This window comes from Rhinopithecus roxellana, chromosome 2, assembly GCF_007565055.1.
Source record: "Rhinopithecus roxellana isolate Shanxi Qingling chromosome 2, ASM756505v1, whole genome shotgun sequence".
NCBI classification, from domain to species: Eukaryota; Metazoa; Chordata; class Mammalia; order Primates; family Cercopithecidae; genus Rhinopithecus; species Rhinopithecus roxellana.
The window spans coordinates 82,434,383-82,578,561 of NC_044550.1; the positions used below are offsets into that span (position 1 = coordinate 82,434,383).

At 39.5% G+C, this 144,179-nt stretch overlaps 2 protein-coding genes and 1 pseudogene across 5 annotated transcripts; 2 read left to right on the forward strand and 1 right to left on the reverse strand.

Annotated features, from left to right (window-relative positions):
* The first annotated feature begins 23,427 nt into the window (after positions 1-23,427).
* MMAA (metabolism of cobalamin associated A) lies at positions 23,428-61,546 on the forward strand. Of its 4 annotated transcripts, none has more exons than XM_010361309.2 (7): positions 23,428-24,543; positions 43,620-44,124; positions 47,242-47,364; positions 51,135-51,305; positions 55,932-56,017; positions 60,022-60,171; positions 61,199-61,546. In XM_010361309.2, exons 2-7 carry the CDS (start codon positions 43,680-43,682, stop codon positions 61,487-61,489), a joined length of 1,266 nt encoding a protein of 421 aa, XP_010359611.1. In that variant the 5' UTR covers positions 23,428-24,543; positions 43,620-43,679; the 3' UTR covers positions 61,490-61,546. The 4 variants fall into 4 exon arrangements, with proteins under 4 accessions (XP_010359611.1, XP_030779665.1, XP_030779660.1 ...); XM_030923800.1 differs by lacking the exon at positions 23,428-24,543 and adding an exon at positions 27,471-27,488; XM_030923798.1 differs by lacking the exon at positions 23,428-24,543 and adding an exon at positions 31,131-31,319.
* On the reverse strand, positions 29,286-31,270 carry LOC104660815 (annotated as a pseudogene).
* Positions 61,547-86,043: 24,497 nt separating the features above from the next.
* On the forward strand, positions 86,044-127,792 carry C2H4orf51 (chromosome 2 C4orf51 homolog). The gene is made up of 6 exons (XM_010361319.2): positions 86,044-86,276; positions 97,236-97,309; positions 122,663-122,721; positions 124,809-124,869; positions 125,217-125,290; positions 127,460-127,792. The coding sequence occupies exons 1-6, from the start codon at positions 86,044-86,046 to the stop codon at positions 127,565-127,567; spliced, it is 609 nt and encodes a 202-aa protein (XP_010359621.1). The 3' UTR covers positions 127,568-127,792.
* The last annotated feature ends 16,387 nt before the right edge of the window (positions 127,793-144,179 follow it).

Genomic DNA, 144,179 nt, shown 5'->3' on the forward strand with positions numbered 1-144,179 from the left:
TTATTTCATCAGAGGGGCTGTCCCTCTCCTGTGGACAAAGAGTTGGTACTCCGGTATGGTTTAGCTAAATTCCCAGAAAACCTGACTCCACTAGATTTCTTTGGGTGGTACTGAGGCAGAAAATAAAGGTAAGATGTGACTAACAGTTGAGAGAAGAATCTCATCTGGGTCACTGAAAAAGACTAAAGGAGAAATGTCTGTCTTACACCAATGTTCTTTCCTCCCTGAGAAACAGTGGTTCCACAAGCAGAGTGTAATTGTCCATCTCTGCTGATCTCCAAGAGCTTTTGAAATATGAACATAATTACAAATAGGGTGTTGGGTGGCACAAGGAAATACTTAGCATTATCTTTGGGAAAGTGGTTGTGCTCTCTACAAATTTCAATTCAAAGGCCAAATTCCTTTCAAAAGGAGTTTTGTGTCTTTCCCATTTTCTGTATTGTACTTTGTGTTCTAGTTGCTAACTTCCATTTACAGTCCAGAATGTGCAATGAGATGGCAGTCAATGCATAAATAAATACTGTGAACTGCTAATAAGTGTCTCAGAAAAAGACAGTCATTTTCAAGTATTCATGTCAACATTACCTTATAGGCAAATGTGTTGACAATACACATAGCCTTGATCGGCTGTGGCTATATTAGTCAAGATGCAGTTGTGAAGGGATTAAGGAAGGGCTGACTAAATCCTTTCTTAAAAATTGCATTAAAATGCAACACAGAAGAAAAAAAATGAATGAAAGCATGTGTGAATTTCCTAAACCTACAACATCTGTGCTGATAGTTCAAACCTGCATTTTAATATTCTACATATATAGTTACACATATAAAATATTTTTAGCATTGAAAACTATATTGAGGATGAATATTTACTGACATGGGAAGAACTTTGTAGTAGACTGATAATTTAAAAATCAGATGAAATAACAATTTGTAGTGAATGGTGCCACTGTAGTGGATAAGTGTATACATATTTATTAAAAAGAAGAGAGCTGAGTTGATACAGAGAAGCTGTTAACAGTGATTACCCCTAGACAGTGGGGTCATGGGCATCTTATGTTACTCTTCTTGCTGACCTTTTTCCCAATTTTTCTTCAATAAGGTTGCATTGTCTTTTTAATAAGAAAAATAAATATTAAACATACTATATAACAAAATGTGTTATGATCACTTGTCAGCAACTCAGACACTGATATTTGCAGTGATCACAGAAGCATACATGAGAAGCAAATAAATAACAATAAATTCCTTGGGGCCAACTTTTCCCAAAGTGTGTTCCTGAGAACACAGGTTAACAAAATTATCTGTGAAAAGCATAAACAGGGTTGATTTTTAAGATCTATAACTATGTCGGCAACTTTTTAAAAAGGACTCTAAATCTTTTGTAAATTCAAAAGGCACTCTGGAAAGTTCTGCAGTAGAGAAACTTCCACAGCAATTTCAGTTTTTGACCCTCCGACAACATGGGTATTAGTTGTTAAGTTTTGAAAGAGTCAAAAGTTGCATGTAGATTTTTGCCTCTATGGAGTTGGTGCCTCTGACTCTCAGGTTGTTCAAGGGTCAACTGTACTTATTTGACCACAGATCCCTTGTTTTCATGGAACACCTATTAATATTTCATGGTCCCCCCTTTAGGAAATGCCATCCTAGTTCATTTTTGTGTTGTTATAAAAGATCACCACAGACTAGGTAATTTATAAAGAAAAAGAATTCTTTCTTAAGCCTTGGAGGTTGAAAAGTCCAATATAAAAGTGCCAGCATCTGGGGAGAGCCTTCCTGCTGCATCATTTCATAGTGGAAGGTGGAAGGTCAAGAAAGGATGCTCCAGAGAAAGCAAGATCAGAGGGGCCTGAACTCACTTTTATAACAAGCTCACTCTCATGGTAACTGACCCACTCCCGCAATAGCAACATCAATCCATTCATGAAGGCAGAGTCCTTGTGACCTAACTACCTCTTATTAAGCCCCACCTTCCAACACTGTTGCATTGGGGATTTAGTTTACAGCACATGGACTTTGGGGGACACACTGAAACCATAGCGCCATCTTCAGTCTGAGAAGAATTTCTGTCTTTCATTGACGTTCCAAAGGCTTCTTATTTTGACGACTTTGCCTAAAGAACGGATGCTATTGCCAAATGCTTTCTTTTTAATATACCTAATGAGTAAAAGTGCAAAAATAACTACAGAACTATCAAACAGCAACAAATGTTCTTCTGCTACCTACCACAGAATTTTCCTTGGTGAGAAGAAAACCCTACATTACATTTCTCTTTGGCTTCTGTCTCTGCAGGCAAGAGGAAAGTGGACACCCCACAACAAACTACAAGGAGTTTCAATTTTCACCTCCTAGCCCGAATTTCTCAGGGTTATCCCTCTTACTGGTCTTTTCCAATCCACTCGCACTTCCTCCAGTTGATACAAATGATGCTTCAAAAGTCCTAATGAGAATTTCCAGAGCTGGATTCCAGCATTCACAGACCAGTAACTGGGTGTTTGGTACCCACAAGACTAACAATTTGGGGTACTTTTTTTTTTAAGAGACAGGGTCTCACTATGTTGCCCAGGCTGGACTTTAACTCCTGGGCTCAAGCAACCTTCTCATCTCAGTCTCCTGAGTAGCTGGGACTACAGGTGCACACAACCATGCCCGGCTTTAAGTACATTTTAATCACAATTTTAAAATCATAATAAAACAATTACTTTATTTTTTAAAATTATACTTCAAGTTCTAGGGTACATGTGCACAACGTGCAGGTTTGTTACATATGTATTATATGTGCTATGTTGGTGTGCTGCACCCATTAACTTGTCATTTACATTAGGCATATCCCCTAATGCTATCCCTCCCCCCTCCCCCCACCCCACGAGAGGCCCCGGTGTGTCATGTTCCCCTTCCTGTGTCCAAGTGATCTCATTGTTCAATTCCCACCTATGAGTGAGAACATGCGGTGTTTGGTTTTCTGTCCTTGTGATAGTTTGCTGAGAATGACGGTTTCCAACTTCATTCATGTCCCTACAAAGGACATTAATTCATCTTTTTTTATGGCTGCATAGTATTCCATGGTGCATATGTGCCACATTTTCTTCATCCAGTCTATCACTGATGGACATTTGGGTTGGTTCCAGGTCTTTGCTATTGTGAATAGTGCCACAATAAACATACATGTGCATGTGTCTTTATAGCAGCATGATTTACAATCCTTTGGGTATATACCCAGTAATGGAATGGCTGGGTCAAATGGTATTGCTAGTTCTAGATCCTTGAGGAATCGTCACACTGTCTTTCACAATGGTTGAACTAGTTTACAGTCCCACCAACAGTGTAAAAGTGTTCCTATTTCTCCACATCCTCTCTAGCACCTGTTGTTTCCTGACTTTTAAATGATTGCCATTCTAACTGGTGTGAGATGGTATCTCATTGTGGTCTTGATTTGCATTTCTCTGATGTCCAGTGATGATGAGCTTTTTTTCATGTGTCTGTTGACTGCAGAAATGTCTTCTTTCGAGAAATGTCTGTTGATATCCTTTGCCCACTTTTTGATGGGGTTGTTTTTTTCTTGTAAATTTGTTTGAGTTCTTTATAGATTCTGGATATTAGCCCTTTGTCAGATGAGCAGATTGCAAAAATTTTCTCCCATTCTGTAGGTTGCCTGTTCACTCTGATGGTAGTTTCTTCCCTTTGCAGAAGCTCTTTAGTTTAATTAGATCCCATTTGTCTATTTTGGCTTTTGCTGCCACTGCTTTTGGTGTTTTAGACATGAAGTCCTTGCCCATGCCTATGTCCTGAATGGTATTGCCTAGGTTTTCTTCTAGGGTTTTTGTGGTTTTACATCTAACATTTAAGTCTTTAATCCATCTTGAATTAATTTTTGTATAAGGTGTAAGGAAGGGATCCAGTTTCAGCTTTCTACTTATGGCTAGCCAGTTTTCCCAGCACCATTTATTAAATAGGGAATCCTTTCCCCATTTCTTGTTTTTGTCAGGTTGGTCAAAGATCAGATGGTTGTAGATGTGTGGTATTATTTCTGAGGGTGCTGTTCTGTTCCATTGGTCTATATCTCTGTTTTACCAGTACCATGCTGTTTTGGTTACTGTAGCCTTGCAGTATAGTTTGAAGTCAGGTAATGTGATGCCTCCACAATTACTTTCATGTGGCAAACTGTAAACAATTACTTTAATGTGGCAAACTGTAACAAAATTTGCTATTTTGACCATTTTGAAGTATACAATTAAGTAGCACTATATGCATTCATACTATGCAGCCATCACCACCATCCATTTCCATAGCTTTTTCATTACTCCAAGTAGAAATTATGCACCCAATAAACATTAACTCTCCATTCTGATCTCCCCCTAGCCTTCAGTAGCCTTTATATTAGTTTCTATCTGTGTGAATTTGGCTATTCTAGGTATTCATATAACTTGAATCATACAGTATGTGTTACTTTATGTCTGGCTCTTTTCACTTAGCATAATATCCTCAAGGTTCATCCAAAACATAGCATTTTTCACTTAATAATGACTATTTCATATCAGTGAAAGGGATGATGTTCTTTGTAATTTTTTTCCAAGATAAAGAGCCCACATGCAGTCCATTTCTTTCTTGACTCTATTTCTGCTGAAATAGCTCTGATCATAATTATTGGTTATTGGGATTGGTAGAATTGTTCAGGACCTCTGTCTGATCATTCTAAATATATGGTTTAAACATGTACCCAGAAAGTATGGTATGATTTCTTTCTCAGCAGTAAGTCAGGTACTAGAGGGAAAAACATCATACTTAATACTGGAATGTCTTCTGTTACAGCCTCAGAGTTGATAATGAATGCAGTCCTGCTCCACTTCGATTCCATCTGGCTCTGGAAGGTGTTTCTGAAGGTTTGTGAACAGCATTTGAATTTGTTTGTTTTTATTTATCTTGTTTTTTTACTATGATGTATAAATATGGCCTGTAATATCATTGATCTATATGATGAATGAGACAATCAAATGTTAAAATGGAACTTGTTGATTAGGATATTTATACCATAGTTTGGCTTTAAGAAACCCTGACAGACATGATATTTAAAATGATTAAATTTACACTTTGACATGAGGCTACTAAAAGGTAGAATATATCATTGAGATATGCCACTTGAAAAAACTACTTTTAAAAAATGGAATTACTGGTGTCATGAAGAAAAGAAATGCTATCATCTAAACCCTGGTTTCAAAAACTTGTGTAAAAACTTTTCACCTCAATAAATAGTTTACTTCTGTGTAGAAAAGGAGGTTTATGCTTGCTCCCAATTTGTTCACAAAGCATGCTTAAAAGATAAACACTTGGGGCCACAGTTTGAATGTATTAGTTGCTTCACCAACTATTTTCTGGGGACAAAGCAATGCATAAAGGACATTCATTTTTATCCATGTAAACATTTTCTTGTTGAGCATATACTGCTGTTCATGTCTTTCTAGCCTAAATCATTGTTCACGGAATAATTGTTAACTACATGAAAAACCTCCCCTAGCATGGAGTTGGAGCCATAAACTAGCCAATAAGTCATTGAGCACTTTTTTCATATATATCTGCACATTTCCGTCAAGCACTGATTGATACTCTGCACACCTGATTCTTTCCAAATGTAAGCCAAGTATCTGCTAGCATGTACTCCTGATAACATTGTTCTTCTGTGCTGTATGCCATTAATATTATATGATGTACAGCAGTTCACTTGGATTATGAAATTGCCAGTAGCTAATTAAAGTTTCTTCCTGAGCATGGTAATGATCATTAGCCTTAGAACTGGTTTTAGAAATTTGTTGGTGATAACGTGACTTCTATATTTCTGTTTTTGATGTATAACTTTGAATAATGTTTATTTAGTTTTAGTCTCTTCTCCATCTTTAAATGACGAAATTTATCAATTTCATATTAGAAAGCATTATTTTGTGCTTGTTCAGGAAAAATTCAATTGGTTTATCAGAAAGGTCACAGAACTCTGAAAGCAATGCAAAAGCTCCTGTGGCTTCTTGCCATTCTTTAACAAAGTTTTGTAACAGACAATGCAATAGAAACTGGAGGCAAATTGATTGCTGGTCTGATAAAATCCAATTTTCACATATTCATCAAGATTCACTTGTTTCAGCAAATACAGCTTCATATTTGATATTTGCATTGAATTCCTGTTCACTGTTTACATTTATAGTGTTGTTCTATTACAATTTTCGTCACTATTTTTATCCTTTACTTTTAAATAAGTGATTTATTTCTGTGAATTAGCTATCATGACACAATAAAAATTCTAAAGCTGACAGATGTGAATGACATTTAAATGTACAAAATTCAATAGTCAAGGCAAAGTGCACCATTAACTATTAGCTGAAATGAATAACTTTTAGGAAGAAACACAGTGATTATTAAGCATGTGACTAGCTTTCTATAAAACATAGTAAGTTAATCTTAACTCTCAAGTTTATAGAATAAACATGAACTAAATTGTTTCCTTGCTGTTTCCTCCTATAGCTAGCCTGGGAAACACCAATGACTCATAGTCTACCTGGGATCAGCATTTCCCCATAGGGTATGATTTCGGCGTATTGGGATGGCTGCCTGTCTTCCAAAATAGCTCATTATTTAAAGCCTCCAAGTTATTTTTTTCTTCCTGTGACTGCAAGATAGATCTGGCTCATAAAACTCAAGGCATGTAAGTACTGTGTGAACCAATTGCGTCACTTGTCCAGAGATTGAAGCAGGAGGATCACTTGCGCCCAGGAGTCCAGGGCTGCAGTGAGCTGTGACTGGGCCTATGAATAGCCACTGCCCTCCAGACTGGGTGACATATAGCAAAACTCTGTCTTAAAAAAATACTCAAGGCAATTTTTATGAATATCATGGAGCCTATACTATTAAAGGCAGACTATAGACATGAGCTACATATAAAATAGACATAGTCCCTGCCTTCCCAGACCATGATTCAGATCTTAAATAAATAAGCATGAATAAACTGCAAACTACCAGTTGTAGTAAGCGCTGAAGGAAAAGAAAGATAAGAGAGAATAATAAAGTGAAGAAGCGTGTCTAATTTAAATTGTTGGGTCAAAGGCAAGCACTGTGTGAGCTCTTTTCTCTGAGCTCCCTAGCCGGAGGAATAATCCACAGGTACTTAGTATATGTCCTTTTTCTAATAACATTTGTGTAGTATAGGAATGTCTGGAAATAAAAGATGTTTTTGCTATCATTCATTTACTTTTTTCTTTAGTGCTTACTATATTAAGACATTGTTCTAGACTTGGGGGCGGGGGCGGTGCGGACGGGGCACAGCGTGAGTAAGACAGACAAGATTTCTGTGCTTATGTAGATTTTGTTCTAGAGGTGAAATGTTCCTCCTCAGAATATGGAAAGAGAAAAATATAACTAAACTCTGGAGTAAACTATTTAAAAAGTTTATGAAATTCACCATGACGATAAAGAAATATACTCATGTCCAACAACACTTGACTGTAACCAGATTGAATATTTAATAATCTGTTTTTTTAAAAAAGGCCTATATCAATCAGAAGTGGTGATCAGCAATGTAGAAGACAAAGGCTCACATGGAGCTGGTGTAGTAGGTATTACAGATTGATGACACTAGCCATTACTATCACCTTACTCCTCTTCTGATTGAAATTTGGCCTCAAATAGAAATTTGCCTGTAGAGAGAATTATTAACAAGAATTGGATATGCTGCTGGCATTTTGGTCACATATATTAGTGTTTGGGAATGTATTTACCATGAATCTTTACTTGAGGAGACTATAAATTAAGCTGTGAGCCTGCTAGGCCAGGAACTGGTTCTGGATTCAGTGCGGTGCCATCATCCCCAAGTTGTACCCCTAGGGTCTGTGTTGGGGTGGCCAGGCAGCTTTCCCCTTGAGACTACTGGCTTTAGGGTTGGGTTTTTTTTTTTTTTTCCTCCAATCAGCAATTTGAATTAATCAATTATCTTGAGATATTTTCGAGATATTTCATTAACTATCCCTAGAAAGACAATAATGATTTAGAATGTCAGACAGGAATGGTAATTTCAAGGCTTCATTAAAAAAACCATTTTTAAAAGATTGGTTGATATTCCCAAGTGCTATCATAGGCTAGAAAATGTAGGAGCAATTGAACCCACAATGTTTTATCCTTTTATAAATGCAGTTGCTGTTCTATAAGGAAGAAGATGGAATAACACAGTATACAGGGTTCTTTCAAATAAATTAATAAATTAAATACACAGACATTTCTTTTATTCTGACAGCTGAAATAGTGCGTAAGATTAAAAAAAAAAAAAACATTCAGCAGTTCAGTCTTGTCTCCCTTTCTTATGAAACTTGAAAAGAAACAAAATAAGCACATTTGAATTTGATGTAAAGGAGACTAAGAATATTTATCATAGACAGTTGAATATTACTCATCTGAGACCAAACCTACTCGTTTCCAGTTCGGCAAAAATACACAAAGAATTTGATAACTATTGAATTATGTTTCAGGGCAACTACTCATGCAGGTTGAGACAAAAAGAAATACAACATATTTTTAAAATCGTATTTGGTAATGGACTTTAATTTCAAAGTAGAAGGAAAGAATTTTTTTTAAAAAAAGATTATATTAAATCTTTTTCAAAAAAGATTTTTTTTAAAGAATTTTCTTCAACTTCAAGAATTTCTTGAACTTCTCTTCAGTTCAAATTACATCTTTTTTTTTTTTTTTTTGAGATGGAGTCTCGCTCTGTCGCCCAGGCTGGAGTGTAGTGGCCCTATCTCAGCTCACTGCAAGCTCCGCCTCCCGGGTTTACGCCATTCTCCTGCCTCAGCCTCCCGAGTAGCTGGGACTACAGGCGCCCGCCTCGTCGCCCGGCTAGTTTTTTGTATTTTTAACTAGAGACGGGGTTTCACCGTATTAGCCAGGATGGTCTCGATCTCCTGACCTCGTGATCCGCCCGTCTCGGCCTCCCAAAGTGCTGGGATTACAGGCTTGAGCCACCGCGCCCAGCCCAAATTACATCTTTTATCATTTCTTCTTTGAGATTTGCACTGCTGGTAAACTATTTATTTACTTTTTGGTCTGAAAATGTCTCTATCCTCATTCTTAACAAAGAATTTTATTGAATATAAGATTTTAATTGGCAGTTATTTTCTTTCAACATATTAAAGATATTTCACTACCTCCTGGCTTCCAATGTTTATCATTGCTCTAAGTGAGGTTCCTTTGAAAATAATCAGTCTTCTCTTTTTCTATGGCTTCTTTTTAAGTGTTAAGTCCTTGCTTTTCTGCAATTCAGTATGTGTCAAGATGTATACTTATTTTTGGTTTCTTTCACTAGTACTGGAAAATTCTTTTAAAAAAATCTTTTAAAAAAAGATTTAACATAATCTTTTTTTTAAAACAAATTATTTCCTTCTACTTTGAAATTAAAGTCCATTACCAAATATGATTTAAAAAATACATTGTATTTCTTTTTGTCTCAACCTGCATGAGCAGTTACCCTGAAGCATAATTCAATATTTATAAATATTTAATATATTAAAAGATTTAATATAATCTTTTTTAAAAAAAATTCTTTCCTTCTACTTTGAAATTAAAGTACATTACCATATATGATTTTAAAAATACATTGTATTTCTTTTTGTCTCAGCCTAGGGAAGAGCTGTTGCTTGCTTTTACACCACAACCTTTGGTTATTTTTCTAGTGAATAAGAGGAAAGAAAGCTTGAACATTTGTAGAAAAAAATGCAACAAAAAGGAAAAAAAAAATAGGCTGACGGTAAAATGATGTGGTCATGTTAGCTATATTGCATATACTATTGTTAAGACAGTGTGTTTAGAGACATTAACTTAGATTGTGGTAATTATTTTGGAAATTTATAGTATTCAGTTTATGGAGCTTTGTGTAAAATGGAGAGTACTTAAGCAGCTGAAAACAATGATTAGCTTTTTTAAACTTTGCACATTAAGATCATGGGGCATTTTTAAATGTTAGTTTTTTTATTCATAACAATTAAAAAGTGCTCTTTGCATATTTAACTAAAATATGAAAGTAGGAGACAGACACTGCTAACATGTGCATTTCCTGCAGCATCTAAATAAATAAAGATAGATGTAGATCTAGGAATCACATTACTAGGAGATTTGAAAATGAAAGTAGGAAACCCTCACATCTTCTCTCTTCCCTATGCTCTACCAAGGCACCTAAAAAGAGATGCCTCCGTCACAATCCCAGCTTCACGTCACGCCTTTGCTGTCGTTTCCCCACCTAATCAACCAATTTTCCCTAGACTATTTATGAAATAATGCTTCCTTTCCCCATTTATTTAGGACGCCACCTTTCTCATAATTTTTTGTTGTTGGTATTCTGAGTCAGGCATTCTTTTTTTTTTTTTTTTTTTTTGAGATGGAGTTTCACTCTTGTCGCTCAGGCTGGAGTGCAATGGCGCGATCTTGGCTCACTGCAACCCGCTGCCTCCCAGGTTCAAGCGATTCTCCTGCCTCAGTCTCCTGAGTAGCTGGGATTACAGGCGTGTGCCACCACGCCCGGCTAGGTTTTGTATTATTAGTAGAGACGAGGTTTCACCATATTGGCCAGGCTGGTCTCGAACTCCTGACTTCAAGTGATCCCACCAGCCTCGGCCTTTGCCCTTTATTTCCTATTACATATTAGACCCTCCCCTTCAAATCACTTCTCTTCAGTTCAAATTACATCTTTTATCATTTCTTCTTTGAGATGTGCACTGCTGGTAAACTATTTTTTTTTTTTTTTTTGGTCTGAAAATGTCTCTACCCTCATTCTTAAAAAACAATTTTATTGAATATAAGATTTTAATTGGCAGTTATTTTCTTTCAACATATTAAAGATATTTCACTACCTCCTGGCTTCCAATGTTTATCGTTGCTCTAAGTGAGGTTCCTTTGAAAATAATCAGTCTTCTTTTTCCTATGGCTTCTTTTTAAGTGTTAAGTCCTTGCTTTTCTGCAATTCAGTATGTGTCAAGATGTATACTTATTTTTGGTTTCTTTCATTAGTTCTGGGAAATTCTCAGCTATTATCTCTGTTCCATATCTTTCTTTCTCTTCAACTGGAACTCTTATCAGATGTATAATAGATCTTCTTAACCTAAGAAACTCTTAAATGAAGAAGCTCTAAGCTCTGTGTTACATAAACTCTGGTTTATACTTCCTACTTCTTTTTGTCTCTATATTCTGAATAGTTCTTTTCTTACCAATCTTCAAATTCACTAATTCTCTTTTGAACTGCTTCTTGTGTGTTATTTATATCCATTGAGCTTTATATTTCAATTGTTACTTTTTTATTTCTAGAAGTTTGCTTAGTTCTCTTTCAAATATGCTAAGTTTTTTAAAAAAATAGTTTCCTATTCCCTGAAAATACTTGGTTTTTCATTTTCAAAGCATAGTCATTTTATTTCCTGGTAACTGGAATATTACAATATCTAAATCAATTGTATATTTGTTTCTGCTCTTTGTTGTTTTTTGTTGGGTCTTGTGCATAGTGACTTATTTCCTTGTGGTGCTTGGTTACTTTTGTCTGTGAGTTGCTTTTTGAAGTCTTCTTTTGTAATTATAAAAGCATATCCAAGGGTTTCTATCCCCTTTTTCATTCCTAATATATTAGGTATTTGTGTGGTGTGTGTGTGTGTATTTGTGGTGTGTGTGTGTGTGTGTGTGTGTGTGTGTATGTTTCTTAATTAGAAATCTCCAGGGCATTTTTCCTTTTTTGAGACAGGGTCTCACTCTGTCATCCAGGCTGGAGTGCAGTGGCACAATCATGGCTCACTGCAGCCTCATCCTCCCAGGCCCAAGCAATCCTCCCACATCAGCCTCCCAAGTAGCTGGGGGACCACAGGTGCATGCCATCATACCTGACTAACTTACTTTTATTTTTTTTGTAGAGACAGGGTCTCAGTATTTTGCCTAGGCTGGTCTCTAACTCCTGGGCTCAGGCAACTTCTCACTTCGGCCTCACAAAGTGCTGGAATTACAGGCATGAGTCACCGCCCTCAGTCTTTAGGGCATTTTTGTATTATTTTTTCCTTCAAAGACACAACTTTTGGTCTACTTATAATTCTAATGGCTTTTATTTAATAATTATTTAATTTTTGTCTTTACTTTTCTTTTTTCCTTTTCCTTAAGTAATGCAGTTTGTTTGAGTTCGTCTTCACATGCATCCCGTTTGTTTTGTTATTTTATATACTTCTTTTCTAAAGGAGCAATAATTATCATTTTGTTTCCTTTTTGTCATATAACTTATTTGGGATAATTTCCTTTCCAAATTTCTAAATGACTGATATTTTTCCCCTTGTTTAATCATTTGTTATTCATTTTTGTTGTAGTTCATTATTTTTAGAGAATGTGGTCTAAGTTTTAGATTATTTTCTAAATACTGAGTTTTTAATGGCCTAATGTTATCAATTTTAGCATATATTCTACAGATCTTTGTCAAAAAGAAATAATCATATTTAGGGTCTAACATTCAAGATATACATAAACATATTAATCTTTTAAATTGTAATCTTAGAATTTTTTTGACTACTTGATTTGTCAGGTCATTAATTCAAATGACACAGTTATAAAATGAAAATCTTTCTTAGGGATAACATGTCTAACCATATTGTTTTCTATACATAAAGAGATTTTCCCTTTTATTACTTCTATTTAATATTTTCATTAACTAATAATACTTGGTAAAGCATGTGATTAGTCTCTGTAACAAGATTTTTTTTCTCACTGTCAGATTTTAATCCCCTACATCCCTTTCAATACTGAATACATATAAACTATGCCAGAATGGTCTTTCTATGCCTTGTTTCTCCAGTAAGCAACATGATGACCTTGGGGTTTTTGGTGTATGTGGAAGGGGGAAGATGGGTTATGCTGTGGACTGTCATCTGTGTTATATTTTGTTCTTACCAACCATACACTGAGAACAAAATTGGTGAGAATGTAACCTCTGAATAGGGCTTTGGAAAGCCGCTCCCCCACCCACATCCTTAATCATTATAAGACTTATTTATAGGAGTAGAATAGTTTCTCATAGAAAATTTGAAAACAGCATCTGCAATATAAACAGGCAGGAGGAAAATGGTGCATTTAATCACATCACTCAAAGGCAACAATTAACAACTAGTTTTGCTTCTTTCCTTCTAATATTTCTTCTAGAATTGTTTTTACATAATTGAGACTCTTCCACTATTATATAATAGGCATTCTCCATTATTAATAATTATTCAACAGAATCATGTTTAAATGCCTTGACAATATACTATTTTTTACTTAATATTTCTTTAATACTAAACTTGCATTTCCAATGTATTTGTATTATTAATTATGCTTTGGTGAATTTGTTTTCTTTCTTTTCTTTCTTTTTTTTTTTTTTTGAGATGGAATCTTGCTCTGTCCCTGAGGCTGGAGTGCAGTGGCATGATCTCAGCTCACTGCAACCTCCGCCTCCCAGGTTAATGTGATTCTTCTGCCTCTGCCTCCCAAGTAGCTGGGATTACAGGTGCCCACCATCATGCCCGGCTAATTTTTGTTATTTTTAGTAAAGACAGCATTTCACCATGTTGGCCAGGTTGGTCTCGAACTCCTGACTTCAGGTGATCTGCCTGCCTCAGCCTCGCAAAGTGCTGGGATTACAGGCATGGGCCATAAGTAACACAGTGGATCCCTAACTTTTGGGTGCATCCGAAACCCCTGAAAGGCCTCATTCCCCAAGTTTCTGATTCAGTAAAAGTCTGAGTGTGGCCAAATAATTTGTATTTCTAATATTTCAGGTGGTGACGATGCTGCTAGTCCAGGGACCAATCTTAGAGAATCACTGTAATATTGACATGAAAGGATTTGTTTTAATAATTTCTGAAAAGCAATGCTTCTTCCTTCTATTGTTGGTTCCATCTTTGATAATGCAGGGAAAAATAATACTTATTTTAGATTAGAAAAGGAAGTAGTAATGTCTATTAAAGGTTTTTTTAAAATCTTTTAGTCATTGGCTTTTGCTAATTCCTTTGCACTGATTGTGGAATCTTACTGGAACCATTTGACCCTGGAGCCACATCACTATACAGCTGGTCTCATTTTTTTTTAAGTCACCTGCTCTCTTTTAATTCATTTCCTTTGGTGTCTTCCTTCCTGTGGAAAGCCTCTGACATCTCTCCTACATACTTCCTTATGAATACAAAAGCTCATTTTTTTCATTTTTAACTTTTATGAGTCAATTACTCTTACCCTTTTTGTATTTGTGATGTTTTTATTCCTTATGTTTTCAAAATACACTCTAGTCTATAATTATTTAGGATTGCTCTTTAAAAAAAATTTTAAACATTTTTTACTACATTCTGTTGACATATTTAGGTCTGAGCCTAATGTCAAATACTAGCAGCAGATGACTTCTCACTTCACTGGCACCATCATGTGGTGAAATTTTGCGCTACATTGAAACATTTGCCAACATGGTGCCATTTCATCACATCTTATGTATAGGTAACACTGAAATTGGACCTATCACAGTAAGTTAGGGAATCTGAAATAATCCTGTTACTTTAGTAAATGCACAGAAAAGTAAGCACCAATGATTAAGTATGTGGACACTGAAGTCAATTACATGAGCTCAAAGCCAGGCTTTTATACTATCATGTAACATTGGGCACATTGGTTAATTTCCCTGAGTCTCAGTTTCCCCGTATGTAAAATGGGATACCAGTAGCATCTATCTCACAGGGATGCTGACACTGGCCATAAAATAGTTTAATAATATCAGCTGTGATTAGTTGTTACCATGCCATCACATTTCATTTTCCTTTTATGGTCAAACCAAGAAAAGAAAGAGTATCAGAAGACTTCCCCTGTGAGTTTAGAAAATTATACCAACATAGAATAATTATTTTCAGAATGATTAGAAGTAACATGAAGTTAAAAACTGTGAAAGATAAAGATTGAAAAAACATTCAAATAAAAGTTGTTTTTTAAAAAGGCAACTTCTGGAAAGAAAGGTCTATGAACTGTACTTACCAAGTGAAATTTGAAAATTAATCTGGTTATACTAAGCATAACTGACAGTCAAAATAAATAATTGTGAGGATGAGTAACTTAAAACCCTTTTAAGGGTCAAAAATACTTTTTAAAATTAAAAATGATTTATAGTCCCGAATCCTCTCAATGAGCTATTGAAAGAGAAATGTTTAATTTTATAAATCCTTGAAAGAGACACATGTGGGACAGATCTGTATGTTGGAAATCTTTCTATTAAAACATAAATTCTCACTTTGGGAGGCCAAGACGGGTGGATCACGAGGTCAGGAGATCGAGATCATCCTGGCTAACAAGGTGAAACCCCGTCTCTACTAAAAAACACAAAAAACTAGCCGAGCGAGGTGGCGGGCGCCTGTAGTCCCAGCTACTCGGGAGGCTGAGGCAGAATGGCGTAAACCCGGGAGGCGGAGCTTGCAGTGAGCTGAGATCCGGCCACTGCACTCCAGCCAGGGCGACAGAGCGAGACTCTGTCTCAAAATAAATAAATAAATAAATAAATAAATAAAACAAATTCTAATTATTTTATCAGAATAATAGAATAGAAGAAAGCAGGCAGGGTTGCTATGATTTGAATGTGTTCCCCAATGTTAATGTGTTGGAGGCTTCATTTCCAGTGCAAAGGTGCTGAGAAGTGAAATTTTTGAGAGGTGACTGGGTCCTGACGGCTCTACTCTCATTAAGGGATTAATGGAGCCATTATTGCAGGAGTTCGTTAATTGTCATGGGAGTGAGTTCCTGATAAAAGGACAAGTTCAGCCCCCTTCCCTGCTCTTCGCCTTTGCCTACTCTTTACCTCTCTTGCCCTCCTGCCTTCCACCATGGAATGATGGAGCAAGAAGGCCTCACCAGGTGTGGTTCCCTTGATTTTGGATTTCCCAGCCTTCAGAACTGTACGAAATAATTTCTCTTCTTTATAAATTACCTAGTCTGTGGCACTCTGTTATAGAAGCACAAAACAGACTAAGACATAAAACTGGTGCTGAGGAGTGGGGCTGTTGCTATAACAAATACCTGAAAATGTAGATGTGGCTTTGGAATTGGGTAACAAATAGAGGCTGGAAGAATTTGGAGGAGGAAATAGACAAGCCTCCACTGCTGTGAATGGAGCATTGGGCAATTCTGGTGAGAAGACAAGAGCTGTGAGGAGAGCCTAATCTTCTTAAGGATTATTTAAGTGGTCATGACCAGAAGGCTGGTAGAAATATGGACAGTAAAGGCCATTCTGATGAAGTCTCAGATGGAAATTAGAAAAATGCATTGGAAACCGGATTAAAAGCTATTCGTGTTTTGCAGAAAATTGTGGTGGAACTGTATCCATTTCCTAGGACTTTGTGGAATACAGAACTTAAAAGAAGTGAACTAAAATATCTGGTGGAAGAATTTTCTAAGCAGCAAATTATTGAAGGAGTTGCATGAATATGTTTAACTGCATACAGCAAAATAAGATAAAATGTAAGATATGAAAGCTACAGAGAGAGAGAGAGTGACTTAGATTTTTATACTGAAAGGGAAGCAGAACAGAAAGATTTGGAAAATTTGCAGCCTGGGCATGGAGAGTGTGTTGTCCAAAAGACCACCAGAATTCCTAAATGATAGAAAGGAGAGCTTAATTGGCAACAGCAGTTTGCAAACTGAGAAGAGTCTCTGGCACGTGCTGCAGGTGCTCTTCTTTGAAGCTTTGGGGTAGGATTTTGGCATTAAAATTAGGTGAAATTTGGCTCCACGTTAAAAGGTGAACTGTAGGATACGAAGACTGTGCATAGTCTCTATAAGCTTGCTGAAACTAGCTTAAGGTCTGTAGTTACTTATTAGGAAAGTGTGTTTATAGGGTAGGTCTTCTGTCCAATCAGAGTTGAAGTAGTCTGGGTTGTAAATCAGTTGATGAGGGCTCTTGATAATTGACCTGATAGCTCCTATTGTTATGGAGTTTAGTAAGCGTGTGTTTTTCCTTATAGCCATAGGAATTTAGAAGTTGTCATGTCAGCTGAGCACTGAACCCTCAACCCATAGGTAGTATCTGTTTCCTTAACCTTGGGGTCTGTCTTAGTTGATAAAGGGGCATCTATTTTGGTTTCTCAGATCACAAGTAAAACGGTATCTTTAGGACAGCAAACCAAAGATATGGCCAAGCCACTATCTGCTAAAGAGCCAAATATCATCTGGCTAGAAGGAAACCAGGTGATATTCATCAAGACCGTGGAGCATGACCTGAAAGGAATTTCAGACATCTTTGAGGCTCCCCTTCCATCACAGGCCCAGAGCTCTAGAACAGAATGGTTTTGTGGTGGACGACCCAGGGTGCCCTCCATGGGCTTGCTGCCCAGGACCACTTCCAGACTCTGCTCCCTGTATGCCAGTACAGTAATCCTGTCACCCCAGCAGTGGTTCAACAGGTCTGGCTGTGGCTCAGGCTGCCATTCCAGAGGACACAAGCGGTAAGCCTTGGTGGCATCATGTGGTGCTGATTCTGCAGGTGTCCAGAATGCAAGAGCTGTGGGGCCATGGTGACTTCCACCTAGATTTCAAAGAATATGGACAGCCCAGTAGGTCAATGCCTAGTGGTCTTGAGAGTGGGGCAGCTCCCAAGACCACAAAACTGTAGGGCTACCAGCATGCAACTCCAATCTGGGAAAGCTGGAGGCATGAAATTTCGATCTGAGCACTGCTAGGTGGACAGTCCACCAAAACGGTAGGAATGGAGCTGCGTGAGGCCTTGGGGACGCTGCCCCATCCTGGTGTGCCCAGGATATGGGATATGGAGTCAAAAGAGATTATTCTCCAGCTTTAAAACTCATTTTTCTTATTGGATTTTATACTTGCTTGGGTCCTGTTACTTTCTTCTTGCCTGTTTTTCCCTTTTGGAATGGGAATGTCTATCCTATGCTGTCCCAACATATACATATCTACATATATATATATATATGTAGTAGATAACTTGTTAAAGTTCACAGGCTCACAACTGGAAAGGAATTTGCCTTAGGATGAATTGTGCCTTGAATCTCACCCATATCTGATTTACATGAGACTTTGGTCTTTGGACTTTTGAACTGATGTAGAGCAAGACTTTTAGGACAATTGGGATAGAATGAATGTATTTTGCATGGTGAGAAGTCATAAGGTTTGAAGGCTAGGGGTGGAATACTATGGTTTGAATGTGTCCCCTGAAGTTCACATGTTAGAGGCCTGATCCCCAATGAAACAGTGTTGAGAGGTGATTAAGTAATGAGGCCTCTGCCTGCAGACACTGATTAATGCCACTTCACAGGAATGAACTGGTTGTCACAGGAGTGAGTTCCACATAAAAGGATGAAGCCAGTCCCCTCCCCACCCACCCCTCTTCCCCTCTCTGACCATTCCATTTTCTGCCATGGAATGACACAGCATTAAGTCCCTCACCAGATGTGAGCCCCTCAACCTTGCACTTCTCAGCCCCCAGAACTCTAAGAAGTAAATGTTTATTTTAATCTTTATAAATTACCCAGTCTCAGGTATTCTGTTATAGCAGCACAAAATGGACTATTCCCCCATCCCCTTCAACACCATGTGTAATCATTAAATAGAATGAGTAATCTTGCCAGAACCACAATCTTACATTCAGTTTCCAAACTGTAGTTTCCCCCAGATAGTTAGCATTGTTCAATGAATTTTTGTTATGCCATTATGTAAATGTAGTCTATGTTCATTATCTCTGTACTTATTAAATTCATCAAAAGCTGTCCAGGAACAGATTTTCTGTTTTGTCAACTACACTTAGAATCTTGTTCCCAGATTTTTCATCAGTATTTTCAGACTGTGAGGGAAGGAAAGCAAGAAATGGGAACAATTTCATGAATTTTAAATATGCTGTAACTCTGTTTTAGTACAATAAAGTATACAGCCGTCTGCAGTTGCTTCCAGCATACCCCAATCTCAGGGCAGTGCCAGGTTAGTGCAGTTGGTTAGAATGTGGCAATATGTCCATAATTATTTCCCATGTGAATCAATTGGCTTGGCTGTGCAGAGAAGAATGTCTTCAGTGTCAGTCTGAACTTTTGAGGCCAGCAGTCTGGAAAATCTGCGCCTCTGATTATTGAGGTTTGGAGATTTCCAAAGACCTATTATTGACTTCTAATTCCATTGTGGTTGGAGAACAATACTTTGTATGATTTTCATCCTTATAAATTGAGATTTATAACCCAGAATATGGTCTTTCTTGGCATATGTTCAGTATGCATAAATATGGCACATCTCTCCATTTATTTAGCTCTTTCCTTTAAGCAATGTTTTGTCACTTTAGAGTACAGCTCTTGCATGTCTTTCATTAAACGTATTCCTAGGTATTTATAATACAGATGCTCCTCAACTTATGATAAGGTTATGTCTGAATAAACCCATCCTAAATGGAAAATACTGTAAATTGTAGTGGGGTTTCAACTTAATATTTTCTACTTACAATGGTTTTATCTGAATGTAACCCCATTGTAACCTGAGGAGCATTCTGAATGTCTATCACTTTCACATCATTATAAAGTAAAAAAAATCGTTAAGTCAAACCGTCCTAAGTCAGGGATCATCTGTACTATTATAAATGGCATATTTTAACATGTCATTTTCCAACTGCTGCTTACTAGTATATAAAGTATTTTTTTTTTTTTTTTTTTTTTTTTTTTGAGACGGAGTCTCGCTCTGTCGCCCAGGCTGGAGTGCAGTGGCCGGATCTCAGCTCACTGCAAGCTCCGCCTCCCGGGTCCACGCCATTCTCCTGCCTCAGCCTCCCGAGTAGCTGGGACTACAGGCGCTGCCATCTCGCCCGGCTAATTTTTTGTATTTTTTAAGTGGAGACGGGGTTTCACTGTGTTAGCCAGGATGGTCTCGACCTCCTGACCTTGTGATCCGCCCGCCTCGGCCTCCCAAAGTGCTGGGATTACAGGCTTGAGCCACCGCGCCCGGCCAGTATTTTTTTATATATACTGAGCTTTTACCCCATGACTTCAACATCCAGTAGATGTTGAAGATTTTCCACATGGATAGTCTACAAAATACAATTTATTTAGTAGCTTTGAAAAACATTTTCTACATAGACCACTGTGAACAGACAGTTTTGCAGTTTTCTAATATTTATCTTTTATTATTTTAATTATTTATTGTACTGTCTAGAATTTCTGATACAAAGCTGAATAGAAGTGATGAGAGCCGCCAGCTTTACCTCGTTCCCAATCCTAGGATTGGATATTTCACCATTAAGCATAATAGCTATTGATCTTTCACAGATGTCCTTTATAAAGTTCTCTTTTATTTCTAGTTTTGTGATTGTTATCATGAGTTGGCAATAAATTATGTCAAATGCTTTTTCTGCCATTATTTTTTCTCCTTTATTAATGTTGTAAATTACTGTTTATTAATGTTGGGCAAATCTTGCATTCTGGATAAACCACAATTGGCCATTGTATTTTATTTTATTTTATTTTATTTTATTTTATTTTATTTTTTTTTTTTGAGACGGAGTCTCGCTCTGTCACCCAGGCTGGAGTGCTGTGGCCGGATCTCAGCTCACTGCAAGCTCCGCCTCCTGGGTTCACGCCATTCTCCTGTCTCAGCCTCCCGGGTAGCTGGGACTACAGGCGCCGCCACGTCGCCCGGCTAGTTTTTTGTAGTTTTTAGTAGAGACGGGGTTTCACCGTGTTAGCCAGGATGGTCTCGATCTCCTGACCTCGTGATCCGCCCGACTCGGCCTCCCAAAGTGCTGGGATTACAGGCTTGAGCCACCGCGCCCGGCTGTATTTTATTTTTTTCTGGGTTCAATTTTCTAGTATTTTCTATAGGAATTTTGCATCTGTATTAGTGAGTAATATTAGTTTGTGTTTTTTTTTCTCTAATGTCTGTTAGATTTTTCCGAAGGCTCTGCTGTTACTCCTTCCTCCTCTATTCTCTGAATTTATATAAAATTGACATTGTGTGTTATTTAAATGCTAGATAAAATTCACTAGCGGGGATGGTTTTCTTTGTATTTTTAAATTATGAATTCAAATTCTGTAACAAATATGCAAGTACTCAGATTTTCTATTTCTTCTTCAGTGTTTTGATGTTTGTTTTTTTTTTTCCCAAAAAACTTTTTTTCTTGAGACAGAGTCTCGCCGTCATCCAGGCTGGAGTGCAGTGGTGCACGCTCAACTCACAACTTCTGCCTCCAGGTTCAAGCGATTCTCCTGCCTCAGCCTACCAAGTAGCTGGGATTACAGGTGCATGCCACCACACCCGGCTAATTTTTGTATTTTTGTAGAGACGGGGTTTCTCCGAGTTGGCCTGGCTGGTCTCAAACTCCTCACCTCAAGTGATCCACCCTCCTCGGCCTCCCAAAGTGCTGGGATTACAGGTATGAGCCACCATGCCTGGCCCCAAAAACTTTTTATTCTAAGTTATCAGATTTTATTGGTATAAATTTGTTTATATTATTTTATGGTTTTAAATAGAATTTTTCAATCTTAGCACTATCGACGTTGCAGGCCAGCAAATTGCTGTAGGGGACTGTCCTGTGCATTGCAGAATATTCAGCTGTTTCCCTGGCCTCTGTCTTCTGATAGCAGACTCTCCAACTGTGACAACCAAAAATGTCTCTGGACATTGCCAAATGTTCCTTGGGGGGAAAAACCCTCTGGTTGAGACCCATGTTTTAATGTCTGCAGAATCTTTAGTGTTCTTTCATTCCAGATACTGGTAATTTGTCTGTTTTTAAAATGAGTTTTTCTAGAGTTTTGTAGGCTGTACAAAAGAAGACTATGCACTGGACTTGGCCTGTAGACCACAGTTTGCTGATCCTGACTTAGATCACTGATTTTTTTTCTTCTTTTCTAACAAAGGCATGAAAAAACTATAAATTTCCCTCTGAGAATACTTTAGTTGTATTTCATAAACTTTGAAATGTTGTATTGATGGATATTAGCCAATTAATGATTATGGAGAGTGTTTATGAAGTAACATGAGCTTGACTGTTATTCCAATAAAAGAGCTTACAAATATACTTTTGGTTCTGTGAGAGATGAGCAATGAAGAACAACAATAAGTACTTTCCCAACTAGTTGATAAATTAACATAAACATCCATAATCTGGCAACAATATTCTTTTGGCTCCTATCCCTAAAAAAAGCCAGTCTGCAACATCCAAAACATTTACCAGCACAAGGAAATTGCAATGATTTTCCTGTACCTTATGGAGTATTAATTTGCTGCCACCTGCTGGGAGGCAGAAATGGGTTTCCAGCATTGCTAGCTACAATTTGTCCTCAACTATTTATTTTGAAAATTTTCAAATCTATAGAGGAGTTAAAAGAACATTCATGTACTATTCACCTGAAACAACCGTTTTTTTGTTTTGTTTTGTTGAGACTGGAGTCTCTGTCTGTCGCCAGGCTAGAGTGCAGTGGCCCAATCTCGGCTCACTGCAACCTCTGCCTCCCAGGTTCAGGTGATTCTCCTGCCTCAGCCTTCGGAGTAGCTAGGACTACAGGCACGCGCCACCACGCCCAGCTCATTTTTGTATTTTAGTAGAGATAGGGTTTCACCATGTTGGCCAGGATGGTTTTGATCTCTTGACCTCACGATCCACCCGCCTCCGCCTCCCAAAGTGCTGAGATTCCAGGCGTAAGTCACTGCGCCCGGCCCAGGTTCAAATTTTTTAAATCCTTAAGGCTATCTAGTTGACAGCTGTCTTTAATGTAAATCAGTCCTCCTGCCTTTTTTTATTGTCTTCCACATTAACCTTATTGAAAGGTCCAAACAAATCACATTCTGAATTTATCCGAGTGTTTCCTCACAATCAGATGCAGGTTAAACGTTTTTGGCAAGAGTGTTACGTAGGTGTATTTCCCATAGCCTCATAATGACAGGTTCATATTTTCGCCGGTATTGGTAATGCTAGCAACTTTTTTCCCATGAAGCATCTATTAACATTTTGCAAGAGACTAAAGTTCCACAGAAATGTGTTCCCAAAGCTGTACTGTTTAGAAAACTTCTGAATAAAAAAGTGACATGCATGAAAGTGTTTTAGAGTTTGTAGAATGAAAAGCAGGTTAAAGATTAACTCAATTTTAAAATTAACAAACTTCTTCTAAGGTAGCACAAACTGGGCTTCCATGAAACGTAACCCTTATCAAAACAATTGTTCAGATGAGCAACGCCAAGTTTAAAGAAAGGAAGTAAAACGTCTCAAGAACTGTCATTCTGTTTGTGTTCAATAACTGAGATTTGAAAGGTCTGATTCTATGTTCTCTCCACTAGATCCTCGGCTTCATTTAGACTTGTGCTTAAATTTCTGTCATTGACTATTGGGTCTACAATCACTCTTTGGAGTAAAAGTGGTAGTCTTTTAGTCCAAATAGTAATAATGAAAATGGTGAGACCAGTAATTCATTTTTTATTATTCCATATTCAGTAAGAATCAACCTGTATCTAATAGTTGAAAAGGCCTGAAGCCTCCCAAATGCATGTCATTACACAAATTCTGTGTGAGGACTGACATCTTGATTCCATATACTAATTATACTGCATGACCCCCATTTATAACCATACCTACTTGTCATAATTCGATTCTGGCTGTTGCCTATGGATGCTATCTTTATCACATTATAGCAAACATTTGGGTGATTAAGTTTTTCTCAAAAATTCTAGAATAGCATACAACGGCTTTAGTACTTATTACGTCATCTAAGAGGTTTTTAAAAAATCAGTTACCACTCCGCCCACGCAGTGAGGTAGCAAATATTATGCCATTTCAGGCTTGTGCCTTTCCCCCCTTGGGATTTCCCGTGGACATCCCTGCAGCAGTGAGGCCGTAGTCCTGGCTTTGGGTGCATGTTCAGAAATACTAATCAAAACGAATGGGTGCCTTTCAAGAGAAAAAAATTGTGGGAACTTCAACCTTTAAAAACCATGCCATGGTTTAAAAACGTAAAACTCTATTTCGGCCGAACGCTGAGCATTTCTTCAAATCACTATGAGAAGCTTGAATGTCTTTAAATTCACCGGTCTGTAAAACGTAACGCGTCTCTCCCTCACCCCACATTACAAGTTTCCAAACAGTGGAAGAAGGGGCTCCGGGGGTCCTGGCCCCAGGCTGCTGGGGCTGACAGCAGGACTCGGCCTCCGTCCGACTCCGTCGCGAAGGCCGGGAGGGAACGAAAGTTACCCTCGAACTTCGGAGGCGAAAGATTCCACGGGGACCTTAAAAAGGGCAAAACCTACCCTAAAGGCCTTAAACCGCCCTCCCCTCCCCCGCCAGAGAACTTCCTGGCGCAGAGCTTCCGCAGCCTGCCGCAAGCTGGGAGCCCTTCACGCTCACGCGCTCTCCGCCACACGCCGGAATTGCGCGGCCACGTCCGCGGGGACCCTGGCCATGCCCCGCGCCGCCACCCGGCCCCAGGCGATCTCCGGGCCCCACGCGCCTGCAGTCGGCGCTGCTTCTGCGTGGGAGGATCCGGCGGAAGGGGCGGGGTCAAGCGGCACTTCCGTGACTTCGGGCGGGTGAGTATGGGGAGTGCGCGCGGCGTTAGGGAGTCGGGCCTGGGCTCCCGCCTATGGCCGCCCTCCCGCCGGGGGGCCAGCGCGGTCCTCCGGGGCGCCCCCTGGAGGATTTGGGGTGGGGGAAGGAAAAGGAGAGTATTATCGAATATTCTCCTGATATTGATGTTAGGGGTGCGGATATGTGTGGACAGGCAGGAATCGGCAAATGGGTTCAAATAGAAGGTTTAACACGTAAACAGTGTTTTAAAATTCTCATTTTGGTTAGGTTTCTCAGGTTATCTTTGAGCCACAGCAAGGCAGCTTTGTTAAGGTTGCTCATCCTTTGTCGCTGCCAAACCAGGTGAATAGTTAACCTGAGGCCGGGTCGGAAAAAGCCACTATGACTCCTACCAAAGAGTGAAATTAAAACTCTTCCGGGAAATAAAATCCAGGATATAAAAGTAGAATTCAAACTAAAAGTTACAAACAGTATCTAGGTTCTGTCACATGCTGTGCCGGGCAGGGGCTAAATGTCAGCAGAGGGCATGCTGTCTTCATACGTATTTCTCATTAGAAAATGAAAGACAATCTAAACCAAAATAATATGATAAAAAAATTTTATTTATTATCTCTTAAGAGTTGTACCCTAATCCATATGTTTGGAAAACATAAGCTAATAAAACTTTTCCAACTTGGTAGAAAGCCAAAAGTTTCCAGAAAAACTGTGTGGATTATTCAGCATTTTGCGGTTGTCTACAATGTTCAGAATATTCTTTTACAATAATTTTGCACTAAATACTGGTTTGTGTTCAGGGTAACAAGAGGTTTTTAAAAAGTCAAAGACAGGGACGGGTACTTTAAGGTCTGTATCCTATTAGGAGAGACAAAACAAGCATGAAAAGTTACATAACCATAAGAAATGTAAATCACCATTTGAGATATTTGAAGATGTCAAAAGAAAACCTTTATTTAGAATGGAAAGAGCTGGTGAATGCTTGAAACATTTACCATTTAGCTGATTGTTGCCACATGGGAATGTGGGTCTCTCAAACGCAGATCCGATTGTCTCCAACACAGGCCAAAGATCTGTATTTTTGCGTAATTTTTCTTGATTTTTAATGTTACTTGCAACCAATTTAGTTAACCCACACCTTCTCTGGGTGGGCCAGGTGCAACTAGTTTGTGACCTATGCAGATTTTCACCTTAGTACAGTCCTACACTTACACAACGGTGCAGTTAAAGATTTTTTGACTTTACAGTGGGTTTATCCAGACACAAACCCCATTGTAAGATGAAGACTCTTTGTATTTAGAAATAATTGGAATTAGAGATCAGAAAAAGTCCTAGAGACTGGGATCGTCAGGAAAGATTTTAAGCTCAGTAGTATAGGAGAGAGATCATAGGGGGGAAGGATGTAAAAGATGAATTAAATCTTGGGGTTGGGAGAGTGGCAGGTTTGGAAGATAGTAAGTAAACTCTCCTTAGAGGAAGTTTGGAAAGGCAAGTGCAAGAGGTGCTGCTGGTCTGGGGACTACACTTTGAGAACCACTGTCCTAGGGTACGGTGAACTTTTGGAGGAATTTGAGTAGGAGGGTAAGGAGATCACATTCACCTTTCAGGATGAGTCTTGCTGTGAAGTCTGGAAGGAGGACCGAGGAGGGAGAGAGAAAAGAGGAACGTTTCTTAGAGGCGATTAGCACCTGCTTGATGCCGGGCCCTGTCCCAGGCTCTCTCATGCATACTGTCTCATTCATACTCACCACGACCCTGATACGTAGATCTTAATGTTTTCATTTTGTAAGTGAAGGAACTTTGAGAATATGAGAAATTACCCAGGTATCATAGTTGGTCTCAGTGCTTCCTAGTTCAAGTCTAGATTTGAAATAGGGTGGTAGCAGTGGGAATGTATCAAAACATTTAATGGCGATGGAATTTAGAAAAATAGAGACTTCACAAGCACATTTAAGCCTAAAAGTAGAAATTTGGAAATCTGAATCTTACTGGAAAAGTGATAAAAGGTAAAGTGGACAGAGAACTTTAGAGAATCCCTTCATGAATTCGGTATTCATTCTTTATTATTCTTCACTCACGGTGACCTATTTAAAACCTATTTAAAAGTTGCTTATTTAAGAAGTCATCCTGCTCTACAAAAATTTCTGAAATTATTTGAAAAAGAGAAAATAAAGCCTTCTGTCGCGGGAGAGGAGGAGTGGAATGTGGTAAACAGATTAATGGCATTTGACAGCTTATCTTCAAAAGCAATTAGCATTGAGAAATGGAAACACATGATACAACACTGCATTGCCTGTATGAATTGTGCTGTGCTGCAGACACTGATCTACTGTATTGATTTTGGAAATTCTGTATGCTTTTTCTTGCCAGAGTAGTTATTGAAATTGAGAATATTCATTGGATCAATTTCAAGATAAATATCCCAAGTCAGACTGCTGCTGCTGAGCAAATTTTTAATGAAGGAAAATATCCATATATTGAAATCAGTTTAAAAAGAAAGTCCTTAAAGTAAACATATATTACTGTAAAATCTAGAAAAAAATGTACATTTTATAAACATCAATTAACTGAGTAATCAGTGTAGTGGAGTTATTGACCCATGCAGAATTATGGCATACATTCATTAATTCTGTGAGCAAATAGTTGTGCTATAAATAGAAAGATAACTGATATGGTTTGGCTGTGTCCCTACCCAAATCTCATCTTGAATTGTAACTCCCACAATCCCCACGTCATGGGAGGAGCCTGGTGGGAGGTGATTGAATTATGGGGACAGGTCTTTTTCCTGTGCTTTTCTCATGATAGTGAATGAGTCTCATGAGATCTGATGGTTTTAAAAACAGAAGTTCCCCTGTACAAGCTCTCTCTTTGCCTGCTGCCATCCATGTAAGACATGACTTGCTCCTCCTTGCCTTCTGCCGTGATTGTGAGGCTTCCTCAGCCATGTAGAACTGTAAGTCCATTAAACCCTTTTTCCTGTATAAATTACCCAGTCTCAGGTATGTCTTTATCAGCAGCATGAACTCAGACTAATACACTAGATATAGCCTACTTTGAGGTATCTTACTGAATCTTGTAAAGCTGGGGAATTTCTCTTGTATTTTGTTAGTGCTTAGCTTACAAATTGTAGGATGAAGCTATATTCTTAGGAATCCTGAAAATTAGTTGAAACATTTTGATTGGATTATTATTATTTTATGGCTGTTATGCTTTTAATGGAGGCAGATACAAAATTCATCAATGCAAAATAATGTTTTACATACTCATTAACATAGTGATTAATGTAAATTATATTTTGACAATGTAAAATACAGTGTATTTGGCCTCAAAAAAAAAACTACAGAGTTAGCTGCAACTTAAGATAATTGGAAAGGCTCCTTATGTTATTTTTTGCCCACCACCTTTATTGTAATAGTTCTGTATGATATCTGGGGAGGGAATTAAAAAATAATACAAAACTCTTTCAGCTGTGGTTCAGAGAACTGTAGTGAAACTGTATGGCAATGACATTGTGAGACCCTGAAGTTTCCCCAGAAGTATCTCAATAAGAGGCAGTTAAGAAGCTTAATAGTTTCAAAGTCTGGAAAGCAGCAAATACATCTTAGAGAATTTAAAAACATTATAAACCCCACTTCTCTTCTACAGAGACATTTTAAAGCATGGACATAACTTTAAGGAGATAGAGAAAACATCAGTAGTTTTCATAAAGCTTCAGTGAACACACCCCAAGGCACAAGTGTTGAAAATGGCCTGTTCACTAAAATGTCATTTGGAGGTATAGGTATGCTGTGCTTACAGTGAGAGGACGACTTTATCCCTAGTTAAAAGCACCAGGTGTCAAGCTCTGCTTCCGTTACCCAGGATGCACCAATAATCCCTATGATAGTGAATGGTTCAAATACTATACTACATTTCCAACATGTCTTTTGCCTATTTGCTTATTTGTTACTGGGATTCTTTTGAACCCCACAGGTCTGTAGAATATTTTAAAAGGCTAGAACTACCTTAAAAATAGTCTTGAAATAATACGGAGCCCTTCTAAAAGAACTCACTGGATATTTTAATAACATTTACAGAAAGAAAGAAAAAATTTGCAGTAGCTGAGTTTCTTTTAAGTGAAGAAGAATAATGTAGAACATGTAATCTAAAATGTTTGATAATGTCAAAAATTGCCAAGATTATTAATATATATTTTGGTAATCATTATTGGCCAAGTTAATTTTTTGTGCAAAATACACTGTATGTTAATAGAACAGGAAAATCATTATTTCAGACCACTAACAGAGGAAAACCCACAGCTAGAGAAGCATCTATAGGGCAATTAAACGTTAGGGAAGTTTACTAGCTTTAGAATATCTCAATACACTTCGATTACAGAAATATTTCATTTTTAAAACTAGACTGTTTTGATGTACTTTTTGTAACGACCTGATCTAAGGAGCCTTGGAGGCTTGTGAAAAAGATATATCTATCCACAAAGATGCTGCATTTCTAGTGTGGGGGTGAATTAACACTTCTGTAAGGAGGAAGGAACTGAATCAGCTCAGCATCAATAAACAACATTTTTCTTTTAAACAGTATCTCATAATCTGATGTCTCACTTCGCTTTGCTAGTTCAAAATTAGGCAGAAGAAGAAAGAACTAAGCTAACTGGTCAGACCCAGAAACACAATGATTTGGCAAGCCTCAGTCACTCAGCTCATGATGTGTGATAATCAGCAGAAAGGCTGCTCAACTCTTGTCCATTCCTTCACATCTGTAGATGAGTTCGATATAACCACTTCTTTTTATCAACTTACCAACTTTAAGCTGCACGCAGGCAAAGAGATCACAAACTTCAGGGAGGCCATAATGGTCTGGGGGGGGAGTTATATTCCTCCTGTAGAGGTGAATTAAGTAATACGTCCCAGGCCTTCTTTCAAAGCAGCCACTTGTCTTCTCCAGAGGATAGCTGGCTGAGGTTGCCCATCTTCTTTCCTGGTAGGACCCAGTCAGCTGTGTTAAAGGTACACCAGGAAGTGCTCATGGGGTTTTTTAGCTTTTGTTTGCCAGCTTTGTCTTCAGTATTAGGCACTTCCTTAGGACTTCCTTCTTTGTATGGGGGCCTGATAAGCCACTCCTGCAAGGCGCTGTTCTTTATGACTTGGAAGGAATCAGCAATTCTAGAAGGAACCATTGACTTTGGTGCTTTAGTTCTGTTACTTCTTTACTAGAAGGAGAGAGTCACATATTCAGGGAATCTTTACGTTTCTCAGGCTCAGGTTTGGGTTCCATGGGCATCCATTTTTATTCTTTCCTTCTTTGTTCAGAAACCACTTATACAGAGCCTCCTGCTCACAGTTCTCATCACACACACACTCTGCAAAGCTGGTGTAGGGCTCATTGGCTCTGCCTACCTCCTCTACCTTACATGGGTCCTGATGGTTCTGGACAAGCCTATCCTCTTTAACCATGCTGGGGGTAGACAATGGTTTCTTGGCCTCCAAGTGGTCATTCAGGCGCTTCAGACTGCTCACGTTTTCCAACTCCGTACCTTTGGGCTGCTTTTCCTGACAGTTGGTACAGGAGTCAGTCTTGACAAGCCAATCATTCACATTATAGGACTGGAACAAGAGCTTAAACTTCTCATTGCTTTCATGACTGCCATTCTCCGGCTTCCCCAGCTTATGGGATTCCTGGGGAGTCACTAGCCAATCTGATAGGTTCATCTTATCTTGATCAGGAAGCTCTAGCTCTTCAACCTTTTCCATTTCAATGGAGAGCTAGTAGTGGAATGGCTGTTACACTTTTGATAACTTGGCTTTTCAGGAACTTCCTGTTGCTGACTCTTGAGGAGCCAGTTTTCTAAGCCCTTTAGGTTTCCCCAGACATTACTGAAGAAATTGCAGGCTCTGGAAGAAGTCTGACTGTTCTCCAAGGTCTGCTTTTTGGTGAGCCAATCCTGGGGGTTTGTGCTGGGTGTGTAAGGAGCCTGATGACCACTGGCAGGTTTGCTTCCAAGGACCCATTTGCTGAGAGGGACAGCTGCAATACTGGATGCAGACTTCTGCTCTGGCATTGGGATATAACCTCTTCTCCAAGAAGGGCCCAATATTTGAGGAACTAACATAAGCCATCAAATGCTCAGGAATTTGAATTGTTTTGAGAGACCTAAATGTGGTGATGGTCTGGCACAGAGCAGTTGTGTCAGCTTCAAAGAGTAGGACATTTGAATCTTCATGCTCAAGGGTCAAACTGCCCAGTCTCTACAGGCACACAGAGACTTGATTGGCTAGATCTTTGTTTTGGGTACACTCCAGTTGATGAGTAAGACAATTGAACTGGCCCAATAACCAGTAGAACTGCTGAGCCTGCTGTTGAAGTGTCTCTTTCAGCTGATAGATGAGGTCCACCTGTTCATATAGTCACACCTCATGGCTTCTAAGATGTTCCAGGTGGTGGCTTATGCACCTGTGAATCTGAGCTTTGATCTCTTGCAAGTTGTCTTTAATTTGCTGTTCAGCCTGGAGTAACTCCACCAATAGCAAGCTGCAAGTCCCTCCGTGCATCACTACCCCTCAAAAGGGGTTCTCTATTACTGGAGCTGCCACTCTGGTCTTGGAAGGTATTCATTCTGCTCACAGCTCCAGGTCCAAGTGCCTCTCTGGGCAATCCGAGGGGACCTTGGGTGGACTGAGACATGGCCCCACCGAAACCTAGGGCCCAAAGCGGATTTGATTATTTGTCCAGTTCTTTGATTTGTTCCCATGAGAAAGCAGGAAAAGATGCTGAGTTACATGAGCAGGTAGGAAATCCTTCTTTTTACTTACATGATTTTGCCATTTTAGTGGAATTAGTCTGTTCTGCATGTGACAGTATATAAAGGTAGAAAGCTGCTCATACAAGGCTGAGTTATATTGGCTCTTAAAAAATTTATGGGCTGCTTTAAAATCTGGTTGATTGGATAAATTCATGGGGTTAAAGATATTATGAACTTAGTTATCAGGAGTGAATTATTGTCTGTGGAGCGAAAAACATTTTAAAATGTGGTCTGTTCTGTCACCTAACACATCGAGATCTCCTACTGATAAAAACTTAGCACAGGAAATAGCAACTAATTTTTCATTTCAGCCTAAGCAAAAAATAAATAATTAAAAAGATAAATAGCCAGCCATAATCAGGCATATTCAGATGTACAGGATTATTTTATTTTCTCTAGAGTTGACACCATATAAATCTGTATTTGTGAAATCCATAGTTTTTTCCAAGTTCTGCCACTAGTTGTGAGGCCTTGGTGAATCAGCCTTATGCTGTTGAGCCTCCCCTTTAAAATAGGGTGTCATCCACTGTAGGATTATTGTGAGGATTAGCTGAAAAAATGCATGCATGATGCCTCACACGTGATAAACACTCAGTAGAAGGTAGCAGCTGCTGCTTGCCATTCAGATGGTCCAGAGAGTTGGGGGGAAATCAAGAAAATTAGTCCCCTGGGAAGAAGTTTGAGGATGTCAAACCCAGAATTACATACATCTGCATAGCTTTTTGGTTTTAGCAAAAGAACGCAGTAAGATGGTATCATCCTTTTTCTGGTTCTTTCTTTTCACTTAAAGGCGTTTTAAGATTTGCATTGGCATCAGAAGGCAGATAACTGCAATCCCAATTGTGATAAAACCTACAGTATAAATCATAAGCTTATCAGACAGTTGGTGTGGATTTTCTGAGAAAGATTGCAATTAAATTGTTGTAAGAAACCACTATTTTAAATGTTAAAGCAATCTAGAATATTTAGAGAATATTTGCTTACATTATTATAAATGGACATAGTTTCATCTAGTAAAACTTTTGTTACTGAATTTTGATTCCTTGCAAACTTATCTTAGCGTTTTTCTGTTTGGAAGGTTGGTTACATGTCAAAGGTGCCTTGATTCAAAACAGAAAACTTAGAAGGCAAAACGTTTTAGTAAAGGTCCTTCAGTCACACAGGTTAAGATTGTTACCCAAACTTTTCTTTATAGTTTAGTAGATTGTTTACATAGAGTAGATAAGAGTATATATTCATGAATCCAAAAAAAAAAATATTGGAAGGTTACTATGTGCCAGGCACTGTGCTCATTTCTGAAGAAATATGCCCTTTTTCTGGGAGACTCAGTCGAGTTGAGCAATGAGAATTGGTAGGGAGCGGTCTATAAATAGATAAATTAGAAAACAAGAAGACAAATACTATTTTTGAGATGGGAACAAAAGACTGTGGAGCATTGAATAGAACACTTAACTGTCTGGAGAAAGTGGGGGAAGATGTATCTCTGAGGAGGTGCTATTTGAATAGAATAGGCATTTGTCAGCAAAAATGTGAAGGATATGCACTACAGACACCTAATTTTTATTGTAGCATATATATAGTTTAAAAAATTTACCATGCTCAAAAATGGTTACTGTCTCATATATATCATGTTATTTCAGACTACTTTTGAACTTCAGATTTAACATGATTCTGATAAAATATCTGTGCATGGAAGAAAAAGTAAAATGTGATTATTGCTTATTTCACCTTGCACATAATTCTTTTTACTAAATTTTTTTAGTATATATGCTGACTTTATATCTAATTTAGAAACTGACATATAAATGTATTGAATGTAACACTGATCTTCACAATAACTGGTAAAATTAAGGATTCATCAAATTTGACTCTGATGTTAGGAAGAAATCTAAATGCAGAAGGAAGCAAGTTACAGGTTATGGCAAAGATAATAATCAAATCATGAGGCATTTCTTATTAAATTTTAAAAATTCTGAATTTTATCTTTTAAAAAAGATTTTTTTGCTTACTTTTTCTTACCATAGAACTGTATTAGTTTCCTATTGCTCCGGTAACAGATTACCGCAAACTTAGTGTCTTAATACAAATTTATTATCTTACAGTTCTATTGGTCAGAAGCCTGACACAGGTCTCACTGGGGTAAAATCAAGGTGTCAGTAGCTCTTTGTTCCATCCTGGAAGATCTAGAAGAGAATCAGTTTCCTTGCCTTTTCCATCTTCTGTAGGTTGTCCTCATTCCTTGGTCCATGGCCCTTTTACTCCATCTTCAAAGACCTAAAGAGTGGATTGAATCCTCACATGATGTCACTCTGCTGTTCATTTCTACCTCCCACTTTCATATTAAAGGACATTGGTGATTACATTGGGTCCACCTGGATAATCTAAGATAATCTTTTTACCTTGTCAGCTGATTAGCAACTTTAGTTCCATCTGCAACTTTAATTCCCTATTTGCCACGTAACATAACATATTCATAGGTTCCAGGGATTTGGGCGTGGACGTATTTGGGAGGCCATTATTCTGCCTATCATAGTAACATATGCTGTTTTTAAAAAAACAGAAAAATATAGTCAGCCAAAAAGCAACATAAAAGCACCGTAATACCACTCATCTGTAGATGAAGTTATATACACATCAATATATATAGTTATTCTGTGTGTGTATGTGTGTTTGTATGGGGAGGGTGTCAATGTGTGTTTAACATTTTTGAAAAAGGCGTCACACTTCCTCTTAATCCTGAATCCTTTTTTTAGTAATCTGGTCTCGTGGATTTAAATGACATCTAAACAGCGAAGGAATGTTGAATTTTGTCAGATGCCTTTTCAGCATCAATTGAAATGCTCATATGGTTTTTGTCTTCCATTCAGTTGATATGATGTATCACATTGATTGATTTGTATATCTTGAACCACCCTTGTACCCCAGGGATAAACCCCACTTCGTCATGATTAATGATCTTTTTAATGTATTGTTGAATTCAGTTTGCTAGTATTTTATTGAGGACTTTTGCCTTAGTAGTCATCAAAATTCATTCTATGAGGCCAGTATTATTCTGATACCAAAACCAATGATATACCAAAATAAAAGAATACTAGAGGCTAGTATTCAACAGTATTCAAAAGAATAGTATTCTTTTTTATTTAGTATTCAAAAGAATACTAGCCTTGTATTCATTTTCATGCTGCTGATAAAGACATACCTGAGACTGAGCAATTTAAAAAAGAAAGAGGTTTAATTGGACTTACAATTCCACATGGCTGGGGAGGCCTCACAGTCATGGTGGAAGGCAAGAAGGAGCAAGTCACATCTTACGTGGATGGTGGCAGGCAGAAAGAGGACTTGTGTAGGGAGACTCCTGTTTATAAAACCATCAGATCATTTGAGACTCATTCACTATCAGGAGAACGTCACAGGAAAGACCCACCCCCATAATTCAGTCATTTCCCACTGGGTGCCTCCCATAACACATGGGAATTATGTGAGCTACAAGGTGAGATTTGGGTGGGGGACACAGAGCCACACCATATCAAGCCTCTAGTGTACTTTTATTTTTGGAATGTCTTTGGTTTGGGTATCAGAGTAATACTGGCCTCATAGAATGAATTTGGAAATATTCCCTTTTCCTCTATTTTTCAGAATAGTTTCAGTGAGACTGGTATTAGTTCTTTTAATGTTTGATAGAATTCACCAGTGAAGCCATCAGGTCCCAGGCTTTTCTCTATTAGACTTTTTATTACAGCTTCAATTTCATTAGTTGTTATTGGTGTGTTCAGGTTTGGGATTCCTTCATTGTTCAACATTGGTAGGTTATATACGTCTACAAATTTATCCGTTTCTTCTAGATGTTTTCAATTTATTGGCATATACTTGCTCATAATAAGCACTAAGGAGACTGGATTTCTGCAGTGTCAATTGTAATGTCTCCTTTTTCATCTCTGCTTTTAATTATTTAGATCATCTCTCTTTTTTCCTTAGTTTAGTTTGCTCTTGAAGGTGCATTGTTTATTAGAAGTTTTTCTTCTTTTTTAATGTAGGCACGTGTAGCTATAAATTTCCCTCTTAGTACTGCTTTTGCTGTATCCCATAGGTTTTGGTATGATGTGTTTCCATTATTATTTGTTTCAAGACATTTTTCAATGTCCTTAATTTTTTCATTGACCCACTGTTCATTCAGGAACATATTGTTTAATTTCCATATATTTGTATAGTTTCCACAATTCCTCTTGTTATTGATTTCTAGTTTTATTCCAATGATTGTTAGAGAAGATGCTTGATCTTATTTCAATTTTTTGAATGTTTCAGGACTTGTTTTATGAGCTAACATTTGGTCTATTCTTGAGAATGATCCATGTACCAAAGAGAAGATTGTGTTTTCCACAGCCATTGGATGAAATGTTCTGTAAATACCTATTAGGTCCATTTGGTCTGTAGTGCAGATTAAGTCTGATGTTTTGTTATTACATTTTGTCTGGAAGATATGTCCAGTACTGAAAGTGGAGTGTTGAAGTCTCCAGCTATTATTGTATTGGGGTCTATCTCTCTCATTATCTCTAATAATATTTGCTTTGTATATCTGGGTGCTCCAAGGTTGAGTGCACGTATATTTAAAATTGTTATATCCTCTTGCTGAATTGACCCCTTTATCACTATCTAGTGACCTTCCTTGTCTCTTCTTACAGGTTTTGTCTTGAAATCTATTTGTCTGATACAATTATAACTACTTCTGTTCTTTTTTGGTTTCCATTGGCATGGAATAACTTTCTCCATCCCTGTATTTTCAGTCTATGTTTGTCTTTATAAGTGAAGTGGGCTTCTTATAGGCAGCATATCATTGGGTCTTGTATTTTTTATCCATTCCACCACTCTATGTTTTTTGACTGGAGAGTTTAGTCCATTTACATTCAATGTTATTATTAATAAGTAAACACTTATTCTTGCCATTTTGTTATTTGTTTTCTGGTCTTCCCTTCTTTCTTTCCTGTCTTCGTTTTAGTGATGATGATTTTCTCTGCTGATATGATTTAGTTTCTTGCTTTTTATTTTTTGTGTGTCTGTTGTATGTTTTCTGGTTTGAGATTACTGTAAGACTTGCTATCTTACTATCTTATCACCCATTATTTTAAGCTGATAACAACTTAACACTGTTTACATAAACAAGTGAATAGAAAACTAATAAAGACTATGCCTTAATTAAATCCCTGGCTTTTTAATATTTTGTTGTTTCTGTTCATATATACTGTCTTGAAAAGTTATTGTAGTTATTATTTTTGATTGGTTCATTGTTTAATCTTATACTTAACAGTAGTTTAGACACCACAGTTACAATATTCTTTTGTTTACTTTCTATTACCAGTGAGTTTGTACCTTCAGATGATTTCTTATTGCTCACTAATGTCCTTTTCTTTCTCACTGAAGTGTTTGTTCTCTTTAGCATTTCTTGTAGGAAAGGTTTAGTGTTGATGAAATTTCTCTGCTTTTGTTTATCTGGGAAAGTATTTCTCCTTCATGTTTGGAGGATATTTTCACTGGATATACTATTCTAGTGTACATTTGTTTTTTTCCCTTCAGCACTTTAAGTAGGTTATGCCATTCTCTCCTGGCCTATAAAGTTTCCACTGAAAAGGCTGCTGCCAGTCATATTGGAGCTCCATGGTATGTTGTTTGCTTCTTTTTCTCGTGCTGCTTTTAGGATTCATTCTTTATCCTTGACCTTTGGGAGTTTGATTATTAAGTGCCTTGAGGTAGTTTTTGGATTAAATCTGCTTGGTGATCTGTAACCTTCTTGTACTTGAGTATTGATATCTTTCCCTAGGTTTGGGAAGTTCTCTGTTATCCCTTTGAATACAGTTTTTACCCATCGCTTTCTCTACTTCCTCTTTAACTCTTGAAGGCCAATAGCTCTTAGATTAGCCCTTTTGAGGCTATTTTCTAGATCCTGGAGGCCTGCTTCATTGTTTTTTATTCTTTTCTCCTTTGTCTTCCCTCACTGTGTATTTTCAAATAGCCTGTCTTCAGCTCACTAATTCTTTATCTTTTTTTTTTTTTTTTTTTTTTTTTGAGACAGGGGTCTTGCTCTGTCACCCAGGCTGGAGTGTAGTGGTGTGATCAGGGCTTGCTGCAGCCCCTACTTCCCAAGCTCAAGCAATCCTGTCTCCTCAGCCTCCTGAGACACTGGGACTACAGCCACCACACTCAGCTAATTTTTGTATTTTTTGTAGAGATGGGGTTTTGCTATGTTGCCCAGCTGGTCTTGAACTGGGTTCAAGGGATCTGCATGCCTTGGCCTCCCAAAGTGCTGAGATTACAGGTATGAGCCACCGTGCCTGGCCCAAGCTCACGAGTTATTTTTTCTGCTTGATCAATTCTGTCTTAAGAGACTCTGATGCATTCTTCAGTATGCCAGTTGCATTTAATCTCCTTGTTAAATTTATTGATAGAATTTTGATTCCTTTCTTGTGGTATCTTGAATTTCTTTTTTTCTTTTTTTTTTTTTTTCTTTGCGATGGAGTTTGTTCTGTCACCCAGGCTGGAGTGCAGTGGTGTGATCTTGGCTCACTGCAACCTCTGCCTCCCAGGTTCAAGTAATTCTCTTATCTCAGCCTCCCAAGTAGCTGGGATTACAGCACCCACCACCACACCTGGCTAATTTCTGTATTTTTAGTAGAGACAGGGTTTCACTATGTTGGCCAGGCTGGTCTTGAACTCCTGACCTCAAGTGATCTGCCCAGCGCAGCCTCCCAAAGTGCTGGGATTACATGTGTGAGCTACCACACTCAGTCGTGTCTTGAATTTCTTTAAGTTTCCTCAAAACAGCTATTTTGAATTCTCTATCTGAAAGATCACATATCTCTGTTTCTCCAGGATTGGTCCCTAATGCCTTATTTAGTTTATTTGGTGACATCACGTTTTCCTGGGTGGTCTTGTCTGTGTCTGGACATTAAGGAGTTAGGTATTGATTGGAATCTTTGCAGTCTGGGCTTGTTTGTACCTGTCCTTCTTGGGAATGCTTTCCAAATATTTGAAAGGGCTTGGGTGTTCTGATCTAAGCCATATCTGCATTTTGGGGCACCCCAAGCCCACCTTGGTAATCTTGGATAAGATCCTGAAGAATTCTCTGGATTACCAGGCAGAGACTCTTGTTCTCTTCCTGTTCTTTCTCCCAAACAAAGTCTCTGTCTGCTTCGAGCCACCTGGAGCTGAGGATAGGATTATACAAGCAGCCCTGTGGTCACCACCACTGTAACTGCACTGGGTCAGACCTGAGTCCAACACAGCACTGGGTTTCACCAAAGGCCCACTATAACTACTACCTATCACTTATGTTCACTCAGATTCCTAGGGCTGTGCAGTCAGCAAGTGGCAAAGCCAGACAGGCTTATGTCCTTCCTTTGAGGGTGGTAGGTTCCCCTAGGCTCCAGGTAAATCCAGAGATGCCATCCAGGAGTAAAAGCCTGGTGTCAAAAATTCTAGAAATCTACCTGATGCTGTGTTCTACTGTGGCTAAGCTGGTGTTCAAACCACAAGACAGCATCCTACCCATTCTTTCCTCCCTTTTCCAAAGGCAGAGGAGCTTCACCCCATGACTGCCACTGCCACAGGCCCATGAAGAGTGCTACTCGACTACTGCTGATGCTCCCTTAAGGCCCAGGGGCTCTTTAGTCAGCTCGTGGTGATGCTGCCAGATCAGGGACTTACCCTTCAGAGCAGTGGGCTCCCCTTTAGCCCAGGGCAGTCCAGAAATGCCATCCAAGAGCCAAGTCCTGGAATTGGGAACACCAAGAGCCCGTTTGTTTCTCTACCCCACTGTAGCCAAACTGGTACCTAACATGCCAGACAAATTCCTCTTTACTTTTCCCTTTGCTTTTCTCAAGCAGAATGAGTCTCGCCTTGTACTTATTGCAGCTAGGCATGTGCTGAGTCTTACCTGAATCCAGCGAGTCTCAGAGTCTCTCACCCAAGGCCCTCAATGTAATACCTTAGCATTGCTGCTGGGCCCAAGGGCTCTTCAGTCAGCAGGTGATGAATCCTGCCAGGACTGGCTCCTTTTCTTCAATGCAGCAAGTTCCCTTCTGGCCCAGGGTGTGTCTAGAAATGTTGTTCAGGAGCTAGGGCCTGGAAGGGGGACCTCATGACTCTAACTGGTGCCCCATCCTGCTGTGACTGAGAATATCCAAGATGCAAGATAAAGTCCTCCTCACTCTTCCCTTTCCTTTCCTCAAGCAGAAGGAAGGTATCTCTTTTGTAGCCATGAGCTGTTCAGCCTGGGATTAGGGAAGGAGTGATGCCAACACTCCTTTTGCTGCCCCGGCTGGTGTCTCACTGGGTTATGTTTCGCCCCGCCCCGAAACTCCCCAGTCCACTGGCTCTGGGCTCAGTTCAACACTAGGACTTGCCTAGGAGTTGCAGTCCTTGTGGCCTAGACTGCCATTAAAGTTTAACTGAGACACTAGAGCACTTTAACCCACAGTGGCTAGGCTTCTGTGAGCTCAGGAAACTCAAGTTTCAAGTGCTGGGAACAGCCATTCCTCTCTGGCTGATTTAATGGTTAATAGTTCCTTCTGTGTGTGGTGCCAGCTGAGTTTTCAGGTTTTGCTTTCTGCTATAGCAGGGTGGCACTGCCTCAAAATTGCTATGTTCTCCCTCTCCCCAACGCACAGAAATGCTCTCTGCATCATGCCACTGCTGTCAGGAAATGGGAGGGGGTAGTGTTGGGGATCCAAAATGGTTTTTCCTGCCTCTTCAGTGCCTCTTTGAGTGATACAAAGTTAAAACCAGGTAGAAAATGATTGGTGAAGCCTTGTATTCTGCTATCCTGCTCCGACCCTGACCACCTCTGTCACTCTTTTTTTGAACACAGCTTGTTTGGTATAGGAGGTAGTCATGTTAAGACTTGTTAATTAAAGAGCATATTTTAAATAGTTCTAATTTGCTATTAGACTACATATGACAACATCTTCCCTATTGGACAATAGGACTAGATTTGGTAATAATGTTTTCTATCCTGCAGATTTCCTCTCTCTGTCCTTTGGCTCCTCTTCATGCCACCACCATCTCTGCAACTGAAAAGACTTCTTATTTCAGAAGTTGGGCAGAGTTACTAATATCTACTTCCCTTGTAGCCAAAGGACTTCTCTGTTATGTTAATATAATTTATTAAGGAATGCCTGCCATAGAGAGTCAAACAACCTGGGTTTGAATCTTGGCCCTGCCACTGGCTATGACTGTAATCACTCAGTCTCTCAGTGTTCTTTCCCTCTTCTGTTAAATGAAAATAAAAACTGTTGTATTGCCCTCATGGAATTAACTGGAGAATAAGTTGAAATAAAGTATCTGAAAGTGGCTTGCAGACTCTAATGTGCCAGGCATTTGGGGAATGAAATAAGTTCAGATCAGCAGCAGCTCTTTTTTTCTTTTTATTTAAGCAGTTGCAGTGTGCCAGGCTCCATGTCAAACTTTGAGGATTCTAACAAGATAGCATAGGTCAAGAAGGTCTTAAATCAGGTTTTTCTTTTCCATTCCTTAATACCTTGCCTAAGTCCAGGTCTTCATCATCTCCTTTGGTTTCTTGCTAGGCCTCCTGAACTGGGCTCTCTTAAAAGTCTCATCACTCTTGACGTCATATCACTGCTTCTAGAGTTATCTCTTCAAAAGCAAAGTTGATTATGTCACCTCCATAAAGGTTTTACTCTGTCATTTGTCCACTGCCCACAAGACAAAATTTAATTTCTTGACCTCAGTTTACCTCCAGTCCAGCCTCATCTCCTATCAGTATTTTCCTATACCTTCAGCTTCTGCCTTACTGAATTTCTCCATTTTCTCTGACATGACAGGGAAGAGACCAAGTCCTCAGCCTGGAAAGCCTGCCTCAACCTTCTTCAACATTTTTGTTATTTCAGGCTCGGTCGTGACTTGGACTCCTCTGACTTGAATTCCCCAAGGAGAGGGAGCTCCTGTAATCTTGTCTCTTCCCATGGCACTTTGTTCTTTCTTTGATGTGATGTATTTTATTCTGTGAGCTCTTGAAGTGCTAGGATTTAAGATAAGATAATGAATGAGGCATCCTGCCTAAGAAAGTGTAGCAGATTGAATGATGGCCTTCAAAAAGATGTGTCCACATCCTAATCCCTGGAACCTGTGAATGTGGCCCTATTTGGAAAAAGAGTCTTTGCAATGTAATTAAGTAACTAATTCTGTTACGGTAATTATGGTAATTTATTACAGCAGCCCTAAGGAACTAATATATTAATAGAAGTTTATGGTATAATGGCTGGAACATAATCAAATACTATTGTCATCACCATCAGTACCATTACTATAGTCACCATTACTCTTATCACCTATCATGGGACCTGAAAAGTAGTATGTGCTTAGAAGATAGTGGTTGAATAAAAATACAGTTCTTAGGGCCGGGCACAGTGGCTCAAGCCTGTAATCCCAGCACTTTGGGAGGCCGAGACGGGCGGATCACGAGGTCAGGAGATCGAGACCATCCTGGCTAACACAGTGAAACCCCGTCTCTACTAAAAAAATACAAAAAACCAGCCGGGCGAGGTGGCGGGCGCCTGTAGTCCTAGCTACTTGGGAGGCTGAGGCAGGAGAATGGCGTAAACCCGGGAGGCGGAGCTTGCAGTGAGCTGAGATCCGGCCACTGCACTCCAGCCTGGGTGACAGAGCCAGACTCTGTCTCAACAAAAAAATAAATAAAAATAAAAATACAGTTCTTGCCTGTGGGATTCCAGTCTGTTGGTAGTGGTAGTGGTGTTGAAAGAGAGCTTCCAAAGTAGACTCCCTCTTAAAGTTTTCTTTTAAACGTCTTTTTGTGTGTTTGTGTGACAGGTGACATTAGATCTTTCAAAATTGTTTTTTAGAAACACTTCTATACATTTTGAGTTGTCCTTTTAGAATAAGGCTAATTTTGTACAAATAGACATTATAATGCCCACCTCCCCAATAGAGAAAATGTTGTTTTTGGAAAACTGATGAGCACTTGTAGTTCTACCAGTTTAAAAAATCTTAAACTATTCTTTTTCCCTAATAGAATGTTAAGTAACTAAAATTAATTTCATGTTCATTGGCCTTGAAGTACCATTTAGAGGTGTATCTTGGAGCAATAATTTATTCCGTCATGCCACAAGGTGCTTGAAAATCAACCAAAATTTACAAATACTCATAAACCCAAACTGGGTGAGTTACATGTAACTGTAAATTTTACTTTGCTACTGGAAGAATTATTACCAATGTTTCATAACTTGGTGTAATTAAAATAAAAGCTAAGGTTAGTGGAACTCTTACTCCATGGTAGACACTGTTCTAAGCTTTTTACAAGAATTATCAGTTTGTTCTCATAACCACTCCGCTTTCATACATATTCTCTTTACTCAAGAGGAAGCTGAGGAATGGAGTGGTCAAGTAACTTGCCTAAGGTTATTTTGGCTTAAGTGGGAGAGATTCTTAGTGACCATGGCTCATAACCTCTGCACTGCCCTGACTCGGCATACCATGTCAACTTTCATTCTTTAATACAATTTGAAGTAGAGAATATCAGTATATCATCATAAAAAAGATCCTTATCTAATTTCATAGTGGTTCAAACTTTAGTGTGAATCTGTAGGAATTCTGATTAGTGGGGCTGGGAATGTGCATTTTAAATAAGCACCTGGGTGGTTCTGACTATACTTTGAGATACACTGATCTGGTTACTACACAACTCCTACAGTTCACTTATGGCTTATTTGTGTGCTTTAAGTTAGGCTACTTTTTGCATACATCTGTGTTCAAGGATGAGTCTATTGAATACAAACATGTATCTAAACTTATACCTGAAGTGCCCACCCTAGTAATCACATTTCTTTTTGTGGAGAGTGAATACAAGGACAGCATCAGAGAGATTCATTTTTTTTTTTTAACCTTTTGTATGAGCTTCAGAATCTGGTGTATTGACCTGAGGAAACTGTTAAGATGAATGTAAGAGAAAGCATAACATAAAGTTTCTACCCTAGTGGTATTTTATATATTGTTTTTATTAAAAGAAAATGTTAATGTAAATTCCCCTTTGCAGTAGAGTAGCAGCTCCATTATTTGGGTTACTACAAATATTAACTGTGGCCATGGAGGGAGTCTTCTCTTTTAAGTTTATTTAGTAAGAAAACTTTCACCCGTTTGTACTACCAAAAACTCTGATTATGTGTGGTTTAGAATATGGGGGAAACACTAGGCTTTCAAATTTTACTCCTTCAGTATTTTAGTTATATATTGAACTGGCTAACATGTTTTTCTTTCTTCTAGGGAGGTCACAAATCAAATTGAGCCAAAACGCATACAGTGTTTTCTTCAGTTACAAATAAAATGAATATGCCCATGCTGCTACCACATCCTCACCAGCATTTCCTAAAAGGCCTTTTAAGAGCACCTTTCCGATGGTACCACTTCATCTTTCACTCAAGTACTCATCTCGGATCAGGAATCCCATGTGCTCAGCCGTTTAATTCTCTTGGACTCCATTGTACAAAGTGGATGCTGCTGTCAAATGGTTTAAAGAGAAAATTATGTGTACAAACAACCTTAAAGGACCACACAGAAGGACTTTCTGATAAAGAGCAAAGATTTGTGGATAAACTTTATAGTGGTTTAATCCAAGGGCAAAGGGCCTGTTTAGCAGAGGCCATAACTCTTGTAGAATCAACTCACAGCAGGAAAAAGGAGTTAGCCCAGGTGCTTCTTCAGAAAGTATTACTTTACCACAGAGAACAAGAACAATCAAATAGAGGAAAACCACTAGCATTTCGCGTAGGTCAGTCTTTTTTTGTGTGTTTTTTCAGTAAATATTTTTGCAAATTCTCTGTATTCTATTAAAAAAAAATCTAAATAGTTTGCAATCGAATGGGGACTTTTTTCACAATATTTGGATGAATTTTAAATGAATCTTCATGGCAAATATTAGTTTTGTTAAGTTGAAAAAATTGCCATGACATTTGAACCAAGGCTATGAATTTTAAGAAAAGAATGTAAGATTTTTATTTTGGCAAGAATCTTGCTCTGGATCCCAGGATAGAAATATTCATAGGAAGAACTACTAGTGAGTTTACTCCTTTTTCTTTTAGTAATCCTTTGACTTAAATAGTTTAAAGTGAGTTTCTTGTTTTGTTGTCATATCAACTATAATTATCATGTTTCAAAATTCTGCCTCTTAGGTCGTTCATTAGTCTTTGTATAGGCAAGTCTCATTTCTTTCAGGTTCTTTTTATTGAGTTTCTGGGAGTGGCTGTAAACCCAGCCATCTCAGTAGCAAAAGGTATTTTATTTATTTTTATTTTTTATTTATTTTTTGCGAAAGTTTCGCTCTGTCACCCAGGCTGGAGTGCAATGGCGCAATCTCGGCTCACTGCAACCTCTGCCTCCTGGGTTTGTGCAGTTCTCCTGCCTCAGCCTCCTAAGTAGCTGGGATTATAGGCATACACTCCCACGCCCAGCTACTTTTTGTATTTTTAGTAGAGACGGGGTTTCACCATGTTGGCCAGGCTGGTCTTGAACTCCTGACCTGAAGTGATCCACCCGTCTCGGCCTCCCAAAGTGCTGGGATTACAGGCATGAACCACTGTGCCCAGCTATTTTATTTTTAGAGATGGAGTCTCACTCTGTCACCCAAGCTGGAGTGCAGTGGTGATCATAGCTCCAACATCATGCTTGGCTCCAACATCATGCCTCCAACATCATCCTTGGCTAATTTTTTTTTTTTTTTTTTTTTTTTTTTTTGAGACGGAGTCTCGCTCTGTTGCCTAGGCTGGAGTGCAGTGGCCGGATCTCAGCTCACTGCAAGCTCCGCCTCCCAGGTTTACGCCATTCTCTCGCCTCAGCCTCCCGAGTAGCTGGGACTACAGGCGCCTGCCACCACACCCGGCTAGTTTTTTTTGTATTTTTTTAGTAGAGACGGGGTTTCACCGTGTTAGCCAGGATGGTCTCGATCTCCTGACCTCGTGATCCGCCCATCTCGGCCTCCCAAAGTGCTGGGATTACAGGCTTGAGCCACCGCGCCCGGCCGGCTAATTTTTTTAAAAAGTTTTTTGTAGAGATGGGGTCTCATTATGTTGCCCAGGCTGGTCTCGAACTCCTGGGCTCAAGCAGTCCTCCCACCTTGGCCTACCAAAGTGCTGGGACTACAGGCATGGGCTACCATGCACAGCCTATCAAAATGTCCTTTAAAAAAGAGATCATATTTATTCGTTGTCTGTATATTAGATGTTCATTTGATTTCTTGAACAATTTGACGTGGTTCTGAAATTGCTTTTGAAATTGTGCATTGTAAAACAATTTAGATATGTTTGACCAGCAGGAATTAAACAAGCCAGTTTAAGTGTAATGAGAATGTCCCACGGTGGTGAACTAGGTGATTTGAACCAACCCTCCTGCTAAAAACAACTTGCCTTGGTGGTTAAAGTGCAAAAATTTTGTGGAGAATGAGTAAATACTTTTAAAATTTCATGTCACATTACACCTTTATCTCACAGTTTATTGGCAATGCAGACACAAAAGCCTCCTAGTTTTTAGGGTAATGGGCATAGATGCTTTAAGATAATTTCAAAAAAGCTCACCAACCAATATTTATACTGGTCCCCATTTTTCAGACTTCTTAATCTTCTGCCCTGACTGAGGGATTCTCATTTTGAGAGTACTACATTGGACGTTAATAATCTTTATGTATGGTAAACAAAGATACTAGCAAACTCCCACAGAGAAATTCTAGTTATGACAAACTGCCTACTTACTAGATTTTAGAGAATCTTTGAAAAAATGTCTCAGAAATGTGTGGAATTAACTAGCAGTTCACAGATAACTTTGTAGTGCTGTTCTGGTTCTTCCATCTTGATCTTGTGAGGCCAGATAAACCTGTCTTTATTGCAGTTATTTTTTTCATCATAAGTAAAAGCAACAAATGTTTATTCAGCATCTAAGAAGGTGTTTAAGATAAGTATTGGATCTGCCCTAAGAATTGTGGTAAGGAGTCAGGCATACCGTACACTGTCTATACTTTGAGTGTAGTTAGTTAAATGCCTATGTTTTATGTATTTCATTTAACATACATTTATATATCTCTTATGCCATGCACTGTTCTAAACATATTGTAGACATTAACTCATCTAATTATTAAAACAATCTGAAGAGAGAGGTACTGTTACCATATCTATTTTATTATTGCAGTGGACACTGAGGCATAGAAAGAGGTTCAAAGTAACTTACCCAAGAGCACACAGCTCGTGGGAGGTAGAGCTAGAATGAGAGCTGGCTGCGTGGCTTCAGGGTTTGTGCTCTTACCTGCTGTGCACTGCCAACTCTCCAAGTGGGGGAATTTTCTGCTTTTCTTAACATAAATTATTTTTTTCAGAATTCAGTTTATATTCTTTGAGTTATAAGTGATATGAAGAAAAAAGATGATCCCTTATAAATAGAAAATTGCTTTCTCAATCACTGGGAATTTCTAGAATAATGAGTTGTTTTTCCAGTGGGAAGAAGTAGAATTCTCAGAAGAATTCTACCTACTGAGGTAGGTAGAATAATTACTGATCATGATGTGAGGTAGGCAGATGTAGAAATTGAGCCCATTAACAATGGAGACAATGAAGTCTGTCCAGAAAGATCTACTTTATAGTACAAAGGCAAAGCATGTTTTATAATTTTTAAAAGTGAATTTTGTGAACATGTGGAACCCAGAGTGTTTCCTTCCTATAGCCCCATTACTCAGGAATTAAAGAAACAGATTTTTATTTGCCATTTTAGGACATGCTGAAATATATGAATTGTGGTTTTAATACATTAGGGGAACTAGAAGGTAGTCTAATATTTTACTCAGTAAGCTGATCGTAGTTCCGATTTCATTTGTTTCATTGAATTAGAAGATCTCTTTCCACCATAGGGTTGTCTGGGCCCCCTGGTGCTGGAAAATCAACATTTATAGAATATTTTGGAAAAATGCTTACTGAGAGAGGGCACAAATTATCTGTGCTGGCTGTGGACCCTTCTTCTTGTACTAGTGGTGGTAAGTATGGCTGATTCTTTTTAAATTGCAGAGCTCTAGGGGCCTTCTGTTATAATTTAGTAGGAATTGGCACAGTTGAGTGACCTCTAACTGCTAGCTAAGTTTGGTTTCGCTGAAGGAAGGGAGTTCTGCAGAGTTAGGTGGAAGTAGTTTGGGAGTGTTGTACTCTTCAGAGGAGGCCAGCTTGTGGATAGCTCAGTGGGCACTCAGAAAACTGAGACAACAGGTGCCAGAAGTTGAAGATGATCAAATGCAAATTTCAGTCCTTCAGCTCCCATGCATAAGGCCAGGCCCCTCTTTGCTCCTGTTGTGTTTCCTGGTTGCATTAGCACCTGTGAAATTCAGAAAATAGGTACTTACTCATGCATCATTTTCCTCATAAAGTTTTAACATCTCTTAAGCTTTAGAAAAACCTTACTTCTAGGGGCTGGGCATGGTGGCTCATGCCTGTAATCCCAGCATTTTGGGAGGCCAAGGTGGGCGGATCACGAGGTTAGGAGATCGAGACCATCCTGGCTAACACGGTGAAACCCCATCTCTACTAAAAATACAAAAAAAAAAAATTAACCGGGTGTGGTGGCAGGCGCATGTAGTCCCAGCTACTCGGGCGGCTGAGGCGGGAGAATGGCGTGAACCTGGGAGGTGGAGCTCGCAGTGAGCCGAGATCGTGGCACTGCACTCTAGCATGGGCGACAGCAAGACTCTGTCTCAAAAACAAAAAACAAACAAAAAAAACCACCTTACTGCTGTTTATAATTGTCAACTGTTTATATAATATGTTCAGTTAAACAGAAAGCTCTTAGAGGGGCACTGTAATAAACTGCCATTCCCCTTACGGCATTTAGCATAGTACATTGTATGTCGCACAGAATGTTAAGCAATTACTTTCCGATTTGAGGTCATGAAGTCACTCAAAGTTTAATTTGCAGCTTATCAGAGATAAAATGAATAAAAACTTAGTTCCCCAAAGGATCTTTTAAAGAAAACAGAAAGCATACCATATAAACAGGAAAGGTTTTTTCTTGCCTTACCCCTCTTTATGATTTAAGCTTTTCATACTACAGTTACTCACTTAGCAAGTATTTGAGTGCTTACTATAGGTGAGGCATTGTACATGGAAGATTCTTAAACTGTGTTATATGATGGTGAACAAGATACAGTCTTGGCTTTAGCGAGGTTTACATCTTATGAGGGAAACACAAACACAGGCCATTACAATACAATATGCGTTGTGAAGGGGTAAATACAAGATGCTTTATGGAAGTATTTGATTTTTGCATACTGTGTTATAATGTGGGTTTAATACTAAATATTCAGAATGATGATGTAATCATATTTTAGGGACTTAGGTTAATATAGACGTAGACAATTCCTATTATCACCCCATTGAGAAATCTAGCTTAGAACATTCAAAATTTTTGAGTCACTATAATAAAAAAAGTTAACTGTAAAATAAAATTTTTGCTCACAAGGTTCAAAATTAAATCCCTGTCAATATGTTGTCTTATTTACAGCTTTAGAACTTTGTTAAAAGTAAGTACTTAATGAAGGATTTTTTAGTAAGTGGCCCTCATTTATATATAGGTGAGAAGGCCATTCCCCCATTTTCACAATATTCTAGAATACTGAACAATAGAAAAAAATGATAGCTTGAGATAAAAATAGACAAAAATAATGTAACAAAATAGCCTATGGTTAAAGTTACATAGCTATGTGGTTCCTAACCTTTCTCAAAAAATAGTGGTCCCTTTCTCAGGCAAAAAATTATGTAGACTTTGAAAGAAAAAATACAAGGATAGACAAAACACTCTAAATATAAATTTCTACCCTATTGTATCAGTACATACACTTGAAAAACAGCATTACATTAAAGTTTGAGAAGCATTAGTTTTTTGGTCTATAGTCAATCTTTTTTGTGCTTTGAATTCACAGACCCCCTATGATAGCTTTGAGACCTTCATGAGGGTCTACAATGAACAGTTTTGGAATCACTGGCTAAGACATGGAAGAGTAATTTCCTAATGTTTACTTCAATGTGATGGAATCTATAGGATAGTAATTTAAAGTATAGCTTTGGCAGATTGTTTACTTACACAGAGATTATTTCATGCAGAAAATTACCTTAGAAAAAGGTTGTGTGTGAAGTAAATAAGGAAGTTGATGTATGGAGTACCTGTGTGGTCTAGAATTAGAACCTACGAGAAGACTCTGAACTGGCATTTAGTGGTAAAAGAGCATATCTTTAAGAAACTTTTCAATCTTTAACATTATGTGGAAAAGGTAGCTCTTAAAAAGATGGAAAATAAATATTCAGATTAGAACAGCAGTACACCTACAAACGTTATATGACTAAAGCAAAGTAGTAAAAGGTAATAGTCCTGGGAGTTTTAGTCTTCTAGAATTTGTAAGTATTGATGTTTGTCAAAATATTACACTACAATGAAAACAAAAACATAACCAGTTTCATTCCACAGTTTTTGAGTGCCTACTCTTAACACTTTGTTAAGCATTTAGTGTACAACCTATGTAAGGCGTGGTCCTGTAGGCAAATACTTATTATACTTATTTAAAGCATGGTATATCAACCTTGGCAGTAGTGACATTTTAGGTCAAATCATTCTTTGTTGTGGGTGGCTGTTCTGTGCATTGAAGGATGCTTACTTAGCAGCATACCTGGCCTCTACCCAGTAGATGCCAGTAGCACCCTACCCCTCACTTGTGACAAGTAAATATGTCTCTAGACATTGCCAAATTGCCCCCAGTTGAGAACCACTGTGTGAAAGAGATAAGAATTAAAAATATGAAACCAAAAAATGTGTTGTATGAATAGTTTTCCATCCATTGACTCAGCTTACATTGCATTCAGTGAGAGCTCCACATTTTCTAAGTAGTAGGCGATTAGAAACAACAGACTGGGCAGAAGGGGCAGCTTGAAGATATATTTGTGTAGCATTTACGTAAGGTTGAGAAAATGTCATTTGCAAAAATAAAAGAATGAGGAGTGGAGGGTGCTCATGGAGATAATAGAAAGAGGAGGGACACTAAAGTTCTCTTACGCCCTCCAGGATGCTGGCATACATTGCAGAGCTGTTGTAGCACAGAAAATCACAGAGATGGGCATGGGCTGAAAAGGTTCCAGGCAGACTATATGAAGGAGCAAGGACTTTCACTGATCTTTATTAGGTGGATAAGTTCTGTGTTTTTGTTAGTAGCAGTTTTTGAAGCACATGCCTGTGTATAATTACATTTGATTCCCCCAGTAGCATATTACCCTTGTGATGTAGCTGAGGAAAGAGGGTTCAGGAAGGTAAAGTGACCTCTCAAAATTGAATAGTGTGAAATGGTGGAGCCAGAATACAGACCCTGGGCTTGACACGCTATAACTTAGCAGTGAGGAAACAGTAGAAATACTTCTGACATGAGAGCACAAACAAAAGGTGGGCAGAAGCAAATACAGTAACCACCCTGGTTAGAACAGAGAATTGGTGTGAGGACTAGTAGAAGCCAGAGTTGGACAGGTAAGGTGCGGCTGAAGAATCTAGATTGGAACCTTTGGTCAGGGGGAAGTTAAAAGTATAGGTTTTGAGGGACTTGAAATGTTAAGATGAATCTGACATCATTGTATACAATGAGTTGGAGAAAAGCTCAATAATATGAAATGCAGTTTGAGATTTACGGAAAAATGGCATAAAGCACTTCCCTGTAGGAACTGGCTGGTAATTGACCTGTAAAACTGTTCCATAATTATAAAATGTAACTGTATGTTTTAGGATCACTTTTAGGTGATAAAACCCGAATGACTGAGTTATCAAGAGATATGAATGCATATATCAGGCCATCTCCTACTAGAGGAACTTTAGGAGGTGTGACAAGGACCACAAATGAAGCTATTTTGTTGTGTGAAGGAGCAGGATATGACATAATTCTTATTGAAACCGTAGGTGAGTGTGATATTCTATTTCGTAACAATATACTATTTTATGAATGCTATATAAAGATGAGTGACAACTTATTTTTGTTCATTCAGCAGATATTTGCTAAATGTATAATTAAATACAAGATATCCCATACTCCATAGAAGATGTGAATGTATAGGTTATAATCTGTACCCTCCAAGATCTTATTTTAAAAAGTAAAAGTAAGCCATCTATCTGGATAACTGTTACATAGGTGGTATATTTTACATGCCAGAGGAGAACTGTAAGCATTAGGATGATCTGTGTAAATGATGCTTAAGCACAACACCTACTTTGTTTAAGTACATTTCATGTGACTACTGTGTTCACCAAGAAAATTAATGTAGTTGGCTGCTTTTTGAAAATGCAGATATGTTTTATTTCATTGTTTTATATCCTTAGCATATAGTTACATGTGATGAAGACACTGAAATGAAAACCCCAATAAATTCTTTCTTGTGGAGAGACAGTCTATTATATTATTGTGTGATAAATGTTTGTGATACAGCCTAACTCAGATTTGGGGGTCCAGTGAAGACTTTCTAGAGGAAGTGACAGCTGAACTCAGTTTTGAAGGAAGAATTCGAGTTAAACAAAGTATGGGATAAAGGACATTTGCAAAGATACACAGGAGTGAGAAAACATGGCCCATCCAGAGAAGTGCAGTTTGCTCAGGATGCTTAGAGCCCAGAGTGTGAAGGCAGGGAATGAAGGGAGGTCAGTTGGAACAGTAGGCCAGGGCCAGATTGTCAGCGACCTTACATGCCATGCCATGGAGTCTTCTGGAGTTTGCCCTGAAAGGAGTGGGAAGATGCTGCTGGATAAGCAGGAGAGTGAGAAAACCAGATATGTATTTTGGAGAGATCCCTGGCAGCAGAGTATAGAATGATTAGAAGAGGGCTAGAATAGAATCAGGAGACTACTGTGCTAATCCCAGAAGGAGATGGTAGAGGTGTGAACGAAGCAAAGGAAGTGGGAATGGAGATGAGATGGATCAACATAACATTGAAGATAAATGGGCAGGATTTTATCCATGATAAGATGTGAGATAAGGAAGGAAGGGGAATTGCAGATAATAGAGAATGCTGTGGAAAAAGTGGATGTGCGGAGAGGAAAACAATGAGTTCAGTTGTGAATATGTTAAGTGTTAAATGCTGATTAGGTATCCGAGTGACTGTGTGTCTCAAGAGAAAAGGACTGAATGAGAAATACAGATTTAACACTTACCAGCATAGTTCATAGTTTCATACTTTAAGTTAATAATTTAGTTTAGATCAACTGGGGAAAATATCAGACAAAAATGAAAGACATTTATATTAATCTGCTAGGGCTGCCACAACAAAATACTACAGACTGGATGGCTTAAACAACAGAAATGTATTTTCTCACAGTTCTGGAGAACAGAAGTTTAACATTAAGGTGCCCATAGGGTTGGTTTTTCCTAAGACCCATACCTTTGTCTTGTAGATAGATGACTGCCTTCTTGCTGCATCTTCATTCTCCCTTGTCTCTTCCTGTTCACTTTACTCTCCTAGTGTCTCTTCCTGTCCTTTTGAGGACACTAGTCCTATTGAATTAAGGCCCTACCCTTATGACTTCATTTAATTGCTTCTTTCACGGCCCTATCTCCAAATAAAGTCACCTTGAGGGTTAGAACTTTAACATAGGAAGGGGGTTTTTTTTCTGGTTTTTTTTTTTTTTTTTTTTTTTTTTTTTTTTTTTTAAAGACAGAGTCTCGCTCTGTCATCCAGGCTGAAGTGCAGTGGCGCAATCTTGGCTCACTGCAACCTCCGCCTCCCGGGTTCAAATGATTCTCCTGCCTCAGCCTCCCGAGTTGCTGGGAATACAGGTGTGCACCACCACACCCGGTTAATTTTTACATTTTTAGTAGAGACAGGGTTTCACCATATTGGCCAGGCTGGTCTCAAACACCTGACCTTGTGATCCGCCTGCCTCAGCCTACCAAAGTGCTGGGATTACAGGCTTGAGCCACCACACCTGGCCTAACATAGGAATGTTTTTAGATGAGGGGAACACAACTCAGTTCATAACAATAGCCATGACAGTGCTTTAGAAACTCCACCATTAAAAAGTAGATGAATGAAGAGTTAGTTGCCTGAGTGGTAGTAGAGAATCAAAGGAGAAGAGCACCTTAGAAACCAAATATATTACCTGGAAATTGTATTTAGCCACCTTTCCCAGAAACTCAAAATAACAGTGACTCAAACAAGAAAGAGGTTCTTTTCTAAATAAAAGAGACCTAGAGGGGGCATTGTGGCCCCAGCCTGTAATCCCAGAACTTTGGGAGGCCAAGGCAGGCAGACTGCTTGAACCCAGGAGTTCCAAACCTCCCTGGGCAAGATGGTAAAACCCCGTCTCTACAGAAAAATAAAAAAATTAGCTGGGCATGGTGGTGCGCACCTATAGTCCCAGCCACTTGGCAGGCTGAGGTGGGAGGATCACATGAGCCTGGGGAGTTTGAGGCTGCAGTGAGCTGTGATGGCACCGCTGCACTCCAGCTGGGGTGACAAAGTGAGACTCTGTCTCAAAAAATAAAAGAACCCTGAGGCCAGGCATGGTAGCTTATTCCTGTAGTCCCAGCAGTTCAGGAGGCCAAGGTGGAAGGATTGCTTGAGCCCAGGAGTTTGAGACCAGCCTGGGCAACATAGCAAGACCTTGGCTCTGCCAAAAAAAAAAAAAATTAGCCAGGCATTGTGTTACACACCTGTAGTTCCATCTATTCAGGAGGCTAAGGTGAAAGGATGACTTGAGCCCAGGAGTTCAAGGCTGCAGTGAGCCATGATCGTGCCATTGCACTCTAGCCTGGGCAACAGAGCAAGACCCAGTCTCTCTTTAAAATAAAAAGGAGCCTGAGGCAGGCAGTCCGGAGCAGGTAAGGCACTTTGACAGTGCTGTCGGTGTCACAGGTTTCTTTTGTCTGCCAGATTACTATTCTTAGCACTCACTTTCCATCCTCCTCAGTTTGCTCATGGTTAAAAGATGGCTGATGAAGCTCTGACTGACACTTCCATGTTCCACATAGATCGAAGAAGGAAAGGGAAATAAGGAAGCAGGGAGGGGTGGCATAAGAGGTGTAGCTGGATTAGCCGTCTTCAAAAAACTTTTCTGGAAACCCCATCTAATGACTGTTGCTTTGACTCATTCATCGTATCTAGCTGAAAGGGGATTTGTGAATGTGGTCTTTCATCTGATATGTTGATACTCCTAATAGCATTTGGGTAAGAAAATAGGAAAGAATAAATATTAAATAGGCAACTAGAAGTCCATCACACCGTGAAAGGGAGAGAGTTTCCAGAGTTTTGGTGGAAGCAAGATTTTTTTTTGAGATGGGGTATCACCATGTTGCCCAGGTGGGAGTACAGCAGTGCAATCACAGCTCACTGCAGCCTTGACCTCCCAGGCTCAGGTTCAAGCTGTCCTTCCACCTCAGCTTCCCAAGTAGCTGGGACTATAGGTACACCACCATGCCCAGCTAATTTTTGTATTTTTTGTAGAGACAGGGTCTCACTACATCACCCAGGCTGGAAGCCAGTTTTAAGTGGTATGAGATGAACATGAATTGAAGTGGAAGGAGTGAGCATAAATTACCTTTTTCCAGAAACTTGAGTATTTAAAAAAAAAGTGAGAAACATGGTGATAGTTGGAGGAGTTTGTGAGTTTTTGTCTTGTTATTTTGTTGTTGTTTTTGTTTTATGTCGTTTTAAGATGAGAAAGATTTGAGCACAATTTATGTATTGTGCCGGAGGGCAAGAGCCTATAGACAAACAAGAGGTTAAAGATAAAAATCAGCAAGGACCCAGAGGAAGTGAAAAAGAATGAGATTTCTTTTCAGTCAAATAGTTCTTACACTGAGACCGCAGAGGAGGCTTTAGGCTGTTTGTATTTGTGTCTTGTTACCTGTGGAGTATGGGAGAGGGAGAAGCCTAGAAAGTTCTTTCCTTTATTTCCTCTGTGAAGTAGGTGCTGTGGTCCTGATCACGCGGGGAGATTATGGTACAGTGAATGGTCATAATAGCTGCTGTGGGAAATGGAATGGAAGCCAACTGAGGGCGTTTAGGGAGATTGCTTTTGCCAGGCCGTAAGGAAGGTGTAGCAGAGGCTGCCTGTCGTGGCTCTTGTCCACAGAGTTGAGTGATTTCTCTCACGTGCTTATGGAGGAGAGAACACACATAGTGGGATTGATCCCTACATAACTGGGTGTTTGCAGGCAAGTGTGAGGACAAGAAGACAAAAAAGATGAAAGTATTTGCAGGCATGATTCAAAATTAGAGTCACAGTGTTCAAGCTGCTCGCTGATGAAAGGGAAGCCAAGAAAGAGCTGTGAGAGTGAGGAGAGGATGGAAGCCTTTAGGTTCTCCATTCAATCCAAGAACAGAGTGGGAGAGCTGGGAAGGATAACTGGTTTGCTTAGAGGGTAAGATATGACATTTAATACATTCTTCAGAAGTGCAATGTTTAAAGAGGTGACCAGGTTGACTGTGTGACCATGAGTATGAGTGGATGAAGTTGAATGAAAATGATGATCAATGTAGTTGAGAAAGTCTAATAATGGTGAGTATTTTAGGATATAGTTGTGATTTAAAATTTCAGGTGTGGGTCAGTCGGAGTTTGCTGTTGCTGACATGGTTGACATGTTTGTTTTACTACTGCCACCAGCGGGAGGAGATGAGTTGCAGGTAATTATTTTTATTTTTTTCCCCAAAAATGCAAAATGTATATTTCTGAAAATAAAAATTTCCAATGTTGTGTTTTTGTAAACTAAGTTGATAATGGTTTAGAAAATGAAACATCATTCATGTTGGCTAAAATACCTGAAACAAAGGTAGATTCTCTATATTTTTTCCTAACTTACAGGAATAGAATATATGACCTTGAGAATGTAAAATTATGCAACATAATTTTTTCCATCTGTAACATGACTAAAATACATGGATTGCTCCACTCAGAAGAGACCATTGTTGCATAGATGTTGTTAGTACACTTGATTCAAAAGTTCTGGGGCTAGTGGGATCCCATTATCATAGTTTATATGTTGTACAACGGGATTCTTACTCTCCTCCTGCACTGCGGTTCTGGCACTACTACCCAAAGTTAGTGCAGACTTCATAGGGTGAGGGCATAGTCCTCCACAAGCCTCCTCTCACTTCAGACACTAGCTGCAAGCTCCAGGGTTCCCAGGCCACCCATACCTCTGACCAACTGGCTATAAATTTGAGAGTTCCCATTATCCCTTAGATGTAGTAATTCACTAGAGCAGTGGTCCCCAACCTTTTTGGCACCAGGGACTGGTTTCATAGAAGACAATTTTCCATAGACTGGGAGTAAGAGGGCATGTTTTCGGGGTGAAACTGTTCCACCTCAGATCATCAGGCATCAATTAGGTTCTCATAAGGAGTGCACAACCTAGATCCCTAGCATGCATAGTTCACAATAGAGTTTGCTCTTCTGTGAGAATCAGATGTTGCCTCTGGTCTAACAGGGCAGAGCTCAGGCAGTAATGCTCACCCGCCTGCTGCCCGCCTGCTGTGAGGACCAGTTCCTCCGTGGCCTGGGGGTTGGGGACCCCTGCACTAGGGTGACTCAGAGAACTCAGGAAAGCATTATATTACAATTGCAATGTGCTTATAAAGGAGACAAATCAGGACCATCCAAATGAAGAGACACATAAGAACTCTGGGAGAGCCCAAATACAAAGCTTCTGTGTCCTCAAGACACATTTCTCTCCTGGCATATTGATGTGTGTCACCAACCAGAAGGCTCCCCTGAGCTTTAGTATCCCAAGTTTTTCTTGGGGTTTCATTATGTAGGCATGATTGATTGAATAATTGAACTTGATTTCTAGCCCCTGTCCCCTCCCTGGAAGTTGGGTTGATATCACATGGCATAAAACCCCAACCCTCTAATCACATGATAGGTCTTTCTGCCATGGTCAGTCCCCCATCCTGAGTGATCTCATTGCATAAACTCAGGTATAGCCCCAGGCACCTCCCATGATTAACAGACATTCCTGTTACTCAGGAAATTCTGGGAATTTAGAACTTAAAAGATTACCTCCCAGAAACTCAAAGACCAGACAAATTTTTTCCTTTTTTTTTTTTCAGAGACAGGGTCTCACTCTGTTTCCCAGGCTGGAATGCAGTGGTGTAATTATAACTCACTGTAACCTTGAACTCCTGGGCTCAAGTGATCGTCCTACCTCAGCCTCCCAAGTAGCTGGGACTACAGCCATGTGCAACCACTCTCAGCTAATTTTTGTAATTTTTTTTTTTCCTACAGATGAAGTCTTGCTTTGTTGCCCGAGTTGGTCTTGAACTCTTGACCTCAGGCAATTCTTGTGCCTCGGCCTCCTTAAGTGCTGGGATTACTGGTGTGAGCCACCACACCTAGCCCAGACAAATTATTTGTTATACAATGCTTCTGTTTCAATTTTATAATTCTAAAACACAGTGATTGCAGATCATGGCTGCTTATTTAGAAGCATTAACTATTAGAATTTCATAATTGAAAGTTTTGTTTAAAAATATTTGAAATTTTAATCTTATGTAGAAAAACCTGTATGTACTAAATAAGGTTTGACTTTTGGATTTCATCCTTTATTTTTAATATTTTTATGTGACATAATTTGAATTAAGAGATTGAGGTTTGTCCACGCAAAGCTGAAAGAAGAAAAATACAAAGTATAAAAAGAAATAATAATAAAAAAAGAGATTGATGTGTTTGTAGACATCAGGTTATTTTTCCTCAAATGCAAATTGAAAATAAAATGCTATATACATTTAAGAAAAATTTCAAAGACTTTTTTCTGGAAATGCAGATGTTAATGATAGGTGTGTTTTCTTTTTTTTTTTTTTCTTTTTTTTTTTTTATTATTATACTTTAAGTTCTAGGGTACATGTGCATAACGTGCAGGTTTGTTACATATGTATACTTATGCCATGTTGGTGTGCTGCACCCATCAACTCGTCAGCACCCATCAATTCATCATTTAGATCATGTATAACTCCCCAATGCAATCCCTCCCTCCTCCTCCCTCCCCATGATAGGCCCCAGTGTGTGATGTTCCCCTTCCCGAGTCCAAGTGATCTCATTGTTCAGTTCCCACCTATGAGTGAGAACATGCGGTGTTTGGTTTTCTCTTCTTGTGATAGTTTGCTAAGAATGATGGTTTCCAGCTGCATCCATGTCCCTACAAAGGACGCAAACTCATCCTTTTTTATGGCTGCATAGTATTCCATGGTGTATATGTGCCACATTTTCTTAATCCAGTCTGTCACAGATGGACATTTGGGTTGATTCCAAGTCTTTGCTATTGTGAATAGTGCCGCAGTAAACATACGTGTGCATGTGTCTTTGTAGTAGAATAATTTATAATCCTTTGGGTATATACCCAGTAGTGGGATGGCTGGGTCATATGGTACATCTAGTTCTAGATCCTTGAGGAATTGCCATACTGTTTTCCATAATGGTTGAACTAGTTTACAATCCCACCAACAGTGTGGCGTCATGCTACCTGACTTCAAACTATACTACAAGGCTACAGTAACCAAAACAGCATGGTACTGGTACCAAAACAGAGATATAGACCAATGGAACAGAACAGAGTCCTCAGAAATAATACCACACATCTACAGCCATCTGATCTTTGACAAACCTGAGAGAAACAAGAAATGGGGAAAGGAATCCCTATTTAATAAATGGTGCTGGGAAAATTGGCTAGCCATAAGTAGAAAACTGAAACTGGATCCTTTCCTTACCCCTTATACGAAGATTAATTCAAGATGGATTAGAGACTTAAATGTTAGACCTAATACCATAAAAACCCTAGAAGAAAATCTAGGTAGTACCATTCAGGACATAGGCATGGGCAAGGACTTCATGTCTAAAACACCAAAAGCAACGGCAGCAAAAGCCAAAATTGACAAATGGGAACTAATTAAACTAAAGAGCTTCTGCACAGCAAAAGAAACTACCATCAGAGTGAACAGGCAACCTACAGAATGGGAGAAAATTTTTGCAACCTACTCATCTGACAAAGGGCTAATATCCAGAATCTACAAAGAACTCAAACAAATATACAAGAAAAAACAACCCCATCAAAAAGTGGGGAAAGGATATGAACAGACATTTCTCAAAAGAAGACATTCATACAGCCAACAGACAGATGAAAAAATGCTCATCATCACTCGCCATCAGAGAAATGCAAATCAAAACCACAATGAGATACCATCTCACACCAGTTAGAATGGCAATCATTAAGAAGTCAGGAAACAACAGGTGTTGGAGAGGATGTGGAGAAATAGGTGTGTTTTCTTTTTAAGCACCTTACTGATGGATGGTTTTGCCTCCTGCAGTGTTAGCTCATGAGAAGCAGATTCCATCACGAGACAATGTGAACTCTCCTGCCACTCAATCTTGTTGTGACTTGATGTATTTACCCTAATTCTGAATGTATTTCAACATGTGAGTCTCTAAATTTGGAAGAGATATTACAGACAACTTCTATAATTCCAACAGCCAATGCTTTTGAGTGATTTCTGTCAAGTAATGGTGATTCTTGGTATCCAGGGCTTAGGAGGATACAGATGAAAAGTTAATGAAATGTATGACTTTCAAAATCTTAGCATTGACTAGTTTTCCCATTTTTATGTTGGTTGTCATTAAATGTTTCTGATATCTTTAGGGTATCAAAAGGGGTATAATCGAGATGGCAGATCTGGTAGCTGTAACTAAATCTGATGGAGATTTGATTGTGCCAGCTCGAAGGATACAAGCAGAGTATGTGAGTGCACTGAAATTACTCCGCAAACGTTCACAAGTCTGGAAACCAAAGGTAAGCTTGCTTGCATTCTGTATCTTTCACTCTGAATGGATTGTGTACATTAGAAGACAGGATGTAAGTCCCAAACTAGACGTATAATCAATCTTGCTTCTATGTGAAGATTATAGTTTTAAAAATCATGACAAAGCCAGAGTGTGTAGTCATGATTTTAAATATAATCCTTTAACCACTAGATGTCAAAAGCTAGAGCAGAGATGATAGATGTGATTGTAATACTTGATTTGAGCCATTTGGAAGTGATAGCAAATCCATTCTGAAAGGAACCGTCCTTAAGATTATGGAGCAGTTAATGATTTGATTATCTATGTTGGAATTTCAGTAAGAGAGAAAAGGCTTGTGATGGCGATACCTCCATTCCCATTATGTTTGTTGGGTGCCATTTTTAGTAGGGAAAAAAATTTTAATCCTGTAATAAGTGAGGCAGTAATATTGATGTGGGCCTCTTTATCTGTAGACAGACACTATGTTGTTAAAGAATAAGCTGCAATCATTATAATGAGAATAATGATGACTTAATGTCATATCCCAGTTTTTCCCAATCATGTTGTCTGTATTGAGTCTGGAGCCATCTTATATATACATGCAGATGTCAGATGCCCAGCTCTTCCACTTACTAAATCAGGCAAATTTGACAGAGGGAATTAGGCTATTTCTCAACCTACCTTCATTTTCTGGCACTCAGGCCTCAGGGGAACCTACCTGGCATTGCCCTTGTCACAAGTCCTCTATGATGCCCCTGACCATCTGAGCAATTAAAATAAAATAAATTAAAACAAATCTCTGGATTTAAAATTTGACCTTGAATCAGTGTTTTATTTCTGCTATGCACTTAGTAATCCTAGGTATGTTATGTCAGAATATATATTGGTATGTTTACTTTGACACAGCAATAAAATCTCCTTCTTGTCAATTGCCTATTTCTGTAGACTATAAGAATTAACTGGCAGGTATCACAGTCCCCATGAAAATGTTTTCTATCATTTTAAGTGAGATGGTCTGGTTCTTCCCTTTTCAATAGGTAATTCGTATTTCTGCCAGAAGTGGAGAGGGGATCTCTGAAATGTGGGATAAAATGAAAGATTTCCAGAACCTAATGCTTGCCAGTGGGGAACTGACTGCCAAACGACGGAAGCAACAGAAAGTTTGGATGTGGAATCTCATTCAGGAAAGTGTGTTAGAGCATTTCAGGACCCATCCCACAGTCCGGGAACAGATTCCACTTCTGGAACAAAAGGTTCTCACTGGGGCCCTGTCCCCAGGACTAGCAGCAGACTTCTTGTTAAAAGCTTTTAAAAGCGGAGATTATTAAAATTCATCCTGTATAATAATTTTACATATCGTTTCATAAAGTATTGTAATAGAAAAATCACTTGTATGCTTATATTTTCAGTAATCATTGCATGGTGCTCTTGTCTTCTTTGTGACCCATGCTTGAAAACTTGAAGGAAGTTAGATATGAATGGCAAAAGTTAGGCAGTATTTATAAGGTACCTGTTGTACGTTACTGATTTCTGTTTCATTCTCTTCTTATACCCTGGCATGGTGGCCTGTAGGGTAGTTTCTTCTTATTAGTCAACAACATAAAAAGCTAAGGAGAGCAGAAAATATCTTGTACTTTAAAATGCTTACTTTGATTCCATATTATCTGAATTTCCAGAGAAGATGTAAACAAGAGTGACCACATTTTTAGAGTCCTTCTTGAAGCCAGAATGACACACAGTGGGTTACTAAGAGCCGCAAATCATAATTGACATTTAGTGTACCAGATTATTCTAAGAATTTCTGAAATCACCATGTACATGAGTAATGAAACAACTGGAATAATGTGATGATGTGAACACAATTTTAAAGTCTGCTTGTCTGGATTTGCAGGGAGCCTTCCCCCACCCCCCGACACGATAGGTAAGAGAGCAAAAGGGAACTGGGAAAATCAGCTACAGATAAAATGGGTGATTAATCCCCAGTTCTTGGACCCATTATATTTGTAGCCCATTGGAGTAAACCCCTAAAAGACGAAGTGAGGTCAGAATGATTCAAGGATTGTTCAGTTTGAAGACTACCAAAGGCTTTTGCTTCCTTGGCCATTTCACTTCATTTTAGTATTTTAAAAATCTTTTTTCTTGATGGTGAATAAGTTTTGTCCTACGGAGGAAGCATAGCACAGTGATTAAGAGCTTGGGCTCTGTAGTTGGACTATGTGGGTTTAAACTTTAAACCCAGATCAATCATACATTAGCTGTATGAGCTAATCTCTTTAAGCTTCCATTTCCTCCCTGGTAAAATGAAATTGGTGAATAACTTTCTAAGGTTAGTGAAGATTAAATGAAATAATGTGGGAGAATTATTTAACTGTCATGATGGTGTATAGGAAATACTCAAAGGCTGCTTACTAGCATTATTACATTAAAGTTGTGGGTACCTGAAACTGTACAAACCTGATGTATAATTTCATTTTTCTCTCATGGTCTTGTTACTACCATCATACTCTTGACATTTTAGTATATTTTATGATTATCTTTGAAGAACCCTTTCTAGTTAATTCTTTGAATATATTTTATACTTATTTGATGGTAGTTGTAACTATGTATGTTTGAATAAAATTTCTAACCATAAAATTTCTCCATTGCACAAAAAGCCTTTATAGAAGTTTCTGACATATTCTATTCTGAACCCTGTAGAATATTTTATGTAGTATAGGAGCTTGCATTGTTACTTACTGTACTGGTTCCTATGTGAAATCAAATCTCTTGAGCATTATTTTAACAAACATCCCTTTACACTTTTTGGAAAGATTTTTAGTACTCCATTGGCATAGCTATTTCATAAAAGTTTAGGAGAAACTTTGAAAGGTTGTCCAGTTGACTTTTCTGATTTTAGAAAGGACCACCATGAAACTACCCTATCAGACAAAACACTGGTTTTTAGAAACCTGAGATAAGGAATTTTATAATTTTCCTGAGTAAGCTGTTACAGGGAATAACAAATCTATTGCCATATGTGGCACAGTGTAAGTAATGCTGGAGCACACATACTGCATTGTAAAGAAGGTAGGAAAGGTGGGGGACTTCTGTTAGCTTTAATTTTAAGGCTAAAGCATTTCTTCTCAGTTTGAACTACTTTTAAATGTTATAAATGTCATCATAAAAATCATTAGAAAACTCGCTTCTCCTTATGTTGTCATTGTACCATTGGGTATGGTATAGAGACCAATTTCTAAGAGATTTTTACCTCTGTTTCTGTTATTTGCTATACTGGAGGTAATATAATAATAATGAAATGTAGCCTTTTTTTTCAACTCAGAAATCCTATTCCCTCTCCCCATCTGTGATTATATTGTACTGGACTTCTGACTTGGTCAAAAGCATAGGTTTTGACTTACATACATGTGGGGGCCGATCTCAGCTCTATCACTAACTAGCTATATGATCTCTGGCAAGTTTTTTCTCTATATGCACTAGTTTCTTTATCTGTAAAATTAAGATAATAGCTACTTTACAGGGTTGGAAGTATTAATTTAGAAATTATACAGTGCTTAGCACTCAATAATTGGCAGGTGGTGGTGTAAATATTTTACATAGATATTTGTGATAGTTCTTTGTTCTCTAAAACAGACTAATATTAATTTCAGATTAGCCAAGCTACTTAATTTCTCTGTGCCTCAGTTTCCTCACTATTAAATGGGGATGACAATAGTATCCACCTAGAGCAGGACTGTTTTAGTATTACATATAATCCTTAGATATAAGTGCTGATGAAGTTTGGATATTTGTCCCCACCCAAATCTCATGTTGAAATGTAATCCCCGGTCTTGGAGGTGGAGCCTGGTGGGAGGTGTGTGGATTAGATCATATCTCTCATGAATGACTTGGGCTATCCTTTGGGTGGTAAGTGAGCTCTTGCTCTGAGTTCATGCAAGATCTAGATCTGGTCATTTAAAAGAGTGTGGCACCTCCCCATCCCCTACTCTCACTTGCTCCTACTTTCATCATATGACATGCCTGCTCCCCTTTCACCTTCTGCCATGATTGTAAGCTTCCTGAGGCCTCCCTAGAAGCTGAGCAGATGCCAGCACCATGCTTCCTGTCATCTGTAGAACCATGAGCCAATTAAACATCTTTTCTTTATAAATTTATAAATTACCCACTCGCAGGTATTTATAGAAAGAACAGCCTAATACAAGTGCTAAATACATATTTGACAATAAACGGCAGTTATCGCTTAGAACTGTTATGAGGATTAAGTGAGTTACAGTGTCCATTCATCTCAAAAAGATAATTCTGAAAAAAATTTCATAGGTTCACTTTGCCTTGTCAAGAATATAATTACCAGGCTGGGCATGGTGGCTCGCACCTGTAATCCCAGCACTTTGGGAGGCCAAGGCGGGTGGATCACGAGATCAGGAAATTGAGACCATCCTGGCTAAAACGGTGAAACCCTGTCTCTACTAAAAATACAAAAAATTAGCTGGGCGTAGTGGCAGGTGCCTGTAGTCCCAGCTACTCGGGAGGCTGAGGCAGGAGAATGGCATGTACCCAGAAGACAGAGCTTGCAGTGAGCCAAGATCATGCCACTGCACTCCAGCCTGGGCGACAGAGTGAGACTCCATCTCAAAAAAAAAAAAAAAAATATATATATATATATATATATATATTTACCATTAACTTCTGTAGATAGGAAAAAAAATGTGCCGAGCTCTGAAACTGGCAGACATTTTGCTAAAACAATATCAAATCTCATTAAAATGATGACAGTTATTTCAATAGTTGACATTTGCTATCCCAACACAACCTAACAAGACATTTTCTCTTCACAATCACTCAATCATATGGCCATTTACCTGCTTTCCCTAAACTTTTATAGCTATTGCCCAGTGTACACTGAAGACAACAGTTAACAAACAACATATGTATGATAATTTATGTAGTTGAACCTCTAATGCCCCCCCCAAAAAAAACCACAGGAAAAATTAGTGAAAATCATTCAAACATTGTGCTCACCAGGTAGACTGCCATCAGAGAAGTCATAATGCTACTGCTAAAAACTAGTAAACTACTAGTAAACTGAGAAGACAGAAGTAACTCCTGTGATCTATAAGTTTGTGCAGATGGTGGAGCTTTGCTGCTCCTAAAGCCTGGGAAGTGCAAATGTGGCTTCGTTAAAGCAAATGCTTCCCACGCCAGACTTTATGAAACTCCTCCTAAAGCTGAATTCTTACCCAAGTGGACATATGTTAGGGTGCCATTGTAATTCAGGTAGAGTGTCAGAGTGTTGACCGGTACCAACAGTAGATGTTCTAAACATTAGTGTTATTCAGATAACACTACAAAACTGATGAACATGTCAAAACTTTAAAAGGAACAATCAGAAAAACTCTTTAACAAATGTTTTTCTTTCTATAGTGTTTTAATTTATTTTTCTAAATTTTAAAATTTACTAAATTTATGAACATGTTTATCCCACTTGAGATGAATACTTAGTTCCTGTCCCATGAAGCTTCTGTAGATTTGCTTTGTCATTTGTGGTATGTTTGATAACAAAAATGTTAGTGGCACAAAAGCAGTTATATTGAATGCTTTTGTTTTAGAGAAAATTTCACTCTGTACTAGAAAATGTAGATGATGTGAGTCAAAGTTCATTAATATTTACCCGAAAATTTGTGTATAAAGGTGACCTTGGGGCAGTTTATTTTGCTTAGCCCCCTCAGCTTCTTGATAGAATGAGGTGAGGGCCTATGTAAGTCAGTAAACTCTTCTGTTGGTAAGGTCAAAGGCTTAATCAAAATTAATTATGCTTTTAACTAACACAGAAGAAATCATGTGACCTCATTCTCAAAGCTCGTAACATCTACCTGGCCAATCTTGAGATGTGGATAGAATTCTTTTTTTTTTTTTTTCAATTTTTACAATAATTTTTGACACGTTGAAGCTGTGCATGTTTATGGGGGCACAGTTTGGTGTTTCAATACATGTATATGTTGTGTAATGATCAAATTGGAGTACTTAGCATATCTATCGTCTCATGCATTTATCATTTCTTTGTGGTGAGAACATTTAAAAATCCTCTTCTCTAGCTATTCCGTAATATATACTGCCTTACTGTTGCAAACCATAGTCACCCTACTGTGCAATAGAACACCAGCACTTATTCCTCCTATCTAGTTGTAATTTTGTACCCATTGACCGCCCCCCCCCCCCCCCCCGCTTCCTTCCTTCTGCTCTCCCCTCCCCAGTCTCTGGTAACCATGGTTCTGTTCCCTATGAGATAAAACTTTTTTTAGATTCCACATGAGTGGGATCATGCAGTATTATTTCTTTTTCTGTGTCTGGTTTATTTTCCTACACATAATGTCCTCCAGGTTCATCCATGTTGTTGCATGGTGTTAATCTTAGCATGACAGTATAGCCATTTATAGGGCTCATACTTCACTGCCAAATCTTGTTATATGTGGAACCCAGCTATTTCAAGGATCAGTGTTCTCTTATAAAGCCACATTAGCATTTACACCCAGATTTTGCTGACTCAGAATTCCATTGCATGCAAGATCTCAGTCCCCTGAAGAGTCCTCTCCCCAACTATTTTTGGAAGTCTCAGGGGTTTCCTCACTGATTCACAAACAAGTTCACACTCTTGGGTGCAGCCTACTCGTGCCAGGCTTCTGTTGGGCCTCCACTATTTCTAATGCTGCTGTTCCTGTAGGAGAATGCTGCCTTGCTTAGATGTTCCCAAACTGTGAAACACTTAAGTTGCCAAAATAGTGCTGTGTTTCCAGGGTACAGCTTCTTTGCCTCTCTTCCAGTAGGGGCCAGTGCATTGTTCTGGGATAGGAACCAACTACTACCATCTCTTATTGTCCTCAGGTCTCCTGTCTTTTCCCCCAGCACCTAAGTACACACCTCTGCAGACAGCTTACCCCACACAAGCCCACTTTTCAAAATGTAAATCAACTCCTGCAAAGGATGCCTGGGTAGTTGGCTGTCCTTCCTTTTCTGGTAGTATCACCTTTGGCTGAATCATGACCTCCCAGCTTCACATGTGGATATGATTGCTAATTCTGTCAACCCCTCAAAAAAGGTATCACCCCCATTTTACAGAAAAAGAAACTGAGCATCAGGGATACTAGGAAATTAATCAAAGTTCACCATTTCTAAATGTGATGCATCATATACATTAGATTCAAACATTACTATTTTCCAAGTTGCTCAAAGCACTCTATGAACCTCATTCTTTCTATAAGACAGTTCAGTGACAGATGTTATCTTCAATTATAGATACCACTGTGGTATAGAGTAATTAAGGAATTTGTACATGACTCAGACGATAAGATCCTGCTCAGTGTTTTAACTTTAAGGCCTTTCTTCTACAACCTAATATCCTTGATTTTGCTTTTGTGGAGAACACACCTCAAGGTATTTTTTTCCCAGTAGAATTTTTTGCTTATGTTTAAGGATAATATTTTAGACGTTCAAACCCAACCAAACAGAAACCCTTAATATCAGCTTCTGTATTAGCCCAACTTTTGGCTAGAAATGACAGAAATCTACTAGCTTGGGAAAGAGAGTAACATACTGGATCATCTAATCATACAAGGAGAAGAGTAGGAGTACAGTAAACTTCACAGACACAAATGATGCTGGGGATTTTCCCCGCCTTTTCTCCTCTGTGTATTGACTTCATTCTCCTGGGTTCCTCCACATAGCTGGAGATGTGGCAACAGCAGCACTTAGGTCCACAGGAAGGATTTCCCCTATCTCCATAGACCTAATTCTGAAAGTCTCAGGGGAGCATTCTCACTGGTCTGCCTGACAGGTCGTAGGTCCATCTCCATGGCCAGGGATGTGGGTTCTATGATTGATAGGAATTGAGGAAAGATCATTTCCCCAAAACAAGAGGTTTGATAGTCACAGAATCAAATAGGATGCCAGGCAGACAAAACAGATGTCTATTACAGATACTTTAATCTGTTTTGGAGTAAAGTGAGATATAAGTATTATTGATTGGTGTCTTATATTAAAAGATTCAATCTTCATGAAAAGGTTTAATTACCTAATTATCGGTAATACAGTTGACCCTTGAACCATATGAATTTGAACTGTGTGGGTCTATTTACATGCTGATTTTCTTACACCTCTGCCACCCCTGGGACAGCAAGACCAGCCACCCCTCTTTTTCCTCCTTCAGCCTACTCAATGTGAAGATGACAAGGATGAAGACCTTCATGACGATCCGCTACCACTTAATGAGGGATCAATGTATTTTCTCTTAACATTTTCTTTCCTCTAACTTTATAGTAACAATACAGTATATAATACACATAACATACAAAATATATGTTAATCAACTGTTGGTGTTATCAGTAAGGCCTCTGATCAACAGTAAGCTATTAGTAAGCTTTTTACAGAGTCAAAAGTTATATGTGGATTTTTGACTGTGTGGGGTTTCAGCGCCCAACCTCCATGTTGTTCAAGGGTCAACTCTATACCCACTGAAACACGCACAAGTGAGGTTCATATTGTCAGCTGTCATATATTTGAACTTTTGTGACAATAACACCCTTATTTATTAGAAATATCCTTCCCCAATCCAGTTTTACAAGTAAAATATTTTTCTTTTATCCCTCCCATACTAACTTAATACTTACCTTTCCTAACAGTGAAGATGCATCTGCAAACAAAGGATCAATAGCTTCAAGAGTAATGGTTAAAGCAGGATATCTTTTTTGTATTATTTCTTTTATGTCTAGCTAATTAATAAGGGATTTTAAGAGTTATTTTAGCCTAACCAGCCCCTTTGAACAGTTGAGGCAGGCAATACGTTTCAAACACAGGTCTTTTGATTGTGTGGTTGACCTACTCAAGCCAACTCTAGAGAAAAAATGGTTTATTTTAAATATAGAGAATCTCATGAAAATCCAAGGACAGGAATCAAAATTTAGCCTTGAAGAATGGAGGCAATAAGGATTCCATTTTAAACTGATATATAAAGAACTTGAAAATCACCACTTCATCCTTACCACAAGAAATGCTGGCAAAACTGAAAAGGACTTTTGGACCCGTAGGAAACCACTAGACCGAAATCTGGAGACAGGTGCACCCAGACAGTCACAGCCGAGATCTGCCTATCCAGAGCGGAAACCACTGGAGCCATGAACTATTAGATTATTTTGAAAAATTAAGTGATTATTTTGAAGAATTGGGAGGCTGAGTTTGGACTAGTGCAAAAGTGAGAAACTCCTGGACGTTGCGGTCTTAGGGGAATCCCCACAGTTTTACGGAGTTTACTTCCAAGAACAGTGTTGTCACAGTGGAGATTCAACCAAAAAAAAAAAAAAAAAAAACCTCTCATGGCTCTGGCAGGAGGAGGAAAAGAGAAATCATTATGTAATAAGCCCAGAGCCTTCTCATAGGCCTACTCTCCAGGAGAAAAGACTGTCTGAGCTTTTTCCCAGCTGGGATGATGGCATTCCTTCCACTCCATTCCCAGCTGATGCTTTTTTCTAACCTAAAAGAGGGAGGGGAACATAGTCAACAGGAGTCAGGGCTTGGGGCAACTAGATTAAAAACTCGGTAGCCAGTGAATGGAGAAGACAGTGGGAATAGGGGAAATCTATACCACTGGAAAAACACTTGTGAAGTCACAGCCCAGAAGCACAAGACCAATTAAAAGACTGATATTTAATTTTAAGATTATAAGACCCTTAAACCTTGCCATCATACCATCAGGGCTTTAATATTGTAACAGTGGATTACAGTTGTAAGAGCTGCCAGACACAGACTCTCTCTGAGGAGGAGTACTTAGGGAAGCCTCAAGAGGAAAGACAAAAACAAGGACATGAGGAATTTGAAGGCTCTAGTACCTGCACCTATCGCAAATATTAAAAACAGCTCAACTCCTAGCCAGACTAATTGCATCCTCACACTAAAAGCCTGTTTATTTCAGTGTCTGTTACCCAATAACATGTATTCATTTCAATAAAGGAATTACAAGGTATGCCAAGAAGCAAGAAAAGACATAATATGAAGAGACAAAGCAATCATCAGAACAAGACTCAGATATGGCATAGATGTTGGAATTATCAAACAGGGAATTAAAAATAACTGATTAATATACTAAGAGATCTAATGGAAAAATAGACAACATACAACAACTGATAGGTAATGTAAACAGAGAGATGGAGACTTTATGAAGGAATCAAAAGGAAACACTAGGAATTTCTGAAACTAACAAAAATTTAAAAAGCCTTCAATGAGCTCCTCAGTAGACTCGACATGGCCAAGGAAAAAGATCAGTGAGCTTAAAATGAGCCATTAGAAATTCATAAACTTAAATGCAAGATAAAAAAGAATAAAAGCCTGGAACAGAATATTCAAGAACTGTTGGAAAATTCCCAAAGATACACAATTATGGAATACTAAAAGGAGAGAAAAGAAGAAATGTTTGAAGTAATGATGCCTGAAAACTATTCGAAATTAATGACAGACACTAAACCACAGATCCAGAAAACTCTGAACACTAAACAGGATAAATAAACAACAACAACAAACCCACACATAACCATATATTTGAACTGCAGAAAACCAGACAAAAAGAATGCAGGCCATTCTCACGTGAACCAGAAAGTCTCAGTCATGATACTTCTCTCTGTCTTGTCCCTGCACCATTCTAGATTTTAACTCTTTCATAATTGTTTTTTATATGGACTATCAAGGGCCTTTCTAGCTTAAATTTTATATCATTACCTTAGAGCTTTAGGTTCCAGTTTAGCACTTTACAGTTTATTGGTTCCAGATTTTGGATTCCTGACAGAAATCTTCTGGTGGCAACAGCGTCACTGAGGAATCTACGGGTAGGTTTCCCAGAATCAGTTGCTCACCTCAATCTGCATTTCAGGAGGTGGGATAATAAAGCATAAATATGGTTCCTGTTTATTCATGAAGAACCGTTTGGAAAGCACTTTTTCTTGGGGTCAGTGGGTAAAACAGGCCGTGATGTGTACTTCCACCACAGAATAATAGGTAGATCAGTGAATTCCAGAGGAGTGAACTAACTGATTTAAGCAGCCAGTATGACTTACAGTCAAACCTACCTCTCCTAGCTAGCGTTTACTCAGTGATCTCTCTGTGACATGGATTAGAAACAATTTGTTAAGAAAAATGTTTGGACTTTTTGTTTTTTGAGACAGGGTCTTGCTCTGTTGCACAGACTTGAAGCGCAATGGCACCATCACAGCTCATTGCAGCCTCAACCTCCTGGGCTCAAGCAATCCTCCCACCTCAACCTTCTGAGTAGCTGGGATTACAAGTGCATACCACCATGCCTGGCTAAATTTTTGTTTATTTTTAGTAGAGACAGGGTTTGGCCATGTTGGTCTTGATCTCCTGGACTCAAGTGATCCACCTGCCTTGGCCTCCCAAAGTCCTGGTATCACAGGCATGAGTCACCGTGCCTGGCCTTTTTTTTTTTTTTTTTTTTCCATTTGTGGAAAAAAGACACAACATAGCCAGGGTGCAGTGGCTCACACCTGTAATCTTGGCACTTTGGGAGGCAAAGGTGGGAGAATCACTTGAGGCCACAGTTCGAGACCAGCCTGGACAACATGGCAAGAGCCCATCTATACACAAGATAAAGTAAAAATTAGTCTGGATGTGGTGGCTCATGCCTGTAGTCCCAGCAACTTGGGAGGATGAAGTGGGGAGTATGGCTTGAGCCCAGGAGTTTGAGGCTGCAGTGAAATATGATCTCTGGACTACACTACAACCTGGACAACAAAGCAAGACTCTAGAAAACAAACACACAAACAATGTAACATTCATGCTTTCAATTTCCAAGTATACAAGAACATCAACCACATGCATATTGTGCAATAGATGCCCAGAACCACCCCCACCCTGCATGACTGAAATGCTATAGCCACTGAACAAACTTCCCACTGCTTTCTTCCCCCAGCCCTTGGCAACCACCATTCTATTTTCTATTTCTATGAGTTTGACTATTTTAACCACCTCATATAAGTGGAATCATGCAGTATTTGTCTTTTGTGACTGGCTTATTTCATTTAGAATAACATCCTCTAGGTTCATCCATGTTGTGACCTATGACAAGATTTCATTTTTTGAGGCTGAATAATATTTCATTGTTTGTCCATACCACATTTTCTTTATCCTTTTATCTGTCAATAAACAGGTTGCTTTCACCTCTTGACTGTCGTGAATGGTGCTACAAATGTGAATAATGCTGGGTGTGCAAATGCATCTTTGAAACCTTATCTTTGACTCTTTTGGATATATACCTAGAAGTGGAATTGCTGGATGTATTACTCTGTTCTCACGCTGCTATAAATAACTGCCCAAGACTGGCTAATTTATAAAGGAAAAAGGTTTAATTGACTCGCAGTCTCACATGGCTGGGGAGGCCTCAGGAAACTTACAATCGTGGCGGAAGGGAAACCAAACGCATCTCTCTTCACATGATGGCAGCAAGGAGAAGTGCCGGGCAAAGAAGGAAAAGCCCCTTATAAAACCATCAGATCTTGTGAGAACTCACTCACTATCACAAGAACAGCAGCATGAGGGTAACCACTTCCATGATTCAATTACCTCCTACGAGGACCCTTCCAGGACACATGGGGATTATGGGAACTACAATTCAAAATGAGATTTGAGAGGGGACATAGCCAAACCATATCACTGGATCAATATAGTAGTTCTATTTTTAATTTTTGAGGAACCTCCATACTGTTTTGCATAATGGCTGCATCATTTTACATTCCCAACAGTGTACCAGGATTCCAGTTTCCTCACATTCTCACCTACAGTTTCTGTAACTTTTTTTTTTTTTTTTTTTGAGACGGAGTTTCACTCTTGTTGCCCAGGCTGGAGTGCAATGGCACGATATCGGCTCACTGCAACCTCTGCCTCCCGGGTTCAAGCGATTCTCCTGCCTCGGCCTCCCAAGTAGCTGGGATTATAGGTGCCCACCACCATGCCTGGCTAATTTTGTATTTTTTGTAGAGACGGGGTTTCTCCATGTTGGTCAGACTGGTCTCGAACTCCTGACCTCAGGTGATCCGCCTGCCTCGGCTTCCCGAAGTGCTGGAATTACATGCATGAGCCACCACGCCTGGCCCACTTTCTGTAACTCTTACCATTACTTTCTGTTTTGGTAGTGGCTATCCTAAAGGGTGTGAGGTGATATCTCACTGATGGCTTTGACTTATATTTCCCTGATGATTAGTAATGTTGAGCATGTTTTTGTATGCTTAATGCCCATTTATATATCTTCTTTGGATAAATGTCTGTTTAAGTCCTTTGCTCATTTGTTAATCAAGTTATTGGTTTTTTGTTATAAAGTTGTAGAAGTTCTTTATATATTCTGAATATTAACCCCTTATCAGATATATGGTTTGCACATAGACCTTTAAGTTATTATTATTATTATTCCCGCTCTTCCCTTATAAAGTTATCAGTCTATTTAATTCTAGAAATGTCATTGTTTCCTAGAGATCTGCTACACGTACTACATCTTTATTCCACATCAAGAATCTGAGAAATCACATTACCTCTTTTGCAAAACCAGTGGTGTTACTGTTTCCAGAAACTTTCTTCCCACAAGCTCCAGTCACTTGGGGCTCTTAAAATAATAGAGGACACAAAAACCATTTTTCTCAATGGATCCCAGAACATTTTATTGCCTGTCATATATTATTGCTGTTGTTATGCCTTGATTGTGTCCCTCCTCCAAAAAAATATGTTGAATTCTAACCTCCAGTACCTCAGAGTATGATCTTATTTGGGAATAAGGTTGTTGCAGATGTAATTAGTTAAGATGCAGTGATGCTGGAGTAGGGTGGGCCTCTAATCCAGTAGGACTGGTGTCCTTGTAGGAAGGCAACATGTGGCAAAGAAACCCAGGGAAAATGTCATGTGATGATGAAGGCAGAGATTGGAGTGATGCAGCCGGCTGCCAGTCAAAGAACACCAAAGACTGCCAGCAAACACCAAAACTAGGAAGAGGCAAAGGAGGATTCCCCTATAGGTTTCAGAGGGAGCATGGCCTGGCCACCACCTTGCTTTCAGACTTTCAGCCTCCACAACTGAGAGATAATAAATTTCTGTTGTTTTACGCCATCTAGTTTGTGGTACTTTTTAATGGCAGCCTTTTTGCTTCTGTTTATATTCCACAATTTATACCGTATCTTGGCCTTAAGTTCAGTATTGGGCTTTGACTATTCCAAATACTTAAATAGACATTTTTCCAAAGAAGGTATACAAATGGCCAATAAGCATACAGAAAGATGCTCAACATTACTAATCATCAGAAAAATGTAAGTCAAAGCCACAGTGAGATATTGAGATGTCACCTCACACCCTTTGGGATAGCCATTACCAAAACAGAAAGTAATGGTAACAGTTACAGAAAGTGTTGGTAAGGATGTGAAGAAATCGGAACCCTGGGGAACTAATACAGCTGTCAAACTATCTGAGCCTGCCTCAGAGAGAGAAACCTCTACAAAGATTTTCTCCCTGCCAATCCCCACTGCCCAAATAAGAATATATTCTTTCACCTCCTGATTCTGCTTCCCTGAGCACCTTGGAAATCCATAAAATGAAAGGAACACATGAGATTCCCGGTGTTTCTCTTATCCGGGTACTTTGCTTCCTTTTATAGCCCATGATTTATACCACATCTTGGCCTTAAATTCAGTATTGGGCTTTGAATATTCCAAATACCTAAATCTTACAAGTCTGAGAGGTTGAGTTCCCTTATAAGAGGGACTCAGGAAATTTTAGAGACACTCTAAAAAAATTAGCGATGAGCAACAGAAAAGCCATTATGAAATGTTTGGCCACTCAAGCTATTCTGCCTCGAGGAGATAATGTCTGACACTCACCAGAGAGTGGGTAAAAGGCATAGTATATAAACTGTTCTGCTATTATAAAACTCATTTCAGTTCTATTCAACTTTTTATAATGTGCATTCACCTTCTCTAGCATCAAGCTCTATTACATGGCATTTACATTACAATTTAGCTCAAAATAATATCTTAATAATTTGCTCAAAAATTGTCTCAAAACAACAACAGATATTTCACTACACATAATTTACCTATTTTCCAATATCAAGAAAGTATACCCAGGGAAATTTGTATGCTGTTTATGCTGCCTTTTTACACAGTTTTCTGCTTAAATGGCTCTTGATTAGTGAATTAATCCTAAGCAGGGTGGCAGGAGGAAATGTCATTGGTATAGAGTATATTATTCAAATGTATTTGTAGAAAGTAGACCAGGCCGGGCGTGGTGGCTCACGCCTGTAATCTCAGCACTTTGAGAGGCTGAGGTGGGCAGATCACTGGAGGTCAGAAGTTCGAGACCAGACTGGCCAACGTGGTGAAACCCTGTCTCTACTAAAAATACAAAAATTAGCCGTGCGTGGTGGCAGGCATCTGTAATCCCAGCTACTCAGGAGGTTGAGGCAGGAGAGTTGCTTGAACCTGGGAGGCAGAGGTTGCAGTGAGTGGCGATCGTGTCACTGCACTCCGGCCTGAGCAACAGAGCGAGACTCCATATCAAAAAAAGAGAAAGTAGATCAGTATGGCAGGAAATAATAAATGATGCTGTTCAGTGGCCCAAGGCAGATGCACGATAAATATTTATTGAATGAATGGATGAATGAACAAATTCTGAGCAAAGTTAATATGTAGACACAGAGACAAAGAGACAAAGCCATAGATTAAACAGTCCCTTCAAAGAGTGACAAATCAAAGGGCAGTAATATATTGAATTAATACAGTTTTCAAAATACCCTAAAATGGCATTTGTCAGGATACCCACATTTTTGTAGAACAAAACATTGCATCTCTTAGCTCAAAGCATCTTTCAGTGTACCTCTGGAAATTCAGAAACAGGTATGTAAATACCAGTGCACATTATAAATCTGCCACCATGCAGACTAAATGTCCAAAGGATATTGGGTGAAGTATTAACCTTAGTCGTTCTAGGATCGTCTGTTCCCAGGTCTTGGTACATCCTTCTGTGCATCCTTAAACTTTTGGATCCCAAATCAGCACATAGTGAGAAAAGAGACAAGGAGAGTCAAACTTGGATATGTATTTGACTAAGCCACCAACATAGGCAAATAAGCTCCCCATGGTAAATAGGGAGGGAATGAAGGGTCTGTCTGTTAAACTTCAAGAAGATTTATCATCTGGTCTCTGTTCACCAACATTCATACATTACCTATTTTAGCAACTTTATTTCATGGCTTTCTCTACCCTCTAACATGAGGTTCTGGGGAGAATTCAACTTATTTAAAGCTATGAGGAGTTCATCTATCTATTATTTGTCTTCAAGCATTGAGAAACTGTAATTCACTAGGATTAATTCCTCTTTAACAGAGAACTTTTTTGGACTCCAGTTAGCAAATATGCCATGGGTGATAGCCTTCTAGAATATTTCCTCTGAGTTTGAATAATTTCTGGGGTTGTAGGGTTTTGCATGTTAATATTTAATTGATAATATTTGATGTATGGTTCTTAAACTTGGTTTCAGAATCTTCAAAGTATTTCAGTGATGCATGTAACAAGAGACTGTACACTTCTTTCCTGTAAACAAGTCTACAGACCTCAGCGTGGGAACACAAGGCAATTTGCATTAAAAATAAATAAAGAATGTCATTCTTTGGTCTTTCTCTGCAGGACTTATTTATTAGGTCACGATTAGGAGCTTCTTTGAATATGAAATCCAGTCACATATGGGTTGTCAGATGCTTTTGGACTGTTCTAAGAAAAAGGGGAAAAGTCAGCAAGTTGGGACCAGAGAAAGCCAGGGCAGAGAGAGGTGGAGGGTGACAGATAGATGGAGTATTCACTAGGCAAGAGTCCAGACTCCGCAGCCGTGTTGCCTGAGTTTCAACCCCAGTTCTACTGCTTCCTAGCAATGTGACTTTGGGTAAACTTTTTATGGATCAGTTTCTTCCTCTGCAAAATGAGGGCAATAATGGTGCCTTTCTCATAGCATTGCTGTGAGGATTAAATGAATGTTAAAGTCTAAGAAACTTGCCTGGGAAGTGTAAGTAATCTGCTTCTATATTTATCTATTATTATTATTATTATTATTATTATATACATGAGACTCAGGTTAAACAAGAATACTTTTAAATATATTTTAAGACATCCTTCTGAATGACTTTTGCTTTTCCCAATAATGTTTTGCATGTAACAGACTGAGATTGGTGTACAAGCAGAATTGTATAGGACTGGCTTACTTTTATACTACAGGAAAGATGGGCCAGCTCCACTTGTGAGTCAACTTTCCCCACTCCCTCCCTGGGTGACCTGACAAAATCAGCTATTACTACATGCTGTTTATCTCAGGGTTACCACTAGGAAATGCATGAAGCCTTGACCATTATTATGAATCTTTTTTTTTTTTTTTTTTTTAAGACAGGATCTCGCTCTGTCACCCAAGCTGGAGTGCAGTGGCCTGATCTCAGCTCTCTGCAGCCTCGAGCTCCCAGGTTCAGGTGATCCTCCCACCTCATTTCCCCGAGTAGCTGGGACTACAGGCATGCACCACCATGCCCCGCTAATTTTCGTGTTTTTTTGTAGAGAGGGGGCTTTGCCATGTTACCCAGGCTGGTCTTTAACTCCTGGGCTCATGCGATCCGCCCACCTTGGCCTCCCAAAGTGCTGAGATTACAGGCATAAGCCACTGTGTTCGGCTTTGATTATTTTTTAGCTTCAATTATTATGAGCCCTTTGGCTTATTTGCCTGAGAGTGTGTGGCACAGTTTGTGGACTATTTCATCGCAGGTGTTTATGAGTAGACAGGGTTTCCCTGAAAAAGAGCAACCATTCAAGTTTCCTCATATGTATACCTTGGTCTTTTCCTCCGTGGACTCATATTCTTTCCAGCCTATTTTCCTATTCTCTATTCCCCACCCATTTTTACACACACACACACACACACACACACACACACACAAGAACTGTATACCTTATTTTCTCCTTCCTCTGATTACTGGACCCAGAACTAAAAGGAAAGAAAGTTTAAGAAGTATCATATTGGATTGAATTGATTCCAATCTCTATGCCTTGGAGGATTTTTTCCCTCAAGGCCTAGACTCCAGAAGAAAGTGGAAAAGTAAATGCAAGCCCAAAAGATTTTTTGCAAGATTTGAGTGATTGATTATGATATGGCTTGGATATTTGTCCCCTCCAAATCTCAGGTTGAAATGTGATCCCCAAAGTTGGAGGTCAGGCATCCAGGGAGGTGTTTGGGTCATGGGAGCAGATCCCTCATGAATGGCTTAGAGTCTGCCCTGCCATAATCAGTTCACAAGGTATCTGGTTGTTGAAAATAGTCTGGGACCTACCCCCGCTTCTTTCTCTTGCTCCTTGTCTCATCATGTGATGTGCTTGCTCTCCCTTCCACTTCCACCATGAGTGAAGCTTCCTGAAGCCTCACCAGAAGGAGATGCCAGCACTATGCTTCTTGTACAGTCTGCAGAACCACGAGCCAATTAAGTCTCTTTTCTTTATAAATTACTCAGCCTCAGGTATTCCTTTATATAAAGGCTATAAAATAGCCTCATACAGATTATATGTTGATACATTCAATTTACTTTAATTTTTGTAAATAACATTTTGACTCTGATTTTAAGCACCTATATTCATTGTAAAAATTTTTTAAAAATAAAAGAATATAGGATGTAAAAATCATGTGTATTTTTCCATTCAGCTAAAATAAGTATTAACATTTATATATAACCTTCTAGGCCTTTTCTTCTAAAATACACACACACACACACACACACACACACACTTTTTATTAAGTGAAATTGGGTTCACAACATATACACTGTTGATCACCAGTTTCAGTTTTCAAACAGTAAACAGAACCAAAAATAAATTTCAGGAAAGCAATGAAAAAAGATCCTTCCTTTTGGTCTTTTCCTCACTAATTTTATCAATTTCCTTTTCCTGTTCCTTGCAGTTTCCCCTTCTTTTATTTCCATCAAGTCTTATTGCAACTGGTTCCTTGTATCCCGTGTCTTTTAAGCCATCTACTACTCAGTTTTTGATAAGTTCCTAAAAATTTCCAAATCACACAGTTCGTCGGCAAGTATGAAGAAATTATCCAAGATCAAGGACTAAGAATGAATACTATTATAATTGACAGACTCAAACAGTTATTCACTGTTAACTCCTTCTGTGTACTCATTAAGGTGCGTAGCCACACTCATCCAAATATCAGAACTTAGCACCTTGTGGGGAGGAGATGGATTCAGTCTGAGATGGAAATTTCAGCTTCCTTGGGGTTTTCTCCTCAAGGGAATTCTGCTTTCTCTGGTCTTTATCTGGTATCTTCCTAGGTTTTGTCTTGTGATGGTATCAATAAGCTTCTGCCTTCACAGGATATAGCCTGACGTATCTAGTCCGTGGTGATAGAAATTGAAATAGTGGTTACCAGATGTGTTTTGTGCATGTGTATGTGTGTGTACATGTGTGTGTGTGCATGTTTGTGTGCGTGCACGTGCACACGTGTGCATGTGTGTGTGTGTGCTGTTTTAACTGGAAAGGGACACAGAGCAACATTTTAACATGCTGAATATGGGTCATAGTTACACGGGTAAGGACATATGTAAAATATATGTGTGTACTTTGCTGTTTGATGTTATCTCTAAATTTTATTTAACAAAATATGGCTTGACCCACCCTTTTAGCAGGCTGTCAGTACTTTAAGCTAGTGATCTAGTCAAGATCTAGCAACTTTCAGAAACTGCAGACCAGCCATTGTGTCAGCTATAGAGACTTCTGGCCTTTCCTGTTACTGGGTTCTTCTATAGAATAGAAATCCTCAGAGATGCTTCTGACAAAAGGAGTTTTGTGGTCAAATAAGTTTAAGAAATGCTGCATAATCTAGGCCACTTTGCAAGATGCACAATGCAAACAGACCTTAAAGGCTCTGAGAAGTCTTACAACAAAAAACATGTTTATCCCAAATTGTTCTAAACTTACTTACCATGAAACCCTTTTCATTAATACCTATTGATATCTCATTAGAATAATCAGCTGATGTTCAGAGAGAAGCCTAGTCAGTGCCAGGTCACCAAAGGCTCCCATGCACCAGGTGAAATGAACACCCCCTGCTAGTTTTATTTGGTATGAGGTCACTCAGTAAGCTTCTATTTTCACGAAATCATGCTCACAACCCAGAGTCTGTTGTCACAGTGCTCTTGATTTTTTTATCATACTTAACACACTGATGAATAAACAATACAGCTTGCCATAAATAAGTTACAAAAGGGAAGATTTTAGTGCAGATTTTCCAACCTGGAAGTCAGACCATACAAGTCAGTGTCCGTGAGAAGGAAAGTATCTGATAAAACGTCAGAACAAAGAATGATCATGAGGTCCTCTAGAATTATTATAGATTAAACACTTATGATAATAAATTCAATTAGTCTGTTCACTTATTCTCTCATTTGAAGTACAATTTATTATTTTATTTTGTTTTTATTTTATTTTTTGAGACAGTCTCACTCTGTCACACAGGCTGGAGTGCAGTGGTATGATCTCGGCTCACTGCAACCTCCACCTCCCGGGTTCAAGCGATTCTCCTGCCTCAGCCTCCTGAGTAGCTGGGATTACAGGTGCACACCACCACGCCCAGCTAATTTTTTGTATTTTAATAGAGACATGGTTTCACCATGTTGCCCAGGCTGGTCACAAACTCCTGAGCTCAGGCAATCCGCCCGCCTCGGCCTCCCAAAGTGCTAGGATTACAGGTGTGAGCCACCGTGACCAGCCAGTACAATTTATTTTTAACAGATTTGTTCAACATCTAGTGGACTGCTGAACTAAGTCATAATTCCATCTAAACCCAAGAGTAGACATTTTCCTTAAGTTTGGCTACTTTTGGTTTTTGAGATTATAATTGTTAAAATGATATCATAACTGATTATGGGAAAAATAAAATATTATAGAGGCAGGAAAGTGATAACCAAGCACACTGATACTATAATGCATTTTCAAAAGACCTTATTTTATTCCATATTCATTTATAGATTAACACACACTTTGAGAAGAAAATTTTTAAATTTTTTTACAAATAATCTTCACAATTTTGTCTATTTATTTTCCTGTCTTAAAACAATACATGCTGCTGGCAGAGTTTTCCTCAAGCAGCCACTACCTGATAATGAATGGGTTAGAAAGACCTGGACAGCCCAGTGTTCCTTTCTCTCCTTCACTCTTTATCTTCATGGTCTTTTTTTAAAAAATAGAGGTAGGGTTTTACTCTGTTGGCCAGGCTGGACTCAAACTCTTAGGCTCAAGTGCTCCTCCCATCTCAGCCTCCTAAGTAACTGGGACTACAGGTGTGTGCCACCACCCCTGGCTTCTGTCATCTTTTTATCTAATCTGGATTTCTCCAAAAAGTCTTCATCTCCATGATAAAAAGCAGCTAAGCCTGCCAACATCTGCCTAATTCTTTTTCTAGGGCAAATGTGCTTATGTTCCAAATTTCAACATTTTAAGGAAGAAACCATAAGGAAACATACTAACAAGTATTTGCAAATAATCTCATACTCAGAGAAACATACCGTATAGTGTGTCAGCCTGACTTTAAAAGACTTTAAATTCAATCCCTGGAGCAGGGTCTGTCACCTGCATTCAAAGACCAATTGTAGCAGAATCATGTAACAATATAAAAATGCAGATCCCTGGGCTTTACCTCAGACCTACAGTCTCTGAAGATAGAGCTGAGAGTTCTGCCGGTTTAATGGGCCCTATTCGTGCTGATTAAATCATCTATCGAAATTCTTTTTTTCAGCACTTAATGATAGCTCCACTTGCAGAGTTGCTAATTGGCACTTCTGATTGGGGTGAAGCGGGGAATGTACATGGCATCTGTGTTTATAAAGAATACCGAGCGTTACTTGAATGAGCACTGGGGGTTGAGAACTACTGCACCAACAGTTAATTTAAAAAAAGAACAAACAACCGTGCGCAGTGGCTCACACCTGTAATCCCAGCACTTTGGGAGGCTAAGGCAGGTGGATCACAAGGTCAAGAGATCGAGACCATCCTGGCTAACACGGTGAAACCCCATCTCTACTAAAAATACAACAAATTAGCCCGGCGCAGTGGCGGGTGCCTGTAGTCCCAGCTACTCGGGAGGCTGAGGCAGGTGAGTGGTGTGAACCCGGGAGGTGGAGCTTACAGTGAGCCAAGATTGTGCCACTGCACTCCAGCCTAGGCAACAGAGCGAAACTCTGGCTCAAAAAAAAAAAAAAAAAAAAAAAAAAAAAAAAAAAAAAATGAACAAACGTTGAGAAAGTAATTTCATTTTGATTTGCCAATGAATTGCTTTTTAATCTGGAGAAGTGAAGATGGGCAAACATAATAATCAGATTTACAGTAATTATTAGTGAAGGATGGAGGGATTCAAGTGAATAGAAGATCAAATGCTATGACTTCTCAATGTAAAAAAGTTCATAGTGGCATTTCTATGACTTTAATACCTTAATTCTCTCTCTCTCTCTCTCTCTATCTCTCTGTCTCTCTCTCTCTCCCTTTTTAAAGAGAAAATGTGCTTTTTAAGCATTTCAATAGTTTTTGGGGAACAGGTGGTTTTTGGTTACGTGGATAAGTTCTTTAGCGGTGATTTCCGAGATTTTGGTGCACTCATCACCTGAGCAGTATACACTGTGCCCAATGTATCATCTTTTATCCCTCACCTGGCTCCCACCATTGCCCCAGAGTCCCCAAAGTCCATTATATAATTCTTATGTTTTTGCGTCCTCATAGGTTAGTTCCCACTTATGAGTGAGAACATACGACGTTTGGTTTTCCATTCCTTAGTTACTTCACTTAGAATAATGGCCTCCAACTCCATCCAGGTTGCAGTAAATGTCATTACTTCGTTCTTTTTTATGGTTGGGTAGTATTCCCTGGTATCTATATATACCACATTTTCTTTATCTACTGTTTGGTTAATGGGCGTGTACTGGTTCCATATTTTTGCAATTGCAAATTGTGCTGCTATAAACATGCGTGTGCACGTGTCATTTTCATATAATGACTTCTTTTCCTCTGGGTAGATATCCAATACTGGGATTTCTGGATCAAATGGTAGTTCTACTTTTAGTTAAGGAATCTCCATACTGTTTTCCATAGTGGTTGAACTAGTTTACATTCCTACTAGCAGTATAAAAGTGTTCCTTTTTCACCACATCCATGCCAACATCTATTATTTTTTTGTTTTTAAGTTATGGCCATTCTTGCAGGAGTAAGGTGATACCTTATTTTGATTTGCATTTCTCTGATAATTAGTGATGTTGAGCATTTTTTCATATGTTTGTTGACCATTTGTATATCTCCTTTTGAGAATTGCTTATTCATATGCTCAGTCTACTTTTTGCTGGGATTATTTGTTTTTTTCTTGCTGATTTGTTTGAGTTCCTTGTCGATTCTGGATAGTCCTTTGTCTAGAACAAAGGACTTTGTTGCAAACTTTGCATGGTTTGCAAATATTTTCTCCCACTCTGTGGGTTGTCTATTTACTCTGCTGATTATATCTTTTGCTGTGCAGAAGCTTTTTAGTTTCATTAGGTCCCATCTGCTTAACTTTGTTTCTGTTGCATTTGCTTTTGAGTTCTTGGTCATGAAGTCTATGCCTAAGCCAATGTCTAGAAGAGTTTTTCCTGTGTTATCTTCTAGAATTGTTATGGTTTCAGGTCTTAGATTTAAGTCTTTGATCCATCTTGAGTTGATTTTTTTATAAGGTGAGAGACGAAGATCTAGTTTCGTTCTTCTACACGCGACTTGCCAATTATCCCAGTACCATTTGTTGAATAGGGTGTCCTTTCCCCACTTTATGTTTTTGTTTGCTTTGTTGAAGATCAGTTGGCTATAAGTGTTTGGCTTTATTTCTGGGTTCTCTATTCTGTTCCATTGGTCTATGTGGCTATTTTTATACCAGTACCATGCTGTTTTAGTAAGTATAGCCTTGTAGTATACTTTTAAGATGGGTAATGTGATGCTTCCAGATTTGTTCATTTTGCTTAGCCTTGCTTGGTTACACAGACTTTTTTTTATTCCATGTGAATTTTAGAATTGTTTTTCTACTTCTGTGAAGAATGATGATGGCATTTTGATGGAAATTGCATTGAATTTATAGATTGCTTTTGTCAATATGGTCATTTTCACAATATTAATTCCACCCATCCATGAGCAAGGGATGTTTTTCCATTTGTTTGTGTTATATATGACTTCTTTCAACAGTGTTTTGTAGTTTTCTTTGTAGAGATTTTTTTTTTTCTTTTTTTGAGGTGGAGTCTCACTCTGTCACCCAGGCTGGAGTGCAGTGGCACGATTTCGGCTAACTGCAAGCTCCGCCTCCCAGGTTCACACCATTCTCCTGCCTCAGTCTCCTGAGTAGCTGGGACTACAGGTGCCCGCCACCACGCCCAGCTAATTTTTTGTATTTTTTAGTAGAGATGGGGTTTCACCATGTTAGTCAGGATGGTCTCAATCTCCTGACCTTGTGATCTGCCTACCTTGACCCCCCAAAGTGCTGAGTTACAGGCGTGAGCCACCGTGCCCATCCTCCTTGTAGAGATCTTCCGTCTCCTTTGTTAGGTGTATTCCTAAGTATTTTATTTATTTATTTCTTTTTGCAACTGTTATAAAAAGGGTTGAGTTCTTGATTTGATTCTCAGCTTGGTTGTTGTTGGTGTGTGACAGTGCTACTGATTTGCGTACATTGATTTTGTATCCTGAAACTTTACTGAATTCATTTATTAGATCTAGAAGCTTTTTGGATAAGTCTTTAGGATTTTCTAGGTATATGATCATGTCATCAGTGAACAGCAACTGTTTGACTTCCTCTTTACTGATCTGGATGTCCTTTATTTCTTTCTCTTGTCTGATTGCTCTGGCTAGGCCTTCCAGTACTATGTTGAATAGAAGTAGTGAAAGTAGGCATCCTTTTCTTTTTCCAGTTCTCAGGAGGAATGCTTTCAACTTTTCCCCATTCAGTATAATGTTGGCTGTGGGTTTTTCATAGATGGCTTTTAATATTTTGAGGTTTGTCCCTTCTTGCCAATTCTGCCTCAAGTTTTAATCCTAAAGGGATGCTGGATTTTGTCAAAAGTTTTTTCTGCATCCATGACCTTAATTCTTAACCCTGGCTGCTCTTTAGAATCCTCCAGGATTAAGCTTTAAACAAATAGTGATGCCTGGGCCCTACTCCACAACAACTAAATCAGAATCTCTGTGGTGGGGGCCTGGAGTCCTGCTTATTTTAACAGCTTCCAGGGTGACTCTAGTGTGCAGCCAGCCAGAGCACCACTACTCTGTGACATATGAGAAGCTGTTGAGTCACCTGCTATTGTTGACATTACAGGCAGTTCATGTTCTCTTCCAGACACTTGGAGGTCTTTAGGATAAGTGAATGCTTGGCACTGTTTTTTCCTCTCATTTCCACTTCTTGAACCACCATCATTAGGAATTACTGCTTTATTTGTGATAGCAGTAAAATACAAATAATTTTGCCACCTGCTTTCTTGCCAGAATTATGAAGCAGCATATTTCTTAGCGCAAAATCCAGAAAGTTATATAACTTACAAATTTATTAGTTAAAATTTACCTCCCTTGGGAGGCAAGTGGGTAGCATTTGTGGAATTTTGTGATCTGTTGCTTGGCAACTATATCTAAGACAGTTAAGCTTCTGCACTCTGTGAACTGTTGAGTCACAAAGTTTGGTGAGCCCAGTCAATTGCTTCCTGCTACTAGAAGGAAATTAATTCTTCATTATGCAGAGGACTTGACAAGTTTTCATCTAGGGCAGGCCATTCGTAGTTATGTCACACTTCTTCTACTTGACTCCACAAATTCTTCTGCCCTTTAGCCCTCTTACTTCTCAAGAGTTTGATCTGATCAGACGCAAGGCTGGAGCATCTTGGCAGGATGAAACACGATGGTCAGATTCTTCCATGACAACATACATAGGCAGTTACCGGAAAAAACAACTGGACAAGTCCACATGCAGCCAATTTTCTTTTAGGGCAGGACAGCATCAGCCTGAGTGTAAACAGTAAGATTTATTTGTAATTTGCACCTGGATATATCATTATAAATAGACAAGAGTGCTCTCAGAAGAAAGATGTATTGTAGACCCTGAGAGACTTCATAGACTTTAACCCTCTATATTTTCTTTTGTAAATGTCAGCAGGAAGAAGAGCTAAATGTCAGTGACCAGCTGAAATTATGATCCTATTCTCTATTTAGTATTCCTAAAATTATATATAACTGCCTACTCCTGAAAGGATATGGATATGAATATTTGATTAAATTTTGGGTATTTGGGGTTCTCTTTTCAGCAAAAAGGTGCTCCTGAGAATTTTGCTTTGTTTCTTGTTTGGTTTCTGGCTTTCAGGAGCTTAGAAGTTCCTTCAGAGCAGGAAGAAATTGATGAAATCCTTCCCTATTCCCTACCTGTGGTTATTGCATTTTCTGAGTGTTTACTGCAAGCCAGGCCCTATGATAAGCCCAAAATCAAAAAAATTAATTTCAGTTTATAAAGTGACTGGAACTATAGAAATAAGTAATCAGCACAAAGAAAGGAGATTTTGTGGGTGTCTGGTGAGGGAGGGAGTGTTGTATGTCTGAAGAGAGCTCAGTAAAACAAGTTTCCTCCAAGCTGGTTTGACAGGCAGGCGAGATGGGGAATGGAAAAGCACACTGCATGGAGAAAGAACCATTTAGCCCCAAACACCATCAAGGAGCTGCCAGGAGCTAAGTACATTTGAGAAAGTATAAGTGGGGATGTGGAAAAATATCAGGACTTGTTATTAAATCTATCCATCTGTATATATTAATTGGTAAATATTTTATCCAAATTCTTGGAACCTATTTGATAAGCAGTTGAATTATTAACCTCAACTTCAGATGTGAGCAATAACCCACATAATACCCTGATAAATATTAGTTATATTTCCATCCAGGCCTTTTCAAATCATCAAAACAAGTGCTTAAAGCTAAAATGTCTCAGAAAGACTTCCCAATTGGGTGTCTTGCCTGGTTTAGTGCAACAAACTATAATTTCTGCATTTTAAAAATATCTCTCAAGTGTATTGACACTTAATTAGCTTTGGACATCCCTTTGCTAATTTTGTGATACTTGAGGTTCCTCTTGGCCAGGTAGTGGAGTTGTCTTAGTCCATTTTCTGCTTCTACAACACAATATCACAGACTGGGTAAACTATAAATGACAGAAGTTTATTTAGCCCATGGTTATTGGAGGATGAGAAGTCCAAGAACACGGTACCAGCATCTGGTGAGGATGCAATAAGATGATCATCTTATCGCAGAGGATGAAATGTGGAAGAGAGCACTTGCAACAGAGAGAGATACCGAAACTGAACTTACTTTGTAACAGCCTCCTCTTGAGATAACTAACCTGCTCATATTATTAATCTATTTGTGAAGCTTCCACACTTATGACCCAATCACCTCTTATTAGGCCCTACCTCCCAAAACTATTGCATTGGGGATTAAATTTCTAACACATGAACTTTTGAGTGACACACTCAAACCATAACAGGAGTCTTTAAGCACTGCTGAGGTCCTTTTTGAAAATGGTGTTTGAAAGAAAGGTGGTATCCAAACAGATCCATTTACCAGAGTAGGAAAAAAGGTACTATACTTAATAACTAAAAAAAATGCAGGACTAGGACATCTGTTGAAAATGTATAGAACATCTGTTGAAAATGTACAGAACTTTGAATTTTTTCCTATTCAGAGAGTGATCATTATGTGAATCATTCCAACCAAGGCGGCCTGTGACATTGCAAAACACAAAAGAGCATGGGCTTGTGAGGTTCATCTGTTTTTGGAACCTCAGAAATGTAAATACATTCTTTGCACAACTATTGCTTATTCTATTAGACGCTAAGAAGAAGCAAGTGTTATAAATGAAGATGAAGTACAGATTGAGCTCATTTTGAAAGTACTGATTATATTCTAAATTTGCTTTGTTTTTAATCTTTTTCATGGCTAATTTTAGCCCCAAGGACAAATGTCTTTTTAAGTTCTGAGCAAAAGCTATTTGATTAAAATTCCATAAGGCTATAGAGGGACATTCTACATCACTGTAAAATCAGAATGGTCCAAGGAGAATTATTGGGACAAAACATAAAATGACTGATCATATAAAGTGGGTTAAGTCAGGAAAGTATTAAAATATACAAAACATTATACATTATACTTTTTACTCATCATATTTATTTACCACATACATTGAATATTCATATTGTGTGAGATAGAAAAAATTTGGTAAAAGTCTTGATCATTTGGTTCTGAACCAGTTTTAACTGCAGATATGTAAATTTATAAATGTAGTCCAAAGGATTCTGAATTTGGAGAATGGAGATTAGTGTGATACAGACCTTAAGTTATTATGAAATGTTGTCATCAATCCCAGTTGTCTGCCAAGGTTAAAATAAGGGAAGGGTCACATTTTGGAATTCCTAAGACAGGAATGTGGCTCAAGTATAAATTATTAAGTCTTGATTCTTTCTATATTCAAGACAAGGAATGAAATGGCATACAAATTGGGAAGTAAGAATTAAAACTGTCTTTGTTTGCAGATGACACTATCATCTACATAGAAAATCTGAAAAAATCAGCAAAAAAAAAAAAAAAAAAAAAAAATCCTGGAACTAATAAGCTATTACAGCAAGATTGCAGAATACAATGTTAATATATAAAAAATCAATTATTTTCCTATGTATGAGCAATAAACAAGTGGAATTTTAAATAAAAAACATAATACCATATATATTAGCATCTCCCAAAGTTAAACACTTAGATATAAATCTAACAGAATATGTACAAGATCTATATAAGGAAAACTAAAAAATTCCAATGAAAGAAATCTAAAAAGAACTAAATAAATGTAGAGATTTTTCCATGTCCATGGATAGGAAGACAGTATTATCAAGATGTCACCTCTTCCCAAATTGGTCTAAAGATTAAATGCAATTCTAAGAAAAATCCTAGCCTGTTAGTTTCTGAATATCAACAAACTAATTCTAAAGTTTATATGGACAGGCAAAAGACCAAGAATAACCAACACGATATTGAAGAAGAACATAGAGTTGGAGGACTGACACTACCTAACTTTAATGGTCACTATAAAGCCAAAGTAATCAGGATAGTGTAGTATCGGTGAGAGAATAGATCAATAAAGCAGAATAAAGAACCTAGAAATAGGCCCACACAAATATGGTCAACTGATCTTTGACAAAGAAGCAAAGGCAATACAATGGAGCAAATATTGTTCTTTTCAAAATAGTTCTTTTCAAATAGTGTTGGAACAACTAGACATCCACATGCTGGAAAATTAACTGAGACACAGACCTTATACCATTCACAAAAATTAATTCAAAATGGATCACAAACCTAAATGTAAAATGCAAAACTGTAAAACTCCTAGAAGATAACAGGAGAAACCTTAAATAACTTTGGGTATGGCAATGGCAATGATATTTTAGATACAACACCAAAGATATGATCCATCAGAGAAATAATTGATAAGCTGAATTTCATTAAAATTAAAATATCTGTTCTGAGTAAGACAATATCAAGAGAATGAGAAGACAAACCACAGAGTGGAGGGAAATATTTGCAAAGGACACGTTTGAAATTTTTGTATTTGTAGTAGAGACGGGGTTTCACTATGTTGTCCAGGCTGGTCTCGAACTCCCAACCTCAGGTGATCCGTCTGCCTCGACCTCCCAAAATGCTGGGATTACAGCCATGAGCCACCGCGCCTGGCCATGCATGATACAAACTTTTAATATTTAAATTAAAAGAGGAAATTAAAAAGTTAGTGCTTACCAGTAACAGTTAAAAATGATGTAAAAAATGCCACATACCAGCCTGGGCAGCATAGTGAGACCTCATCTCTACAAAAATAAAAAAAATAGCCAGGTGGTGGTGACACATGCCTGTGGTTCCAGTTACACAGGAGGCTGAGGTGGGAAGATTACTTAAGCCTGGGAGGTGGAGGCTGAAGTAAGTCATGATTGTGCCACTGCACTCCAGTCTGGGTAACAGAGTTAGACCCTGCCTCAAAAAAAAAAAAAAAAAAAAAAAAAATTGGCACCTGCAACATGGCTAAAATAGGTCACATCTCTAAGAAGAAATGTAATCAAAGATGTGCAAGATCTCCACTCAGAAAACTAGAAGACATTCGAGAAAATAGAGGCAATCTAATAGGAGATACAAACCATGTTCATTAATTGAAAGATGATTGATGTGGTTTGGCTCTGTGTCCCACCCAAATCTCATATCCAATTATAATTCCCACTGTTGAGGGAAGGTCTTGGTGGGAGGTAATTGGATTATGTGAGCAGTTTCCCCCATGCTGCTTTTGTGATAGTGAAAGAGTTCTCATGATATCTGATAGTTTAAAAGTGGCAGTTTCCCCTGCATGCTCTCTCTCTCCTGCCACCATGTAAGATGTGCCTTGCTTCGCCTTCGTCTTCTGCCATGATTGTAAGTTTTCTGAGGAGTCTCCAGCCATGTGGAACTGTGAGTCAATTAAACCTCTTTTGTTCATAAATTACCCAGTCTCAGGTAGTATCTTTATAGCAGTGTGAAAATGGACTAATACAAGGATATTGTAAAAATGTCAGTTCTTTCCAAATTGATTTATAGATTTTATACAGTTCCAGTAGGTGTTTTTGTAGAACTTGACACAATGATTCTAAAATTCATGTGGAACTACAAAGAGCCAGGAAATAACTGAGATACTCTCAAAACAAACAAACAAAACAAACAACAACAACAAAAAGGTGAGGGTCTTGTTCTATCAACAACAAACTTACTATAAAGCTTTAGTAGTTGAGGCAGGATGCTTTCATGAAACAAGAATAAACAAAGACCAGTGGAGCAGAATAAAGAGCCAGAAACAGACCCATGCATATACAAATACTTGATTCACAAAAAAACAAAAAACAAACAAACAAACAAAAAAACAGCAGAGCAGCAGAGAAAGGCAATGTTTTCAATTCCAAATAAATTAATTCAGATGAGTTAAATACCAAAGTGTAAAAGGCAAATCAATGAAACCATTAGATGACAATATGGAGAATATCTTGACTATTTCAAGGTTGGCAAAGATTTCTTAAACAAAACACAAAAGCACTAACCGTAAGGAAAAAGTTAGATAAATTTTGAATTACCTTAAAATTAAGTGGTTCTATTCAACAAAATACAATATTAAGGGTGTATAAGGCCGGGCGCGGTGGCTCAAGCCTGTAATCCCAGCACTTTGGGAGGCCGAGACGGGCGGATCATGAGGTCAGGAGATCGAGACCATCCTGGCTAATACGGTGAAACCCCGTCTCTACTAAAAAATACAAAAAACTAGCCGGGCGACGAGGCGGGCGCCTGTAGTCCCAGCTACTCGGGAGGCTGAGACAGGAGAATGGCGTGAACCCGGGAGGCGGAGCTTGCAGTGAGCTGAGATCCGGCCACTGCACTCCAGCCTGGGTGGCAGAGCAAGACTCCGTCTCAAAAAAAAAAAAAAAAAAAAAGGGTGTATAAAAAGGCAAGCCACAGAGAAGAATATATTTTCAACTTAGTGACTGACAAAAGGCATCTATGAGAGATATATGTACTTATATACATATACGTGTATGTATATGAATTTGTAAGAACTCTTACAAATTAATACCAAAAAAACACAACCCACTAGAAAAATAGGAAAGAGACTTCAAAATTAAATCAATAAACTAAGATATCCAAATAACCAATAAACATACCAAAGGTGCTCAACTGCATTAGCAATCATAAAACGCAAATTAAAACTACAAAGAGCTTATGCTAATCACCTTCCAGAAAAGTTAAAATTTAAAAGACCATTAATATTAAGTGTCAACATAGACCAATGGCACAGAATAAAGAACCCAGAAATTAAGCCACACACCTACAGTCAACTGATCTTTGAAAAAGTCAACAAAAATAAAAAAGGGGAAAGGACACACTATTCAATAAGTGGTGCTGGGAAAACTGGCTAACCATATGCAGAAGAAAACTGGACCCTACCTTTCACCATATAAAAAAATTAACTCAAGATGGATTAAAGACTTAAATATAAGACTTCAAACTATAAAATCCTAGAAGAGGCTGGACGCGGTGGCTCAGGCCTGTTATCCCAACACTTTGGGAGGCCTAGGCAGGCGGATCACCTGAGGTCAGGAGTTGAAGACCAGCCTAGCTAACATGGTGAAACCCCATTTCTACTAAAAATACAAAAAAATTAGCTGGACATGGTGGCAGGCACCTGTAATCCCAGCTACTCGGGAGGCTGAGGCAGGAGAATCACTTGAACCCGGGAGGCAGAGGTTGCAGTGAGCTGAGATCGCACCATTGCACTCCAGCTTGGGCAACAAGAGTGAAACTCCATAAAAATAAATAAATAAATAAATAAATAAATAAACAAACAAACAAATAAGCCAGGCGTGGTGGCTCACGCCTGTAATCCCAGCACTTTGTGAGGCCGAGGAGGGCAGATCACGAGGTCAGGAGATTGAGACCATCCTACCTAACATGATGAAAACCCGTATCTACTAAAATACAAAAAATTATCCAGGCATGGTGGCGGGCGCCTGTAGTCCCAGCTACTTGGGAGGCTGAGGCGGGTGAATGGCGTGAACCCGGGAGGCGGAGTTTGCAGAGAGCCAAGATCGAGCCACTGCACTCCAACCCGAGCAACAGAGCTCCGTCTCAAAAAATAAATAAATAAATAAATAAATAAATAAATAATTGTAATAATAATAATAATAATCCTAGAAGAAAACACCTAGGTAACACTCTTCTGGACATTGCCATAGGCAAAGAATTCATGACTAAGTCCTCAAAAGCAAACACAACAGAAACAAAAACTGACAATTGGGACCTAATTAAACAACAGAGCTTCTGCATAGCAAAAGAAACTATCAGTTGAGTAAAGAGACAACTCACAGAATGAGAGAAAATATTTTTAATCTATGCATCCAACAAAGGACTACTCTCTAGAATCCATAAAGAACTTAAATCAACAAGTAAAAACCAACAAACCCATCAAAAAGTATGCAAAGGGCCAGGTGAGTAGCTCACGCCTGTAATCCCAGCACTTTGAAAGGCTGATGCAGGAAGAGGATTGCTCGTCCCAGGAATCTGAGACCAGCCTGGGAACATAGGGAGACCCCATCTCCCCCCAAACCCCCCTAAAAAAGAATTAGCCAGGTGTGGTGGCATGTGCCTATGGTCCTAGCTATTCAGGAGGCTGAGGTGGGAGTATAGGTTGAGCCTGGTAGTTCGAGGCTGCAGCGAGCTATGATCATGCCGCTGCACTCCAGCCTGGGTGACAGAGTGAGACCTTGTCTCAAAAAAAAATTGCACAAAGGACATGAATAGACACTTCTCAAGAGAAGACACAACAAATGGCCAACAAACCTGAAAAAATGCTCAGCATCACTAATCATCAGAGAAATACAAACCAAAACCACAATGAGATACCATCTCACACCAAGCAGAATGGCTGTTAATAAAAAGTCAAAAAATAACAGATGTTGATGAGGTTGGAGAGAAAAGGGAGCATTTAAACACTGTTAGTGGAAATGCAAATTAGTTCAGCTCCTGTGGAAAGTGGTTTGGAGGTTTCTCAAAGAACTGAATATAGAACTACCATTGACCCAGCAAATCCCATTACTGGGTGTATATCCCAAGGAAAGTAAATCATTTCAGCAAAAAGACACATGTGCTCATATGTTCATTGCAGCACTATTCACCATAGCAATGACTTGGAATCAACTTAGGTGCTCATCAATGGTGGATTGGATAAAGAAAATGTGGTATGTATACACTATGGAATACTACACAGCCATGAAAAAGAATAAAATAATGCCCCTTGCAGCAACATGGATGCAGCTGGTAGGTAAATTAATGCAGAAACAGAAAATCAAACACAGCATGTTCTCACTTATAAGTGGGAGCTAAACAGTGGATACACATGGACATAAAAATGGAACAGTAGACACTGAGGACAGAGAGGGAAAGGAGCAAGGGTTGAAAAACTACTTATTGGGTACTAAGTTCACTATTTGAGTGACAGGTTCAATATAAGCCTAAACTTCAGCATCACACAATATACTCATGTAACATACTTGCACATGTACCCCTTGAGTCTTAAAAAAAAGCCTACTAAGTGTTGATAAGGATGCCTAACAATAAGATCTCTCATATACAGCTGATGGGAATGTACGTTGATATCGCGCTTTAGAAAAAGTTTAGTTTTTACCTTCTACAGTTGATTCTACGGATATTGTAGACATAGCAATTCTACTCCAACTGAAATGCGCTTTCACATGTATGTTGAGAGACATGTACAATAATGTTCTTAGCAGTACTTTTCATAATAGCCAAAAAAACTAAAACAAGCAAAATGTAGAATAAGGACTATTCATTGACGGAAGAGTCAACTGTGGTGTAGTCATACAATGGAATACGGTATAGTAATGAATAAGAAAAACTATGGTTCCACTCAATAATCTCACAAACATAATGTTGGGCATTTTGAACCAGGTGACATGCTGTATAATTCTGCTTATATAAAATTCAAAAAAACCCAGCCCAAACCAAACTATAGTTTTTAGTGATAAAATATATTAAGAGAAGCAATGAAGTGGTTCCTGTAGAAGTCGGGAAATTGGCCCAATGACCACCTGTATCAGACCATCTGCCCCAAATCTACTGAACAATAATTACTGGGGATTTAGCTTAAAAATCTACACTTTTAAATTCATACCCCCAGGTGATTCAACTGCTGCTGTTGGTTAGGAGAAGAAAGATGCAGAGTAGGCCACCAACCCCTGTCTCAGGAATGATTAGGGCTGGTTTGTGTGCTGAATACATGTATAGGAATATTTTAGGGCTTGTTAGGCTGATATCAATTCCACTCTACCCCTGCGTCACAGAGTTACAGGTTCCTGAAGCATGAGGACCCTCCTCCTTCAATCAGAGACCCTAAAATAATTACTACCATGTGTTGAATTCTAGAAATTGATGACTTTGTTCATTCCATACAAAATAACCTGTGCTTCCCACCCAGTCCCTGCTTGCTTAGAGTGTCATACTTGGATTCAAGGAAACTGGGATACAGATGTGTTTCAAAGGATGCACACTGCATCTGTGAGTCCCCAAGTTACTCCGCTGATATTAAGTTTTTAGTTTTTTCAGAAACCAACATAATTACTGTAATCTTTCTTATCCCATTCATAGCACTTATCTTATTTCGAAAACAGCTCCCTAGAGAAACACTCATAAATCCCTTTGAAATAATTATGAACGTAATGTTTGAGTTTTTCATGCACAGCAGTTGAAAATGTTACCCTTTTATGACAAATTAGAGAACAAACAAATCACTAAAGACGATAAGAAAGTCCAACTGTAGTTTATTTAATGGCATTGTGGGATTACAGTTGGGAGCATGGAAAGAGTGGAAGAGAACAAACAAATGTTTAAGAAACCAAATAAAAAGATGAATAATTTATATTCCTCTGAGTAAATACCCAGTAATGGGATCACTGGGTAGAATGGTAGTTCTGTTTTTAGCTTTTTGAGGAAATGTCATACTGTTTTCCACAATTGTTGAACTAATTTACCCTCCTACTAACAGTGTACAAGTGTTCTCTTTTCTCTGCAACCTTGCCAGCATCTGTTATTTTTAACTTTTTAGTAACAGCCATTCTGATTGGTATAAGATGGTATCTCATTGTGGTTTTTATTTGCATTTCTCTAATGATCAGTGATAATGAGTTTTTTTCATATGATTTTTGGCCACATGTCTTCTTTTCAAAAGTGTCTGTTTATGTTCCTTGCCCACTTTTTAATGAGATTGTTTGTTTTTTTCTTGCAAATTTGTGTAAGTCCCTTTAGATGCCGGATATTAGACCTTTGTCAGACGCATAGTCTGCAAATATTTTCTCCTCTTCTGTAGGCTGTCTGTTTACTCTGTTAATAGTTTCCTTTGCTGTGCAGAAGCTCTTAAGTTTAACCAGATCCCCTTTGTCAACTTTGGCTTTTGTTGTGATTGCTTTTGGTGTCTGCGTCATGAAATCTTTCTAGAACATAACAACACATGCATGCGAATGTTCACTGCAGCATTATTCACAATAGAAAAGACATAGAATCAACCTAAATGCCCATCGATGACAGGTTGTAAAAAGAAAATGTGGTACGTATACATCATGAAATACTATGCAGTCACAATAAAGAACAAGATCATGTCTTTTGCAGAAACATGGATGGAGCTGGTGGCCATTATCCTTAGCAAACTAATGCAGGAACAGAAAACTAAATATGGCATGTTCTTATTTATAAGTGAGAGTTTAATGATGAGAACACATGGACACAAAGAAGGGAACAATGTGGCCGGGCACAGTAGCTCACACCTGTAATCCCAGCACTTTGGGAGATTGAGGTGGGCAAATCACAAGGTGAAGAGATCGGGATCATCCTGGCCAACATGGTGAAACCCTGTCTCTACTAAAAATACAAAAATTAGCTGGGCTTGATGGTGTGCGCCTGTAGTCCTAGCTACTCAGGAGGCTGAGGCAGGAGAATCACTTGAACCTGGGAGGTGGAGGTTGCAGTGAACCAAGATCATGTCGCTGCACTCCAGCATGGTGACAGAGTGAGACTCTGTCTCAAAAAAAGAATGAAACTACAGACACTGGGGTCTACCAGATGGTGGAGGGTGGGAGGAGGGAGAGGAGCAGAAAAAAATTGCTATCGGGTATTAGACCTAATACCTGGGTGATGAAGTAATCTGTACAACAAACCCCCATTACACAAGTTTATCTAAATAACCTTCACATGTACCCCCAAACCTAAAATGAAAGTTTTAAAAAAAGATAAATGGAAATTCCTGTAAGTCCATAGGCTTCATGTGATTTATAAATCCATAAATTTGTAACTTGTTTCTTCTACTTGCTTTTCTTAGGATGTCATTGCCAAACAGTTCTGCCTGTCATCTTCTCTGCTGGGCTGGTACCCAAGAGACTACAGATGTCAAAGGTAAGTGCAACATGAGAAGTTTCTGGGCCCAGCCCTTTTGCCAGGGTTGCTGTGTTTCTTTCAGGTTCTTTTTTTTCTCTGACTTCACTGAGATATGATTGACAAATAAATACTGTAAAGAAAATGTGGTATGTATACACCATGGAATACTACACAGTCATGAAAAGGAATGAAACTGTGAGTTGTGGCTCACACCTGTAATCCCAGTACTTTGGGAGGCTGAGGTGGGTGGATCACTTGAGGTCACAAGTTCGAGACCAGCCTGGCCAACATGGTGAAACCCGTGTCTACTAAAACCAGAAAAACAATATTAGCTGCGTGTGGTGGCGCATGCCTGTAATCCCAGCTACTCAGGAGGCTGAGGCAGGAGAATCGCTTGAACCCAGGAGGCAGAGCTTGCAGTGAGCTGAGATAGTGCCATTGCACTCCAGCCTGGGTGACAGAGCAAGACTATGTCTTAAAAAAACAAAACAAAACCAACCAACCAACCAAACAAACAAAAACAGACCTACTCTCTTAGCAATTTTTTTTTTTTTAAGACAGGGTCTCACTCTGTTACCCAGGCTGGAGTGCAGTGGTGCGATCTCGGTTCACTGCAACCTTTGCCTCCCAGGTTCAAGTGATTCTCGTGCCTCAGACTCCCAAGTAGCTGGGATTACAGGAGCCTGCCCCTATGCCTGACTAATTTTTGTATTTTTAGTAGAGACGGGATTTCGCCATGTTGGCTATGCTGGTCTCAAATTCCTGACCTCGTGATCTGCCCAACTCGGCCTCCCAGAGTGGTGGGATTACAAGCATAAGCCACCATGCCCGGCTCTCTTAGCAAATTTTAAGTATACATTGTAACTAACCATAGTCACCATAGTGTACATAAGGTCTCCATAAGTATTCATCTTATGACTGAAAGTTTGCACCCTTTGACCAAAAATTCCCCATTTATCTTACCTTACACCTCCTGGTAACCACTGTTCTACTATGCTTCTATAACTTTGACTTTTCAGATTACACATATGAGTGAAATTATGCAGTTTTTGTCTTTCTGTGGCTGAGTAATTTCACTTAGCATAATGTCCTCCAGGTACATCCATGTTGTCACATAGACCAAGATGTCCTTCTCTTTAAAGCTGAATAATTTTCCATTGTATGTATATACCACACTTTCTTTATCCATTCATTGTTGACAGACACATAAGTTGTTTCTAGATCTTTCCTCTTGTGAATAATGCTGTAATGAACACGGGAGTGCAGGTAGCTCTTCAAGGTCGTGATTTTATTTCCTTTGGATATGTAACAGTAGGATTGTTGGATCATACAGTAATTCTATTTTAAACTTTTTCTGAGAACCTCCCAATTAACATTTCCATCAACAGTGGATAAGGGTTTCCTTTTCACACATCTTTGACAACACTTATTTTTTAACTTTTTGATAATAGCCATTCTAACAGGTAGAAGTGATATCTACTTGTGGTTTTGATTTGCATTTCCCTGAATTTAGTGAGGTTGAGAACATTGTTATATACTTTTTGGCCATTTGTATGTGCTATTTGGAAAAATGTCTCTTCAAGTCATTTTCCCATTTTTAAATCAGTTTTTTTTCTGCTATTTAGTTGTATGAGTTTGTATACCGAAAGTATCTGAGACAGGTCTCAATCAATTTAGAAAGTCTATTTTGCCAAGGTTAAGGATACATCTGTGAACAGCCTCTGGATGTCCTGACAACATACGCCCAAGGTTAGGGTAGAGCTTGCTTTTATACGTGTTAGGGAGACACGAGACATCGGTCAATACATGTAAGATGTACATTGGTTCAATCCAGAAAGGCAGGACAACTCAAAGCAGGGCCTACCAGGTCAGAGGCAGATTTAAAGATTTTCTGATTAGCAATTGGTTGAAAGAGATTTTATCTAAAGACCTGGAATAGATTAGAAAGGAATGTCTGGGTTTTGATAAAGGGATCTGGAGACCAAGGTTTTATCATGCAAATGAAGCCTACAGGTAGATTTCAGAGAGAATAGACTGTGTTTCTTATCAGATTTAAAGAGTCTGTTCTATCAGTCTTAAGCTCTCTCTGTTGATGTTTGTGAGGCATGTCTGACACCCAGTTTCCATCAGACCCTGAGCTAGTTTTTCAGGATAATATGAAATGCCCTTGGCTGAGGGGAAGATCCACCAGTCAGTTGGGGGCACATAGAATTTTATTTTTGGTTTACAAGTTCATTATATATTTTGGATATTAACTCCTTATCTGAGAGATGGTTTGCAAATATTTCCCCTTATTCTGTCAGTTTTTATTTCATTGATAGTTTCCTTCCCTGTGCAGAAAGTTTTTAATATAGTTCCGTTTGTTTATTTTTGCTTTAGTAGACTTTGCTATTGATATTATATCCAAAATTCACTACCAAGACCAATGTCAGAAAGCTTTCTCCCTGTGTTGTCTAGGAGTTTCTTGTTTTCAGGTCTTATATTTAACTCTTTAACCTATTTGAGTTGATTTTTGTGTATAGTGTAAGATAAGAGTACAATTTCTTTCTTTTATATGTCGATATCCGGTTTTCTCAGGCCAATTATTGATGAGACTACTGTGGGAGCTATAGGCTCTTGGCTCCCTAAAGCTTTGGTAAAAATCACTGACATGAGGCAGATTGATTAATAGGAGAAAAGGCATAAACATTTATTTAACATACATCCAGGGGAGCCTTCAGAATAAAAGCCCGACTTCCCAATGAGTTACAGAAATGTGTATGTTATCTTGAGGCCACAGTAAAGAATGCAGACTCAGAGAATGTCCAGAAACAGGTAAATCAGGCTTAATGGCAAGGCAGGTTTAGAGAGAGAGAAATGAGGAGGCTTGACTGGCAAAGGTGGCTTTTTTATGTAGATGAAGCCTCCCTCAGAGAGAATAGACGGTAAATGTTTCTTTTCAGATTTTTAAAGGTGTCAGTTCATCTGCCAGAGTTGGAGGAAAAAGTTTTAAATAAATAAATAATAAAGGTGTCAAACTCTCAACCTCTCCTGGATCTGGGGGAAGGCATAGAGAGGGGAGGGGGCATGACTTCATTGATGGAGATTCTCTACAGATGCAAATTTCCCCCACTTAGAATAGCTTCACAAGGCCACTTCTGTCTGTGGCCAAGTAGCAGCCATTTAAAAATATGTCAAAGAAATATATTTTTGGATAAAGTATTTTAGTTTCTTTCACTATTATTTCCCTATTGTGTATTCTTGGTGCTTTTGCTGAAGATTAGCTAACTGTATATGCATGGGTTTATTTCTGGGTTCTCTATTCTTTTTTATTGGTCTATGTGTCTGTTTTTATGCCAGCGCCATGCTCTTTTGATTGCTACAGTTTTCTAATATAATTTGAAATTAGGACAAATGTTTTTTCTTGCTGCTTTCAATATTCTCTTTGCCTTTGATTTTTGAAAGTTTTGTTACTGATGGCAAATCCATACAGGTCTGCAGCGATCGCAATTCTTGCCTCCTCAGAAGAAAGAATTTGACTGAAGGGCATAAGCAGAAGGAGAGACCAAGGCAAGTTTCAGAGCAGGAGTAAAAGTTTATTTAAAAGCTTTAGAGCAGGAACGAGAGAAGGTAAAGCACACTTGGAAGAGGGTGAAGCAGGTGACTTGAGAGATCACCTTGGAAGAGGCTAAAGCGGGCAACTTGAGAGATCAAGTGTGCAGTTTGACCTTTAGCTTGGGGTTTCATACGTTAGCATGCTTCCAAGGCCTTGCATCCCTTCTCCCCTGTTTCTTCCCTTGAGGTGGGCTGTCTGCATGTGCAGTGGCCTGCTAACACTTGAGAGGAGAGCATGCAGTGTGTTTACTGGAGCTGTACACATGCTTATTTGAGGCATTCTTCCCTTACCAGACAAATGTCTTTAGAAGGCCATGTACTAGTTAACTCCACAATTTTGCCTCTTAATGTGTAAGCTTGAGCCCGTTCACCAGACTCCTGAGATCTCGTTGGGATGCTGCTGATCACCAGTTTCAAGAGTTTCTATTTATTGGGAGACTGCCTTTCCTTGGCATCTGCTGTGACCAATTATTATTTTAGAGAGACAGTTAGCAATCACCTGACCATAGCCTGATGGTTGCCTGACATTCCTGTTGTGTGTGTGTGGCAAGGTTGGAGGCTAGGCCATCTCTTGTCCTGCTCATGCCTGACTAACTACCTCCTGTAACATTTCCCCCCTCAAGAGTCCAGTACCCCAATTCTTTGGGGAAAGTGGATGAAGGTCAGTCTTTTGTAACTGATTCCTGCTGACAGAGAGGAGTGGTAGTGATTGTTCTGCAGGTCTTGGCCTCTTGCTAGCTGTCAGGGCAGAGCTGGTTCCATGGGTTGGTGAAAGCAGTATCCAACCAGGTCCAAGAGAGAGGGACAGGATTTTGCCTCTGTCATGTCCCACTAAAAAGCAGTCTAGGGGTCCTCTGTAGAAGGGTGGCTCTTGAATATTGAGAGGACAGTATCCCTCACTGATGATCATTTGGAACTTGATGGCCTGAAGGTGAGAGGCGAGAAATAGGATTATTAGAATTAGAAGAATGCTAAGCCAAAATAAGGGGGTGATGATAGCTCCAAAAAATTCTGAGACTGCCAATATGCTCAGGTAGCTGGTGGCTATAGTTATGCCTGCTAAGACTTGGGTGCATGGGGTTGCTAGCTGATTCCATTGGGTTCTTGGAGTTGCTAGCTGATTCCAATATGTGCCCAGAATTAGAATATTGATCCAGATTTTTACATTACCCATCCATCTTGTGTCTTCTGACCTGCAGCCAGAGATCACTGGTTGGTTCACAGGAATAAGCAGGGTTAATCTAAATTGCAGACAAAAACTCAAAAACTGATGAGACTAGAATCTAATAATAGGTGTACCATAGTTTTTGAAACATAATTTTTTTCTCTCCGGTCCTCAGTTTTATTAAAGACAAATCATGATAGAACTGAATTGTTCACAAAATAAACTTTAGTCTTATTATACTTGGCATGGGTATTTGCATGAAGCACAGTGAGAATAATTATGTGCCATATAGAGTCTTTTTAAAATTGGCTTTAATGAAACTGTTTTCCATAAGGAATTTCAGATAAGACTTTTTTAAAGCCTTAGGTTGGCACCATCAAATACCTGTATGACTTGGGTAAAGTTCTCTCTTCTTATGTTCTCAAGATAACTTGGGGCTTCTAGGCCTGTTATAAAGTGACATTCTTTACTCACCACGAGCCAGGAGCCCTTTACAGGGACTGTGCAGCCAAGGTATGAGGGCAGTTTTCCGAAGGAACTTTTATTGGCTTCATAATTCCATTTTGATTCCTTAAAGAAAAGCATGTCAATGTCAAAGCCTTGGTGAAATAACCAGTTTCTCCAAGTGTGTCCTGTTATAAAAGAAAACAGATTCTTTTCTTCCTGTTTTTCTTTTTTTTTAGATGGAGTCTTGCTCTGTCACCCAGGCTGGAGTGCAGTGGTGCAATCTCAGCTCACTGCAAGCTTCACCTCCCGGGTTCATGCCATCCTCCTGCCTCAGCCTCCTGAGTAGCTGGGACTACAAGGCACCTGCCACCATGCCCAACTAACTTTCTGTATTTTTTAGTAGGGATGGGATTTCACTGTGTTAGCCAGGATGGTCTCGATCTCCTGACCTCGTGATCCACCCGCCTCGGCCTCCCAAAGTGCTGGGATTACAGGCGTTAAGCCACCACGCCTGGCCCATACAAGACACTTTTTAATATAAAAGATGCTTTTTTATATAAAATCTCTTCTTTATAACCTTCTGTGCCTTTAGAACCTTTGAATTCAACAAAAATCATTTTCCTTTCATTAGAAAGTAAAGATTTGTACTGCATGTTGTTTTGCAAGTTCTGTAAAGGGGGAACAAATGAGGAGGTTATTTACATACTGCACTGGAGAAGTTATCCCACCTCAAGAGATTGCTCAGTTAGATTTTTGCTAGTGCTTGTCTGAATAAGTGTGGGTTATTTCTATATCATTGGGTAGGACTGTCCAGGATGCAGTTATTGGTTAAAGATTTAGATAGCTTTCTTAGGAGAAATAGAGCTATTAGAAAGATGAATTCAGGCCGGGAGTGGTGGCTCATGCCTGTAATCCCAGCACTTTGGGAGGCCAAGGCGGGCAGATCACCTGAGGTCGGGAGTTCGAGACCAGCCTGACCAACATGGAGAAACCCCATCTCTATTAAAAATACAAAATTAGCTGAGCATGGTGGCACATGCCTGTAATCCCAGCTACTAGGGAGGCTGAGGCAGGAGAATCGCTTGAACCTGGGAGGTGGAGATTGCGATGAGCTGAGATCATACCATTGCACTCCAGCCTGGGCAACAAGAGTGAAACTCCATCTCAAAAAAAATTTAAAAATAAAAGAAAGATGAATTCAGAGGTCAGATAAATATTAAGCAAGCACCCATCTTGGAAAAAAAATATATTTTTGCCCTAAAGAGGTGTTGGGTATTTAGACATCACCAGGGACTGGTCCCTTAAGTAACATAAAGGGATGTGAATTTTTTCTTTTGGAGGGAGGGGGTGCCATTTCCCCCATTACCTGACAGGATTTGGAGGAAAGTTGCTCAGAGAAGGAGATTAGCATAGAGTAAGCAGCTCTTGAACCCAAAAGGGAAATGTATAATTTTACTTGCCACCTCCAAAGTTGCCCTCAACTTTGTCCTGTTGATGACAGTGTCTGATTTGGAAGCCAGTCAGAGCAGACAGCCCCTTCAGCTCAAGGCCATTAGGAGTTGGGATTCTGTCCCATGGGTGGTTTGGCTCTCAGAGCAGTCTCATTTCCAGAGGCTGACCTTCTGGCAAAAGGGGCAAGCCATGCACATAGCTTTTATCCCACTGGGGCAGTGCCTTCCAGTGCCCTGGCTTCCTGCACCAAAGGTAGTTACCTGGAGAAGTGTCCTTAGGGCAACCTGGAGGGGGCTAGTGGGCTTGCAGAGCAGCCAATACCTCCTTTCCCTTTGTTTCTCCTTTTTCTTGGCTCTGTCCTCCTTACTCTGCTCTCAGTTATGAAAGACTGAAGAGGCTAATCTGAGGACCTCCTTCACAGGGGCACTAGGTTCCAAGGCTGACTTTTGTTATTTCCTCCCCTTTCATTTTTAAGCCAAATAGTATTATGAAGGAAAACTGGTTTCTTGTTTTAAGGTTTGGGGGAATTTTTCCATTTTGGGAGATACAGCCAAGGGGCAGTTCCTGTGATATTGAGACAAGATTACCTGTCTGTGAAGAGAGAACAGAGGAGAAAAAAGTAAAAACAAAGTGTCCCATTTTACTTTCCTGTTATCCCGTATAAGGCATCCCCCATTCGTCCTTAGGGTTCCAGAATGAACCAGTCTTACCATGTACCCTTTGCCTTGGTCCCATCTCATCACAAGTGTGTACTTGAGAACAGAGGAGATGCTGAAGTGAACAGTGGTCTCCTTGTTTATCCTTGGGGTTCCAGAATGAACCAGTCTTATCATGTACTCCTAACCTTGCCTTCGTCTCTGTTCTAATGCTAATCTGTTAGTCTGGGACCAAGCTTTATCTCTGTCCTATGGGTCTCTTGTGCCTACGGTCTTGGGCTGGCCTATATCCTTGTCTCCATGACCTCATAGTGACTCTCACTTGGAGCATTTTAGCAACAAAATCATTATCTTTTCTTAGATTCCCATTTTACATGCTTTTTAAGTAGAAAAGAGGCCTGCTTTTCAGCTAACTGCCTCAAGGGGGCTGGACTTCCCTTCCTTTGAATATGACATTGAAGGTCTTGATGCATGTAGAGAAGAGCATGGAACTGATTAGAGAAATGGAGGCTACAGGAAGAAGTGGGAGGATGTGAGAGGAATACTCATGGGAAGCCTTCATATGCTCACAAAAACAGCAACCCTTGGATTCTAGAGGGAAACGTTTATTTGCCCTCTTGACATAAAGTAGTAACCTCCAGAGAACGTGGGGCTTGGGGCTTGGAGTAAGAACTCACAAATGGCAAGGGAAGAACTTTGCCTCCTTCCCGAGGGATTCTAACTCAAAAAAAGGCAAGTATGTGGGACTTTTAAAGGGCCACAGAGTGAGGCCCTATGCAGGTGGACAAACTGCCTCAAAAGCCACTGAAAAACTTGCCCCTAGAGCGTAACAGGAACAAAAAGCATATGGCAAGTCATAAGTTGCTGGCAGAGCCAGGGTTCCAATTAGTTTGTCTGTCCCCACAATGTGCCAAAAGACAGGGGAAGGGTTGGAAGTCATCCAAGTTGGTAGGGTAAAAACAAGTATAAATCTCAGGGGATACCTGCAAGGAAGCCCATGTCTTTGTTGCCATGCAAATGCAGCCTGCAAGAACATTAATTACAGGGAGTATGTGTTTAAGAAGTCATGTGGCATGCAAAAGTGAAAACAAAGAGGCGGACTTGCCCCCGAGGCAGACAGTCTGGCAGGTGTGCAAGGCCATTTCAGAAAACACACAGAGAAAACAGGAGAATAGGCAGCATAGGGTTTTTTGGGAAAGAGGTAATTTTAGTTGAAAAAGCAGAAGAAACCCCAAGCATTGCATGGGTTTAGGCTTTAGTCCTACCATTCTCATGAGCTCCCTGTTTAGGAGCGCCATTAGTGCTCAGTTCTACTTGATGTGGGCTTCAAGGTCTTTCCCTCCACCACAAGCCACCTGCCAGGGTGAGCTGAGAGATCAGCCAGGAGGAGCACAGACACTTGTGGCTGAGAGGAATCATTCTGGGGGTTGGTTTGTAAGCAGGAGAGTAAAAGGCGAGAACAAAACCATGTAAAGAGGTTGAATGCCTTCAGCTGAAGAAGGCAAGGTGTAGAAGTCTCTTACAACTAGGGAACATATCTGAGTCATGCAGTACCAAAGTATGTTAGCAGTGGAACGTAGTGGAAAGTATGTTAACAGCATAATGTATTTGAGTCATGGCACCAAAGTATGTTACCAACAGCAAATCCATACAGATCTGCAGCAGTCTCAATTCTTGCCTTCTCAAAAGAAAGAATTCAACTCAGGGGTATAAGGCAGAAGGAGAGACAGAGGCAAGTTCTAGAGCAGTAGTGAAAGTCTGTTAAAAGGCTTTAGAGCAGGAATGAAAAGAGGTAAAGTACACTTAGAAGAGGGCCAAGCAGGTGACTTGACAGATCAGATGTGCAGCTTGACATTTTGACTTGGGGTTTTTATATGTTGGTATGCTTCTGGGGTATTATGTTCCTTCTCTCCTGATCCTTCCCTTGGGGTGGGCTGTCTGCATGTGCAGTGGCCTGCTGACGCTTGGGAGGGGAGCATGCACAGTGTGTGCACTGGACTGTACACGTGCTCACTTGAGGCATCCTTCCCTTACCAGTCAAATATCCCTAGAAGGTCGTATACCAGTTAAACTCTGCCGTTTAGACTCTTAATGCGCACTCTTGAGCCCACTTACCCATCTCCTGAAATCTTATCAGGAAGCTGCTGATAACCAGTTTCAGGAGTTTTGGTTTTTTGAGAGACTATTTTTCCCTGGCATTGGTTGTGGCCAATTATTATTTAAGAGAGACAGTTAAGCCCATCTCTCTGACAGTTGCCTGACATTCCTGCTGTGTTTGTGTGGTGGGGGGTGTGGGGTGGGGTGGGGAGCCCTCTCCTGTTCTGCTCATGTCTAACTAGCTATCTACTGTGACAGTTTGATTTAATGTGTCATGGTTGAAGAAAGTAAAGATCACTCGTTGACCATTCAGAGGCAAAACTTATCTGAGGAATTTAGAAGTAATTAGATTTTCCTATTATCTAAAGCTGGCATCTGGTACCAGTCTTCTTTCCCCTAAATTTATAAGTAACTAGAAATTTTATACATCTCCAGAATGCATGCATGTTAAAACTCATTGTGCAACCCTTGCTGACATCAAGGCACCAAAATGTCTACGAATGTAATCATTTATCATAACCTACATGGCTAATATGGTCCAAATTTCCCTTAAAGCTTCTGCTTTAAGGTCCATAAATACCCCTAAGGAAAAATCCACCACAATACACTCAGTCTTCTCTTGTTGAGGTGCCCCACTGCACTCTCCTCCAGTGTTCTATCTAATAAAACTACTTTTCAAATCTATACTGTTGTTGGTAAATTATTCTTACTATCCTGCTGACCACTTTCCATTGCTGGAGCTCTAATACTTCGCCCAACAATGGAAAAGTCACCTTTGGGTTGAATCTCTTTGGGAATTTTTGATCTTCATGCACTTGGCTGTCCATATCTCTCTCCAGGTTTGGGGTGTTTTCGTTCTTTAAATAAGTTTTCCACTTATTTCTCTCTTCTCGTACTTTCTCTCTCTTTTCCTTCTGGTAGTACCATAGTCTGTATATGTATATTAGTTCTCTTGATAGTGTTCCACAAATCCCATGGCCTTTCCTCATTTCTTTTCATTCATTTTTTTCTTCTTTCTCCTCTGACTGGATAGTTTCAAATGATCTGCTTTGAGTTCATAGATTCTTTCTTTTGCTTGATCAAGTTAGCTGTTAATGTTCTCCATTGCATTTTTTATTTCATTTATTACATTCTTCAGCTCCAGAATTTTTTAAATAAATTTTATTGTGCTTGCTTAAGGTACAGGAACACCTTGTTTTATTGCATTTTGCTCTATTGTGCTTCACAGATAATTGCCTTTTTCTCACAAATTGAAAGTTTGTGGCAACCTTGCATCAAGCAAATCTATTGCTGCCATTTTTCCACCAGCATGTATTCACTTCTTGTCTCTGTGTCACATTTTGATAATTCTCACAATATTTTAAGTTTTCATTATTATTGTGTCTGTTATGGTAATCTGCAATTAGTGATGTTTGATGTTATTATTGTAATTGTTTTGAGACACCACAAACCACACTCATATAAGGCAGCAAACTTAATTAATACAATTTGACTGCTTTGCCAACCAGCCATTTCCCCATTTCTCTCCTCTCCTTGGGCCTCCCACTTCCCTAAGACACAACAATATTGAAATCAGGCCAATTAATACCCCTACAATGGCCTCTAATTGTTTGAGTGAAATGAAGAATCACATATTTCTCACTTTAAATTAAAAGCTTAGTAAGGAGGGCATATTGAAAGCCAAGATAGATCAAAAGCTCCGCCTCTTGCACCAAACATTTAGCCAAATTGTGAATACAAAGAAAAAGTTCTTGAAGGAATTAACAGTGCTATTCCAGTGAACACATAAATGATAAGAAAGCAAAACAGCCTTATTGCTAATACGGAGAAAGTTTTGGTTGTCTGAATAAAAGATCAAAGCAGCCACAACATTTTCTTAAGTCAAAGCCTAATCCAGAGAAAGGCCCTAACCCTCTTCAATTCTAGGAAGAACGAGAGAAGCAAAGAAGGTGCAGAAGAAAAATTTGAAGCTAGCAGTTGTTGTTGCTTCATGAGGTTTAAAGAAAGAAGCAATCTCCATTACATAAAAGTGCAAGGTGTAGTAGCAAGTGCTGATGTAGAAGCTGCAACAAGTTATCCAGAAGACATAGCTAAGGTAATTAATGAAGGTGGCTATACCAAACAATATATTTTCCACAGAGACAAAACAGTCTTCTGTTGGAAGAAGATGCCATCTAGAACTTTCATAGCTAGAGAGAAAAAATCAAAGCCTGGTTTCAGAACTTCAAAAGACAGGCTGACTCTCTTGTCAGGGGCTAATGCAGCTGATGACTTTAAGTTGAAGCCAAAACTATTTACTATTTTGAAAGTCCTAGGGCCTATAAGAATTATGCTAACTCCAGTCTACCTGTGCTCTGTCAATGGGACAACAAAGCCTGAATGACAGCACATCTATTTATGGCATGATTTCCTGAATATTTAAGCCCACTATTGAGACTTACCACTTGGAAAAAAAGATTCCTTTCAAAATATTACTGCCCACTGACAAGGCACCTGGTCACTCAAGAGCTCTGATGGAGACGTACAAGGAGTTTAATGTTGGTTCCATGCCTGCTAACACAACATCCATTCTGTAGCCTATGGATAAGGCAGTAATTTCGACTTTCAAGTTTTATTATTTAAGAAATATGTTTCAAAGGCTATGGCCACCATAGATAATAATTCCTTTAATGAATCTGAGCAAAGTAAGTTGAAAATCTTCTGGAAAGGATTCACCAATCTAGATGCCATTAAGAATATTTGTCCTTAATAGAAGGAGGTCAAAATATGAAAATTAATGGGAGTTTGGAAGAAGTTGATTCCATCCCCTGTGGAGGACTCTAAGGGGTTTAAGACTTCAGTGGAGTTAAGTATGTGTAAGATGGGATAGAAGTAGCAAGAGAACTAGAAGTAGAGGTGGAGCCTAAGGATGTAACTGAATTGCTGCAATCTCATAATACAATTTTAATAGATGAGGAGTTGCTTCTCATGGATGATCAAAGAAACTGATTTCTTTAAATGGAATCTACTCCTGGTGAAGATGCCATGAACATTGTTTTAATGACAACAAAGAATTTACAATATTGCATAAGCTGAATTGATAAAACAGCAACAGGGCTTGAGATAATTGCTTCCAACTTTGAAAGTATTTTTAAATTAAGGTATGTCCATTTTATTTTTATTTTTTTATTTTTATTTTTGAGATGGAGTCTCACTCTGTTGCCCAGGCTGGAATTCAGTGGCGCAATCTCAGCTCACTGCAACCCCTGCCTCCTGGGTTCAAGTGATTCTCCTGGCTCAGGCTTCTGAGTAGCTGGGATTACAGGCACCTGCCAACACGCCTGGCAAATTTTTGTATTTTTAGTAGAGATAGGGTTTCACTATGTTGGCTAGGCTGGTCTCGAACTCCTGACCTCACGTAATCTGCCCACCTTGGCCTCCCAAAGTGCTGGGATTACAGGCGTGAGCTACCGCACCTGGCTTATTTTATTTTTAGACACAATGCTATTGCACACCTAATAGACTACAGCAGAGGGTAAACATAACTTCTATATGCACTGGGAAACAAAAAGTTCATGTGACCCACTTTATTGTGATGTTTTCTTTATTGAAACGAACTGGAACTGAACCCACCCTATCTCTAAAGTATGCCTGTATACAATACGATGCTATAGAGTACATATATAGTAAACAGGTTACCATAATGAAGCAAATTAAATATCCATCATCTCACATAATTACCCTTTTTTAATGGCAAGAGCAGCTAAAATCTATTCATTGATTAATAGCATGAATCCAGGATCTGGTACAGTTTTATTACCTACAATTATCACGTGTTCATTAGATCTCTAGACTCGTTCTTCCTACATATCTGCCACTTTGTATCTTCTGACTTACATTCTGTTTGTTTTTTATTTCTGTTTGTTGAACTTCTCATTTGGTTCATGTGCTGTTTTCCTGATTTGATTAAGTTGTCTGTGTTCTCTTTGTGACTCACTGTGCTTTTTCATAATAATTATTTTAAATTTTCAGGAAATTTGTAGAGCTCCATTTTGGGGGGGTTGGTTACTGGAAAAATACAGTGTTTCTTGGGTGGTGACATGTTTCCTTGACTTTTCATATTCCTCAAAGTCTTGAGTTACTGTCTTTGCATTTGGAGATATAGTCACCTCCTCCAGTCTTCACTGACTGGCTTCAGGGGAGAAACACCATCACAGTCAGCTCAGCTGGGTATTTGATGGCTCTCTCAGGCCTTTTCTATGGATGTGCCCATTCCACCCCTCTTGCTCCCTCTTTGGAGGGAATTCTTAAGATTGTATGGCTTCTGTCAATCCTGCAGAGCCAGACCAGACGCTGAGAGGCTCTTGTTTGTCTTCCCTAGAGCAGTGCCCTAAAATGCTCACATTTGTGTGTTTTCTCCCAGTCTCATGGAGTTGGGTGGGCTGTCTGCACATGCCATCTGCAGAGGCTTGCACTTGCTGCCTCCAGGAACACACATGGAGAACAGGCTACAGGGGAGGGGCTAGTGATGCATGTGGGGCATTGGGGGTACCCACGGGCCAGTTGGGGTGGTCTGCAAGTGAGGCATCCCAAGCAGCTCATGGGTGGGTTTCTGATGGACTCCCTGAAGCAGTAATTGGGATCCATGGCCCTTTGTTGAGTTCCAAGTCCTGCTGGCTGTGAGTCTTTGCCTCTCTTCCCTGTTTGCAGCCTCCCACACCACTCAGCTGTGATAATTACCTCAGTATTTTCTGTGGGGTGAGAAAGAAGTGGGCTTCTTGGGCAGCGTCTCACACAGCTGGTGGAGCCAGGCGCTCACTCACTATTCTCTCACTTCTTCCCATGGGAGGAATCGTGGGCTGAGGAGCTCTCTCTTGGCACTGAGTTGTGCTACCTTGCAGAAGAAGTGTCACAGGTAAAGGGAAACTGCTCTTACCCTCTTCAATGCATCTATTCTTGGAGTTTTTACTCTACTAATGTACTGGAATTTATCCACTGGTCACCCAGGCTCCCACTATAGTACTGTCTTCCATGGGTGGTTGTCAAAATCAATCCATCCATGGGGAAATGATGGTAGAAAACTCCTATTTTGCCATTTTACAGACATCACTCTCCTCTACTTTTAGATTCTTGATGATAGTCCCAATGGCTTCCATTTACCTACTAAAGGGATGGTGGTCTTTAGCAGGAAAATGACCATGTTCCACGCTGGAACGGTTGCTCTTAAAAATGACAGTTCTTCCAAAGCAGACATTTTTCTCTTTCACAGTAGTCCCAGTATGTAACTTCCCAGAATGTAACTTCCACCAGAGCTTGGAGCTCTAGGTGATATAATCTGAGCTTTACTGAGTACACCAAGGAACTAAGAAGAGAAACAAAAACTATCAACTAGTAAACTATATTTACTCATCTATAGCCACCTCCACCCTGTTTCAGTTAAATTAGGTTAACACTAGTTGCTATAGATAGCCCCCCCAATTTATCTATTATCTATTTTCAAAATTATCTATTAATTAGGGGGTTGATAGATAAACTTCCAAATTCCAGTTGCTTAACACAATAAAATATTTTCTTTTCTTTATCCAAATGCAAAGTTGGCTGTTCTGCAGGTAGACCTTTCTCATGGTTACTTGGGACACAGACTTCTTTCCTCTTGGGCTTCCACCAATCCCCAAAGCCCTAGAGCCCTTTGTCTCCATCTGGCAGGTGGGGGTGAAGGGGAGGGGAGACACACGTGCTCTTTCTCCACTTCAGCCTGGAAGTGACTTGCATCACTTAGGCTCACATTCCAGTGTGATGCCAGAGAGCTCAGAAATGGATTCCTTGGCTGGGTAGCCACTTCCTAGCAACAACTGCTCACTATGGAAGGGAACAGCTGGCCACTTTGCCACACACTGATTTCGAGAGGAGAACACAATAGATTATTTTCCATATAATTTCCGTCTCTCAGGGTTGAATCTTTAAAGGTTTAACAAGACTAATGATTGTAATATCAAATTAGGATTTGTAGCAATTTATAAAATATTCAGGTAATACCCATTTGTGGTGGAACGTGTCTATGTGTGTGATGGGGGCTGCGCATGGTGGAAAAAATGATCCTTCAGCCTTATTGGGTTTTCCTAAATAATGGAGACAAAGGTTTTTGATGGTTGCCTTGGATGATCACTGTTCTGTTAGCTTTCCTAGTAAAATTTGACTTTATGAGCATAGTACATCTGAGGAGGGATTTATGTGTTCCTTTGTGGTTTGTTGAGGCAAGAGGAGAGGGCAGCTGACCATGTTTGCTATTGTTAAAATCAGGAGACTTTCTCTCCTCCCTTTGCAGTAAAGAACATAAAATTGAAACACACTATGCAGCTTGAAGACAAGTCTGAGCCTGTGTTTGGGAAATTAAACAGCCTGAACACGTCATTCATAGTAAGTTAAGGTGACAGCACATCTGATCTGAGTAGCACAAAGTACAATTCTATTACATTCATATTGTTTTTTGTGCCCTTCAGAATTTGCTAATCACCTGTGGCCTGCTAGACCTGCTGAGCAGTCCTGCAGTTGAGTGGGTGGGGGTATTTGAGGGGTGGTAACCTGAGTAGCAAAAGCAATAATCTACTACTCTACAGCATGTATTACTTTGCATTCCTATCTCCTCTCCAGTTATTATAGTAAAACATCGGTAGGACGAAAGGTAGAAATGACATCGGTGAATATACTCATAATGACTGCTTATCAATTTACCCCGTTGCCTTTTTCATTCTTTGCAAGTGGTCATTTTCATTTAACTGATGCTGCCTCTCTTCATTAAGAGGTAACAGTACATCAAGGCAGAACTATTTAATTTACCCAAATGATAATATCTCCTTGCGCTTCTTTTCCATTTCCATGTCAAATTTTTGATTATCAACATTAATTTTGCTTGAAGTCAAGGATCAAATTGTCAATGCAAGCCAATTATATAAATTTGCTTGTCACTAGTGGACTTTGGTCTGCTGGTTGTTCCTCTGTAACATCCATTCATAAATAGAAAAATTGCATGGGCTGTTCTTAAGTGTGATTCATGGTCATCATAGGAGAAAAGTTCTCAAATTCTTTTTCACATCTGCCTTTCAAAGAGTTCAGTTGTATTTCTGCCTACAATAAGTGCTTTTCCTTTTGCATGAATATTAATTTTCTTTCCAAGGGTTTGATTTGGCTGTGGCTTTTCTGACCTGATTCCCTTCTATATCATATGCTCAGCTCTTATATTCAAAGTAGAACAAAGCAATAGCTAATAAAAATCCAGTATTATAAAGCTGCAATACAACAAAATTTTAATTCAACTTTCTCTCCATTGTACTATGCTAATACAGATTCTAACATGTTTTTATTAAACTTCTGTCCAGCAGAAGCAACTTTATGAAGAGCATGTAGAATGCAAACCGTGATACAGCTGGGCCAACACTCACTGGCTTTCCCTTTCCTTTCAGTGTCCTACACCTGTACTGCTCTAGGGAGAGCCCAGCTGAACCTTGCAAAAGAGTGCACTGGTCTCTTTTATTCTTGCTGTTCCAGAAGATGTAACATGCACTAGGAGGAGGTGTTACATGGTATGACCACAGTAAAGTCCAGATATGAAAATGTGTAAGATATCCCTAGGATATTTCCTAAACACAGCAAACTTCAAGTCTCTGAATCAGCTACCTGGAAATGCTTTTATGGGATATGACATTTAACAAGGATGGCCGTGCCTAGGAGAATATTGACAAGAACCAAATAATATTCTAAGAGGGCAAAATGTGTGTGAGTTGTAATGTAATTTCAAGAGTATTTGTGTCCATTTTTAACATCCTTTCTCACCTACTCTTTCAATCCCACTTTTATTCTTCTATAAAGCCTTCCCAAGCCTTTAAAGATATCAAAAAGCAGTAAGAACTCACTGGACTACCCCATAAGTCATGTCTTGCCAACCCAATCTATTCTCCACAGAGGGACATCTTAATGCATAAACAAAATAATCTCACTTCTGTTTCCTGTTGCACTTAAAACAAAATCCTAATTTTTTGCCATGGCCTGGAAGGTCTTGCACGAATGTGACCTTGCCTATCTTTCCAGTCTATTTCACACCTTCTCCCACCTTTGCTCATTCTGTTCCAGTTATATTGTATTTGTTCAGCAACTTGAAACTGCTAAGCTATTTCCCACGCCAGGACCTTTACACATGCTGTAGTCTTTGCTGGAACACAATTATCCCAGTTCTGCTGAGCTGTATCCTTCAGGTCCTTCATTTCTGAACTTAAATGTCACCTCTTCAGAGAGGCCTTTCCTGGCTACCGTGTTTAAAATAAGTTTTTCACATTCTCACCCTCTTCATCTCTATCTTGATGCCTGCTTTGCTTTCTATGTATTATGGTATTTGTTTACTTTCTTATTATCTCTTTCTCCTACTAGAACATAAGCTTTACAAGGGCAGGAACTTGTCTGTCTTGTCTTTGTATCCCCAGCACCTGGCACAGGGCATCACACAAGCGGGTTGTTTGTCAGTGTTTGTTGAACGATGGTTTTTATGGTCCTTCCATGGTTGGTTGGCTTTTTCCTTCCCACAGTGTACTTCTTTATAGGGGCAGTTCTTTGTTTATAATTTGTCTTCCAAAAGGAAACTTACAAATGACTTTAAAAAAATTAAAATGTAGTGTATAGAAGCAACCTTTGAAAAACTGTGTTTCCAATGACAGCCTTTAGAATCCTATGTAGGAGCCCTTAGAATTGCAATACTTTAAAAATGAAGTGAATAACTAGCGCATGGCACTGTTCCACACAAACATGATTTTAGTTATATTCACTTCTCCACCCCTACGCAGGTTCCGTGATGCGTTACAGGAGATAGAGCCAGGCAAACCCCAAATCTGAAACTTATGAATGAGGAATATAAATAAGGGATGGCAAATGTGACTTGGGGAAGAGGAAAAGAGGAGAGAGGGCAGATGACTGGCTGGTGGTTGTGGGAGGAGTTGGGGCCTGAGGCTGGGGAAGGACCTTCCATTTCTTAGCAGTGTGAGGGTCTTGTGGCTTCCAAGCTTGGTTGGTTTTGTTTTGATCATGCCTCAGAGGTGTGCCCCCTTGTTCTGTGGTTGGATCATTTCCAAAGCTTATTGATCCTGGAGGTTGGGGCCCCAGAATGAAGGTGGAAGCAGGTGGGTTAGGGCATGCCTGAATAGAGGGAGGCTTTTTCCATGGGTCTTCTGGTCTGTCCAAGAAAGGGACTCTACGCTGGCCCTGGGATGCGAATATAAAGGAGCAATGGGCACCTCCCCCAGCTTTCCCGGGAAAGACTCACAGCTCCCCAGCCAAGGCTTCCTCACACCCAGGCCAGCTTTTCCCAGCAGAGGAAACTTCCCTCTCCAAGGCCTCCTCTGTTCTGAAGCCCAGAAATGGGGTCAACAGGAAGACTCTCACTTCTCACTTCTCCTCAGCTATACACGGAGATACCCAGGATTGAAACCCACCGACCTACACTCCCCCAAAGGAGCCCTAGGTCTTACTGTAAGACTCTCTTTCTGTGAGTGACTCCACACAATATTCCACCGGCCGGCTGAGCTGTTGCTAGCTGAGGTGCTGCACTTTTTACCCCACCACATATTCCCGGGGAGTGTTGTTGTTGCTCTTCCTCCAGCCATCTCCCCACATTGATTGCCTAGCAGAGACTGATTTTAGCACTTCCTTCGTGGTATAAGGCCTTACAGGTTATTCTGCTGAGTGGAGAAAAGGGCTCGAAGGGCTTTGGTGTGATTGTCTTCATTGTTTTCCCCTAGGGTCGCCCTTATTTGCCTTCCATTTTCAACAAAGGAAAGATGCTCCTGTGGGACAATGGAGGGATCAGGGGTCAGACAGGCAGGCTGCTCCCTCACCTAATCACTGCCCTCACCATCCTTCCCCATTTCCCTGTGGACCTCCATAGCCACCTCTGCGCAAGGTTTGCAACAAAGGGAACTAGATGACCGAAAACAAGCCTCACTCACCACAGTGTGAGTTGTCATGGCAGAGGGAACTTTTAACTTCATGACTTAGATTGTTTTTTGGCTAATTTGTATGCCTTGCTGTGAGAAGTGAATGTATTTCTTTTAAACTACAGGAAGAAAAAAAGATAGCCAGGTGCAGTGGCTCACGCCTGTAATCCCAGCACTTTGGGAGGCCGAGGTGGGCAGATCACAAGGTCAGGAGTTCGAGACCAGCCTGGCCAATATGGTGAAACCCCGTCTCTACTAAAAATACAAGAATTAGCCGAGTGTGGTGGCGGGCGCCTGTAGTTCCAGGTACTCAGAAGGCTGAGGCCGGAGAATCGCTTGAACCTGGGAGATGGAGGTTGCAGTGAGCTGAGATCTCACCACTGCATTCCAGCCTGGGTGACAGAGCGAAACTCTGTCAAAAAAACAAAAAAACAAAAACAAAAAGAAATCACACTGGCCACCAATATGTCTAGGTAGAGTGATAAACACTCTGCCTATAATTGAGGGCCTCATCACACTAAACATGACAGCTATGCTGTGTGACTGCCAGCACACCCCAGAGAATCCCCGGATGGGCCTCTGGACTCAGAAAATATCAATGTCCCTTCCAGGTGGTGGGAATTTTGTTTTGTCTTGCTCTCTCTATTTTAAATTAGAAAACAGACTAAGAAATGGTTAAATGTGCTTGCCAGAAAATATTCAAGTGTAAGGCAACAGTTTCCAAATTCCCTGCAGAGACTGGGCACAAGGGAACATTGGCAGCCAAGCCTGTTATTAAGAAGGTCACAAGATGCCATCTGTTACTGCGTGCACTTTACTGTTCAAGCATAACATCAACTAGGAGGTGGCTGCAATTGATTTTGCCTGTGAACTTAAAAGACAGAGCTATGGTGGACACCATAGTGATTTTAGTAGGCTTATATGAACAAACCATGTGTCTGCCTATGAGACGGGTGGGAGTTACATGGGGAGAAAATAGGGAAAAGGTGAAGCATTATTTTTAGTTCTATCCTTGGTTATAGCTCAAATGTAATTTGGGATGCTCCTCGGTGATTTTCCTTTTTTTTTTTTTTTGTGCCTGGTTGTAGCCGTTTACTAAATATGATAGAACTGCCGTCTTTATAATTACCAAGTTAAGGCAGATAAAAGGGGGAGGGCACGAATAAAAAGACAGATAAATGAACTGCCTTATTCTTTTGTTCCCAAAGAATAAAGGAATGAAAAATCCTTTTAAAGGATTTGTAAAATCCACAAGAAAATTAAAATGGCACAATCAATACCCACCTGCCCTCTCCTAGATTCATCAGTTGTTAATATTTTGCCACATTTCCTAACATTTGCTTTATCTAAATCTCTCTGTACTGATGCCTATATATACTTATTTGCTGGAATGCTGAGAGTAAAATTAAAATATTGTAACAGTATATCCTAAATACTTCTTCATGAGTCTCCTATGGATAAGAATGTTCTCTTACATAACCACAATATTATTATCCCACTCAAAAAAAGTTTGACATTGTCTTAAAGGCAGCTGATTAGAAAAAAAGAAATTTAACGTTGCTAGAATGATTTTTATCTGATATATAGAACATTGAATGACTTATTCTTAAAAATCTGTCAGGAAAGAGATTTGCTCTCTAATCTATCCCAATGGTTAACATATCTCTCTTTAAGACAATGATACCTTATATTTTTGAGACATTTTGAAAATTCTGATGAAAGCTCTGGAACCTATCTTCAAAAAAATATTCATAAAGACTGTACCAGTTTGAGGCCTGTTAGGAACTGGGCCGCACAGCAGGAGGTGTACAGTGGGGAGCAAGCAAAGTTTCATCTGCATTTCCAGCCACTCCCCATGGTTGACATTACTGCCTGAGCTCCGCCTCCCCTCAGATCAGTGGCAGCATGAGATTCTCATAGGAGCACAAACCCTATTGTGAACTGAGCATGCAAAGGATCTGGGCTACATGCTCCTTATGAGAATCTAATGCCTGATGATCTGTCACTGTGTCCCATCACCTCCAGATGAGACCATCTAATTGCTGGAGAACAAGCTAGGGCCCCCACTGATTCTACATTATGGTGAGTTGTATAATTATTTTATTATCTATTTCAGTGTAAGACTAATAGAAATAAAATGATGTAAGAATAAAGAATAAATATAATGTGCTTGAATCATTCTGAAACCATCATCCCTGCACCTGCTCACCCACCTTCCATGTTTCCATTGTCTTCCCTGAAACTGGTTGCTGGTGCCAAAAAGAAGGGGGACTGATGAATAAAGACACTTACACTGGCCAAGAATACGCACATCTTGGCTGATTCTAGGTTGTATTGTTCACATTGAATCTAAATTCTCCTCCTTTGTGTACATACAATTTAAGGTCACAGTACTCGAAAAGGATGGAGAATGGTTTGTCTTTACCTTCCAACATTATGTTTTGTGTTCATGAACCTTCATTTCAAATGACAGGCAGGTGGGAGATCAAAGTATCCCCAACATATTAAAGGAAAGCAGAATCACAGATAAGGCTGGCAGTTGCACTATGACAGACACCCAGTAGGTGGACTAAATGATTAGAAGACCTGCAGGTATACTTCCAGACTTGAGCTTCTCTGATTCTGCAAGCCTATACTTGCTTTCTTGATAATTTGCTTTTAAAAACTAAATACCTGTAACCAGGAATTACAGGAAATACAGGTATTTCCATCAGTGTTGGTACAACATTTAAGGACCTAATACCTAAAGATAGAATTTGTTGGTAATTAGCGAAGATATTTAGTTTTATCAACAACAAATTGCCTAATTCAGTTACAGTTCTCAGACTGGGAAGTGGGAGCAGGAAGGTAGATACATACTAGCAAATTAGGGTAACATTAAATGTCCTTAATTAAAAGGCCAACTGAAGCTGCCAAGGTCAAGCTGTACCTTGGGCTCTATTTTGTGAACTGTGACCTCTCAAAGAGAAGTCATTAGCTAACCGTACTCCAACATATGTGAGCTTAACACTGGTGAAGAGGAACACTGGTTCCTCTCCCTATACCGACTAAAGAAAATGAGAGACATTTCTAGTTCAGTGAGAAAAATGACCAAGTTGGCCGAAATATAAGCACAAATGTATAAATACCTAATGCTATGGTCTAGCACAAATTCTATTGTCTGTTTTTTTCCCCATAATGCACCAAATGCCCTCAAAATTACTTTCTATAAAACTTTAATATTATAGAATCATATCACTTACTAATGAATGATTAGTATAATTCTTGAAAGGAAGGGTAACAAAAAGCTAGTTAAGCCTCTGGGAGGCCTGTGGGATTTATAAAAGTCTTACAGAGCTTTGAAAGGCTAAGAATTCACAGAGCATGGAACAATCAGCACTAATTGTGAAGGATAAACTTCTTATCCTTCTGCTTTTACTGTGGCTATGAAAAAGTGGGTTTTTCTTGAATTTAGCTAAGTAATTGTTAAGCTCTTTGACTCTGGCTTAAGATACCTTGTTTTTAAAAAGAAGTTTATCAGCATAAAATAGCACACAAAACAATGAACATTTGCCACAGGCTAGTTCACTCTCTCGACTTATTTCTAATGCCAGATCCCATCATATTACATCAAGCAAGACACCCTTTCAGCATTTTCCCCTGATTTTTAATAAAATCACACAAGGTAACTCAGTATAATTCATCATTAAAAAATCAATCTGAGCACCATGGCTCATGCCTGTAATCCCAGCATTTTGGGAGGCTGAGCTAGGAGGATTCTTTGAGCTCGGGTGTTTGAGACCAGCATGGGCAATAGAGCGAGAACTCATCTCTATGAAAAATGTTGAAAACTTAACTGAGTGTGGTGGCACGTTCCTGTAGTCCCAGCTTCTTGGGAGGCTAAGGCAGGAGGATCACTTGAACCTGGAAGTTGAAGGTTGCAGTGAGCCATGATCATGCACTGCACTCCAGCCTGGGTGGCAGAGCAAGACTGTCTGAAAAAAAAATAAAGAAAAAGAAAGAGAAGAAGAAAAGCGCAAGTGAAAAAGCACAATGACGTTGCATGTTCTCACTCGTAAGTGGGAGCTGAGCTATGAGGATTGCAAAGGTATAAGAATAATGCAATCGACTTTGTGGACTCAGGGGAAAGGGTGGGAAGTGGGTGAGGGATAAAAGACTACACTTGAGTATAGTATACACTGCTTGGGTGATGGGTGCACCCAAATCTCAGAAATCACCACTGAAGAACTTATTCATGTAACCAAACACCACCTGTTCCCAAAAAACCTATTGAAATAAAAAAAATTAGAAAATTTTAAAGAAAGAAATAAAAAGAAAAAACCCATAATGAGCTACTCCTTCACATCCATTAGAATGGCTATAAGTGCAAAGACAATAACAAATGTTGGGGAAGATGTGGAGAAACAGGAACCTTCATTCATTGCTGGTAGAAATATTAAAATACAGCCACTTTGGAAAACACCTTGGCAGTTTCTTTAAAAGTTAAACAGAAATTAATAGCAGAATCCAGCGACGCTACATACAGGTTTTTACCCACTAGAAATGAAAACACATGTCTACACAGACTTGCATGTGAATGCTCATGGCAGCATTATCCATAGCAGCCAAAACTGGAAACAGCCCTAGTGTCTGTTACCTGGTGAGTGAGTAACAAAGTCTAGTATATTCATACAGTGGAATACTATTCAGCACTTTCAAAAAAAGAACAAAATACTAAAACAGCTGTAACATGGATGAACCTCAAAACACTGTATTAAATTAAAGAAGTCAGACATAAAAGATCACAGAGTGTATGATTCCATTTATATGAAATGTCCGGTAAAGGCAAATCTATAGAGAAAGTAGATGAGTGGTTTTCTGGTGCTGGTGTTAAGAAAGGGGATTAACTATAAAAGAGCAAAAGGAATCTTATTGGGGTGATGAAAATACTCTAAAACCAGATTATGGTGATGATTGCATAACCTGGTAAGTTTACTTAATTCATTGAACTGTGTACTTAAATTTTGTTGATTTTAAGTTTTTAAGTGATATATCAATAAAATTGTTTAAAAAAATACACCTGAACTTCTTAAGACCTTAATAAAAATTTACAGCCTCAGAATTTCAGCAGTCTTGCTTCTCTCCAATTCTAAGAGTGTAAGCTGTGTCTCTTAGGAGAATATTTCAGACACAAAAATGTTTATCTCTCCCAAAAGCTCCAGAAGAATTACTATGAATTTAACTTGTACAGTTTTGTCTTACCTGTTTGATGCTTACTTTTAAAAAGATATTATTCTTAATTGACACATAATAATTGTATATATTTCTGGAGAACAGTGTGGTATTTTAACACATGTATACAATGTGTAATGAGTGAGTCCGGGTAACTGGCATATTCATCACCTCAAACATTTATGATTTATTTGTGTTGGGAACATCCAAAATCCTTTCTTGTAGCTATTTGAAAATATGTAATTTTCCAGAGATATTTCAAATAAAAAAATAAAATATACAATAAATTATTGGGATTTTTTTTGAGACAGAGTCTTGCTCTGTTGCCCAGGTTAGAGTGCAGTGTGCAATCATGGCTCACTGCATCCTCCACTTCCCAGGCTCAGGCAATCCTCCTGCCTTGGTCTCCCTAGTAGCTGGAACCCCAGGTGCCACCATCACACCCAGCTAATTTTTAAAAATTATTATTTGTAGAGACGGGGTCTCCCTATGTTGCCTACGCTGGTCTCAAACTCCTGGCCTCAAGTGATTCTCCTGTCTTGGCCTGTCAAAGTGCTGGGATTACAGCCATGAGCCATGGTGTCTGGCCATAAATTACTGTTAACTGTATTCCCTCTACAATGTTATAGAACACTAAAATTTATTCCTCTTATCTAGCTATAATTTTTCATCAGATGCTAAAGGGAAACAGATGATGTGTGTACAATTTGTGGTAGTAGCCTAATTGGAAGTGTAAGAAATTTTATTCTAACACTGCTTTTAATCCTGATTTTCCCTCTTCATGTTCATGCAGGACTATTCCCTGACATAACCAGGCCCTTTAAAAAGTCATTTGATGTCAAGCATGGAGTGGTAAGTCCAATGTTTCTCAGCGATCACTTACCTATAGAGAGCTTAAATTATTGTACACTGCATATTATTCGTTAAAAAAACAAAAGGGGTTAAAATTTTAAAAAACAATATTCACCAAACATTTATTCCTGAGTGCTTATTTTGTGTGTAGCTTTCTATTAGGTGATAGGATCACAACAATAACCAAGATTACAAATTGTGAACAACTGAGATACTGTGCTTTTATCATCATCACCAACTTTTCCTCTTTCCCATGCAGAGGAAAAATTATTATATACTGGCAGTTAAAAATAACTTTCCTCTGATTGTAAACATTCAAATAATACAGAGTGACACAGTAAAGATTATCTGAAATTCTTTCCCTTCCCCCAGGGACAATCACTGTTTTCATTTCAGCGAACATCCTTGTAAATGTCTCTCTATACTTTTGTATACATAAGGATACATGCATACACACAGTCTATTGATGAGATCATACTGGACACTGTCTTCTGTAACCTGCTTTTATCCCTCAATATTTTCATGGACATCTTTCAGTGTTAATCAACATAATTATTTGTTATCATTTTTAATGGATACATAATATTTTATTAACCGACTCCATTACAATTTAAAAATATGCCATAGGCCGGGCATGGTGGCTCAGGCCTGTAATCCCAGCACTTTGGGAGGCCGAGGCAGGTGGATCATCTGAGGTCAGGAGTTTGAGACCAGCCTGACCAACATAGTGAAACCCCATCTCTACTAAAAAAAAAAAAAATACAAAATTAGCTGGGCATGATGGTACGTGCCTGTAATCCCAGATGCTTGGAAGGCTGAAGCAGGAAAGTTGCTCGAACCCAGGAGGTGGATGTTGTAGTGAACTGAGATCGTGCCACTGCACTGCAGCCTGGGCAACAAGAGTGAAACTCTATCTCAAAAAAAAAAAAAAAAAAAAAAATATATATATATATATATATATACACACATATGCCATATAAGGAGACATTTAAGGTTTTCTAACTTATAACTACTGTAACCCATGCTGTGATCAACAAAATTTGAATATACATTTTTGCAGCTGTAAAATCATCTCTTCAGGGTACATTCGCATAAGAGGAATTCTTGGGTCAAAAGTACACTTGTTTTACAAATGGCCAAACTGCCTTCCCAAAAATTGGCTTCGTGCCCCAGTAGTGCGTGAGAGTGTCTGTTTTCCTATATCCTCTCTAACACTAGCTTTAAAATATAATCTTGATGTTTTCCAACTTGATAGATGAAGATAGTTCAATTTTCTTTTAATTTCATTTCTTTGATTATTAGTGAAGTCAAGCACCTCCTCCTATGTTTATTCATCATTTACAGTTCTTTCATGAATTGTAATTGATTCTCACTATTTGTGGTTATATTTTGTAAAATCACCATGAATACTGAATTAAGGAATACTGAACCATTGTTCCTAAAGGAAATATAAGGTTAGATTCCTGGGAGCCTCCAGTCACTACATCTTTGCCGACTGATCAATATATAATTTTGTTTTTACGTATGTTTCTGTTTAAAGACACTTAATATATGTTGTTAATTTATTAAGATTGAACTCATGGCTAACAGCACTATAACTAATGCCAGAATGGAGCTTAATTAATTTACAAATACATTTTAGCAAGTAGGTGAATTTGCAAATACAAATTTGTGAATAATTATATTTGAATGATAATGATAGTATATTTCCTTTGTCCATTTTCCTACTAGGGTGTTTAGCTTTTTCTTATTGATTTGTATATGGTATTTTCATATTAGGATTGTACTCTGTTGTCTATATTTTACTGTTATTGTTTGTTATTACAGTGGTGGCTTTTTTTTTTTTTTGAGACAGGGTCTTGCTGTGTTGCCCGGGCTGGCCTTGAACTCCTGGACTTAAACAATCTTCTGTCTCAGCCTCCCGTGTGGCTGAAACTACACTGCACTCACAGTGGTGGCTTTTGACAGCAGTATCAGTGCTTTCTGAATGCAGGGGTGGGGAGGAGCAATGTTGGGAAAATGAATTTTATTAGATTTCTATTATTATGAAAGTGGTTGGTATTTATTTCTATCTCTTCTTTTTATAGGCACATCAAATTTGGGATTTTGGTGATTGTTTTTCAACACCTCCAAATTATGGAAAATACTGTAAGCCCCATCCTAAACTACTACTTTATATCCATTTTCTGGCCTTTATTTTAATAGTGGTCTTCATGTGATATTTCCACACCTTTTGCATTTCTGCTTCCTTCCTCCTGGCACCCACATTGTTACATCATGTTATCTCTCCTAACAATACAAAAGGTAGGATGCAGAAATAACAGGAGGGAGAAATGCAAGAGGCATTTGCCACTCATGCTGGTGGCAGAGGCAGGGGCTGCATATGTAAAGATTTGGATCTATTGATTTAAAACAATGTTTGGGAATGTCAGGAAATTTCACTTACAGTAGACTTTATCACAAACACTCATACATTGGCTATCTCTTTACCCTAGGTGTAAGACCTAAAAAGCCAGCACAGGAGGCCCTGATAAACTACAGTCGACGAGGGAAAGGTGTCCTAAAGCATGTAAGCATCTTTCTACTTGCCCTGCAACAGTGGATCTCTGGGGGAGAGTCAGGAAGTGGGGTTCTCAGTGTCTCTACATGGCAGCAGGGGTGGTGGCCTGTGTATGTTTAGAGTTGGTATAAAAGTATTCCCTAAGTTACAATCAGGCAAAAAGCAGAGCTGTTCTGATAAGATAAAGTCTTTCTTAAAGCATCATGAACAGTTTCTTGGGTGGATCTCTCCACAGCTGTTTTGGAAACAAGCCCTTAAGAGGCTTACAGCAGTTGGAATTTCTATTATACTGTCCGAATTTTCATTGGTGAGTTGCTGGGTTCTGCCTGTTGTGAAGAAGGGAGTTGTCCGATAGTCCTGCCCTGCCGCGTATCCACCCTGGGTGCCCAGTGGCCAGAGTTTCCCTCCCCATGTGCCCGTCCTGCCACCCATCATCTACCGTCCCTGCTTCCCCGAAATGACCCTCCAGACCACGGATTCTCTCCTTCCTGATTAGACGTTCTCAAAACCCAGGGCTTTTAAACAGATTGTTAAAATGGGGTTCTTTTTATGTTTTAAATTTCTGGCAGAGACTCTTAGAGAGTAAGTTGAAAGAAAGAATAAAAACTGGTTTCTGCATACAAGTTACAACTATTTTTGCTATTCTATTACTTTATTAAGATTTCTGTTTAACTTTAAAAAACTCAGACTCATCCAAAGTAATTATGTTCATTATACCATGGGTTTGATATGCTCGTTATGTGTGTTAGGAAAAAACAAAAAACAAAAAACAAACTCTGACCATTAAAGTAAAAAATGTTATACAAGTACTACCTAACAGTATCACAAGAACCACCAGTTATACATACATTTCACTTTGGAAATGCTGGTCTTTGGGCATTAACTAGCAAATCTGATACATTTCGCTAATGGGAGAGGGTTGAATGACCCACGCTGGTTCCCAGGCGACTTGTCTATTTTAATGATGGTCTTCCAGAAATGGTGCAGTTTTTCTAGACTTTTCTGCTTAGGACCTGATAATGTTCCCAGGCAGCATTTCAAACATGGAAAGCCAGTGCGGTGGCAGACTGTGGAGGGAGTTGTTTGGGGGCGTTTGTAGCTGTGTGGTCCCCTGAAAGTTATATTGTGTGGTCAACCAGGGACATCCCTTCACTATAGGGTTGATGCCTGCTTCTAGGAAGGGTAGATGATTTCCTGAAAGTACACTTACTGAAAGCTGGCCTCTTGGGAGTTGCTTGGGAGAATCATTAACTATTGTTAAATAAATAAATCCCTCTTGCCTACATGGAATTGTACTGGTGCCAAGCAATTCCATTGCCAATCAGTGTCTGCAGCTGTTCTGGGGAACAGTTGCTTCTCTCTGTAAGGTTCTTCCCCAACGCCTCCCAGAAAGGGAATTCTCTATACTCAAAGTAGCCGCTTTTAAGTCAACCATTCCCAACAAATAAATGACATTACATCCTGCTCTTGTTTTTGTGGTGCAATAACAGACTAAAAGTACATACACGTGCACACACACACACCACACAATTAATATGGGGCGCATATTTGGAAAACCTTGGACCTAGAGTCCTGACCAAAAAAATAAATCATGACTTTTTATTTATGAGACAAGGCACATCTTAATATTTTTAAATATATATACTTTGAAGGAGAACAAGCACTGAGATATATAAATGCCCGATTTCCTGCATCAAAGCAGTAAGTAGAGATTGAATGAAATTTTCAACGATCATTAACACTATTCTTAGTTTTGAAAGTACTTGCTTGCTGGGTAGTGCCTTTGGTAACCATTCTCTAAATATTTATATTCGTGTGTCCTATCTTAAAGAAGTTCCTGATGGAAACTGGAGAGCAGAGCATTCACATCCAGGAATGTAGGGACTAGAGGAATTAGGGAAACCTGGAAAGAATCTTATCAGAGAGGCAGTGGGGGCCGGTTAGAGATTGCAAGAGTTCCTGCCCTTTCTCTCTCCCGCTTTATTAATCTGGCCTTCCTGACAGAGACACAATATATTAAACAGGAAGGTTAAGAGAGATGGAAGAAAACGCAGGATCAATCCCATCTCCTGCTCATGAATGATGTCTGGTTTGGAGGAGACCATTTAATTCCCAATTCTGTGGAAAAGTGACCTTTGCGGATGAGCGAGTGTTGACAACCAGGCCATTTTTCTCCAGCTTCATGGACGGTGCGATTCTGAAAGCAAGGTTGGCTCATCTGAGGATTCAGAAGCTGATCGATACTCTGATTATGGCTGGGGAGGACCCTCATCGCCATTTAACTGAGTTGGAAAACGAAGCCACAATGCTGGAGGCGTGGAGTTTGCTTAATAAACAACTTTGAGGTATGGGGCCCCCCCAACACCCCCCTGCCCAGGAACATCTGGACCCTGGCAAGTTGACTTTCTGGGACAATTCCATGGGCTTCATTTCTCAATTTTTTCCCTTTTTAATTGGTGGTGAGAGAGAAAACTTGTTATAATCTTTATTAAACTTTCCTTTTTAAATAAATACTTGGGACCACATTTATCCGCAGGAACCACAGAAATGGTGCTGCGGCCCCGACCGTCGTGGGCTCCGGCGTCACAGAGCCTGTCCCTCGTATCTGCGAACCCCAGGGAAGGGGGCAGGGGCGTGAGAACGGTTCTTTGTATTCAGAGCGGTCACCCAGCAGAGCTGGAGCCTTCCACCGCCAGGTTTTCCTCCGCGCAAGGCGCCGCCGGGAAGCGAATTGGCTTCGACCGTCGGGGCGGGGTCGCGGCCCTCCCGCCCTGGCTCTCTCGGTAGGCTGCCCGCGCCCCCGGAGCCGCGCCCACGGCCCGCCCACCCGCTGCGTGCCCCTCCCCTCCCCCGTCCGCCTCTTCCCGCTCCTCCCGGCCCGCCAGAGCGGCCGCCTCCTGCTTCCTGCACGGCCCACCTCCTCTCCCCCACGATCCTCTGGCTGTCTCCACGATCCTCCTCCCCTAGCGTCCACGGGCCGCCTCCACCGCCTACGACCCTCCTCCTCTCTTCGCGACCCTCCTCCTGCTGATTCTCCCAGCTACCGCCCGCCTCGTCGCCCCCGCGGAGCGCGCGGGAGGAGGGACCGGGAGCGGCAGGGGCTGCCCGGTGACCTGGGGCGCGGGAAGGAGCCCGCTGCCGTCCAGGCCCGTAAAGGGCCCCGGCAGCCTCCGACTTCCGAGGAAAGGCAGAACGGTGTTTGGTTTACTGAAGTAGCCACCTCCTCCTACCCTCTCTTCCTCCCCAGTCCCCGCTTTCTGCCCCCCACACCCCCTTCCATTTACTCCTAGTTACCAAGACCGCCGTCCTTCTCTTAGGATTTTTGTTGAATAGAAAATACAATTAAAAGTCGCAGCACCACCCCTGCCTCCCGTCCCTCAAACTCCTAGTGATTATTTTTGTCTCTTAGCCCTAGGTTGGGTTAAATACATTCCCCGGGAGCCATCTGGTCTGATTCCCAGCAACCTTCGTATGGTTTCCATTAAGCTCTCCAAAAGCATGCGTTGAAAAGGCAGCCCTGCAGCCACTCAGGAACCTCCGGAGTTTTGCCCTGGCCAGCCCCGGTAGACATCTCAGGCAGTAGGAGAGAAAGGCCTTTGTTGAGGTTCCGAGTCTAGTACTTCATGATCCAGGTTTTAATCTCTTAACTTCTGGGCTTTTCCTGGTCCAATAAAATACAGTTCTCCAAGGTAATGGTTATCATTAATTCATCATTTGTTTTTTACTATATGCAAGGGATAGCTGATTAGAATTCTGTTTTAATTCTAAAAATGAAGTCTTAACAGCTTTACAGATGAGTGCAACAGTAACCTGGCTGCAGAAGTTCAATTTGACCAGCAGCATTGGTATGGTGGGGTCTACACCTTCTTGCTTTTCTATCCCCCATTCCTAAATCCCCAAAAGGCAAAGAGCAAATGTTTGCTTGTGGAAACATATTCCCTCACACGTGGGTTAGGGCTTGTATCCAAGAAAAAGGGAACCGGCAGGTTCATAGACTCAGAGTGTTGTAACTAGAATGTTCCTTAGGATTCATCCGAGATGTATGTCCATTGATTGAGGACACTCAGAAAGTGAAGGGGCTTCGGGAAGGTCACATGACTGATGAGTACTGTACTGCGGCCTAATTTGGGGATGGGAGGGTGGGGAAGAGACCTGGGCATCAAGTGCTTTATCATATACAGCAAGGAAGATTGTGGTCAAATCAATTCATTAGTGGCACATCCTAGCTCTCCCCAGCCCCTCAGCTGCAGTCCCATCTCTGTCCTGCCCTGTGCCTCCCTGTTTGGGGAGTTAGAGCCCTTTGCTTTTCTTCGTATTTCCCCACTCCCGCCCTGCCCGTGTGATTTTTATTTGGGTTTTTAAAACGAAACCAGGTGCTGCATAAAACAAAAGCAAAGTAATAACAAGGAAAGACTAGCCAACCCTTGAGGAATGTGCTGAGTTTTATGACTCAGGCTGTCCTGGCAAAGGGCTTGGGCTGACAGCGAGAGGTGGGTGGCACGGAGCACAGACCATACATGGCAGCCCTGGCTTCCCCAGATAGGCACGGTCAAGGCAGCCTGTGACTCATTTCACAAAACCAGAGACTCTTGTTCTTTGTGGAGCAAGACTTTCCGGAGGCTAAAGCAAGATGATCATCAACTTTTCTCCTAGAGCCAGTTCAGTCTGATAAAGCAGGGGCCACCCCGGAGTTTGGAGGGGAAGAGAGCCCAGGCACAAGGCCATCCCTGGGAAAGAAACAGGCTTGATGGACTTGGGCGAGGGCTTTGGTGCAGTCAGGAGATGAGTAACATGGAAGTTGCAACGTGACATGAAAATTAGCATGTATTGTAGTGGAGACAATGGCTTGAGAGTTCCAGGTCTCCAGACTGCCACAGTGCCTTGGAGAAGGGGACTAGTTGGAGTGCTCCTAAGCTCGGAGGAGGTGTTTGCTCCTCCTGAGTGCATGGAGCACAGGAAAAGCTTGTCAGATGCCAGTAAGGTTTCCGAGGTGCCATTCCTCATGCAATCAGGAAGAGTAACTACGGGCAAAAGTAGTAGACTTTGCATAAACACCCAGAGAGCCACCCAGACACACATCCTCACATTCTGAGAATTCTTTTCAAATGAGCATAGTAATGGGGTGAGGTGTACATTTTTTCTGTTACTAAGAGACAGACCGGGAGAGTGAGAATGCAAAGGAGAATGTCTCTCCTAGCAGAGGTGGTGGGAGGGGTTGGAATTTGGGTGACAAGAATCTGTTTGCGCCCCTTCATTACACAAGCCTGGGTGAAACGGGACTGATAGGTCTTCTTCTGGTTTCTGCTTCTGGTTTCTTCTTCCCAGAGAAGGCTGTCACTTTTTGAATGAGAATGAACTTTGACTGGCATAAATGAGATCTTTGTGCAGAAGCCCCATGGAACAGAGTCTTGTTTTTCCTTATCTTCTTTCTCTTTTTCTTTTCCTTTCCATGGACTACCCATTGAAAAGCTATGGTGACTATTCCATAATTGCAGGCAAAGCTCTGCTTAACTTTTTCCTTAAAGTCTACTTACCTGGAAAAATGAAGTCTTTTAAGGACGATGACTTCATAAATATTTATAGTGGGAACAGGCGTCACTCTGGTTCTGCGAGAGAATGGGCTCATTCAATTTTATTTATGATGTGACACTTGGGTGAGTGACATCCGTCATCTGGGTCGGCCCTACACTCTGTTCCACTGAAGCATGTTTATGGAGTGATTATGCCTGCAAATATTTGCTATATTTAGGCCCTCTCCTCCCCTAACCCCCTCTTAGCCTTCTTAAGTCCCCAAACCAGCAAAAAGCCAAGCTATGGTCTGGAAGGTTTGAACCCTAATGACAAGGCTCAGGGGCTTGAACACGTGCTGTAGAAGGATTTGATGAGTTGGGAGGCAATTAGAGTGGGAACACTGTTACTATAGCATTCCTGTATTCAGGAGGTTTTGCTGTCCTGTATCTAGCAGGTGAGGGCTCTCAGCTGGGCATGAGGGGTTTTGACAGGTGACGAGCACAGCCCTGAGTGACGAATGTAGAGGGATGCTTTTGAAACTCTTCCCTTCCCAGGGAGCTTTCTCCGGACAGGATCTCACAGGCCCTCAGATCTGTCACCATGCACTCCAGGGCTCTAGGGGCGGGACCTGATAGGGACTCTGTGACTTCAGCTGGGTCAAGGTCTGGGTGTAACCTGAGGCCTCCACTCAGCCACACCTGGTCCATGGCTGGGTGCAACAGCTGCCCTCCATAAGCTGCGGAGGAGGGAGGGCCTTCTCTGGCTTCCTGGCTTTCGAGTGCACATGCCCTGACCTAGGCATTTCAGGCTGGACTTAGACATAGACATACTTCAGCACTCAGTATTTGCTCTCCGATCGGCTTGGCGATCTATTGTTTATCCTGGGAAGGGCCAGATCTTGGCACAGGAGCCTGAAGCGTTGCCAGTGTTTTATTTTTAGAGACAGGAAAATGTCTGCTTTTTGGCAGCTGCTCTTTTTCTGGCACACATCAGGGATGGTGTAAAAAAGTTCAAGTGAGAGATTCCAAGCCCTAAATTCGTGGCCTATGACATAGGCAATAGCACCATGAGCCTCTCAACAGGCGCCTTTGGGGAACCTAGGATCTGTCATTAGAAGGCTTCCTGGGCAGAGTAGTGGCCTCCCTGACACACCCTGGTGGCGAGAGTCCTCTCTAGTTCATAAACCTCAGAGCCTGAACATCTCATGAGTTCCTTTTGAACGCATCAGCCAATCTGAACTATTATAGTTCTTCCCTCCGTTCATCTCCTTCTCTACCAGTCCATAATCTAGTTCAACTTGGTAGGCAGAGTTAAAAGAATAAAAGAAGTTGCTAAAGTTCATGTTCATCAATTCTTCTTAGACCCAGTGATGTTGTCATCATAATGATTGTAGAAGCCAGCCAGTGTCCATGGCAAGAAATATCTTACTAGACTCAGAGATCACATTTCCAAGTTTTATTGGAATTAATATTTATCCTAACATAGCCCTCTTAAAACATTTTTGTAGGTCCTGTGATTCTGGCTACTGGAAATTTATAGGAAAGCACTTTGTAAACTATAGTGACATATTATGCAAAGGTAAAATGGAATAGAAATAAACATAAATTATTATCAGTATCTTTTCTCCCCAACCTTTGGAAAAAGATTACTTTCTAATTACAAAAATAAAACATGAATGCATTCTCCTTTACTGCTTATAGCCCATGATTACCTTTTGGATTCATTTTTCTTCCTGCTGGAGCACATCTTTGGTAGATTTTCTTTTGCTTTTCCTCCCTTCTCCATCAGAGTGGGTAATACATTTTTCTAAGGGCTGGTGTGTCTGAGAAGGTATTTTGCTCTCTCTCTCTGCATGTTAGCTTGGCTTGTTATAGAACTCTAAGTTCAAATAGATTTTTCCTGAACATTTCTAAGCTATTCCATTATTTTCTTGAGACTGCTTTGGTTGATGAGCAGTACCCTTTTGATCTGACTCTCACTCCTTCGTAGGTAATCCTCCGTATCCTCTTGTACCTTTTACGATTGTGTTTTTTACTTCAATGCTCTGGAGTTTCGTTTTGATATCACTATGTGTGAATTTATTTTTAAAATTTATCCTGCTTGGTAATGATAGGCTCTTTCAATCTGAGTGTTGACGTTCTAAGATATGGGGCAGAAACCAGAAAGGGTAAATTCATCTATATAGTAAAGTGCTGAGGAAGAGAGGAAAGAAACTGTGCGGCCTGAGTGTTGGGAGGAATTTTAAGGGATTAATAGAGACAGCAAGAGAATAAGACTTGGAGAGATTCATTGTTAGTTGGTTCCTGCTGGAGCACATCCTTGGTAGAGAAAAATGTGTAAAGAAGATTTTAAATATACTCCCAGCAGGACTCAGTGGCTTACGCCTATAATCCCAGCACTTTGGGAGGCCTAGGCAGGTGGATCACCTGAAGTCAGGAGTTCAAGACTAGCCTGACCAATATGGTGAAACCACGTCTCTACTAAAAATACAAAAATTACCCAGGCATGGTGGCGGGTGCCTGTAATCCCAGCTATTCAGGAGGCTGAGGCAGGAGGATTGCTTGAACCTGGGAGGTGAAGGTTGCAGTAAGCTGAGATTGCACCACTGCACTTCAGCCTGGGCAACAGAGCGAGACTCTATCTAGAAAAAAAAAAAAAATATATATATATATATATATACACACACACACATGTATATATATATATACACACGCACTCCCCTCTTTGGTATTTTATGAAGAAACTAAGACTTAAATTGGTGTTAATTATATTTTTTTCTGTGGGACTGTTGGATCTGTGATTTGATACTAAACCAGAAGACTGAACCATAAGAGTACTTTGAATTAATATGAATTACATAATCAATTATTATTTCGAGATAGGGTCTTGCTCTGTCACTCTGGCTGGAGTGCAGTGGTATGATCTCAGCTCACTGCCACCTTTGTCTCCTGGGCTTAAGGGATCCTCGCACCTCAGCCTCCCAAGTAGCTGGAACCACAGGTACGCACCACAACACCCAACTACTGTTTTATATTTTTGGTAGAGGTGGGGTTTCACCATATTGCCCAGAATGGTCTCAAACTTTTGGGCTCAAGCAATCTGTCTGCCTTGGCCTCCCAGAGTCCTGGGATTACTGGTGTGAGCCACTGCACCTGGCCAGCAATGAGTTTTTTTTAATGATTAGGCAAATATCCTTGTTTCATTTTGTCCTCGTCCCTTCCCTTCCCTCACGCTGTCCAGGCTACAGTTTCTTTTACAAAATGAAATGGAGTTAGATGCTCTAAAGTCTTGCTGTTTCTATATAACTCTTTTTCTCTTACTCATTTGTCATCTACCTACCTAACCACTTTCTTTTATGGCTAATATATTATAAGAAGCATACACAAATACTTTGTCTGCTCATTTAGTAATCTAATTTCTCACCAGATGAGTTGTCATGTGTAGATTGTAGATTTGGTCAGAAAAGACTGTACAGTGACCACAGTTATAGGTATAGCAGGTTAGGACTCTTAGCTTAAGATCCAGAATGCAAAGCTCTGCTTACCTCCCCAGAAGTTTACTACTCCTGACTGAGGAATTCATCCCATAGATTGTCTTGGTCCACCCATAGGAGTTAATGTGTGTCGGAGGGGCAAGATTTGGGAAAGTCTCAAACACAAATTTATATTCAACCAAAAATAGCATCTCTGAGCAAATGAAGGCAGGAGATACAAACAAAATCGTATTATGACTTTTCACTCTCTTCTTGAAACATAATCATTGAATTGGCTTTTATTTTATCGTGTGCATGTATTACCTTTTAGAAAGCACTAAAAACAGTTGTTAAACTTTTAAAAGTGTAAGGACAATAGAATAATTATTGAGAGTCCAAATTCTCCCAGGAGATTTGAATTACTTGAGAGCTTTTTCCTCTACTTCTAATATCCACACTAAAGTGTTTGATATAACGAGACAGTAAACATATGCAGCCTGTATAATCTGAATTACTCTCCTGACTAAAAGGTAGAGATTGAGTTGCTGCAGCCCAACACCCCTGACAACTACTGAGCTCCTAGTAGTTAGATGCTGCTACTCTTACTAGATTTTGAGATATGCATAGTCTTTGCCTGAGTCAGCGGGGTTGCAGTGTGACCTAGAGGAGAGAGATCTGGGAAAGGCTCAACGTGGAACTGATATTCAACCAGCAATAGCAGCTCTGAGCAAATGAAGGCAGAAGATGCAAACAAACGTAAGTTCAAAGTCTGCTGACATTGGAAGCCAGCCAGGTGAAAACCATTCACGTGGATCTTCAAGGGAGTCGGGCGTTTCTTCGAGTTGCCATCAGCATTTCTTCTTTTCTGGAATATAAAGTTTCCTTCACTTTGTATGTAACTAGGGCTCTATCTGTATCCAGAGAGGGTGAAATGCTCTCCAAATTATAGCTATCTCTCCCTTTCAGAAAAAAAAAAAAAAGTGACAACGTGAGGTTTTCAAAACTGCATTTTACAAAAAAAGAACTATGCATTTACTTTGTAATTTCAAATGATATATTTTCCATTTTTGGTTAATCTGTAATTAATTGTGGCTCCTAAATCATCGGGTTTCCTACAGTCCCCTTCATCTTTTCTCCAACCTTTATGTTAAACAGTTAATGCTCTATACATTATATAAATACCCTTCTGAAATTCAGTGCCCAAGGAAAAATCCATTTTTAAAGAGAGGGATTCTGAATAATAACCACCCCTTGTTTTGAAAATATAGGTTTTCATAAAACAGCATTTGTAAAAGCAGATCCACCCCTAGAGAACATGTGACAAATATCTAGCAGATGTCATTACGGCAAAGTACTCCCCTCAAAACCTTTAAATTTTCACTTCTTCTGGATTTCCCGCTTTAATGGAAGAGCCCACCATGGCGACACATGCTCTGCCTCTGAAAGTGTAGTCTGCAAGGCTTTGCCAGATGGTCTCCTTCAGAGTAAATGCTTTCAATATGATAATGTTTATATTTGTGATTCTGACATGAACTAATAATTTTCTCGTGATAGTTAATAAAAAACAGATTATTTCATTTCTAGCTCATAAAACCCGGTACCTTTCCTCCTATTCTATCTGATGAGGGTGATTTTTTTCCCGTTGGTGAGGTCGCAGTGAGCGTGGGGAGAATTATGGAGCTGCAGCCGTCTCCACGGCTCATGTGGTGTCCAGCCTAGAAGTTGAGATCCCCTCCTCCTCACAAAAGTCAGGCTTGCAATGCATCAGAAAAGGATAGTTTGTCAGGGTAACAGAGACCAGGGCTCCAACATAAACAATGTCTTTGAAGCTTCAAGGTTTACCTTTTAGCTGTAACATTCTGGAATTTGGTGGCTGAGTCTGGGGTTCTCTGGCCATATCCATCATGTTTTCTTAGAGGCTGATCACATTCCCTTCTAATCCTTCGTTTTTCCAGACTAGAATACTTATTTCATAACCCTTGCCACAGCAGAGGGGTGAGGGGTAGGGCGACTTTTCATCCCTTGACCTTTTTTTATTTTAAAACTTTTTTGGACTCTTTGCATTTCGGAAAAGAGGTACTACATTTTATCTGTGTAGCCTTCTTTTCCTGTGGATATGTTTGGCTCACAGAAACTGGTTCTGGTGGGCAGCAATAGTAGGGATGGTATGAAGATGGATGGCCTATACTTCAAAGGATGACTTGATAAAAAAAGATATGGAAAATTGGTTTGGAGTGTGGCTGGAGATTATAATGCCACTAGTTTACTTTTCTTCAAAGGAATGTGAAGTAGGGAGTGGGAAAAGGTTAGATTTCCCTGAGAGAGAAGGGAAGATTTGGGGTCTTTTGGCGAGAACTAGGATGCATTAACTTTCTTTTTTTTTTTTTTTTAAAGACAGAGTCTCACTCTGTCACCCAGGCTGGCATGCAGTGGCTCAATCTCAGCTCACTGCAACCTCCACCTTCCAGGTGTAAATGATTCTCCTGCCTAGTCTCCTGAGTAGCTGGGATTACAGGCACCTGCCACCATGCCTGGCTGATTTTTGTTGTTGTTAGTAGAGACTGGGCTTCACCATGTTGGCTAGGGTGGTCTCAAACTCCTGACTTCAAGTGATTCACCTGCCTCAGCCTCCCAAAGTGCTGAGATTACAGACATGAGCCACCATGCCTGGCTGCATTAACTTTATTTCTTTCAATACTAAACTCAATACAAGGGTAGACTTTTCTCTTTGTTGCCAGCATCTCACCATCTACTCATTCTTTAACCTACTGGAATTTAGCTTCTACTCCTAACCTGTCATTGAATCTGCATCCTTAAAGATCACCAATGGCCATCAAATTGATGAAGGCTATGAGATTCAGCCTGACTCTACTCATCCTTCTGTGCAATTTCACATAAAAGTCTCTCAACCACTGGGTTCTCTAGCAATGTTGTGCTTGTCTCCGGCTTCTCTGTTTCTTCTCATTCTCCTGTGTTGACATTAAAATCTCCTCTATTAAAATCTCTCTATGAAAGCCATCTCCTAAGGTTCTGTCATTGGTGCCTTTGTTGTTGCTATTGTTGCTGCTGCTGTTGCTTCCATGGTGTTACCACCCTCTCCACTGTCTTCAAATATCATCTTTGCTCCAACAAGTCTCATCATGAGATTTCTTCTGAGCTTTGGAATACATTTTCAGTCTTCTACACAATAGCATTTTTTTCTAGACAGGAAACTACTGTGGTCCACCTGGTGAGGATGCTAAGAACCAGCACAAGGATATTAAGAGTGGAAAAGACAGGAGAGAGTCAGAAAAATATTTGGCAGATAAACAGAGCTCTTTGATGGATTAACTATCCAAAGAGCAAGAGGAAGAAAAAGAAGTTGGAGAGCAAGAAGGGGACAAAGCTGACCACAAGTTTTATAGCTTAGGTAAATTGGAGGATAGGTGTACCCTTATTGGAGTAAGAAATGCATGGTAAGAGTCAGATTTAAGGTAGAAGATGATGACTTCAGTTTAGGACATTGGGAACATACCTCATCTCTACCTTTTTTGCCTTTTGAGTCTTCCTTTCCGTCTAAGTCTGTTTTGTGTTGCTGTAACAAAATACCTGAGACTATATCATTTATAATAAACAAATTTATTTGGCTCATGGTTCTGAAGGCAGGAAAGTCTAAGATCAAGGGGCCAGCATCCTGTGAAGACTTTCTTGCTGCATCATCCCATGGCAGAAGGTGGGAGGGTAAGAGAACGCATAAGAGAGAGAAGAGTGGGCTCAACTCGTCTTTTTATGAAGATCCTGCTCCTGAGATAACAAAGCCACGCCTGTAATAATGGCATTAATCCATTTCTGAGGACGAAGACCACATGAGCTAATCCCCTCTTAAAGGTAGTATCTCTGAACACAGCTGCATTAGGGATTAATTTTTTTTTTTTTTTGAGATGGAATCTCGGTCTGTCGCCCAGGGTGGAGTGCAGTGGCATGATCTCGGCTCATTGCAAGCTCCACCTCCTAGGTTCACACCATTCTCCTGCCTCAACCTCCCGAGTAGCTGGGACTACAGGCGCCCGCCACCATGCCTGGCTAATTTTTTTTTTTTTTTTTTTTTTTGTATTTTTGTTAGAGACAGGGTTTCACTGTGTTGGCCAGGATGGTCTTGATCTCCTGACCTTGTGATCCGCCAGCCTCAGCCTCCCAAAGTGCTGGGATTACAGGCATGAGCCACCGTGCCTGGCCGGGATTAAGTTTTCAACACATGAGCTTTGGGAGATTCAAACCATAGAACTTTCTTAGTGCTGTTAGAATTATCTTCCTAAAATGCAGGTCTAATTCATGCCATTCGCCTCAAATTTTTTTGTTAGCTCTTACTAACTACAGAGTAGTTTAGGCATTCAGTCTCCTTGACAGGGATTTGAAGCCCTACACAAGCTGTCTTTGTTTGGTTTCATTGTAATCTTCTAGCACAACAGAATCCACCAAGCAATTTCTCACCTTCTTGCCTTTGCTCAAGCTGTTCTCTCAATCTGGAATGCCCTCCCCAATTTTTCTGTCTATGGAAATCCCACTCATTCTTTAGATTGCAGCTTGCATGCTACATCCTCCATAAAGCCTCCTCCCACCACAGTTAGAATCTGTCATTCTTTATTCAATATTTTCACAGCAATTTATGTGTATTTTTCCTTGTATTATAATGCATATGTTCAGATGCTCATTTCTTCTATTGGTTGGTAAACTCCTTAAAGCTGGGAAATGTGTCTTATTTATCTCCATTCTTTATCAGCTGCCAACACACGATTTTCCATATATTTGTTGCTCATTAAATAATAAATGAAAAGGAGAGAGAGAGATTAATCATGGTTAGCGTGGAAGGGGAATCTTGTGGGGAGAAATGGTTGGTAAGTTAGGCAGGATCTTGCTTTAGAATATTTTCAACTGGGATGGAAACTTTGGGTTGTGAAGAAAAGGGATAGGGAATAATGATGAGGGTGGCAATGGATTATGGGTAATGTGAAGGGCTCATATTTAAACACAGGATCCTGTGATACAAAATCATGCATGTACACATTTAGCTTCTTATCCATAGGCAGATAAACCAAATTGTAAAGTCCTTCAGCAGGAAATTATTACTCTTCCCATTTAACTGTAACCACAACTCTTGAATATTTCACTATTTTTGCTACTATGTCTATTGTCTGATACCATAAAGAGATGGGACCTTAATTAATAGTATGGTGATGATCCATTGCTATGCCCATTTACTTAATTATAGAAAAGGTGGGCAGGGAGGTATTCATTCTGATTAATAGCATTCTTTGATTCTTAATTTTTCTTTTCATTTTCATCAATCTGTTTTTATATTAAATACTACAAAGAAAAATGAAAAATATTGTCTTTTAAAAAATTATTTATTGTACTGGGTACATAGTAAGTATATATACTTATGGGGAACATGAGATAATTTGATGCAGCATGCAATGCATAACAATCACATCAGGCTAAATGGGGTATCCATCACCCAAGCATGTATCCTTTGTGTTACAAACAATCCAATTATTCTCTTTTAGTTATTATAAAATGTACAATTAGATTATCATTGACTATAAGACACACTGTTGTGCTATCAAATACTAGGTCTTATTCATTCATTCATTTTTTTTTTTGTACCCGTTAGCCATTCTCACTTCCCCCTAACCCCCTACAACTCTTCCCAGACTCCGCTAATCATTCTTCTACTCTCCATCTCTATGAGTTCAGTTGTTTTAACTTTTAGATCCCACAAATATGTAACAATATGTCAAATTTGTCTTTCTGTGCCCGACTTATTTCACTTAACATAACAATCTTCAGTTCCTTCTATGCTATTGCAAATGATAGGATCTCATTCTTTATAGCTGAATAGTACTCCATTGTGTATATTTACCACTTTTTCTTTAACCTTTCATCTGTTGTTGGACACTTAGGTTGCTTCTAAATCTTGGCTATTGTGAACAGTGCTGTGAGAAACATGGAAGTGCTGATACCTCTTCAATATATTGATTTCTTTTCCTTTGGGTATATACCTAGCAGTTAAATTGCTGGATCATATGGTAGCCCTATTTTTAGTTTTTTAAGGAACCTCCAAACTGTTCTCCACAGTTTTTGTACTAATTTACATTCCCACCAACAGTATACTAGGGTTCCCTTTTCTCTACATCCTCACCAGCATTTGTTATTGCCTGTCTTTTGGATAAAAGCCATTTTAATTTGGGTGAGATGATATCTCAGTGTAGTTTTGGCTTGCGTTTCTCTGATGATCAGTGATCACCTATTCATAAACCTGTTTGCCATTTGTATGTCTTCTTTTGAGAAATATGTATTCAAATCTTTTGCCCACTTTAGAATCAGATTATTAGAAATTTTTTTCTATAGAGTCGTTTGAACTCTTTATATATTCTGATTACTAATCCCTTGTGAGATGGGTAGTTTGCAAATATTTTCTCCCATTCTGTGGGTTATCTCTTCACTTTGTTTGTCTCCTTTGGTGTAGAGAAGCTTTTAACTTGATGTGCTCCCATTTGCCCATATTTGCTTTAGTTGCCTGTGCTTGTGGGGTATAACTCAAGAAATCTTTGCCCACTCCAGTGTCTGGGAGAGTTTTCCCAATGTTTTCTTTTAGTTTCATATTTTGAGGTCTTAGATATTAGTCTTAAGATATTGGTCTTTACTCCATTTTTATTTGATTTTTGTATATAGTGAGAAATAAGGGTCTAGTTTTATTCTTCTGCATATGGATATCTAGTTTTCCCAGCACCATTTATTGAAAAGACTGTCTTTCCCCCCAAGGTGTGTTCTTGGCACCTTTGTCAAAATGAGCTCACTGTAGATGCCTGGGCTTGTTTCTGGGTTCTCTATTTTGTTCCATTGGTCTATAGGTCTGTTTTTATGCCGGTACCATACTGTTTGATTACTACAGGTCTGTAGTATAGTTTGAAGTCACATAATGTAATTCCTCTAGTTTTGTTCTTTTTGTTCAGGATAGCTTTGGCTATTCTGGGTCTTCTGTGGTTCTATATAAATTTTAGGATTCTTTTTTCTATTTCTTTGAAGAATGTTGTTGGTATTTTGATAAGGATTGCGTTGAATCTGTACATTGCTCTGGGCAGTATGGACATTTTAACAATATTGATTCTTGCAATCCACAAACATGGAATATTTTTCTTTTTTGTGTCCTCTTCAATTTCTTGCATCAATGTTTTATAATTTTCATTGTAGAGATCTTTCACTTCCTTGATTAATTTCTAGGTATCTTATTTTATTTGCAGCTATTGTAAATGGGATTCCTTTTTAAATTTCTTTTTCAGACTGTTTGCTGTTGGTATATAGAAATGCTGTGGATTTTTGTATGTTGATTTTGTATCCTGCAGCTTTACTGAATTTATCAGTTCTAATAGTTTTTTGGTGGAGTCTTTAGGTTTTTTAAAATATAAGGTCCCCAGCACTTTGGGAGGTCAAGACGGGCGGATCACAAGGTCAGGAGATCGAGACCATGGTGAAACCCTGTCTCTACTAAAAATACAAAAAATTAGCTGGGCGCGGTGGCGGGCACCTGTAGTCCCAGCTACTCAGGATGCTGAGGCAGGAGAATGGTGTGAACCTGGGAGGTGGAGCTTGCAGTGAACCGAGATCGCTCGTGCCACTGCACTCTAGCCTGGGGGACAGAGTGAGACTCCATCTCAAAAAAAAAAAAAAAAAAATATATATATATATATATATATATATATATATGTGTGTGTGTGTGTGTGTGTGTATGTATATATATATATATGGTCATATCATCTGCAAACAAGGATAATTTAACTTCTTTCTTTCCGGTGTGGATGCCCTTTCTTTCTCTTTTCTGATTGCTCTAGCTATGGCTTCCAGTACTATGTTGTGTAACAGTGGTAAAAGTAGACATCTTTGTTGTGTTTCATATCTTAGAGGAAAAGCTTTCAGTTTTTCCCCATTCAATATGATAGTAGCTGTGGATCTGTAGTATATGGCTCTAATTATGTTGAGGTATATTCCATCTGTGCCCAGTTTTTTGAGAGTTTTTTTTATGATGAAGTGATGTTGAATTTTAACACTGCTTTTTCAGCATTAATCAAAATGATCATATGGTTTTTGTCTTCCGTTCTATTGATACGATATATTATGTTGATTGATTTGCATGTGTTGAACCATATGTACATTCCTGGAATAAATCCCACTTGGTAATGATGAATAATCCTTTTAATGTGTCGTTAAATTCAGTTTGCTAGTATTTTGTTGAAGATTTTTTTTTTTTTTTTTTTTTTGAGACGGAGTCTTGCTCTGTCGCCCAGGCTGGAGTGCAGTGGCCTGATCTCAGCTCACTGCAACCTCCGCCTCCCAGGTTCATGCCATTCTCCCGCCTCAGCCTCCTGAGTAGCTGGGACCACAGGCGCCCGCCACCTCGCCCGGCTAATTTTTTGTATTTTTAGTGGAGACGGGGTTTCGCCATGTTAGCCAGGATGGTCTCGATCTCCTGACCTCGTGATCCGCCCGTCTCGGCCTCCCAAAGTGCTGGGATTACAGGCTTGAGCCACCGCGCCCGGCCTTTTTTGTTGAAGATTTTTTCATCAATAGCAGGGACATTGATCTTTAGTCTCCCTCCCTCCCTCCCTTCCTCCCTCCCTCCCTCTCTTCCTTCTTTCTTTCCTTCCTTCCTTCCTTCCTTCCTTCCTTCCTTCCTTCCTTCCTTCCTTCCTTCCTTCCTTCCTTCCTTCCTTCCTTCCTTCCTTCCTTCCTTCCTTCCTTCCTTCCTTCCTTCTTTCCCTTCCATCCTCTCTCCTTCCCTCCTTCTTTCTTCTTTTTCTTTCTTTCATGTCTTTGTCTGGTTTTGGTATCAGGGTAATACTGACCTCATAGAATGAATTTGGAAGTATCCACTTCTCTCTGTTTCAGAATAGTTTGAGTAGGATTGGTATTAGTTCTTAAATGTTTGGTAGAATTCAGCAGTGAAGCCGTCATGTCTCAGATTTTTCTTTGCTATGGGACTTTTTATTATCACTTTGATCTCGTTACATGTTACTAGTCAAATAACAGTCAAGTTATTGGTTCAAGTAATTGTTCAGGAATTGGGTTTCTTCATGGTTCAATCTTGATAGGTTGTATGTGTCTAGAACTTTATCCATTTCTTCTAGATTTTCAAATTTGCAGGTGTCTAGTTGCTCATAATAGCAACTAATGATCCTTTGAAGTTCTGCAGTATTAGTACTAATGTTTCCTTTTTCATCTCTGCTTTTATTTATTTGGGTCACCTCTCTTTTTTTCTTAGCTAGTCTGGTTAAAGGTTTGTCAAATTTGTTTAACTTTTCAAAAAAAAAACTTAATTTCATTGATCTTTCGTATTATTTTCTTCATTTCAATTTCATGTATTTCTGCTCTAATCCTTATTATTTATTTTCTTCTTCAAATTTTGAGTTTAGTTTGCTTTTGCTTTTGTAGTTCTTTAATATACATCATTTGGTTATTTACTTGAAGTTTTTCTTCTTTTTTGAAGTAGGCAGTTATAGTTATAAACTTCCCTGCTTTTGTGTATCCCATAGGTTTTGGTGTGATGTGTTCCAATTATCATTTGTTTCAAGACATTTTTCAATGTTCTTCTTAATTTCTTCATTGACCCACAGATCATTCAGAAGCATATTGTTTGATTCCTATGTATATGTATAGTTTCCAAAATTCCTCTTGTTATTGATTTCTAGTTTTATTCCAATGTATTTAGAGGAGATGCTTGATTTTATTTAAATTTTTAAGTGTTTTAAGGCTTGTTTCATGAACTAACATATGGTCTATCCTTTAGAATTATTCATGTACTGAGAAGAAGAATGTGTTTTCTATAGTCATTGGATATAATGTTCTGTAAATATCTATTAGATCCATTTGGTCAATAGTGCA

Coding starts and splice junctions, on each gene's coding strand:
- C2H4orf51 (XM_010361319.2), top strand. CDS start 86,044: ATGTCACACTTCTTCTACTTGACTCCACAAATTCTTCTGCCCTTTAGC. Junction 124,870..125,216: donor TCCAAATTATGGAAAATACT/GTAAGCCCCATC, acceptor TCTTTACCCTAG/GTGTAAGACCTAAAAAGCCA. Junction 125,291..127,459: donor GGAAAGGTGTCCTAAAGCAT/GTAAGCATCTTT, acceptor ATTTTTCTCCAG/CTTCATGGACGGTGCGATTC.
- MMAA (XM_010361309.2), top strand. CDS start 43,680: ATGAATATGCCCATGCTGCTACCACATCCTCACCAGCATTTCCTAAAA. Junction 51,306..55,931: donor AATTCTTATTGAAACCGTAG/GTGAGTGTGATA, acceptor TTAAAATTTCAG/GTGTGGGTCAGTCGGAGTTT. Junction 56,018..60,021: donor CGGGAGGAGATGAGTTGCAG/GTAATTATTTTT, acceptor TGATATCTTTAG/GGTATCAAAAGGGGTATAAT.